The following is a 144,179-nucleotide window of genomic DNA, read 5'->3' on the forward strand; positions in this document are numbered from 1 at the left end:
TACGGGATAACATAATCAAACTTCAATTTCTGACACATAATCAATTCTCCCCTCCAAGATACAAAGATGTAATCAAATACGCGTGGTATCACATTACCTATATAACAGACAAACCGGCACAATTTCAGACACCAATAGAGTTCTCCATTTCCACGAACCACCTTCCGACATGTGACATTTGTGTACAGGTTGCTGTGATTCGTTGTGGTTGGTGTAAGAGATCACTTTTACAGCATTTTTTGTGGAATATCATTATTGTCACACATTTGTTGCGTAAGATATTGAGCTTAAAAAACTATTGGTCTGCGTTATAAAGTGGTGGATAGTACCTGCAATATGTATTTCTTAATTGCACGTCTAACATATGGATTTATACTTTAATCCGAACTGTTTGTGATTATTTGTAGATTGGGACGTTTCTAAACTTCTTAGATGAATTTGGTGGGGATTTGGCTCTCCTTGCAACAGTTTTTTCAGCAGGAAATACCAAATACGTATATTTTACTTTTATATCTCGTATATACATACGCCTTTTTCTGCAAATTACTTCTGTCCTTTTGGAGATTTCAAGCATTTTGAAAACATTCGGGGAGGGGCTTAGGACCTTTCAAACCGTTTTTTTCCCAGAAATGAAAAATACGTATTTCTTAGTTTTAAGTCTAGTATTTGCACATATAATTTCTTTGGAATCGCTTGTGCCCTTTTTCGATTTTGGCCTTTGTCTTTATTTTTGGAGATATTTGAATAGAGGACATTGCTCCCCCTCTAACCATTTCCTCACACAAAAGGAAATCCCGTATTCCTTAACTTTCTATCTGGTATGTGTATACGCCTTTTCCTGCAAATTGATCATGTCCGTTTGGAGATTTCAAGCTTTTTGAAAATATTTTGGGAGTGGTATATGTCCCTTAAACCGTTTTTCCGGAGAAACGGCAAAATACGGGCCACTTTACTTTGTCACTAACTAGTATCTACCTGCAAAATTTCGTTGTAATAGGCGCGCATTACTTTACAGATGTTCAATATAAGAATATTGGAGATTCTTCGGGTGACAAACTAGTGAGATGACATTGTTACCATCAATTTGAACTTATTGAAATTACTATGAAAAATACGCTACCATGTTTGCTTCATCTTTCGTTGTCTGATACAGTAGAAACAACACAGTGTTGTAGAATACATCACATTTTAAAGACGGATGATTGTTTACTTATTTATTTTATAGTCGCGCCATACAATGTTTAATATTATATAAGTATATTAATATATATAAGTATATAACATTTCAATACCAATATAATAAACATTTGAACCGTAGTTTATTTCATATAAAACTCGTAGCAACAATATAATGAAACTATACATTTTGGAAACCCATAGGATTTCCTGCGTCTTAGGATTTATAGTAACTTTTGTTACCATGACGCAGTATCGTCTTTAACGGCTAATTTAGTTTCTATAACAGGAATTTAAGCACAGTTTCTCTTTGTCCCATCAAGGATGGAAAAAGAACACTCCAGATGTGTTTTGGAACCGGATTGTCAAATTTACTGCGCCAAGTTGGGGAGGGAGAGGCGTTACCACTTTTTTTAAATGTTGATTTTTCTAGTTCAGTTGTATGATTGAAACAAGTGAGGAGTACCGTTTGAAAAGGCTCGTTATACTGAAGAGTGGCATTTTAATCGTAAGTCTAGACGAAATATTAATGACGCAGTTCATTTTATTATATATATATATATATATATATATATATATATATATATATATAAAGAGAGAGAGAGAGAGAGGAGAGGGACTAAATTAAGAGTTTCAACAATTTTCTAACCCTTTATTTTCAAGACACAAGATAAACAGTTTGCATTGTGTATATAATTAGTACTTTCCAAGTGATTTTCAGACCCGTTCCAGGATCATAGCGGCAAAGTGTTCTGTAGAGGATTTTTTTAAAGTCCCGGCTTTTAGCAAATTATCCCCGTTCAGGTGTTTGATATTGATACGGAAGTGGTACCATTGGAAAGTGTTTGTTACACTGAAGAAATGTCGTTTCAACAATGACTCTAGATCAATTATAAGGATATAGTAAATTTTAAAGGTATTTTCATATATATAGAAGACTGAACTTTTGAATACGTTTTATGTGCATAACAACGTATTTCGTTTGTGCATAACAACGTATTCAGATTCCTACGTCAACACAGACCAGAGCAAGAGGAGCGCAAAAATTTCATTTTTTTGAAAAATCTCTTGGTTTTTCACAAATTTCCCGTTTCTGGCGTATAATACAGACAAGCGACTGGTACTGTTGGAAAGAAATGCTCTATCCTGAAAAACATGAGGTATGAACCATGATCCAACGATAAATAGTAAGAAAGCAGTAGCTGTGTAAATGAATGACTAACAATTAACTCTAAAGTTGGAAATCCTAAAGTGAGAAAGCTTATTTCGATTTAATACATGATTCCTAGCCACCCTTCTTATCATTTAGTGGGTCTTTGAACTTCAAAATACTGTGAGTGATCAGTGATAATTTTGAATTACTTGCTTCTCAAATTACTGAGAATATTGGAGATTCATCGAGAGACAAACTAGTAATAGGACATTGTTTTTGCAAATTTGAACTTAACCAATTCAACATGATACATACGTTCACACGCTTGCTTCCTCATTCATTATCTGATACAGCAGTAATATTACTGTTTTGTAGAATATATCACATTTCAAAGGCGGATAAACACTTATTTTACTTATTTATTTTATAGTTTGTGCGATACAATGTTTAGTATTATTATGAAATAAACATTTGAACCGTTACTTTATTTCATAAAAAATAAAACTTGGTAGATATAATATAATGTAATTGTGTATTTTGGAAATACATACCTAACATTTCCAGCTTCCCGAAAATTATATCTCGCTTAAATCTCATCTTTGGAAACACCGGCACATGAAACCCAAGCAAAGGAATCTGAAATCTGAAACAATTGGAAAATTTATTATACAATATCAAATAAATATTTGTACTCACTGGTATTGTAGATGGGAAGTTAGAACTTCAATATAATTTAAAATAAAAATCTAAGATTTTTTTAAAGTAATGGTGGTCATTTGTTTAACTTCGAACAACAAATATTATCTACCGAAACTCCATGGAATTTAAGTTGACTGGTTGGAACTTCTGGGACTACACATGTGTAAATATGTCATGCAATTAAAGTTGTTTCAGACAGTTTAATAAAATATCTAGCAGAATAAAAGTATATTGTTTTGTATTAGTGAACTAAAAGCTTCATTTACATTTGCAAGGAACTCTAATTGCATTTAGAAATAAATAAATGTACAATAATATGAGAGTTAAATTATCATAAAAAAGTTAAAGGGAACAAATTTTAAAAATATGAATAATGTTTTAAAATATTCAGTGACTTTTTGAAGTGATGCCTAGCAAAATGTATCAATTTGAAAGTTAATGTTAATTGAACATGTGCCAAACTCATCACAATATAATGAATTTAGTTTTCAGAAAATTATTTCGTGATTTCTTGTTCAAATTGATACAAGAACAAGATTGTTATTGTCCAGTGAATACTACATATTACATTCGAAAAAGTAATTGAAGATTATTATTATATCACTAATTGTAGTCCACGCTTGGAGGATTGTAGATTAGTGTTTCAAATTAAATGAAGAATTTTGTTTAATGAAAAAGAAATGTAATCCTTTATTCTGTTTGTCCGTGTGTACTTCAATGACTATTTTTTTTATATTTATTCCAATAGCCTATAATGTACAGTGTTCACAGTTAGGAGTTAAGTCTGTTAATAGATTTGATATATCCACCGAAAATAGTCGCTTCTCTGTAATTTTACAGCTAATCGCGCTATAGCAAAACTATACACAAAACATTGCTCCTTTTAATTAGACAGGGTTGCAAATTTTTTGTTGCTTTGCGGGAAGTGCGGTGCTCATATACCCGTTTAGAAGTCCATAAAGTAACAAAATAAAGCTAATGTAAATGTGAAAACACTTTGATATATCTGTACACTAATGAGAGTAGTGTGTTACTATAAACCCAACAATACTAGCAATGTATATTCTTAAAACAGTTTTTCATACATCAGTCACCCCAATCATGTAATTGATAAATATATTTTCGCCAGTTAATTTAGTAAATATTTTCTTTAATCGTTGTGTTCACTTTTATTAACTTTATAAGTGTCCTTCTACAAATCAATTTCGGTGTGATCATTAGTTAATTTTTAGTTCTTTCTCTCCAAGGTGTTACAATCACTAGTATAGAGTTACTCGTATTTTTATTATGTAACGACATTACTTACTGAAACACAGCCAAGAATTCTGACACAAAGTTGTCTTCATCACACCCAGGTAAACAAGTGCACTTCTCTTTATTGGAAATTTCTGAAAGTAAGTTAAGAAAAGTTAGGATAATAAGAAGGACATTTGATCTTGGAAGATGTTTATTATGTCTCAGTTTTTTTCAAAACATATCAAGATTTTGTTTTCGAGAATAGGGAAATAATATCCGTTATTATTGCGTTTTACGTTAGTCAATTTAAAAAGACACAACGATGCCTTGAATATACGAGGACAGATTAATAGAGGCTCACTTTTACATTCTTCATATTATATTTTTATCTCTGAGGAACGGAAGAAAACGGAGAGAAAAATGGAATTTGATATTACAATACATTATACATTTCATGGCCTGCATGGTAAAATTATGAATAAAATTTAACATGTATTAAACACTTATACTTTATATTTAGTAAACTTCGAAACGCTAATTGTTTAACGTAGGTCTTTCCGATCCCTTTTCAAGGTTTCTAATTTATTAAAAACTAAGTAATTATGCAAATGAAAGATTTTACGTAATTATCAAAAATCAGTAAAAAATGATATTTTTGTATATAAGATTGACTAAGTAAGTAAGGCCAAAGAAATATCTCAGTGTGACTGCTGATATTGCTGTTTCTTCACAAGTTTCTTGATATTACCTGATAATTTGGAAAAAGCACATTTGAGATCACTTCCTACTTCAAAATGGTGGCGATACTTTGATATGGTTGAGTCAACGTCGATAACCCTGATTCATACATGTAAGTTCTTCAGAAATGAGCAAGAACTTTTAAGATTTCGTTTACTACTCTCGGGTGAGAACGCAGAGCACAACCAACAAATTCTACCAAAGATGTTGAAATGAAATATTCTTCTGACACATGCATCCCACTTCCATTGAATTGTTCCCTGGTGAACTTTATGTGGAAGTAAATCGACATCAATGTGGAAATATGTTATTGCTAATTGTTGTTTAGTGCCAATCTTCTTCATACTAATGAGAAAAAAATCGCTGGTTCATCATAGAATGAAGTTAAGTGTGACTTAATAGTATCTCTGTACATGATTGAATCATACTGTTTATTTTAAATAAGATAATTTCATCCTGGGAAAAATAAAAAGTTATTCGAAGGATCATGTATGTGGGTTTCTCAAGGAAGATCTCTTGCACGTAAGATCATATCATGTCATAAGAAGGTAGTATTTTCGTATATCAACCTTAGAGCTTGAGATTATTTAATATTTCAAAACTAGTAACCAAGATATGAAAAAGAAAAATATAAATGTAACATCAGTAAAGTTAGTGTAATTACTAAACATGTAATATTAACGTTCTAAGCTTAGGAGAAGTGCCAGCAAACTTTGTTAAGGAAAAGTAAGGTTTTTGTTTAGCACTGAGATCGTCACAAAGCCTCAAGAGGGCGAGTGTTTAGAGCTCTTTGCAAAACAACTTTAATTTTCAATGACAATGCCGGCTCAACTTTTTTCAGCTGAAGCTTGTCTGTGGGCGCAGTAGTGGGCGCGCGTTCTACTATTGTTGATCAGGTGTTATTTTTAGAATCCTGAGTAATTGGCAACAGTCTCGACCTTGAGCGTTTATGTGCCTTTTCCGCCAACCTTCTGTACATCCTAGTCTATTTTTATTGCTTGTTCTTGCATCTGCTCCGATTTGTTACCTTATTTCATTAATGTTCTTTTATTGAAGATCGTCCGACTTTTGGCGTACTAATTTGTTTCGTATCAGTGATTTATTTCATTTTACATTTTCACGATACTTTTCTGGAATACATGCTTGTATATGTTTGAAATGTCAGAACATCAATTAGAACAGGTGCGTCTTTGGGTAGAACAAACTAGATTGTGACTCTGGAAAGGAAGTTTTTGTTGTAGAAACAGTTGAGTGGGTGATACCGAAGATGTAAGAGACAATATACTGGTAGAAGAAGACAACATTCAAGTACAAGCCAGTTTTGAAGTCATGGGTTCAGCCACACCAACTTCTCTCGACATATGTGCGTTTTATATCGGTAGAGAGAAAAAAGTAGAATTTCCTCGCTGGTATGTAGATCTCATAATGCCAAGTAAATTACGAATTCCCAATTTGAATATAATACCTGATTTTCATAGGCTTAGCCCACAAGGCATCATTTTAAAGCCTAATTGATGATGAATTGATTATGAATGTAGCTAGTGTTAATGATCTTTATACATTTAGAGCAAATAAGAACGATGAAAATGTCAGACGTAAGAAGTCCCTACAGGATCTAGCTTTTGAGCTGATAAGACCATCAATAAGCCAACGTTTAGCAATAAATTAATTGCCAATAGTTCTTCGACGTTGAGGAAGACTTCTGCTCGGTTTTAGCGAAGGTGACCCATTGCTACAAGACTGAGCATCCAGGGTATGAAATTGTTCAATTTCTAGCTTTTCTCGCAACACGTCAACAAGAAAATACGTGTTCAAAATGCCAGAGATGGGTATGCCACTACCAACAGTAAAGTGTGTGTGACTATTTCATCACTTATACCTAAACACTTATTTGATTGTGTGATTAAGGTTGCTGTATTTTGAATAAGATGTACCTAATTATTATTGTTTTCAATATTCTTGCATTAATCAAATATAATAATTTTAAAATATTTTAAACTATGTATAATACTTAACTAACATACCCATCACCGAATATTCCTAAAAAAAGTAACACAATAGAAAAATACTGATGTTCTACAATAGTAGAATGCGGCACCACTCACGTAACGTTAAAGGACGCGACCAACGCAGTGATAAAGCTGTGCTATCTAATTGTAGGGTATATCTTTTGTCAGCTTTTTTAAATCCTAAACTAACATTGCTAGAGCTTCATCACTACAAATTCCTAAAGCTCTGCCGAAGACAAATCATTTGAAAAAAAAAAAAACTACTGATACCAGAAAATCATTGGAATCCTTGGATAATGTATTCGAACTTTTTGAAAGTAAATTTTTTTATTATCCCTAAGAGCAACTTCAACTTATAACATAATTTGCACGTTGGGGCTACAGAGGTCTATTTTCATTTTAAATGCAAACTTTAGAAATTAAAATATTAAATGTAGAAAAAATTATCTTATGATGAACTCAAATAATTCTTAACACATAATTTACGTATACATGGGTAAAATATACATTTATGTTATGTACGGTCAAAAACAATACTGGAAAACGCAGGTTTCCCTTTGACTCTTTTAATGTGGAAATTGTTGGAAACTGGCATGGATTTTCACCTTAGCACTTAGCTAAAATGTAAATATTTTTTGTTAGTAGTTTCACGTCTTGTTAGACATCGAATGATTGAAGAATAGTCATACATTTTTGTCCTCTACTAACATATAAATTACGTTCTTGTATCAAGCATTGTTTTGATGTTCAGGTTGTTTTGCTAGAGACGTGGTTAACTGAAACAGATAACTATGATATATGTTCTTATCAGCAATTCTTTAGGTCTGTAGATTTTTCATACGTATCACGATGTACACTCATGTCCAAAATGATTGTCGCATATCTATAACTGTATTCTTGTGAGAATATAATTTGATAATGATTTTGCAGGGTACTTTTAATACTGATACTACGTGTATAATCGGGAAATGTATATTTGTAGTAAATTTCGTAGGAAAAGAATTATAAATACGAAAATTAGAATGAGTAAAACAAAATGTTGCTAAATGGACAAGAAAGATTTATTTTCGTTTTATTGTTCTAATTTACTGCTCTTTTGACATGAAATTTGCCACATACATGTCATTGCCGATTATACACATACTAACATTATAAGAAATACCGGGCGAATTCGTTATCAAATTATATTCCTGCAACAACATATTTATAGATATGCGACAATAATTTTGGACATGAGTGTACCTATTTTCAAACAACTTCCGAAAAGTACATTATCATTTGAAAGTTTCCAAATGTTGATTTTATAAACAACAAAGAAATTCGCTAAACCAGGGACGCCGGAGCGAGTGGTTCATCTGTGTTGCTGTTTTTGTAATCACTATTATTTATTTCAAATGTAAGTAAATAATATATATTGTGGAATGTGGCCTTGCAACTTTTTTCTTGGACTAGTAAAATTTTGTTGCTTATTTGCATCCCTGCTCCAAACAGATATTATTTTGATATTTGCAGTATTGTATATTTTAATAAAGTTTTCATATCCAAACACGTTACACTTTGGAGCAAACACTCGCCCAAGACTTCAAAAACACTTGAATGTAATGTGACAAAGAGCGTCAAAGGACCAAAGTTACTAGAAATATTACTGCTTCGTCACCGAAGTCTGCACTCGATATAGTCATTACTTCTGACCTGCTCAAGGAGATAATATTGTGTGCAGATTTAGAAGGTAAACGTACTGCACGAGAAGGAAAGAATTAGACAAAAACATTCGACGCTTTAGTACTGTTCCTATTCGTTTGCCTTTGCTTGCCGAGCTTGATAAAAACAGAGACGTGCCTGAAAGGAAATATTTCTTGTCCGAGATTCTAAATAAATCATACTGGGTAACTATGTCTGTAAGACGTTTTCTGCATATATTTACGTTATATGGTTTGATGATAAACGTACTAAAACTGTCAGACTAAACACAAATACCTTCCAGCGACGAGTGTCGTGTTGGATATATTTAGAAAAGATTGTAAATGGGTTATTGTACCAGAGGTTCAGTTTACAGTTGATGATCAATTGTTGTCGTACAAAGGTATATGTCAATTCCTTCAAAACATGAACGAAAGCTTTGAACAAAAGAAATTAACTTATTCTGGGAGTTTTAATTCGGATATGCTTACACAAAATCCTTTACAGAGGCAGAAAACCAGGCTTACCACTGCAAGATAAATTGTTCAATAATATTGTCATTGAACTTACTATCATTTTGCAAATCATCCTTGCAAATCATCCTTCTCTATTTGCGTTTATTCATGATGTGACAAAGGTAAGTTATGTTCAAAAATAACAGCAAACATAGTTCTTATATCATCCATCAACTATAGCTCCGCAATTGATTCCGAGAGTGAGAAACTAAAACCTGAAATCGTAACATTCTACAATAAAACAAACGAGGTACTAATAACAATGGATAAACTTATAAGAACGTTTACAACAAAGCGTTAGACTAAGCGATGGTCAATATTATTTTTTAATACGTTAGATTTGGCAGAATTGAATGTAAATATCCTATATATATATATATATATATATATATATATATATATATATATATATATATATATATATATATATATATATATATATGTATATATATATATATATATTGATCAATTCCGTTTATAATGTAAACGTTACTAATCGTTACACGTTAGACGTTACATTAAACGAACGTTATAATGTAAACGTTCATGAAGATGCTTGCTGACGAAATGGTGAAAACTTTCATTAAATGCGCGAAGGAGTTCTACCTTCAGGAAAAACATATCTAAAAGATGTGACGTAACTGTATGTGTACAGCAAAAACATCCACAAAGAAAAAGAAAGAAGATAAGATGTTCGATTTATACACATTCAAGGGATAAAAAGAACTCAACCGTGTGTTTCAAATGCAAAAATACTTTTGACACTCGCTCACTATGTTAAAACTGTGTGTAGCTTTAACCAAATCTCTAAGTAACATTCAAATCGTCTGTTTTCTGGATAAATTATTTCGTAATTGATGTGTAAGTTTCATGTGTGAAAAATATTAACTTCGCAAAAAATATATTTTAGAGTAAAATTTTGAAATCCTTTTCGAGCTAATTAATATACTATCAGTAACAAAGCTCATAGTTAATATGTACACTCGATCTGAAATAACATACGCAAAGTGTACTGTCTAATAAGACTAGTTTCATAAAATGTGTTATTTCGGTTTTAAAATAATTAATACAGTAAAATGAAGACACAATCCCTTGTACAAAAAATACTAGTCAAACGTGTTGGAGACACAATCAACAAGTCTCCTATCTAACTAGGTACGTTATATTTTGAGTTTGTTCAGCGCAAAATAATAGGTGTCAAATTGACTCCCAAAATGTACGTAAATAGGTGGAGAAAGAAGAAACTATATCAAGCATTTAAAACTATGATAAGAGATATATCTTACGACATAATATAAATTAGCTTGGAGAAATTACGGAATAGAGTAAAATGCGATGGCGTGTACTGTAACTCTTTATAGCGTACCTTCCCTATGATTGACATTCTTAAACTTCCCTTGTTGTTTAATATAATAATCACTAAGTTACTCCATCTATTATTATAAAAAGTAGACAATTGGGATGAGTACTTTCGTAAGAGTACTTTCTGTTTATGTTATTTTATTTATAAAATGATTTGTCTTCAAAGTTGTTTACTGAATTATACACATTACCATACTTGAAATATGTTTACTCACTTGTAGTCATTTAAACTTTATGTTATAATTATATGTGTTATGTTTCTGATGAGAATTGTAAGTAACGATAGCACCCCCATACTTAACTATAAACAAGACATTGAGAATCGTAACTGTGTTTCCCGAACTAGTCTGTCACACCTTATCTTGTGACATTAGGCATTATTTTGAAAGAAAAACGTCCTTCCGTTGGAAACCAAGGCCATCATCATCAGGGTTGTACGTGGTCTGTAAACAATGTACCATACCCCTCGGCCGTCATGGTGCCTTGCACGAGCTCCACTTGACCCATGGATGCATACGTGAATAATAACCAGAACAGAATTGAGACGCCGCTAGCTTGTCTCCGTCCCAAAATAAAGGGTCAGAGAGCTGTTAACTGGAAGACTACTGATTCGCACCCTCCCATCGAGGTGATGAAGAAGGTCACATTTTCCAATTGAACGCTAATAACCCATTTGGTAATTCGCATGCTAAGTATCACATCACGTCTAGGACTTTTGAGAGCAGACTGTTTTTATTGTTTTACCTCACTAAATATTATTTAATTCACTGTGATATTCTGTACTCTTTTATATCTGTAAAGTAAAAGATAATGAAAATATAGATCCATGAAGTCATCGGTTTCGTTATTACTGAATATGATGCACTTACAATAGTGAGTGGTAAATTGTACTGCTTTTTTCAATGATAGACTATGGACTCATACTTAGTTTAAAGTGTTTTACAGGTAGGAAATTTATAAATATTTGTAATATGCAATTATGCACAACTGCAATAGGGAAATTTATAGGGAGAAATTTTCGGTAAGTTATACTAACATAATGGAAAGTAATTTTGAACGTACCGTTTAAAATAATTCCTCATATCTCGAAAGGTAATCAGCGAAGCCTTATTCGTAACAATAGCAACTGCATCGAAACTCTGTACTTCCGAATATATATTACGATACAAACAGTTAAAATACTTTGCATCTTTCTACTGCATAGTCATAATTAAGAGTTCAGTAGCATCATCCATAGTATCACATTGGCTAAATATATGTCTACTGTATACTGTTCTAAAAGTAGGCATTTCAAAAATAAGCATCATGTATACAATGATATTTCTTTCTTTTAGCAACTGCTGTAGCAAAACGTCATTCTTCAGTCTACTTCTAAGAGATACAGTTCGATACTATAACACAAGTATATTAATAAGGAAGGTGAGAATTACAAGAATAATTCAGAACTGTAACATTTCATTATGAATATAGTATACATAATCAGACCAAAGAAAGACTGTAATCCTAAGCTCAATTGAAACATTATAATTGGAATGTACGTCATTTTTCACTATGTCAATTAGTTGACATTAATTGGTAAATATAGGCGTTGTGTTCCAATATGGATGTCCTCAATTTCTTAGCCTAGACACATATAATTCGCATCAAATTTTCATTCCGAAAATTACTTTTAGAACGACAAGTTACTTGTATTCTGTACAACATATCTTAGAAGGAAACTTTCCTTATGTAAGTATCGGAGGATGTAGATTATATTTCTAATTTATTTCGTTTCCTGCCCTATCACATAAATAATTTATGTTTAAATTGTGAAATAGAACTCATAGTGAAATAAAGAAGAAACACGATATTAATGGATTAAAATTTAAACTTATAAAATAAATACTAACAAACTATTACAATCGTAATAAAAGAGACACATTTGAAATTAAAATTGTTGGATTATTACTGAGAATTATCATGATCGATTTTGTAAAGGTCACGAATAATGTTTAAAACAAAACTATCTGTTAGAGAACGTAAAGTTTTCTGTTACAGCTTTCTCCATTATATTACCATTTCTTTTAAAATACATTTCCTCTCTTCCAACTAAATTTAATTTACATTTTATTAAGAATTTTAACGTTTTGTCCTCGAAAATTTTATTCAGTTTGATTTTCTTTTTAAATCAGTATTTGAGACCTTATGTTCTTGAGTTTCCTTCACACATAACCATATTTCGAATCATGTTATCAGCAGAAACGATACAGAAGAACTAAAATAAATTATTCTGTATTATTCAACATAAAGATGTGAAATTGTAAGAGACAAACATTAAATAATTCAAGAACAAAAATATCCACAATTCCCATGTAACATACATGAGTTATTATTATCAGTATTCTCCAGTCATCTTTTCCATTGTATTCGTCCTTCTATCCTCTTTCTCCTTCTCAGAGACTGCCATTTTTCTGCTTTTATATCTGATTCGTTTTCTCTTACAAGCGTTCTACATTCATTTCTCTCAGCATTTTTAACTCCATGTTAAATTTATAATTCTTAATTTTTTTTAGGATCTTCTTATTTTTCATTTTTCAACGCTTTTTATTTGACTGTGTTAGTTACCTGCAACATTTTCCGTCCGTAGATATTCTTTCTATTTCTTTATTAGTTTTTGCTATTGATTCAACTTCAATTTCCTTTATTAACATTATATTTAAAATAAAGTCCTTCAAATGAATCACTACAGATCTCGTCAATTATTGTAATGGAATCAGAAATGTTAATAGATAGCTACAACCAATACCAGGCGATCGATTCAGTATTTCAAGAGAATAAATGGTCACAATCTCCAGTAATTTATTAAATCTGGCAGTAGTGAAATTTAATTCCGGTTTCAACACTAATGCTAGTAGAGTAAAATAGTAAAATATATCGAAAAGGAGTTCTTTGAAATTTATTTTGCGTCCCTAAGTTTAAATATACGTTAACCCTATATTTAAACCGGAAACGATTAAAAATCCAACAAACATACAAATCAGAATTGAACAATTTATGATCATAAAACAAAATTATATTAGGGAGCTACAAACGTTTCTGCAATCGATTTAGTCACAAGAGTACATACTATCACAACCCACAACAGTGTACCAAATTTGGAAATGGTTGAAAGTTAGTACAAGTACCAGTTGCAAAAATGATTTCCGTAGAGCTAGAACGGTAAGAACACTTAAGATGTAGTTTTCTGCAATTGACCACTTTCCCAAAAGTATAATCTACTGTATCTCCTAATATAAACATCAGTTTAACCAGAAGTAGATGAAATTAACTATTTCAATTTCAATCTATCATCATACAACGAAAATAACAAGCTATAGCGAATAAATGCTCTATGATATGAACTTTCGGAACAAGAACTGTCTTGGTAAACAGTAGTTATAGATGTACTACTTCAAGTTTGAGAATTTAATTCCCATAGTTTGGAAATACACCATAGCTTTACATTGTAAAAATAAACCCATTTTTCCCTCGTTTATATGTAAACAATCAAACGAAAACTACTGCATTTGTGTGGAATGGTACATTCATACAAGGAGAAACCCAATCGTCCACTTATGCATTCCACTTTGCTTACACCACGAATCGAATAACACAATTGCATACCTCGATCATGGATATCTTAGGATGAGAAAATGATGACAACTTATCAAGCAGCGAATTCAGAATGCTTTCCCAGGTTATCAGAAATTAAACAGCGAATTTCAGTAAGGAATATATGTTTGTCTCATGATGAAAGAACCAACACTTCAGTGAGTGTGAATGTAATATAAAATCAATAAAATGTTATGAGTTTTTTCTATTTATTTTTCTCTTCTCCAGGTTACATGCTGATCACATAATTTCTGCAAGTATAAGGCTGCATAATTACCAAGTATAAGACAGAAACTTGTGGATAGACTTTTGATGTATTTTACCCAGTTAATCAAATGACGCTTATAAAGATAACCGATAAATTTATTCCCATTTCTGGGGAGGTATGTATCTCAATTGGCACTCACACCGTGAATTTGATGCCAATTGAGATAAGGAGAAGGCCAGTTGATGGTGTGGGTATATCCAACTGGTTGTGGCAGTTCAGTTACACCGTGAACTTGCGTAAGGAATAATGAACATGGGATCTCTACAGAGGCATAAAGGAGTGTATGCTGTCCGAATCAAAATATGGTCAAACGCAGCTGCATCTGGGCTGAAGATATGCCAGGCCTTTAGTGAGTCTGCCGTAACTCCACGGACAGTTCAGCGGTGGTTACACAAGTTTAAGGACGGTGACGAAACATTCTAAAACGTATCACTGCCGGAAGACCAACACATGCAAAAATGAAGATCTTCATGACCCTCGGGTCATCATTGGTTATGCATCCCATGACCTGTTCCAAAACACCCGAAACCAGCACTCCAGCAGGAAAAGGTTCTAATGTGTGTTTGGTGTAAAGCTTGGGGCATCGTGCATGTGGAATTGTAACAGGTGATCCTAGTATAAATGCAACTGTGCATTGTTAGCAATTGAGACGTATTCAAGAAAAGCTCAAAACTCTGGAGCCAGCACTCCTGAATCGAAAGGTGTCCTCGTGTTACATGATAACGATAAATCTCACGTGGGTAGAATGACCTCACGTGGGTTGAATAATCCAACCTTCGTTATCACTAATTGAATGAATATTTGTGCCCCCAAATCCCCTACCCGTGAAATAAAATCTTAAACGTGCTGAATAACATACAGTTAGGCCTGTAGACAAAAACAATAAGAGAAAGCTAACTACATTAATTAAAGACAAGGAAGAAATTTCCAAAATTAAGTCCTTAGAATAAAACCCAGCTAAAAACGGTATTCCACATAAAGCCAAGTTAGCTACAAGTAAGAGGTATTTGCCTTTCAAGCGCCCCTGAGTGCTTATTTGATCCTAAATCATCTGCCCGAATTCCCTTTTCTCTACGATTCTTCCTCATTGCAGTAATTTTTCTCATCTTCGATGTAGAAATTGCCCTCTTACTCCCAACAACAATCATCATTAATAACACTAATACACTATCCTGATCTCTCGTCAGACTAACATTCTTAGTAATCCTCCTAGTAAGTCTTTATCATGAATGAAACCAAGGATCTCTAACATGGGCTGACTAGATAATGGAGTGGGATAATAGTTAAATATAATATTTGGGTTGCATCCAAAAGGTGTTGTTGACACCATTCTACGCCTGGCATGAGAAACACTATTGTATCTGCCATACTTCCCTGATATTGCACCGTCCGAATATCACCTGTTACTTCTCTTGGACAATCATCTTAGATGGTACCAGTTTAAATCACTAGTAGAGGTACAAAATGAACTTGATATTTTCTTCGCTTCACGGCCCACCAAGTTCTATCGTGATTGAATCCATGACCTTCCAGAACGTTGTCAGAAGGTCGTCAATGCTGATGGTAATTCTTTTAGATTTTCGATGTACGTTTTAGGTGACATATCGATGTTGGAAGGTGATGGGTGAAAACGCGACAGAACTTTCTATGTTACCTTTGTATTTGTGAGATTCTCTCATCTCCAGATATATATATGAGTACCATCTTAAATAATTTGTTTCGTGGAAAGGACTTTGTACACAACAGTACAAAGTGCAAATTTGATAACATAATTTCTCTCTAGTATTAACTACAGGATTACAACGTTCTTTGAATTTTCGTCAAATTATATTTGCTGATTTCCACTCATACCTCAAGAGGCAGAATATATTGTAAAACAGTTTCTCTCATATTTGACACAATGTTTTAGACATGGAGTCATGTGTGTTTCAATTATGTCTGTTACCATCATGTGTATAGGTTTCACTTTACGAAATTTACTGTTAATATTAATATGGAAGTGGACACGGGCACTCTTACAGTTGAAGTTTTGGAAAGGAGGAAAGTTAGTTTTCGAATCACTGATGGAATCCACATCACTTTGCAGTATCTTGAATAACAAAGGAAGTAAATTGGGTTTCTAAAAGAATACAATTTATTAAATACCGTAATAAGATGTCGATTTACACTGTTAGAAATTGATAATTCTACAAGCAATTTGAAAACTTTCCTTATAAATTACTAGAAACGAATTTAATATGGACACTGAAATTGTGTTCCATTAACATAAAATGTTACAGCAGCAAGACTTTGATTGCAGATGAAAGTGTTTTTTTTTTGTGCGTGTTTGTGCACAATTTTAGTTCTAACGATAGTTTCTTCATACTCTTACTTCGCAAATAAAATTTCAATAATGCATTCATTTCTACACTATTGTTTTATTTGTGAACGTGTGTGGGTCATGTTTTAATATTTTACTCATATTTGAAATCTGGATGAGCCAAACATTAATACTGTATATATATAAAGTCTGTCTGCATTAAAGAAGTTTAATTTGGTACTACGTTTCTAATACAGATATTAAAACTAAAATATATCGGAAAATTCTCACCAGTGAAACGTTGAATGCAGGATAAATCTTTTACTTTGCATGATTTGAAAGTGCCTGCAAAATAACGTGCATAAATTATCGTATGTTTAATATACATGTAAAGTATAGAACACATAATATGCAAAATGTTCTTGATACGAAATCAATATCGGTTTGTCGTAAGAAACCCACAATCTAAAAAAAAAAATTAAAGAGAAATAGAATTGATATAATCGAAACGTTCGGAACCCAGATGATTAAAGTATATGAGATTGATTTCCTTGTAACTCTCATGAGTAGTTTGAATAATAAAAAAAAGTATTTGAATCGTTTTGTGAGTCTAATCATCTAAAAAGCACAAACGGATTTTCTTTCAACCTCTTAATGAAATAAACGATTGAATATAGAAAATCCTTAGTTTCACAAATGTGGGAATGTGTCCCAAAGTACTGTGCACTTTCTGTAATACCATACATTCTAACATGTAATAAGCAACATCATTCATTATGTCAAACAACATTTCTGATAATAGAGAAAAAGACATGACAAATAGGATAAGAAATTGAACTATATTTGATCATTAACAATTGGTTGCGGAAAGCAATAGGGAACTAAGGTGTACATTTCCCACTGAGAACCACGGGCTTAAAATTTTCCGTAATCTATATTAATATATACATTATTTTTACAGAACTCTTATTTTGCAGGTAGGAAAGGGAAACCCTCATAATTTATGTTGTACTATAAACTTATAACAGAATCTGTTCTTCTGGCTACGATGAAGTGTCAAACGTTGTCAGTTTAGGAATACAACATTACAAACAACCATTGAACACTTAATAAAATAAAAGAGAATAAATTTTGACAAAGGAGAAAATCATTTTTTTTTAAAGAAAACAGGTTACGCAGACATACAACATGGCTCTGGGACAATCCTCTAAGGGGTTGCAGTAGGGCGCGGGTCCCTGAAGTTAAATTAACACTCGCCCAACGGAGATCGGATCACTTTTTTACCCAAAAGTAATTTATTTTAATATTTTTCCTTTCTTTTTTCCGTTTTCCAGTCATCGGCCTACATTTGTTACTTTTAATGTATGTACCATGCAGTAGCATTTCTATTACTCAAGCTTTCTTTATAGTTATTTTTTGTCTGGGGCTTGAATGACTTGGTCTTCGCCGTTTACGTGATGGATATTTTATTTCTCTGCCTCACACTGTAAGATTTGTTGCCATTTCTCACACTCTGCATGATCAATCCTAGTCTTTGCTCATTCCCCTAGCATGCTCCAAAATCTCACCAGGCAAAAAATACACAAAACGGGAAATCCATAGCAATTGCAGGATATTTCCTTCCAAATATGTACCAATGGAAATATATATATATATATATATATATATATATATATATATATATATATATATATATATATATAATGTATATCTGGGAACCCAATTTTCAGAATTCTGTAGTGAGACTGTAGGTTATAACCGGCCTGCGAAGATTTTCCCACAAAAGTTATTCTATGTGATATACGTTAGATTTTGTGTATTTATGTAAAAAAATAATACCACTTGTTTCGTATCACGTATAGATTTGTCACAAGTCTTCTCATGTTTATTCTAATGGAGCTTGGCTTTCAAATATAATGTTTGGATTGGGAGTATGGAATACAGGTATGGACATGTCTTGGATAAAATATTGTATGTCCTCTGTTTTGGACTGGATTAGGTAATTATCAAGTAACACCCAAACAACAAATACAACAGTTTAGTTCCCACATGCGCAGTGAAAGACAAGGTCAATAAGCCAAGTTCGTTTGTCTGAGAGAGGATACTGGGAAAGTGTGTCACACCTTTGCCTGCAAGTTACAACGTGCACTTGAATTCGATCCGTGAGTGAGTTTATTTTAAAAATGACATCTGGCAGTGATTTTCGGAGGTTAAAATGTGTGACCAATCCAAACTCTTTCTGTTATATATCCAATCGGGTCATAATACAATTAATGAAGAGAAGCGAAGTATTGCGCCATTGATAAAACGTTTGTACTTGGCATATTTTCATATGAAGTTAGGTGATCAGAAGAAGAATTTCGCACCTCATATTGTGCGTTAAACGTGTGTAGAAAATCCGCGGGAGTTGTGTAAAGGGCTATTGCCATCAATATCATTCGGAATTCTAATGACTAGACGGGAACAAAGAAATCATGTTGACAACTGTTATTTTAGTGTATATAAAGTATCCGGTTTCAATTCGAAAAACAAAAGGCACATTTTGTATCTGAGCCTTCCATCCGCCATATACCCCGCACACCATACACCCGATATTACTGTCCCAAAACTACCCCTATAGTTACCAGAGATTGTGTCTTCGTCATCTTCAAGTGCGGAAGATGGTAATGATGATACCTTTATAGGGTAAACCAAACAGTGATTGGTACTTTAAGGATTTTTTAAAAGAGATGTCTCTTTCTTTCATCTTTTTAAATATGTTATCTTGATTTTTTCTCTAAATATACATTAATTCATATTAATTACTGCGAACGAGTATTTTTTACGTATTTCAGAAGCAGAAAATGTTTGTAGAACTTATAGTGAACACAAGTATAAAACTATAGTGATTGGTACCGAAAATGCAGTAATTGGCACTTATTCCTATAGTGACTGGCACTGTTAGTAATCCGCAACTTAAATGGGTTTTATTTATAAAGGACAACATATTTTTACATTATGTGCTAAAATATAACACTATCAGGTTACTCTTTGACCAATAATTACGAGAAATCACTTAAAATTTTTTAGAACGTTCTACAAATAAAAACATTTAAACGTATCCAAAATGACCAATGCTTTCTAGCTCTTAATATTTTTTTAATATGAAAGAAAGAAACGAGAAATAAGGGTTGCACGATTTGTATTGCAGAGACTGAATGATATTACTCACTATCATCATAACCTGGTATATCTATATCTTTACTATCATCGTCCAGAACATGGCAAATATGACACGCAAAATCATCATCTTGTAGGTCTTCTGGAATATGAATCTTGCGGTCTCTAGGAATGCAATAGACTATAAATTAAAACTACTTCTACACAAAGAACGTGTTATCATGTTGTAAGCGTTTAACGGTAGTGAACATTTTCGACATGATTTATTGGAGTTCTTACTTACATTCATTTGTACACCGAACAAATTTCTCTTTACAGTTTGCTCCTGTTTTGAATTCTGAGGAGAGATGCTTCCGGTTCTGGCACTACCCTAATCTATTTCTGGTTTCTCTCTGGCTGTACAATTTTTCGATTCATTTCTGGCTGTACAATCTTTAATCCTATTTTTGTTGGTATTTCCCTTTTCTTTTCTGCCTTGGACTCCTCTCTCGTTCTTTTCCGCTTACCTTTTAATTCTTCAAATTGCTTCTTCCGGGTTTCCTTCTCTATTATCATTTCTTGATATTTCTCTGAGGTGACAACAAATGGTAGGCGCTCTATATTGCGTTCCCCTTTGCGCTTAGGTGTCTATGGCCAATGCAGATGATCAAATGACGCATAATTTAAATTGCGTTTTCAACTCTCTGCTTACGCCTTTACTCGTCTCAGCACATTCTAAACACAATGCACTGTTTCCATTCTCAAATGTCTCTACATTTGCAATCCCAGAAAATAATGATGGTCTAACCTTGTTGGAGTTATTTTAATCACGAGTATTTGTGTTTGCTTGTTGTTCGTATATGATGGCACCTGATGATTCTTCTTTTTAATTCACTGACGGGTCCTCTGCTAGAGAATGTTGAAGAACAGTTGGATTATTTCCTTTCCCTAATGAATCTGGGTTATTGTTTTGTATAGATGTTTTGAAATGTCTCCACAAACAATATAAGGTTGACATTTCCACACTACGATTCTTTTCCGAGCCTTTCTCCACTTTAGTGTTTTCCAACTATTGCAATACATCTAGTCTTACAATGTCTGAGAACTGCTCAGGTGTTAAGACAATGGCTTCGTTTGTTTCCGCACAAAAATGTTCAGCAAAAATTGGTGAGGACGTAGATGTGTTCCTAACGCATTTGCTATAGTCCATACTCTCTGGGTCAGAGGGAAACAAGCCAAAAGAGGGAAAGCCTTTTTTAATAGTTGATTGAGAAATATAATTATCCACTATTTCTTTGAGAAGAAAAGCAAAATTCGGCTTATTCACATTGCATCGGCAAGGTTATTCCCTCAATTCAGAACCACTTTTCTCTACCCATACTTTATTGGACGAAATTTTGCAACATGTGTTGTTTGAAGTACTCGAGTTGCATTTGGATACAAAGCAATAAATTCTATGTGTAACTCACAACATAGCGGACTCAACTGGTACGTTAGGTGCGTCTTATATCCATCAACAAAATAAATGATTGGAAATTTAACATTTTGTTGTTTGTACAACACATTAGAAATGTATTCGTAGAATTCATCATCTTTCATCCAAAAGTTGTTACTATGTCCAACACCCCATCCCTTTGGAACAGACTTGGCCACATCTTTCGGAACATGGGCATAAGGGTACACTATCATTGATGGAGTTATATAACCGTTAGCGTTAAATTTAAACATTACTGTTATTGAATCTTTAGCATTAACTTAATGGACGTGTTGGCACCTTTTTCAGCCAGAACACTCCCTGTACTCTGCAATTTAGATTTTTTAACGGAATTACAATGTAGATCTTGATATACCGCACAACTTTGAGGCTGTTTTGGTTTCCATACTGTTGAGGCATGTCATTGATTTTATTCAAAAAGAGATTATTTTGGTAAAGGAAAGTATATTTAATAAATTGAATGTTAAGAAACTAAGTGTTATCATGTAACGTAAACACGTGTGTGTGTTTATGTGTTGACATCAATGTTGTGTGTGTGTAATGAATGTTCTACGGCTAGACGCTTGGTCGTCAATTCGTAAGATATTGTAATTTGTATTTGTAATGTTTTTGAATTGTCATCAGATTGTCACATTGTAACATTGATACACTTTGACTGTGATATAATCGTTGAGTTCGCAGAAATTTGTAAGTCTGAGAATTTGATCACGATGTAATTCGGGTGAAACCAACGTTTTACCAATAGCTGAGATATACAGAAAGTCGACGACAATGGATTCCAAGATGTCTGGAAGATTCGTATAAAACCTTATAGTTTTAGAGATTGGGATCAGTCTCAGGGGATGAGTCTCAGGAGACCAGTCTTAGAGCATTTGTCTCAGAGTTCAGTCTAAGAGATCATCGTACATCGAGTATTCACATAGTTACTCATGTCACAGTAGTTACTTATCTGTGATTCAAAGTCCAGTATTAGATCAGGAGATCTAATAGTTCAGCAGACCATTATAGTGGATAATGGTACACAATAGTCGACCATTGTAGACTATTGGCAGCAATATAAAGATCGTCCAGAACATCGATAGCAGTTCCAGTCATCAGTTGTATAAAGGTACGTGTATCTCAGCTATGTTTGAGTTCATCGTGGTTAACTTCCTAGCTGCTTAAAGATATGTGATCTTGCGTTTATATTCAGTCGACGATCAATCACAATAGTACACAAGCTTTAATGAAAATACAAAGTTTTAGTTCAAAGTCAATTAATGTGGTTTCTTTCCGTCATCCTGTACCTACTCATTCTAGATGGTGAGTAGCAGCGATCTTCGACCGTCATTTTACATTTCATCCCCATGCTATATAGGCACGACGGTGGAAGGTTGTTATGGTGGAGATGCTTTCGGTTCGAGACCCGGGGTGTGTATTTTAGAGTAGTTCACACCAGTTTTATGGTAGAGATGCTGGTTTTTGTAGCGATTCCAGGGCAGTTTTATGGTGGAGATATTTTGGTTCGATTTCCGAACAGTGCTAAAAGTAGGTCGCACCAATCTTATGGTGAAATTAGCTATGACTCGAATCCCGAAATGGAATAATTTTAGTGTTAAGAATATATTTTAATAGGTTATGGTTAAGTTTGGTTTATATTTAAGTTATTTAGTATGTTAAGAGTTTGTATTATAATCGTTCACCACTCAAAGATGAGAGTTGGTTCGGATCTCGAATAACTAAGGCAATTGACTCAAGTAGAATAAGTAATACGTTAACCCTCACTTCGTAATTAAAGTTGAATTAAGTATTAAGTTAAATGAATGAAAGAACTGTATTGACTAGAGCACAGAAAGCGAGTAAGGGAATAAATATTGATGTGAATTTATTTGGTGTGAGGACACCAGAAAGACAAAATACTTATTGTAGTCACGATAAAGTCGCGAGTCCTAAAATGGTTTTGAGTAAAGAACCAGTTTTTAATTTCCCAAGTAGTCCGGTGACGAAATCTGTATCGGAAGACTTTCCGTCAATCATAACTTTAGATCCGAAGTTAGTAAATAGTGAAAATAAGAATTTTACGATGGCGTCTAACATTACGTTTTATGCAGATATTAATAAACTGCCTAAATTCGATCTAAAGAACGATAATGACATCGTGTCGTTTTTCGATGAATTTGACGATGCTTGTCAAATGGCAGGCATCGCCGAGAGCAAACGAAAGGAATTACTGCCCAATATTTTCAAAGGAGTAGGGAGGCAATGGATTAAATTGTTCCTGAAACGGAGAAACACGGCAGAAATACAGTATAAACAGTTGCAGTCGGAAATAATAGACGAGTTTACGAAATCTAATGTAACAATAGATATTGAAGATAGAATTAAGGAGCGGTTACAGCATGAAGACGAAGCTGTAATTAATTACGTTTATGACATGCTCGTTCTTTGTGAACGACTAAATTCAAAAATGAATGATATTAAGAAGATAGGTATTATAGTTGGAGGTCTACATCCATACTATATGGAAAAGGTCGGAACGCGAGAATACTCTAGCTTAGACAAATTCGTGGAGGATTTGCAGAAGATAGAAAAGAATAAGTGTAAAATAGCAAAGCGTGTGAAAAAAGAATCCGGTAAAGTCACAATCAAAGATCTTGTTAAGAAAATTAGGGAGCAAGTAGAAGATGACGAGAGTGGATCTGATTCAGATCACGTAGTTGTAAGAAAACATAAAGAAGAGAGTAAGATCAAACAAGAACCTCAGAGTATTACACAAATCGCGGAATTAGAAAAGAAGATAGACAAATTACAGCTTGCATTATCGGCAAAAACACAAGACGAGGAGAAACAAGAGAATAACGTTAGAAAACAAGGGAAAAATCAGTATTATAGAAATAATAGGCAAAATAGAGGTAGTAACCGAAATAATTACCGTGGAAATAAGAATAAGAATTGGTATAGTAATAGTAACAGAAGTCAAAATAACAATAGAGGAAATAATGGATATTACAATAATCGTGGTAATCGAGGTAATTATTGGAGAAATAATAGAGGACGTGGTCAACAAGGAAACTGGCAAGGAAATTGTCAGAATTCGTGTTGTCACCAATCTTATAGTTTCGAAAATCCGAATCAGCAGAGATTTGTGCAAGTGGTACCAGCACAAGTAAATGGTACTACTTACTATCAAACACCAGGTCCGAGTAATTTAAACGGAACACATCTGTAAATGGGAGAGGCGCATTTACAGGCAATCGAAATGGCCGAATAAGAGAAATAATTGCCTCAGTTAATTTAGACAACAACATGGTATATTTACCATTAGAAATCGATGATAGACAGATTAAAGCATTACTCGATAGTGGGTCGCAAATTTCAATAATTAGTGCCACCGAGTGCGAAAATAATCCCACAACAAACTAAGATCAAAGGGATCACGCAGAACACGCTGGTAATTAACAAATTAGCCATAATTAAGTTCAAAATTTTAAATCAAACGTTTCATCAGGCTTTTAGGATAATAAAAGACTTCCCATATCAAATGTTGCTTGGGAATGATTTTTTGCAAACGCAAAATTGTAGAATTGATTATGGAACTAGTAAAATTATTGTTCAAAGATTTGGAAAACCAATTAAACATTATAGAAACGATCAGGAAACCAGAACAGTTTCTGATAATGTTGCAATTAGTATAAAATCAAGTTTAAAGCCAAAATGGGTTCTTGGTCATAGGATGAAGTTGTTACCAAGAACTAGGACAACTGTCGAAGTTAACCTAGTTAATTCTTGGGCGAACAATGAATTTCTATTAGAGCCAGATAAATTGTTAGAATCTCAATATAACATATTTGTCCCTAGAGTAATATTGTCGAATGAAAATAAGTGTTTAGAAGTAATCAATCCGTCAAATAAGACGATCATGTTGACGAAAAATTTAAAAATTGGAGATGCAGAAGCATGCATGAATGAATCGGAATTAAGAAAAGAAGGATTATCAGAGGATGAAATTGAAGAAGTGTTAGAGGCGAGAAAAAACTACGATAAATCACGGTTAAAATTTGGCAATAATACCAAACCAGAAATCAAAAAGAAATTAGAGAAATTGTGCTACGATTACGCAGATGTTTTTGCGTGGCGAGAAAATGAATTAGGAAGAGTCAAGGGAGTAGAACATAAGATAGAGTTGGAAACGGAAGTTCCGTTTCGACGTCAACAGTATCCAATACCTATAGCTATGAAAGACAAAGTTAAAGAACAGATAAACATTTTACTCGAACAAAATATCATCGAGGAAAGTAATAGCTCGTATAACTCACCGATGTTGTTCGTAAAGAAGCCAAACGGATCGATTAGGGCCTGCTTGGATTGTAGATTGCTGAATCGGCACGTACGGTTCCATTCCGTGGCGTTGCCGCCTATCCATCAAATTCTTACAAGTATGGGTGGTCACAAATACTTTAGTGTGTTGGACATTAAGAGTGCCTATCATACGGTATCAATTTCTAAGGATTCTAGGAAGTATACAGCATTCAATATTCCAGGCGTAGGAGCGTATCAATACTCGAAATTACCGATGGGATACATCCAATCTCCCGCTATATATACAAAAATCATGGCAATGACATTAGCTAACGTTCATCCGGAGGCGGTGTCATTTTACATGGATGATATATTTTTATATGTAAACAATCAGGAGAAAATGGTATCTGTGTTACACTCAGTTTTTCAAAGGTTAAGGAAATATGGTTTAAAGTTATCAGTAGAGAAATGTCACTTCATGGAAGAGAAAGTAATGGCTTTAGGTCACATCGTGAGCGAAGCTGGTTACGAAATCAGTCCTAAAGTGATTCAAGCAATAAAAGCTTGTAAGCCACCTACAAACGCGAAAGAGTTGAAATCATTCCTTGGGTTGACTAATTATGTGAGGAAGTTTTGTAAAAACTACGCGGAAATGACATCTAATTTCCAACAATTATTAAGAAAAAACCATAAATTTGTGTGGACGGAAGAACACCAACTTAGTTTTGAAAAACTAAAAGAAGCGTTGATGAGTGCACCTTTATTGGCACCTTTCCGTGAAAAGCTGGAAACTAGAGTGTATACGGATGCATCTACAAAATCAATAGGGGCTGTACTAATGCAGAAACAATTGAATGGAGAGTGGACACCTATAGCGTATTATAGCAGAGTATTGAGACCAAACGAAACACGAAGACATATAGTGGAACTAGAAATTTTGGCCGTAGTTAGTGCTTTCAAAGCATTTAACTATTATTTGTACAATAAAGAATTTGAGCTATACACTGATTGCAGGTGTATAAAATACCTTCAAACAACGCCAAAATTATCGCCGAAACTGTTACGGTATAGTTTAGAGATGGCGCAGTATCAGTACACGCCAGTACATTGTCCAGGAGAGAAAAATCCTAGCGATGTATTATCAAGAAACACGAACATCCAACCAACTGATGAAGACATCGATCTAGATGCATTACCAGTCAAGACGGAAGACCTTGAAGTCAACATCACGTTCGACGAAGATGTGAATGTGGCTGAGTTGCAATAATGAAGGCTATAGAACATCCGGAAGAAGCAGATGAAAAAGCAGAAAAACAGGCACGCTGGTATGAAATTAAGGACGGAAAACTTTTCAGAACTCAAAAGATGGCTAATGGGAAGAAATTCCTATAATGCATTCCTTTTTCTTTGCGGGAACAAGTTTTCAAAAACTTGCATTGTTCGATATACGGAGGAGGACATTATTCCTACACGAAGTGTTATAATCGAGCATTGAAATCCATCTATTTCCCAAACATGAAAAGATTTTTCCAAGAGAACGTCAGCCAGTGCATCAGTTGCCAAATCCAGAAACGTAAAGCTGGTAGGACACCACTGCATCCGCAAACATACCCGAGTTATATGCCATTCCAGCATGTAACTATGGATGAGATTGGGCCGTTTAAAAGATCGAAGAATCACAGGAATAAATATGTTATTGTATTTGTTGACAGCGCTACTCGATACGTAATTGCAAGAGCAGTTCCTGCTATAACTTCTGAAATTATAGCAGAAGCAATTTTTGAAGAAATAATTACAAAACATGGGATTCCTGAAATTCTTGCGATGGACCGGCATAGCACACACCGGAGCCGAGTGATGGAAGAGATGGCTGAACGGTTTGGTATGCGGTTAAATTTTGCCAATACAGATGCCCATTATAATATTGGAATATCGGAGAGAGCCATCGGGTCAATTCAACAAATTATGAAGCACTATATAGACCGTGAGTTTACAAACTGGGACGAGATCTTACCTTCAATTGTGTTTACCATGAATACACAGATTCATGACGGGACAAAACACTAGCCTTACTATTTGCTTACAGGGCGTGAACCCAGAACGTTCTTGGAACAGGATCTGGACATACCTTGTGAGTATGTGGAAAACGAAGAGCGAATACGAAATGTAAAAAAAGCCAGGAAGATCGCGTATCAGAATTTGCAGAAGCGGTTCAAATCCCAAAAGAAACAAATTGAGAAGAAGTTCTCTCAACCAAACTTCGACGTGGGACAAAAAGTTTGGATTCGTGAAATGCCAAGAGCAGGCATTCCAGCTTGTTTTGGAAAGCGATATAACATTCGAGGAGTAATAGTGCAAAAGTTGAATAATAACTCATATAAAGTGAGATACGAGACTAAGAAAGGACAAGAGAAGACAGATTCTGTTGACATAAGACGTTTGAAACCATTTGTAGGTGCAAATGAGGAAGATTCGGATAGACCAGAAGAAGAATCGGATTTAGACAGTGATGTCTAATGAAAAAAAAAAACAACGCGTGGGAAAAACCAAAAAGTTTTTTCAAAAGGACTACATCACAGAAAAAAAAAGTTTTTGCAACTATGAAAACACGAATAAGTTTTTAGTAGACAAGTTTAATATTTTTTTTAGGTATCTGTAAACAATATGATTTTGTCAGTGAAACAGCGAGGTGGACCGCTGTTTATCAACAAAAGTCCGTGTCCCGAAATCAAAGTAAATGTTGATTTCCATCTAAAATCCCTAACTGGTAAAAGTATATTGTTTACAGAGCGGAAAGTGACTAGGAAATTAGAGAATTTTTTTTGTTTAAATTAGAGAGATATCTAGTAAATATATTTAAATTGGTAAAATAATCCAAGGTACACATACACAGTAAACTAAATAAATGAAAACATAAGTATTAAATAAATAAGAGATATAGAAATAATTAAAATAAATAAGTAAATTCAGAATAGTAATTCTAAGTTTTAATTGTTACAGTTATCATCATGGTCAAGATTGTCGTTTGTCTAGTACTATTGATTAGTATTGGGGTAGCTGAAGAAGAACATCAACAAATTACGTTATCAGATATTGGACTAGCATTGACACAGAATGCTTATGCTGTTCATGCGACGAACATGGTGTTTACGACCGTTAAAATGCATTTAAATTTTCAAGAATCAGTGCCAGTACACGACAAATGTACTGACGCATACGAGATTTTAAATGATTATGCAGTAAAAGTGAGAGAGTTTAGACAGAATATAGTAAATTTATTGCCATGCCATTTTGTTTATGAAAATGGTAGAACGAGATGTAATAGTAATCACAGAAACAAAAGATTTATATTTTCGTGGTTACTGGGATTGTCGTCCATTGGTTTATCGACGTATAATTTAATCCATAATAAACAATTGTCTCAGTCTATTGATAAGTTAAGTAAACATGAGAATGTATTAACTAATGAAATTAAAAATCTAAAAGAATCATTTAATAATGAGATAACAGTAGTCCACGGGGTAGTCGTAAAAGTACAACAGGTGTTGCAAGATTTTAAAAATAAAATTCAGGAGCTATACTGTTATTTGCATCAATCACAACGCAGGATAATGGCAAACTTGTTTGTTCATCTTGTACAGGAGAGAGTAAATAAAATAGTAAATAGCATTTTAAATAATGAGTTAACATATATATTATCTAAGGCTGATGTTAAAAAGTTAATTAATTTTCATGATGTTTTGAAAAATACTATTTATAGGTCAGACATTGGAATGTTTTACCAAATGTCTAGCGTATATCTAGTAAAATACCATTACGAAGATAATAATGTTGATTTAATAATAAAGACTCCGATAATATATGATACTAGCATTTCAATAATGTATGACGTAACATCAATGGGCTACTTAATAAATAACACAAGAATATTTTATCAATTACCGGAAGCAGTCTATTTGGCTGAAGGTAAATTTCACTCATTGGATAAAAGTAAATGCGAATTTAAAAGTTTTCTATATTTTTGTGAGAGCATAACTATGGACCATGAATCGAAATGTTTGAATAATATTATTTTAAATAAATCTCTAGGAGGATGCCAGCAAAATTCGGAAAAATTTTTGGGGAATGTGATATTCAGATATACACACGCTGGTGTGATGTATTCTTCTATTGAAGAAGCGTACATGACAAAAGTGGGTGTACATCAAGAAGTTACTTCAACAAAACTTGATCAAACCAAAGCTAAATCTAATTTCATAAACTATGATAAATTTGATAACATAATAATTGGAGAGCTGGTCATTCCATCTAAACGGATAATTCAGATTCAAATTAAACACATTAAATTGATCGGTAATTGGACTGAGAGACAAATAAATTTTACCTTGCATACGCAAGAGCTAAATAGTTTAACTGAAAAATTGTTAAAATTGAAAGTCGATACTTCGATCCCAGAACTACATTTAAAAACAGACTATATCATGTATGTAATTTTTGGAGTAATAATATCATTAATTTTGACAACAATATTGTTATTAGTATTGTATTGTAGGCTTTATAGAGCAATACGGAAGTATAAAATTCAAAATCAGGAATAATAATAATAATAATAATAATAATAATAATAATAATAATAATAATAATAATAATAATAATAATAATAATCATAATAATAAAAATCATCAAAAAGTAATAATAAAGTAAGCGTAGTATGTAAATCAATATCGTATGTGCCTTGGGTTATGAAAAAAAAAAGTTTTTACATTTATGGATATGAAGAAGAATGGAGTTTTTTTTAAAAAAAATCTAAGTTGCAATAAAAATCTGAAAAGAAATATCGGATTAATATTTAAGACAATTGGTAATATGTAGACATACTTACCTACAGCAGGAAGTAGTCGTGAGTTTGTGAGTGCCTTTGGTAATGTCATCCTAGATAAAACTAGGATTGGTCTAGTTGAGTCGGTGAAAAACGATTAAATCGTTGAAAAAAAATGGTTACGTAGTACTAATACGGCAAAACTCTTTGTTTTGGTTGAAAAGAAGCAACAGAAAATAAGCATAGATAATAGATCATCATAGATAAGCATAGATAAAAGCATGTAAATAGATAATAGCTAAGTTAAATAACATCAGAATATTAGTGAAATCAGTAGCTTCAAGCTATAGAAAACAAAAGCGAAAAGAAGAAAAATAGAAAAGTTGTCTATTAGTAAAGTTAGATAAATAGACAAATCATAGATAAAGTAGATGCTAGTGTTATAAACTAGTTCAAGTAAGCTTACAAATCTACAATAATAAGTCGTTAAAAGTACGAAAAAAGTAGGAAAAGTCGTTAAAAAAGAAGTAAATAGTTTCAATAGAAAAGTAGGAAAATCATAGATAATAGACGAGAAATAGTCGGAAATAGAATACAATCATAATGCATCATGTCTATAATCATTGTTAAGTTATATGAAAACACATTATTTTTATCAAAATTCATTTTCTAAATTCACGTTTTTTTTAAAAAATTAGAGAGGAATTATTGATTTATTATTATTATCAAATGATCAATTGGCGTATAGATTATTTGTATAATAATAAGTTATTGTATTCAGTGCATGAATGTCTTCAGTATTCATGTAGATTCAGTTGTGTAGTTTTCTGTTTTCTAAAAGATACTACTTACGAGACGACTGAATCCTGGCGATGGCTCCGTGCGCTCATGCAAGCGAAGAGCGGTTGCTAAGGGGCGTGGTTTACGAGAAGATGGCCGCCAGCGTAGCAACAAGTCCCGCCCATTGGTGACTAGTTACTTGTGTTCACAATGATTTTGATGCTTTATGAATGATTTCTAAGTACAGAGAGTGTTGGAATGTAAAAATAAGATAGATTGAACATCAATAAAGATAACTGTACCTACAAACAACGTTAAAACTAGTAATAAAGTGTATTTAAAAGCTGAAATATGCACGAAAATGTAGGATTTTACGACTTAAAAAAAAGACTATAACAGCGTCAAACGAATGAAAATGTAACAAGGATAGCATTTTTGTATCCGAATAGGTTACATAGTGATTAGAACACTAGTCATTAGTTAGAATATGCATCGATTATGCATTTTATAGAGAATAATGAACGAGTAATGAACATTAACATTAGGCCTATGCTAAAAGTATGAATATATTATTCAGAAGAGAGTTATAGACCGCGATATAGTTATTTTAGTTTTAAGGAAAATAAGAACGCGATTTCACACTTAGATTATCTATATTTACAGGTATTATGGAAAAGAAGTTTACCGTACTAGCTATTGCTTTAACATCGTTAACAACCTTAGTACTAGCAACGTCTATAATTATCATTTATTTAATTATTAAATTACGTAGATTTAACAGAAAGAAAAAACAGGAAGGAAGAGTAGAGAATAAAAAGGTATATGACGATATTAGTAACGTAGAAAACTGCGGATTATTTCCAATCTATGCAGAGATAAATAAAAACCACACTAAAAAGCACACTATTTGCACAAAACAAAATGCAGATCACTATCTCAAGCACAAAGAGGAACCACAAGGTAACTTGAACATTGTTGGTATGCACTGCACCAAAACCAAAGAGGGATGTATCACAAATCACGAATTATCCGGTTTTGAAGCAGAAAAAACGGATAAACATTTTGTCACAAACTTGAAACAAGAAAAACTGTACATTCGTCCGTGCGACGTAGTGGTCCTGTGAACATTTTGCCGAAATTTTCACGAACAGTGCGGAGCACGTATTTAAAGTTAACTTTAACCATCCAAGCAACGCGACAAACAGGATGAGACGTGGAGGTTTCAAGATCAGTGTCAAAAACGTTGCTGACTTAACATTTTGCGGAAGGAAGTGCATCAGAGTTGCTAACTGTACAGATAGCAAACTTACCATAAGTGAAGTGAATAATATTTTCAAATTTTATTTTTGTGTTCTAAAATCATGCAGTGACAAGAGACGTTGTTCATTAGTGTATTAGTGGTTTATATCAACATATCTAGTGTATAATGAAGTGCATTATATTTATGGAAAGCATCAGTGATATGGTCACTGGTATTAGTGGAAACTATGCGGAGACAATAAACACTGAGTTGAACTTTGCGACTGAATTCAGTGGAAACTTTTCAAGAACGAGAACGGAAAAATATATATATGAGTAGTTCCGAGCACAGGAAATGCAACACAGCTTCAAGTAGTTATATATGTAACTCAATAGATGGCAGGAGCTCATATTTTTATGAGGACTCTTGACAAGTATTTTTTTTTTTAAAAAAAAGGAAACAATGATTGTAAATAAATAATGTTTTGATGATTTCTTTCGAATGTGAAAAATGAATATAAACATATATACAGGGTGATGGTTGAATATATATGATTATTTTTAATATATGTAATTAGTTTTCGGTCAATTTCAGGGAAGAAATTGAGTCGAGAACGGAGTTCTCTCATTTTGAAGGAGGGGCATGTTGAGGCATGTCATTGATTTTATTCAAAAAGAGATTATTTTGGTAAAGGAAAGTATATTTAATAAATTGAATGTTAAGAAACTAAGTGTTATCATGTAACGTAAACACGTGTGTGTGTTTATGTGTTGACATCAATGTTGTGTGTATGTAATGAATGTTCTACGGCTAGACGCTTGGTCGTCAATTCGTAAGATATTGTAATTTGTATTTGTAATGTTTTTGAATTGTCATCAGATTGTCACATTGTAACATTGATACACTTTGACTGTGATATAATCGTTGAGTTCGCAGAAATTTGTAAGTCTGAGAATTTGATCACGATGTAATTCGGGTTTTACCAATAGCTGAGATATACAGAAAGTCGACGACAATGGATTCCAAGATGTCTGGAAGATTCGTATAAAACCTTATAGTTTTAGAGATTGGGATCAGTCTCAGGGGATGAGTCTCAGGAGACCAGTCTTAGAGCATTTGTCTCAGAGTTCAGTCTAAGAGATCATCGTACATCGAGTATTCACATAGTTACTCATGTCACAGTAGTTACTTATCTGTGATTCAAAGTCCAGTATTAGATCAGGAGATCTAATAGTTCAGCAGACCATTATAGTGGATAATGGTACACAATAGTCGACCATTGTAGACTATTGGCAGCAATATAAAGATCGTCCAGAACATCGATAGCAGTTCCAGTCATCAGTTGTATAAAGGTACGTGTATCTCAGCTATGTTTGAGTTCATCGTGGTTAACTTCCTAGCTGCTTAAAGATATGTGATCTTGCGTTTATATTCAGTCGACGATCAATCACAATAGTACACAAGCTTTAATGAAAATACAAAGTTTTAGTTCAAAGTCAATTAATGTGGTTTCTTTCCGTCATCCTGTACCTACTCATTCTAGATGGTGAGTAGCAGCGATCTTCGACCGTCATTTTACATTTCATCCCCATGCTATATAGGCACGACGGTGGAAGGTTGTTAATACCTTCTAAAACTGATTGGAGAGCATCTTCAAGAATTTGCTTATAATATGTAAGAGTTCCAATTCATGACATATTGAATATTAGGCTATTTCTCTAACCAACATAAACTGTTCACTACAAGATATAAAAATTAACATTACCACAACTTGCCGCCTTAAAAATTAATTGGATTGATGAATTTGAAGACCGATCATCTCCACTTTTTTTTTCAAAATTGAGATTCTTGCATGTTCCAGCTCAACCGATGTGGGAACACCATTTAGGCTGAAAACAAGTCATCTCCTCCCACTGGTTGTAGAAAATATTAAGCATTTAAATTTTTCTTTAGTTTGAAAACATGCCACATCCTGGAAAGACTTGTTTCGATGGTTATCACAGGTTTCCAAACTTAATGATTCAATTGAGAAACAACAAAAAACGGACAGTGTTTTGCATCAATTGGTAAAACGCCACTTCTTAGAATTTCTGTTTTATGGCTTATTCTATTTGGCAAGTCATGAAAATAAAAATCAGTACCACTTCTTAGCAGCGTTTGCCTACAGATAGTTTTAAAGACAAGCACCAGTTTATTTATATGCGATTCATTTTAAAAAATTAAACTTAATTACCTCATAGTGAGATTCTGGCGCTTGGTCTAGTGTTATATAGCACTATGGTAATATGCCATGACTTCTGGTTTACGTGATCGAAACTAAGAGCTCAAGTGATCAACTTTTTCAATTTGATTATTTTTGAATTACAGCGATTGGCACCACAATATACAGTAATTGGCAGGGGTGCCATTAACTAGAAAGAGTTAACGTAGGAACATGAGAATTTTGTACATTTGTATTTTCCCTAATGGAAAGCTTTTAAAAGCTTTATATCGTAACTGTATACAAAATATTAATTTGATAGTAATTGGCAGGGGTATGCCAATTACTCTCTAGACACATACATTTTCATACAGTGATTGGCACAACCATTTTTTCAACAATGGAGATATGGATTACAAGATTGTTTGAAGAGAAAGCACATTTTGATAGTCCCTGACCTGCAATGGCAATAAACAAAACCTTAAGTAACATTTAATAAGTCAGAACGATGGTAAATATTCTTTAAACATCCTTAACAAATTCATAAGATATGAGGCCACATTTAATTTTAAGAAAATATATCCACCTATCCCATAACCCACTTCACTCTAATACACAAATAGCAGAAAAGAAACTTTACATAATATAAAAACAAAGACTAGTGTTGTCATCCGTTAATGAATACATTCAAAGAACTGATTTGTTTTCTTATTATTTTAATATTAACTGGAAAAGTGCCAATTACTATCTGGGTGCCAATCACTGTATGGTTTACCCTACGAAATGTTGAAGAGAAAACTCCGCGTCTTTACAGTGTGACTTAAATGATTTGGTGCGCGGCCTAGGCCTCACTAAAGAAAGGAGTGAACTTTTATTATCAACTTTAAAAGAGAGAAACATTTTACTTCCTCGAACAAATTAATATTGTTAGAGGAATATGAAGTACGAATTCAGGCAGTTTTTTGTTCAAGAAGAATAGCTTGTGTTTCGCTGCTTGATTATATCCGTGGCTTGATTAGTCATCTTGGAATATTTTACGAAGCTAAGGAGCGGTGTCTATTTCTTGATTCGAGTAAAGGAAGTCTCAAAGGTGTTCTTTTGCACAATGGAAATAAACTTGCTTCAGTGCCAGTCACCCATCCAACATAATAATTTATCAATTATGCAGAAACTTAAATACAACGAACACAGTTGGTTACAATGGTGTTATTTAAAGTATGGGTTATCATATTGGGACAACAAGTAGATTATACAAAGTTTCCGTGCTTTCTGTGTGAGTGTTAATCTTGGGACAAGGATAGACACTCGTTAGTTTTTGAGTGTCTCAAGAGGAAACAGTTCGTGTCAGGAGCAAAAAACATTATAAACAGTCCTTTAATTGATACCCAGAATGTGTTATTTGCATTTTTCTTACAAAATTGATAATTAATAAGTAGTACATTAAGACTTTGGATAGGAAATGTCCCTGCCGTTGGTACCTCTGTCAAAAACTTCCAGGCCTGTCGGATGCCAAAATTAAGGAAGGAGTTTTGGGCGACCCCAAAATTCGAAGGCTTATGAAGGACCCTATATTCGCTACGACGATGAACGAAGTAGAGCCATGATGTCAGATTACTGTTGGTATCTAGTGAGAGATAGTCCCACCAGAAATACAAAGGCAAATAAACACAAAGTTCTTACACATCAAAGCGCAGCAGAAAGTAGTCTCCTTGTAGTGAACTTCATACATTCTAGCAATGAACGTGTTAGATTAAATAGTTTTTTTTTGCATATTGGTTACAATTTTATCATGTTCTATTCACATTGCAGATATTGTCTATTTTAGTCAACTTTGTGTTGAAATGAAAAAAGTATGAAAAAATGATTTCATATAGTAGCAATTATATGTGATAGGCAAAAATCCGGTTTTCTTGTGGTAAGATGTATACCTTTTACAAATGAACCTCTATCATAAATTATTGTTTTGTATATTCGTTGCACTTTGATTATGTACCATACAAATTATACATATTGTCTATTATTGTGTTTTTTATGGAAAGTACAAAAATATACAAAATTTCAATTGCGAATAGCAAAAACACTGTACGTGATAGGCAGAAATGGTTTTGATATTTTAAATCAGCACACCTAAATTACGTTAAATCACATCTTCAAGCATTTGCATCGGAAAGGGATATTTCGAAGGACGGGGTTACTTTCCTTAGGGCAATGAGTACTGTCTGTTTTTATAGTGGCTAGTGCATGAGCCTTCGGTTCAGAAGTTTCTGGTTCGATTCTCGATGGAACAGTCTTAGAATTCGAACGCAATACAATGTTTCACATTCCTCCTTAAACTGTAGATCCTCATTACAGACTTCGGTGCTGAAAGAATCACTGTACTTCAATTTTACAAATTTAGAGGACTAGTATTATGAATAATAGATACCAATACCTTGTTAGTCATTTTACTGTTTTTTTCAACATATTTCAGTAACTCTACATTTCTAAAAGAACTCTCCACCGCCATAAAATGTCTGTCAACAAATAGTGAGGATTGGAAACAGTGAATAGTATTGTTGTTTTAAACGATGTGACTGAGAGAGAAGTGAAGCTAATGTAAAAATATCTGAACATATAGGGAAATAATAATAGAAGCAAGGAATACAAGGAAGTTTGCTACCGTAGAAGCAAACTTTAATATATTTCTGAAAATGGGTGAATAAAGGAAAAGATCTGTGTTTCGTTAACTTGTATTCCTCTTGTTTTTCAGTTAATCTGACATCTTATTTCTTTGGGTCCCACAGTTAGTAAAAGAAAAATCTTCAAATGCAATGGAATGGTAATTTCCTCAGTAAAATGGGAGGAAATTATACAAAATGATAAAAATTGAAAAAATATTTTTTGCAGGAATTCTAAATGTAAAGTCTTTGAGGATCGGGTTTGAATAGTTGAATACAATTGAATTGTCGAGTTCGAAAACCGGATATGTCCATCGAAGCTAATTTGAGAGGAGTGATAAACAATACTAAATTATTCAATACTCATCTGGCATTTAGGGCTGTTTTCATTTTCGGGCAGTAGAACTGACATTTTTCTACTTTCCAAAAATAGAAATAACTCTATATGTCAGACACGTATGGATTAATTTAGTTTTGTTTGTCACCCTTCTCAAATTAGCTTTGATGAAGATTAACGGTTTTTGAACTCAACGATGCAATCATATATAACTAATAAAAATGTATATAAGAAATACGTGTATGATATATATATATATATATATATATATATATATATATATATATATATATATATATATAAGTAATGCTAGATTTGATTGCACTTACCTGAATTATAAAACAACGGAGGCGAGCATTTGCATTTTTCAATTGCTTCTTTATATTCACAACTCCACTGACATGACACACGGGTGTATATATTATTTGTGCACAATTTCTTCTCATCTGGGAATAAGCATTTTCTTTGTTTAGCAGTCAGTTCTCTTAGACCAGGGGAGCTTACTATTTGAAAGGGAAGAACAAAATACACTACACCGTTAGGTCTCTTTCTTGGTATATATCTGAAATAGTTGATTAGCTGTTGAGGATATTCATATGGCGAGCTCACGAATACCTACGAATTAGATAATATTAGATATCAGTAAATAAGAGCTTAATTGTTAAGTAAGTCAACTGCATAGTACAATCATATTTATATACTACATCATTCGTTTAGTTTCGAAATTACCATATAAAATTATTCTCTAATTGTCATTCTCACCTTCACAAATCCTCTCATCTTCACCATTAGTCACTGGACACCCTAACAAATTGGGTTGCTTGTGCACGTCAAATAACATATAAAATGTTTGTTGGTCGAGACTATACCCACATCAGTTAGTTTAGTAAATATTGACAGACGACGTGACCTTAGTGAGACTAAGAGAGCGATATGCATTGGAATCCTCAGCTAAGAGATTTGCTCCATGAGATTTCCAACACCCTTCAGATTTCTCCTGATCGACATCCTGTGATGTTATCGAATGTTGGAAGTAATATCGAGCTTTGAGATACCAATCCAGGTCTATTAAAGGGAAAATATTGACATATAGTAGCTGTCGATGTTTGAAATATGTGGTGAAGTCAGACAGGAAAGCATCATTAGAGATTCTGGCACAGTACTTTCTATCGACTTCCTACAGCGTTGAAAGCAATTGTGCTGTCCACTGTTAGATCGCACACTTTCCTTTCCTAGTCTAGCAGCAGATCACGAGCCACATATTACAGCTCGCAGTTTGACCTGTAATTTACAGTGGCGCAAAAAATGACACCTTTATACTCTCGAACAGTGGAAATCCGTCCTATGGAGTTATGAATCAGATATCATATTTGGTAATCTGATGGACGTGTGTGGATGTGCCGTAGATCCGAAGAACATTAAGGATTGTATCATCCCAGAGTAAAATTTGTCATACTCACAGCTGGCATTAAATTGTGTTTCTTCTTTTCTTCTTGTAAGGAGTTATTTCTCTGGTTTCAATTCGGAGAAAATTAATTTAGAAGCATACCAAACAACTCTAGACAATTCTGTGCTACCGACGTTAGGGACACAATTCGGCATTGGTTATACCTGTTTCAGTACAGCAATGGTTCATGTCACACGACATATATTATAAATATTTTGTTCGAGGAAAGCGCATGGAAACATTTGGGCGTGGCGTCAACCCAAAACCGAGTTCTAAACACACTTGAACACTCTTGGGACGCGCTGGTGCGCAGCTTGAGTGCCAGGTCATGCCATTCATAAATGCTATTGAGCTGTTTAGCACTTTGCAGGGTAAATTCAGGGAACGTAAATGTTGATGATTTACGACGACCAAGACGACGACGAAGTGCAACTGATCCAGACACAACATCAGCTGTGTTGAGTGTATTGGTGGAAAGCCCTAGGAAGAATGTGAGACGTCTACAAAGTGAACATAATGTTACTGCCAGAATTGTTCAAAGAATCTTAAAAAGGAAATACTGGCGCCCTTGCAAACTACAATTGAAACCAAAACTGTCAGAGGATGATCCTGATAGACAAATGGGGTTTTGTGAGTAGGCATTGGCCTATACAACTCGTAACCCCTTTTTTCTACAGTATCCTTTCTAGTGATGAAGCAAATTTCTATGTAAGAGGTGAGGTTTACAACCAAAATGTTCGGTACTGTTCTAATACAAATCCTAATTGGATAGATGTATCAAGGGTACAAGGTGCAGGTAAGATATGGAATAATGGGCGAGGAACTTATTTCACTTGTTTTCATTGATGAGACCTTGCCGCTGTACAAGAAAGTGATATGCTTGATAACACTGTTATGCCACTTTTGTTGAACGAGGAAGGAAGATTTCCTTAATATTGACAACAACGTAGGACACCGCCGCATTATGGCTGTAATGTAATCGATGCCTCAATGAACAGTTTTCTGGCTGCTCGATAGTTCGGCATGGACCAACTGAGTGGGCAGCGAGGTTCCCCGATATAACTCCGCAGGATATATATATATATATATATATATATATATATATATATATATATATATATATATATATATATATATATATATATATATATATTGGCGAAACTTAAATGTATTTTCGACCAATGTAAAACTAATGGCATTGTCCGTTTAAAAGGAGGATCATTACGAATTGTCAACAAACCTCATCGACTATGCTTCGCAGAGTACCAAACAGTGTGTCGCACTGTTAAGGATGTAAATACAACAGAATTGTGGAAATGTTATGTGATTGTAATTGTCTCATTTGTGTTAACTCGTTTTTTTCTTATCATTAAAAAATATGTAATGTGAAACGTTAAAGGAAGTTTCTTACTTAACCTTTGTCCCTCAATTTGGAACATCGCACAGCACATTTTGAAGCACCTCACACATAACAATGTACGCACAATTTCAAACTCGTTGCAGAGTTTGGAAAAATAACTTTACCGTCGGAATTCTCTTCGAACAGCGATGTTGCTTAATATGTTATATTGCCATTTCAATTTAACAAGTTGATTTCAAGATTTCGAACGACAACCTTAACCACGTAATAATATTTTCTCCATCCCACAAACATTGAACTCAATTGACTTCGGATCAACTGCTGTTACTGTTTCTTAAATAGTTAGCCCGATCCAGACATCGTAGTTACCTCCAAAAACTTCATCTTTCAATTTCTTAGGGCATCTTAACATTTTCCAATATGGAGAACGAAGAAGTTGTGGGATTTTAGTATGTCATTTAAATAATCCTTACCAAGAGCTATGCCAAATTTCAACTTGTTAACAATTCTTTCCTAAGTTTAATGAAATTTTAAATTACTTTGACAGTATTTTTCTAAATTTTAGAATTTAGAGCTAAATATTTCTAAAAGTATACGTTTTAGGAAAAAAATCTGTATAGAAAATATTGTGTTATCTATGTTCTATAAAACGACATGAAATTTATCTCTTTATGTTCAACAATAACGAATACTTTATTTGTGTATTGGTCATTTTACTCTTCCAGCGGCCATTTTCCAATATGCCGGCGAAGGTAAGGTGGGATTTCAGGGGACTTTTAATATGTTTTATTGCACATCATTCCAAACATGTGTACCAATTTTCAGCTTGTTACACATTTGTTTCTTTCATCATCAAAATTTGAGTTTCTTTTACTGCGCTAAAGGTGGGTTCCATATGATCTGAATGAACATCACAAGTGGGTACGATCTGATGCTTCTCAAACACACTTGGAGCGGTATCAGCGTGAAGGTGAGGCCTTCTTACGACTGGTCATTACTATTGATCAGACCTGGACTGGGGCATATGGAGCACACTTGAAACTGCAAATAAACGAGTGGCGTCATCCTGGGTCACCGTGAAAAACAACAGTTCGAAAAGCCCCAAACAATGCCAAAGCTATGGTCATCATTGCATACGACTGGTATGGTGTTACAATAAACCATACCTTCCCCCTAAGACACACAGCTAGTACAGAGTGCTGTTGCACTTTTTTGCAAAACAATCTGGGAGCACTTGTGAGACTCAAACGATGCCACTTCCCGATAAACCCAGCAATCGTTCTATATGACAATACAACTGCACAATCAGCAGCTGCGGTTACTGATTTGTTGGATCGTTGGGACTGGAAAGTGCTGTATTACCACCGTATTCTCCAGATTTAAGTCCTGCGACTCTGATCTCTCCCCGAATATTAAGTAACCACTACGTGCGAACTCTTCCGTGCAGTTGCTGATATCCTCTGGGCGACGGATCACTCCATCCGCACTATCCAGCACAGTAAACGGCATCCAGCGGCCTCCGTATCGCTGGGAAAGCATGATTCATAATGCTGGGAACTACATCGATTCCTTGTAAAACTTCAAGCCTTGCAGGTACTCCACTTCTCAATATATAACGTTGTTGTTTACTAAAATATAAGAATCGGAAATTTTCCCGGACACAATACCACTGAAAAACATCTATGTTGCTTTAGTAAACGCTTTTCTATGGGTCATTAGTAGTTAAGTGGAAACCAATTTCCGAATATTTCCGACAGGCAATTACTATTATGAAGTAAACATTCCAAAATATTACTAAGTATAAATCAATAAAATATTCTACGAGCCATGTGATCGAAATGGAAAATGAGAACTGCAAAAATATTATTGTACTCAACTAAACTTTTTTTTAGAAAATGTTGAATTTTAGTCATGAACACAATATACATACAACCGCAAATGAGCTGTGGATTTATTATACTTGAAAGAAGCAGGAATAAACCGTGAAATTCATTATCAAGTCTTGAAAAATCTAGAAAATATTTAAGTTAATGGAAAGTAAATCAAAAGTTGACGAAACTCATAAATTTCAGGGAAGAATACACAGCTCTAGCCCTATTGAATTTTAGAATTTTTTAAGTTTAGAAATTTGATATGGTAACATAGGACGAGGGTATATATCTCTGAACGCTTGGGGATCCATCTTCTTCGTTTCATGGGTTGAAAATATATAAAATGTAAATTTTGAAGGTTTCTCAGCTATTGTATTGTTTCGATTGTTTCATTATTTTGTATGGTTATACGGGTGAATACAGTATTCCATTCCCTTTCATAGGATTTTCGTAAATTGATTCACCACTTTCAGATTTTGGTATGGGTTACATAAAACCCTGTCTTAATATTAGAATATATCAAAATTTGAAAATCTTTCAATGTTCTTTTGGAACAGATATATGCCATTTTCACCTGGGATTTTTCCATCTTATTATTTCGTGGCCAAACAAATCAAAATTTGAGTATTTACTTATTTTGTGTTATTTCAAGATACTTTATTAATTTATATGATAATATATTGAGTACAAGGGTCCATTCCTGGGAACATTGTCCATTCCTGGGAATGTATATCACTGTAAATTTGCCTGGAAATTGTGCTCCCTTTTTGGGTATAAAATTACCAATATTTAAAATTTAGAGATTATTGACTTATTTTATCCTCTTCAATAAGTTGTTATCACGTTTGATGGTTATGTAGATGTGCATATGTATGCATTTTTTACATTACATCGGTACATTGATATTTTGCCAAACCCCTAAGTTTTTGGTGTGGTGCATTCGACTACCTTTCAAAGTTGGGAAATATCAACACAAAAGTTTGTAAATGTCGTATAGGCCCCACTCTAAGTTTGGGTATTCGTACTTATCCCTTTCTGTGGATATACGTATCGAACATCAATATTCCTGTATGCTTAGTTATTGACCTAATATATCTTTGGAGAAGATTATAACGTCTTCAGTACAAGAGTCCACTATCTTTTATAACACATTGATATTCCCTTTTCAAAATCAAGGAGATGTGTGTTGGCCCTCACCTTAATTCGAGAACCGTCCAAAAATTGTGTATATGCTCTCAAAGCTCACTGTAAATTTGGTTCGTCCTGCTTAGCCCCTTCATAGGTAAGGAATTCCCACAAATACCAACGAAAGTAATACACTGTACTACGTGGTAGATTATTAAGAGTTCCTATTACTGATAGTGTAGCAAATACTTTACGTCTATATGAGCTTTGTGGGCATAGTCCCGGATTCATTACCAGATGGCGGTCTGTTCTTCTATTTTATAAGAAAAGGCATCATACCATACATTATTATCAAATTCGTTATAAGAATTTTTAAAAAAATCTAATAGTGGACGAAATGGATTATTCACCTCATAGTCAAACGCCACGAGGCACATAATTTTCTGCAAATCCAACAATGTTCACAGAATCATTAAGTCATGTCATACGTGTCACATGACCCATAAATTACGTTTCCCACACAACCCATCTCTCATTTTACTTCCATGCTACCGATTAATTATGTAATTGCTTGGAGGTCTCACTGTACTTATATATATTATTGCTGTCTCTAAAATTACTAGATTACTTTTAAAATTCTGTAGACTGAATGTTTGATAACAATATTCACACCCAAAAGATACATCTCAAGAAGTGGCAACTGAAGATAGAGAAGGTAACATGACACCAGAGGTGCGAAGGGAAAGTGGAGAATACCTGTCGTATTACCTATATCTTTGTGGTGAACGCCATAAATGAAGAACACAGAATCCAGACAAGGCTGTAAGTTTCTGCTGACGCTCAATCACGTCACTTCATTGCGAGTGAAGAAAGGTTTTAAGTAGAAAGAGAAAATATTTGAACAAGAAGATATATTGCAGTACCTGCTCCTGATGGCATTTGCATATTCTTTGAGAAAATGTTCTGAGATGCCTACAATAATAAATTTATGAAATGGAAAAGGTTCTACACCTGCTGAGGTTGACTTTAAACATATTTCCTTTGTACTTTTCGAAAAGTGAATGTATATGTGGTTCGTAATAGAGTGTATGTTCTGCTACATGCAGCCCTCAAATGGTGTTTTCTGAGTGACAGCAGTAAGTTACCTCCAAAAATTAACGTTTCATAATTGTCGTAAATGAAAATTGCACATATGCTGCTTAACTACTTTCTAGACTTTATTTATTTCGCTTACATGTATCACAACCCATGTACTTTGGTTTTCTGTGAACACACACACACACAAACATACATATATATATATATATATATATATATATATATATATATATATATATATATATATATATATATATATATATATATAGGGATAAAGTATCATTTATTGGTCTTGAGGTTTCTATTCAGGCTATTGACCAATTATAAATAATGTTTGTCATTGTGACTCTGAAATTGTCTGCTTCTAACATGTGTTTTGAGAGTTTATAATGCAGCTAGTAGGTAAAAAGTATTCAGATACTAGGAGAGGAAACGTTTCTATTGATGTTATTGTAATGTATCCACTTTGGTGCAAATACCTAACAGTTTCATTCCCTGCAATGAAGGGAGAACGTAGTTTGCATGCATAAAATAAATAATATATCATACGCGTATGTTATTTCCGGAAGATGTTAACACTACATTTTCCGATACTTAATAACAGAATTGACGTAATTCGTAATCCTTCATAAAGGAAAGTTTTAATTAAACAGTACCTCCCAGAAAACATATTTGAAATAAACTTGCGTCGCCATAACTGACCCTATTTTACCAAGCTATTATAATTTCTATTACGTTAAAATTTTTATCAAACCTTCATAGTTCAATATTAGACTCTTATCACTAGACTCGCGTTCTAGTTGTTAAAATAGAGTATGTGATATCTCTCACACAATGCGAATGTCACCAATATTTGAATGCTTAGTTTCGTATTTGTAGCGTATTTGAGGTACCTCAATATTATATTTAATTTCTTTAGTTATTATGAATTAGTCTCTTAGTTGACTTATTTGATTTATTTAACACACAAAAACGACATATTTTAATTTCTTCAAATGATTTCGTAATAATGCTACTCAATAATAGAAAACGTTTAATTATTCATTGTTTCATCAATATCTAACGTAACAAAAATTATCTTTCATATACAAGAACAGTTTTTCCATATGCATTATCCTGATTTGTACAATAACTTGATAGTCAATTATTTGTTCAGTACTTTTAGAATTGGTAAGATTGTAATCGTATTAAGAAAATTTATAGTCCACGCATATAATTCAAGTAGTATTTAATCCCAATTTCAATTGATAAAAAGTAACTTAACTATTCAATGTATATTGTAAAGTAGAGCAAATCATGGTATACGGGAGATAGGACTTTCCCATCACCTTTTTATTACAAAAAATCCTCTTGAATGTAAGTTTCTTAAAATTAAATTGTCTCATCTAATAAATGGGTAAACAAGTGAAAGGAACTCAATGATCAGGTGCTCTAAGACGTTGTTGATTAGGTTACTCTAAAACCTGGCGTCATGATTGGGAATAAGAATTTGTTAGTTAGGTGCCTCTCAATTGGCAAGGTGTCGTGAGAGTGAAAAGAAACCCAATGACCAGGCGTCTTAGGGCTTTTAGAAAAGGTATGTCTCAATTAACCCAGGCGTAATGAAAGGGGCAAGGTGTTCCCAATGGTAGGCACCTTGGTGCTTATTATAGATTGATCATTCGGATGAGATTCTTACGGTGTACCCTACGCTTTTATGCCATTTTGTTGCTGACTGCCTGGCTCTGCGTCACTAGACGAATGTTGATGATGATGGACGACTTCTCTTCATTACCGTCGTCTAAAGTGTGTTTAATTACTGAAAGTGCGAGTAGTAGACACATGGTTATATCATGGATTTATGACATGCGGAACATTACAATATTCATTATAACTCATGTAAAATTAATTTACATGATATAGATTACAGTTGAATTTCAATTGGAGAAATTTAATTTTTATCAGGTAAAAATATACTAACAGCAATTAATTTTCTCTTGATGAAAGGGATTGTGTTATACGTCGTTTACCTAATGTTTCAAATATTTTCCAGGCGATCACAGAAAATGCTTCCCTATTTCGAGAACAAGAATTTCACCTCTGTACGATTGGAAAAGAAGCTTGTAGATTTTCGAATAAACATAGCAAATTACCTTGTCAAATCTATAGAATGCGTTTTGTATCTTCAAGCTTCTACTACAACTCGTAGTTTTCATATGTATATGATGCTTGCTCCCAACGTTGTTACCGTATATTTTAATGATTCCTTAATTTGTTAGGAAGTGGTGGTGAATTGTGTCTTACTTTGAAGGCAGAATACACCGCATTAACTACTCGGACTTCTTTCTATTGTGCTTTCATTTTTTGTAACAAATTACCTTTGGTTATTTTACACCTGCGGTAAACGAGGTTATATGGAGAAATCGTCACTGCTACTATGTTTAAATCATAATTGGTAAAAGACAAACTGGATCTAATTTTCAAAGTTTCGTTAGTACTTGTCAACATCGATAGTATTTGTTCTCAAGAAATATTTACATGTTTTGTAGAACAGTTACATATTTTACAAATAGTTATGATTTTTATTTAATTCATTTCGTTATTGACCGATTCCAATTGGTTTCGAAGTTATTGAAAAGGATACCCTCAGCCAGTTAGACTTGTTTTTTACCTTTATAGATTCATGATACTCTCCACAAGGATGTATAATTTTATTAGGTTCTTGTTTACGGTCCTTTACCCCAAAACTAAATATGAGCCTTAGGATAAGATATTCGATTGAAAATCATTTTCAAAATGACACTCGTGGTGAAAAAATCATAATTTAAACCCATGGCACCTTCATTGAATTTCCAACCATTGAAGGTTTTTTTTTAACTTTAAAGAGTAACATTAGGATGAACCCAGAACATTTAATTCAGTTAAGGAATTGTTCAACTTCAACTAAGCATACATACCTCAGATTGAGTTGGTACATATACTGCAACGAGTTGTACTTGCTTACTACTGACTTCAAAAGACTGATTTCGAACTTTCTCACCTAGCAATTTCATAGCCGTCACTAGAACAAAGTAAAGGTGTCTCAAACATAGTAATTTTAATCGTTTCTGACATAATTAGAGCAATTAGTACGAAAATTGCAGTAAAAATTGGAACTCTTGGTTCTCGTTTGCGTTTCTCACTAATGCAAGTTTTAGTGTAAGAAGGAAAAGCTTTACGTAAAACTAAATCGACAAATAAATGACTGAAATAAATATTGGAAACATTATCATAATACTAGTATATATATTATTTATATGCATATGTTTTAAAATCCTGTCTCATAGCAACAATTCAAGGTAAAAAACTAAGAAATAGCTGGCGAAAGTTTCGATAGTTAAACATTACTCCAGGAAGCAGTATGTGGAAATTTTTAGTGCATGATTGGAATTATCAAGTGAGAAAAATAACTTTGCACTAATATTAAGGAATATAAATGCCTACATTAATATGCATCATCCTTTAGATGTTTGTATTAATCGTAGCTATGAGCGTAAATAGAACGGTGATTAAAAGATAAAAATGCTCTTGATAACAGTGCTATAAATTGAAGTAAGGTAATAATGTACAAAATGCATCAAATTCACACTTCAGATATACAAGTATATATGCTAATATACGTTAACCTCTTAAAATTGCACAACTTAGATATTTTTTAGTATAGTTCAGTGTTAATGTAATTTGGATGAAATTATTTGATACGAATTTGATTGCACGATGCGAAATATTGTATCAGGATACTTCGTGGATAGGTCAAACATATTTATAGGTAATGGGTTTTGTCCTCTGTTTCCAAATCCTGTACGTGTAGATTATTACATCAACTAATAGAGATAAGTTATGGTAGGCATTTAATTTTAAAAATAATCACTATTCTTTACATTTTAGCTTATGCAGATTATAGGTTTCAATGTATATTCAATGTCTATGTATTGATGCTACTAAAATTAAGCTTTTCCTTACTGAGCAAGTTTATAGTACAAATGAAAATTACTGAAGATGTTATTAAGTAAGAAAAGGTTTCCAACAATACCTGATAAAGTTCAACATTTTACCATGTTGTCGCTATCTAAGTATACTAACTACAAATTCAGGAAATAAATACAGAATGGGCCACTGATCCTCTCTCAAAAACAAAGAAACGCATCGAAATCTGAATTTATGTTTCCAATTCCACCCAGTAGTGAAACAAACGTACGAACAAAAAATATGTCATAAAACTAATATAGCTGTCCTGATGAAACCATACATGAAAAAGTTACAAATAATGCTATTATTTTATTATCCTTTTAAGCCAATATAACTTACTTTTTCATTGCTAGGGAAACTTTAGCAGCACGCCGTTTTCAAATAATGCTGTGCAGGTATTGTTTTATTTATGGTGTTGCCTGGATTTTTATTTAAAAAAGTAGAAGGCAAATCTTTGACTAGATATTGTAAGCACGATTGCATTGTTAGGGTATCGTATAAGTAACAGAGGAAGTGTTATGTGGTTTTGATATCGCACAATTTAGAAGCCTATATATAAAATGGGATATTTCCACATCTATCTTTTTCAAATTGACTTTAAGAGATTTCTGAAAGTATGCGGAGTTTTCATATAGTATCCTAGCAAATGTCAAATAATTCAACAAGAGTGAATATAATAGAAGTAAGGATGAAAATATAAATTAATGAATTCCTCAAACCATCTTCAAGAATGTGCAAAAACTTTTATTTTTATCATGTGATGAACTTAATTAGACCAACCACATTTGCAGGTAGACTAAGAGCTACATTCCACTACGCTGTCTTTCCAGAGAAAAAAATATATGCAGTTTTTATCAGTAAGTCAGTAGGCCTAACAACAAATTAAGTTATTGTGATTGAAAATCTTCATACGGTAAGTAATAAGTTTCTTCCGGTCTACATGTTATAGTGATCCAATATTTTTATCACATTGTTTTTAAAAAAATCAACAATAATTCTAATTCAATTTGTCCTTGTATGGTATTTACTATAATATCATTTTTTACTTAAGGTGACGTTTTATCATAGTTACTTTATAGTTTCATCATTCGTAACATTAGTATTTCAAATTATGAGTGACGTACAATCAGTAGCTTTCGCTCCATATTCATTCTTTACATCCTCAAGGCAGCAACCACTAACGTTTAAAACCAGAACTTCAAATGCTTTGTATCTGCTTGTTACTCCAATTTTTCTTTCAATTTTTGTTACTTAAATGTTTATACCGAAATGCACATAAAAGTTGTTTGTTGTTATGTTCATTATATGAAAGCTTATTTACTAACATTCGGGTCATTACTTGAAAGTTGGCACCAATGTTCATGTGTTTGTAATGACGATTTTATATGCTGAGCGTAATTGCTGAGCAAAGGGCTGTTTTTCAAAAATAAACCACATGTACATTTTTACAATATTATATAACATAAACAGTTGAATGGTATAGAAATTACTCCTCTGATTCCTTTAAGAGAACATTTTTGTTTTTATTATTTATTAGTTCAAAGGAATGAAACATATTTTCTGTTCAACTATTAAGAAGTATTATAACCACAATATTATTTCTCTAACAAAGGATATATATCACATAACTCATTGTTTGCTAACAATCCGAGCTATATTACCTTCCTTAGCACAAGCCCTTCAATTAGATACTTTCTTATTTCGTACTTTCCGTACAAAGGAGTCTAATACAATAATCTTATATTACTATATATATCAGAATGACTTCGGCGGAGTCCAATGAGTCACTGTTATCGTAAAATAATAAAGAGTTTCCATTTTACCCCCTTAGGAGAAAAGTTTTGTAAACATTCAAGCACGTAGTATCTTATATTCCTTTAAAACAATAAGTATCGATTTTAGTTTAGCGTCCCGTTCAGCAGCGAGGCTATATGGGACAATAAGTATCGAATGTACCATCGCTGACTTAAGCGAATTCCTAATAATATATCTTCTGAACATAGAATCGGGAAATAATTCCTGAATCAGTAAAACCTGACTACATAGAACTGGCTTTTACATCACGTTGAAACATGCATTTTCTTATTTTGAGTGACAAGTTAAATAAAACGATATTTGCGTCTCTAGCTTAATCGAATACTATCATGTTTTATTAGCGGAATTAACAGTGAGAAATTCGAACATTATATAACTCTCTTTCATTCTTCCTTCCTTCTTCATTTATTTCTATGGAGGAGTTTATATGTGCAGTTTCCTCTTCGTAACTATAGGGATTCCTGGTTTATAGTATTCTATACAAAAAAAACTACGACCCCATTTTCCATTTATCTTAAAGTTAGTTATAGTGCCAGAAATCCTTCCATAAACCTTGCTCTCTTAACAACATGAAGTTGCATAAGGAATTTTACGTTATTACTCGTAGTAAAGCGAATCTCCTACTTGCTTTTACTATTTTATAAAGTAGTACTAATATATAGTTTCGCGGCTGTTAATTTCAGTTTAATTTGAATAAACATATAGAGTGTATTTGGTTGATGTATGACAGAGATGTTTATCAAGATATAGTGTTATTTTTGCAATCTATCATATACGACATTGTAGTATGAAAAGAAATATACATTTACAATAAGCATGGAATATGTTTGGTTTTATTTATAAAGTAATAATAACAGAAAGTTAGATGCCATGTAAGGAGTTGTTATAGATTTCGTACATTGTACGCTAGTGAATAGAATATGTAAAAAACTAAAATGCATTTTCTTCGTTGTTACAAGTACAAAAAATTACAAACTGCTTATTTTTACTTCACAACTACAAAAATATATTTTGTATTTAAATTTATAAGGATTGGCTGTAGATAACAAAGACTATTCCTAAGCGGCATGTAGGCCTACTAATTGCAGGAAAAATGTTAATGGGAGAAATTACCAGAACCCATGCTAATTCAAATATTGTATTTTACCGATATTGTATTGGTGAACAAATTGCATTATGTTGTTTCGAACAAGGCCCAAACATTACAACAATCATTTTAAGAATCCTTTTTTTTTATTTTCAGATTCGGAGCTAATTAAACACATTTTTACAAATTACAATATGATGTGCATGGGAATAAGTTTCAACATCATTCATTCGTAATTCCGGCAAAAACAAATGATGTACGGACGTCTATGAGGGTGTGGTGACGCACAATTTAACTACTTGATGCAATCTCACAAGTTATTTGGTTCATCAAATATTCGGTTTTAGAAGTATGTTTCTTTACACTGACAAAGCTTTATTTATTACTTTTGCGTGCCTTACCTTGCAATTGCTGGTAATGCAGAGTGGAAAGTAACACATATACCATATTTAGTATGTATAAGTTCAGCTTTAATGGTTTTAGATAGGTTTTCTATAGGCACCAGCTTCATTTTTTGTGCCATTCTCGCCTAAAATAGCAACAATTAAATATATATAGTAAATGCTGAAATAAATACTAATGTACACAATTTGAAGAAAGCAAATCATACTTTCACCAGGTTTTAGTATCCAGTATTGCAATTATGGATACATTTAGAATCACTACAAAACCAATCATTTCACAGGTTCAACCTGCTTTGCCTAATTTATTAGAACATAAAATATATTGCGACTACTAAACAAAACAAATTTTTCAATCGGATGAAATGTAACTTTAAATTTTTTCACGTAAAACTCAGTTGTATCTAACTATAAACGAAACTCGTATGAAACTGAAAAACATTTCATATAAACCTTAAATGGTGGTTTTTGTTGTTAGTCAAAGCAGTCGGACGTGATTTTCCTTAGCTTCGTTGTGCATTCAAGCGTGGAACGGGTATCTCAATAACCCTATGGCAATGCAGAATAGGTTTGTTTGCTAGTGCGGCAATAAAAAGAACAAAAATAAAAGTGCTACATACAACCAAAAATTCAAGGTTGTTTGCTGTATACCTATGGTACAGTAATTGCAAAATTACTAATATAAGTTATCGCTATTTATACATTGACGGGAGAAAATACAAACTTTCAGAAATATTAGAAAAATAAGAAAGATAACATGTGGAACGTGAAATACCAGATGAGGTCGTACTCCCTACTGCTCTGCAAGAAACACCCAATCGTACTGATAAATCAGCCGAGGCACCTGCCATTCAACATGAAAAACAACAGAATTCCAAGATCCAATCCTTCTCTGCGTCAGTGATATGGAAGCCTACCAGAAATCAAGGAGTACTATGTTTACAGAAACTGCAACACGTAGGTAGAACAAAACAATTGAACACCTGTAGCAACCTAAGTAACATTCCTCTACCAGGTGAAATTCCAAGAAATAGTAAGTGTAATTCGAGGCCTGGTTTATGTGAGAAAAAGTGCGTGACCCTTCTTCTCAGAAGCAAATACGTATGTTTCGGTGTTTTATGAAAATACTTTTGGTTCGCGTTCCAAAGCTCAAGACTTTTATACAAATGTACTTTTAAATAACTATGATGTTATAATAATCACTGAAAGTTTTTTAACTGAAAATCATTTTGATACAGAATTCTTTGATAACACCTACAAAGTCTTCCGCCAGGATAGAAATCTTGAATTGTTTAATCAATGCAAGGGAGGGGGTGTAATAATAGCAACACACAATGATCATAACATATATTTTGTTAATTCGTATGACTTATATTTTAAATGTATTCTAGTTAGGCTTGTAATTCACGGTTTTAAATTGTATATTTGTGCATTGAACAATCCTCCCAAATAGAATGTAGTGATATACATACAGTTTTATCAATTTATTGAGAGTAATTGCCCAATAAATTGCAACATTCTCTGCATAGGAGATAACAATATTCCTGAAATAACTGGTTGTGATTATGATTTCGTATCACCAACAACAAATTGTAAATTTTGTGGTGGTCTTACAAGTAAACCTTACGTTTGGGTGAATCGAGTTGCTGACTGAGACACATATGAGAAAGTAGTACTAATGGTGGTCAGTATTTCAGTGAAGTTATAGGTGCGAAGCTCCAGGGGTTTAGGAGATATAGCTACCAGAATATCACATGGAAGTACAGAATAGTCTTCATACAGTTGGAGGTAAAAGCTCTGTAGGACCTCTTGTAACGACAAAAGGTGAATAAAAAATATATGGGTACATATTAAGACTAGGGGGAAGTCATATAGTAAGGGTATACCTGACGGCGGCCATCTTGAAATCCGCCATTTTGAATTAAGGTTAAGTTTTTAAAATAGGAATAGGGTCATGTGATACATGATTTAAGGCGCAAATTTAATCAGAAGAACAATGGTGACGTTAATTTTGATTTACGCGCAATTGGTAAAAAGTTACAGGGAAATTAAATATTGTTGCAGCATATGTATTAGTTCTTTACCCCACCTTGTAAATTTTGTGTTAATGATAATAATTAAATAAAAAGCAGGTGGATAAATATTAGGTCTATGGTAAGAGTTGCCTTGATAGCAGCCATCTTCAAATCCGCCATTTTGAATCAGACAAAAGTTTTAAACAAAATGCATAACATTGACACCTTATTAATAGCAAATTTTACCATAAATCCAACGATATAACAATTGTTGCTTTACCATTAACCAGCATTTGTTATCGCATAAACAAGTTGCTAATTTAAAGAAAAATGACCAAAGTGGAATTGAGTCATAATTGAACTTGGGTCTTTCTTCCAGAAAAATCCTCAATTAGTACAATCAATATGTAGTTCAGAAAAGAGTGCATGACTTACACAAATGCTCTGCTCACAGTGAGCACACCTGACAAAGGCAATCGAGTTACACTTGATACATTTGTCGTTAACATTTCCGTCAAAGCAGTAGTCGTAAGGAGCGATCCATTTAGTTTTGTGCTGGTTAATGATAAAGCAAAAAAAGTTTTACCGTTGGAATTATGATAAAAATTGCCATTAATAAGGTGTCACTCTTATGCGTTTTGTTTAAAACTTTTGTCTCATTCAAAATGGCGGATTTGAACATGGCCGCCATCAAGGCAACTTTTACCATAGACCTAATATTTATCCACCTGCTTTTTATTTAATTATTATCATTAACACAAAATTTACAAGGTGGGGTAAAGGACTAATACATATGCTACAACAATATTTAATTTCCCTGTAACTTTTTACCAATTGCGCGTAAATCAAAATTAACGTCACCATTGTTCTTCTGATTAAATTTGCACCTTAAATCATGTATCATATGACCCTACTCCTATTTCAAAAACTTAACCTTAATTCAAAATGGCGGATTTCAAGATGGCCGCCGTCAGGTATAACCTTACTATATGATTTCCCCCTAGTCCTAATATGTACCCATATATTTGTTATTCACCTTTTGTCGTTACAAGAGGTCTTACAGAGCTTTTACTTCCAACTGTATGAAGACTATTCTGTACTTCCATGTGATGTTCTGGTAGCTGTATCTCCTAAACCCCTGGAGCTTCGCACCTATAACTTCACTGAAATACTGACCACATTTAGTACTACTTTCTCATATGTGTCTCAGTCAGCAACTCGATTCACCCAAACGTAAGGTTTACTTGTGAGAGTTTTTCCTTCAGAGCAGCAACACGGCCACGTAACCCAGCATGATGAAGCCTTCGCAGAACAGTATGCTTACTACCAGCAAAGAGAGAAGCTTCCCTTAGCTGTCTAGACGTCCTTAGTGGGTCTAACCGGGCTTCGTTTACTAATCTCGCATGTTGGGCTTCGGTTGACATATTCGGACGACCAGGAGATCGTAAATTACCAGTCTGACCTGTAGCACCATATTTCCGAATACATCGCCTTCCTGTAGAGATCGGGACACCTACTCCCCTACTAGCTGCAGATGCAGAATAGCCTTCCTACTCTCATAAAGTAATTACTGCTGTACGTCTATCCATAGTTACCGATGTTCTCAGCTGTGAGCAGGAAGCAATAAGCAAGAGCTAGTACCTGACGTGTGATTGGTTACGACACGCATATTGTGGGGAACGACTTGGTCGACGACTCACGAAAGAAATCTGAAAATGGCGCGCCGTAATAATAATATTAAAACAGTTTTCTTAAAAGAAATATTAATACATACGAAAAGCTGTTTAAAGAATGAATCGTTATAATGACTTTACACGTATAAAAACATATATCATATACCAAACAGATTGAGCGATATGATGACAGCTGTTTTGAGACGAACACGTTCGAACTCCGACTTCGGGTATCTTCGGGAAACAGTAAACTAAAGCTGCTGGTTCGAACCTCCAAGCCAACCTTAGCAATCAGGAAAAAATATACAGATATGATTTTATTTCTGTTAAATATAATAAGACATGTTGAAATGGTATTAAGCGTAGAAAAAAGTAACATTGATTGAAATACTTAATGATACAATATTTGGAAACTATGTATTCACACTCTCGTTTCGTCATTCTAATTTCCATACGGAAAAGAGCATTTACGTATGAGCTCAGTTATATTTCAGAAGCAGCTTCCAAAAAGTGGCCATGTTAGCTCAGTGGTACACCCCCGAGCGTTTAAATCGTGAGTTCGGTACCCGTTCAGGGGAGGTTCTTTTATGATATTCCACTTTCCTCAATGCATGAAAATTAGGTAAAATAGTTACATTTTAATTCATCAGTTGTATATATCAGTTGACTATATATATATATATATATATATATATATATATATATATATATATATATATATATATATATATATATATCATCAATTGTATATATATCATTTCACGACATAAATAATTCTTATCTTTAAAATATAACACCTGAGGTATTGACAGAACGTCGGTATGTTATATGTGAATCATCATCATCATCATCATAGGTATTCTGCCTTTATTGGCAGGTCACTTGCCGCAGCTGAGAAGATTCCATGCTGCACAGTCCTTCGCTAACTTCTTCGTGTATGATCTTTTTGTATGTGAATATTAAATACAAATTAAGAAAATCGTGTAATAGCAATAAATAAGTTATGTAATGTATTTATTTGCAGCTATTTTCATACGCAGTAACTTATCAATATTCGCATTATAACATTTAGGTAGATCATATCGAAAATCGGATCGTGGTACAAGACAAAAAACTAGCTAGCCCTAAACTGTCACGTAAGAAATTCACGAAAGGCAAAAGTAAAGTGAAGAGATTGAGAGCGGTAATACCTTAATCGCTCTATCTCAACTTTCTCTTATCTGCATTTATACATATAAAAGTGGATGTATGTATGTTCCAATATAACTCATGTATGCCTAGGGCAGGGTATCCCAACCTGGGAGTCGCGGCCCCTAGGGGTCGCGAAGATAAGCGGAAGAGATAAATATAGTTAGAATCTAATACCGGAAATTATTTTTAAATATTATTTTGAATTTTGTTCTCATAGGCATACTTTTATTTTTATACAAACTGTAAAGAACAATAAAAAATAAGTCTACTGAACATTTTCAAGGGTGCAGAGTTGTTAAAAATAAATTTAAATGAAAGAGGTATGATATGAAACTAATGAGAACTGTACATAGAAATACTAGAAAAATACACATGCAACAAAACCTGCACATTGAAATACAATTAAAATTGGAACCTAATGAGATACCTAAGCATCGTGTAATTTCACTAGTACAGCAATGCCCGTTTCAATCTTCGTGACGAACACTATCAAGCCATTTTGAACCGATAAGCGATTTGTTGTCTTTGTTTTAATGTTTACCATAAAAAAAACACTTTCGCACAAGTACGATATAGTAAATAGAATTATTACTTTTAAAGAAGGAGATACCAGATGAGGATATTCTTCTCTCCTCATCAGGAAGTAATTGTCCAAGTCTTACACAAAACAAGTTGCAAAGACTTGTCGCATGATCATTCTATTATTCGGTCAAGAACTTGTGGGCTTATATAAGATACGTTAATGGCCTCTTCAATGAAGGAGTTTAACATTCATCTTGAACCAGCACCTTCGTCGTTGGGAATATAGATATTACAGTTACTGTATCCACTGTCAGTGCCGGGCGCCAAAAAAAGGGGGCACACATTTCGAAGGAAGTGTGTAACTCATGTTAGAAAAGTGCATGTGCACATGTATAAAATAGAAGGAAAAAATGTGCTCTAAATCAAGAAATGGCAGGGTATACTTTTGAACATTTTATTGAGCCTCGTGCCAACCATGGTGGCGCTTCGCAGCTAGTCTGTTGACATTACTCGTATACTCTTGCCCCGGGCGCTGATTTTTCATGCCACGGCACTGTTCACTATAAACAAGAAATTGATTCTACTATTATAGAAATAGGTATGATAAAAATCCCACTCAAGCTTATCATAAAACACAAATTGTAAAAGGGTCACTGGCAAGAGGGTGATAAAAGGGGATCGTGATAAGATTTAGATTGAGAAACACTGGCATAGAATAATTTTAACCACATTTCTTATAGTTTGAAAAAGAGTGCTGTCGGGTTACCTATGGAGAATGCGAGGGGGATACATATAAAAGATTGCTAGAAAATGATTGATATTAGTGTCGAATTCATAGTTTTCGGAATTGCTCAGATAAATAGTGTGACTTTCGATTTAGCTTAAGTCCGATTGAGCTCTAATTAGGAGGGATGGGCACGAGCGACTTTTCTTTGAAACTCGACTCGACTCGAAACAGTTATCTTTGAGGTCTATTCTAGGACTCGGCGTGAAAAATATCCTCCAACTCGACTCGGATTAGAGTCGACTCGAACCAAAACGAGCCAAATCCTGTGTGTTGTCCTACCTAGACAATACATAGACAATATAATTATTCTATTATCAATGATACTACTATTACAGCAAATAATAATAATAATAATAATTATTATTATTATTATTATTATTATTATTATTATTATTATTATTAATTATATTTATTATATTTATTATTATGACAACACCGTGTATAAACATGAACGATAGACGGTTAGTAAAGGAATAGTAAAAGCCAGTTGACTGCCGACGTCGGTAGTCGTGAAGTCTACAAGGCAAAGACATCATTCATTACCCTAACCTGTAAGCGTCGGTGGATTGCAGATGGTCAACTATTGACCTCTCGCCAGAAATTGGTGGCCCCGCAGCGACGACCCTTGGTGGCCCCAGTTCAGGACCGTATCCAGGAAGTCTAGGGGGGCCGGGTCACCCAAAATTTTTGCTATCCCCCTGAAAGTTTTAGAGTAGGCTTGCAAAAGAACTATAAAATGGTGATGAACTATCATATGGATGGATCAGCCCCTAACTTCAGCCGGGCCGCTCCTACAATTTGGGGCTGGCTACGTGCCTGCCCCAATTCAATTTTGAAAACTTTACTTCCAGCGGCTGAGACGCGATGAAACGCCAACGAACCACAAAATTACTCTCCCAAAATATGTTAAAATGCCTATATGTGTGATTTGTTTATATGTAGGTGAGTCAAAAAAAAAAAAGACAAAACAAATATCCCGGGGTGACGCGAACTATCAATATTAAGATTACTAGGCACATGGTCTTCTGATTTCCCCACAGAAACGATCATGAAAAGCTTGTTTGTTGAAGGATAAATCATTGACGTCTTAATTTAGCAAATCAGACAAAGCCATACATCTCGAGTTCTAGGAGGTGATACTGTTAATCGTTTCAGATTCATTGTTTTCTTGTGGGGTACTATCTATATGCAAATTTGAGCATAATAGCCAACATGCTCGGTGCCTCTTTGTTACAATTTTAACTAGAGATGGTGTGGGTCAATGAAAATTTGATCCACGACCCACCATGACCCACTATCACCCATCACAAAAATGACTCATTGGCCTACTCTGACCCATCATCCATTGTGATCCACTCTGACCCAAAACCAACTATGAACCACTTTGCAGCATTACGACCAACTCCGAACAACCAAAACCCATCGACAACTCTGACCCATGATCCACGTCCTCTTCTCCATTGACTAAACAGGTTATAATTGTAATAAAACAAGACTGTGAAATTATCAATTATCGGAGTTTGAATTTCTACCGTCAATGGCTCTAGCACCTCTCTGTTACAATACTGGTGGATCTGACCTTTACAATATATAATGGCAGTATTTCTCATCTTCCGAATTAAAATGAATTTAAATTTATCATATATAATTATTTCTTTGTTGCCTTACAGACACATTTCAGTAGAAAACAGGATGAAATTTGAAAGTCTCAAATCAAGGAAAAGTAGCCAACGTAGCAAAAGAAAGAAAAACTAATTTTCTATATAATTAAGCATGCCGTATTAATTGAAAATGCACATGTAATTAAGTTTAGAATACACATTTATGGTCATTTTTCTCTCCACTTTATGGCTTAATTGCCTTATGCTCTGAACGCTCCGTATATTAAACATCAGCTTCAGCAATTATAAATAGAAAGCAGTGAGTATACATACGAAGAACTGTAGTTTTCATTACTCACTTTGTTTCTCAACTAATATCAATCGTTTTCGATAATTTCGATTATCAAATCAACCCACTACCAATTTCCAATATATAGAAAATGCATCCCCACCCACCGTTCATAAATGACATTTCTAAAAAATGGCAGGACATATTCTCTTTATTTTTAATATATTGTCTGTACATCATTTGGAGATTTTTACGTAAATTTGGCGGTACATTAATTGGAAGACGAACATTGGAAAGATCTTTATTCATGAATTCACTTCGCCTCAGAAATACATACTACATCAAACGCCACCACTTAGCACTGTGGTAGAATCAAGGTATTTGGCGACACTTTTGATCTGTCCTAATGCTATGCATTTTAACTCATCCGCACTGAACAGAAAACTTCAGAAATTCGCTTCCACGAATTTATTGATAAGATCATTTCAATGTTATTGTGGTCAACGCCCATGGGAATTACATTAAAATTCTATATAACGAGACAAACTTAGAGTCCGATAGTATATTCATACCACTTTAATGGTCCAAATACATGATTAAACGTTTTTGCGGCTTACTGCAAAGAATGTAAATTGAAAGCTGAAATTCGTAACAGAAAAAATCTCGTACTTGTATGTTTTGAGTAGTATATTTACATAGAGCGCTATACAAGAACGCATGTCCTCCTGATTTTCGGTAAAATCAAGCTTTTCTCTGTGCTTGATTAAACTTCCTAACAATAGATGCTTAGTCCATCTGTTGCTGGGATTACTTCCGCACCGCCTGAATACAAAGATATTTTATTCACAATTTAATAATGGAACATGTTTAGGGACTTTTTTAACTTACTAGGGCAAAGTAGTTGTTTTGCTAGAATTTAGTAGTCGAAGATTTCTTTAGCTTTGAGTCTTTATTTGTGATTAAACAGTATATTATAAATGCAAATGGACCTTCGTACATCCGTTCTGTCGAATAAATCCAGTTAATATTTCAAAACATGGAAACGCCCACTACTCAAAATATTAAAAGCACATAATTGTTGTGCTATACTAAAGACATAAAACTAGTTTTGTGATGGTTGAGATAAACGCTTATAAATATACATATCATAACCTTCATTTAATCCTGACATTGGTACCTGTACGGTACTTTGTTTTTCTATACAGAGATAATCTTTCATTTTCAAAAGTAAGTACATACCTATACATTATTGTTAAGAATGTCATTACACCTACCTCACTCTGCAGATAATTCACATTAAGATCAGCAACTGTTTCATCTTCTTTATATTTGGCCATATCACCAATAGTCATGTGATTCAAATTCACAACATATTTCAAAAAGTCTTTGTAGTAACTCTCTTTCTTCTTGCCAACGTCCCCACAATTTCTTAAAAAGCAGAGAAAGGCATTTTTCAGTTGTTTCATATTTACTTAAACACAATAACAGTTAAATTAAGTAAAGAACATTATAAAATATGACAAACTTTTCAACTTTATAAGATCAGAAATGTAGATCATCGTTTCATTACTAAAATAAAGGGAATTGAATTAATGATAGTAAATACATTTATTAACATTAAGCTCTTCAACCTTAAGACAGAAAAGTATATTTTTATAAGATAATTTGAATTAGCGTCATTCGTAGTTCCCTTTGAAAATTTATAATAGATAATTTTGATTAATTGTGTTGTAAAATGATTTTTAAATATGAACCTCTTATAAAACTCAATTGTTCATGGACGATGATTAGAAAAAAGTCTTTACATTGACTTACCACCAATGAACAGCATATGAAAACAAGTTATAACTTAATGGATAGAAAGAGAACTTGGAATGAAATTTAATGATATTTTATTTTTTGTTTCAAAAAAATATTAGTAGGGTATTGAAGCTACGCAGCAATTCGAGCTGATAATTATATTTCTCATTAGTAGAGTTTCATCAGTGAATAATGTCCTCGTTAATTTCTAAAAACTTAATTAATTTACCCACTCTTGAATAAGATAAACAATTTCTGTTAGAATAATATGAAATTTTATCACGATGTATTCTATCTTTCAAACAATATGCTAACAGCTGTCGAAGCCTGTCGCTCCTACGTTGATTCTTCTTAATCCAGAGGTCAATTCGTAAATTTAAGACAACTTATTAAAATCCAGGTTCTAATTTCGGCATTATCCTACGATTTAAAGAAAAATAACTCCATAAACGTATTTTCTTTTATTTTCTTTAGACTGAGAAATGAATGTTAATTAAAAATTCATTGTTAATATTATGAAATACAGGTATTTTAATTGAATATAGGTTTCCTTTATAATGTTAAAATTAAAACAGTAAAAAAATAAAAAAATAATTGTTAGTCATTTATTGCAAGTAATCCTTTTCAATATTCGCAAAGAATGATACCGAATATTAGAAATTAGTATACAATTCTTGACATATCAGAGCTGTAATTAATTTGTGATACGTCCTAGCGTTGGATCTTCGTTCTCCTGTAGTCTTTTGCTACCGATATACTTTTATCAGCATTATTTTACTACAATGTAATTTCACCTACAGTATTTTGTATGTTTACGGAATGTGTTTTGATACTTTAAACTTAAGGTACAAGTAGAGGATAAACATACTTCTAAAACACAGTTTTTTTCTTATTTCAGAGTCATGTCTTCACTACAGGTTTTGAATCCCAGAAACAGGTTGAAGGATACAAAAATCCAGTAAAGTAGAAGTTGTGGATGTTAGGTCTAAATATTAACTTTTGTAATTGAATACTCACTTTTTGATAATAGGTTTGTACTGACGTGTGAACATGTTTGTTGGACATATGGTAATTGCTGGTTTAGGAATCTTCCATTCGTTGTAATTTTTCTCGATGGTTACAACTACAGGATTGTCCTGAAATTTTCTCCAAGATTGATAAATAAGGAATGATGTTAGTACAACTCCAAAAAAGAACAAAATAATCCACATTAACCTGAAAAGTGTTTATAGAGAATTAAATGTAAATCATTATATTATTATTATGGTTAATAGCAGGAAAACAATGAGCTCAATATTTGTTTTCTATCAAACTTTGTATCAGTTGAATGGCTATGCCGAACAACGTTCCAAGAGACAATAACCTAATTTTACAGATATAGAAAAAATGAAATGTTGATTATATGTAGCCTTTAAACTTACTTTTTCAGTTTCAAAATATGCGCTCTTATCAAAAAGGCATAATAAACCTTCTGGGGGAATGTCGTTCACCAGTTTGATTTGTTAAGGTCTCAATGTGACAGAAATTGTTGCTTGCAACGTTGTACGTTGGAGCTATTGAGTTATTCAGAATATAAAATATTAGACTCTTATTTTAAGAACTGGCGTAGCTTAACGGAGCTATAGATACAACCAAAAAATTTTAATGTTCCTCTAAAAATTGTACAAACCAGTAGCGTTAGAGTTCATGCTGATGGAGAAGTTATCTTCAAATTTGACCAGAATGGTAATAACTGTAAAATTTAAATAATTTCTTGTCTTAATGTTTCTGACCTATCTTTATTTTAAACTAACACACTTGTTTCAAGGGCTTACATTATTTGATTTAGGGGCTTCTAACGAGTAAGTATTCCTTTTATCGTTCACTATATCTCTGAAACTATATGTTGTAGAAATTTTAAATCGGTCTAATATTACTTTGCATTCCCGGTTGTAAACAACACTAGATTCACTAATTTGTGATTTTAATGTGTCGGTCGGAGTTGAATGATTAATTCTTTGTTTTCTGTTTTGACTTTTGCCAGACCCTATAGGGCATGCGTAAATCATTGAAAATGTATGAAATGTTTTTTAACATCCAAAGTTATGGCATTTACTGAAACGACAATATCAGAGATTCTTTCAGAAAAAATCCTTCTGTTGGCATTTTCGAATACAAAGGATGAGGCGTATTTACAAAGTCTTGTAAAACCTTGGATTACCTCCGTACAAAACAAAAAGAAAACTGTACATCTTTTCCCATTCGATATGCAATAAACAATGATACTGCTATTTTGAATTTAGTCAGCATCTGCGAAACTGGTGATCCGATTTCAAAATAATGCAATTAAGAGGAAAGATCTATTCCCCAGATACTGCAAAACATAACAATCAATAAAATTATATTTATTTACTATTTTGTTTCAGTAAAACAAAAAATGAAAATTTTGTTCATTGAAAAAAAAACAAAGCAATCAATCAACCGAAAACTGTGCTTGGGCATGGAACAGACCACGAAGTGATTCCTTTTTTTTTTAGATGGTTTAAAAAATGTATTATTATATAAATTTACAGAAAGTGGGATAATAATTTTCATCATTGTGAAGAAGTACAACAGGTATATACAATGGGAACTAGGCATACCATGTATACACTGAAGATAAAAGGAAAGACTGTACGAGAAGCAAAACCGGCAAGAGTCAAACAATATGCTAGTTTTCGCATCTACGTCGAGTCAAGTATCTAAACCACTTATCAAATATCGAAGATCTAACTTGGATTCAGCTTTGGTTCTGAAAGATAACACAGCTAGTCAAGTCAGTCTGATCTCACTCATTGTTTATCTGCTCTAAGTCATTTATTCAAAATGATTAGAAAAACATGCTTCAAAAATCACGATGGTGACAGGAATGATCAAAAACGTGTGAGAGACAGTGGTTGTGCTTGGCACAATTTCAGGAAACCTGCTAGATATCATAAACTTTACAATGTCATAAGAACACGTCAAAATATTATCTCGCCTAATATGGATACAAATTTCTCAAATACATTAATTCTTCTATAAGGTTCGTAGATATTTCGCCAATGTATTATTTAAACAAATGAATCTCCACGTCATCTTTGTCGTTATCTCAATCGATTCAGACGCATAGACTGTGCAACGGAGGACTGTATAGATACTTTTGCAGATACTTTGAACCTAACTCCTCTTGTAGTTAGTGACTGTACTAAGCAGTGATCAGGTATTGCATATTTGTTTGGGAGATCAGTACAGATACTCTACTTAGGATTCTGACAGAAGATCCTCATCTTCTGGTGTGTTTTGCTTAAATGTTTGAATTTCATTGTAGCATTCACGCTCTGACCAACTCGTATCTCGCTCTCCTTGGATTGTACCGCTCATCCGAACGGGCTGCTCTTTACCCGTATAAACCCTACCTTATGCGGTGCACATTCGTTATCGACCATGCATAAGCTACCGGGATTAGCTCAAGGACCTACACCTAAATCAATGGCGGATGCCAAACGAGATCCCCGAAGTAGTCTGCATAGCCGACAGCTGTCAGAGAGTAGTTGAGTGCCTCTTGAAAAGAGATCCCGCTCTCGATCTCCAAACTTTATCAAACTTCAAGAGGATCCAGGACAGATTCAGACCACTACACCTACCACGCCCACTGTTGTTATGCAACGTCATATGCAGCCACACTTCCTCAACCTAAACTATACTCATTTCTTCTGACCAATTTCGATCCTAAATACAGTAACACTCCTCATATCTTTAACCAAATCATTAAATACCTACCAAGAGCTAGTATTCACCAGATCGTCTTCACCAGGAGTGGTGTTGTTCTCAAGTCCGAAGAGAAAATTTCAGTACAACACTTCGTAAAAGGCGAGCTACGAACTTTGTGGTAAAGCATAGATACGCTGCAATTATGGTGAATTATCCACTAAGATTGTGCAATTTTCCGCAACACATGATTCAGCAGTCTGACCCAGCAATCGTGGTAATTTTATGAAACTTTGGTAGTCCCAGGTGTAAACCGTATTTGTTTGTGACGTATTCTGTAGCAATTTGGATACAATTTGATGTAAGCGGTCCAATTTTGCAGCGTCAGTCTATTCCCTCAGTACTTTGACCTGAAAGTTCTTATAGAAGTTTTTTTAAATGAAATTTGTCGTCGTTTCAATTTCGTTTTATGCGTAATGTATTACACAGAATTTTCGATTTTTCACAACAGTAATATTTTTTCTTGTTCTAATTATCGACTGTCTGACTGCCTTCTTTTCGTTTGTCATTATTTTCCAGAATAACTAAGAATGTGTGGATTTTACGGCGAATGTGTTACTATTATCAACTTACAGACCGAAAAGAACACAAAGAATATATATTTTTTTAATATTACATCAATTATAAAACTACATATTACATGTTATATTAAGTGCGATTATCGGTGTGCACATGTAATAGGAATACATGCCCTAAGCAATAACTTCGACAGGTGTTTGATAACTTCACATATCAGCAGACATGTTTGAAAGAGTATTCATTGTAGAATAGCAAAACAAGAAGTATTTTCAAAAGAACATAAGGTAACCGCAAACAGTAAAATTATTGCTTTCAAATTATATCTATTATACCATGGACGAACAAATCATAAAACCTTCCTGGGGGATTTCTCGGTATTGGGAGTCTGCCATAAAATAATGAATGAGAAAATCAACTAAAATAATTTGTATAACTTGTTTTCTATAGAAAGATAAAACGGAACATGGACACAAATTCATACTCATACATCGATAAAAATCAATTATTATGAAAATTGTGAAGATTTTTTAAAATACATATTTCCTCTGCTGCTATTGGATGGATCAAGGCGAAAGTTTCTCTTGAAGTTCAACATAGAATATGACGAATAAATGCATTTTATTATTCACCTAGTTGGCAGTGTTGCCACGTAATGACTGTACATTCACACAAAGTCTTACTTATATTTCCATGAAAATCCATTATTATGAAGCCTGTGAAGACTATAATATACATATCACGTCTGCCGCTATTTGATGGATCAAGACGAAATTTTCAGTTTAAGTTGAACATGAAATGGGACACATAAATACATTTTATTATTCACGTAGTTTTCAGTATTGCTACATAATGACTAAAGGAATAGCGAGAAGGACGTTTTTAGGTTAAATTTTCTTAAATGTCCCTCATTTAGTTTTCCTTTGTACACAGAAATGTCCCGTTCATAACGTACACTGAAATCCCACAGTCTTACAAGTCGATCGAGGTACAACTTGTTCTAGTGTTGCAGTAACGGTGTGATCTACTCAATTAAAGAGTTCCCAATGGTGTCTTTAAATATACACAGTTGCTGAAGGGTTAAGGGCCCCAGGATCGCACTTATGTGTTGACCAACCATTATTTTGTGATTCTAATGACTCTTAGGAATATTTGTAATATAGTGGCAGAAGTTCCCTAGGTGGGGCGTTATCATCCCCATGGCCCATCGACTATGAAATTATAAATGTAAAATATGTTTTTATGCTACGTCCATTATCTTTCCTCTTTCTCTAGGAATGTCAACTCACATATAGATCTCAAGACAAATCGGTTACGTACCACAGAAAAAGCAGAACTACACTCTTCTCACACAAATCTTATTTACTTTTTTCTTAGAACATCACCTCAGAAGAAGCAGTCACGTACCATGGTCATATTTCTAAACATACAAAGACGGATTCTCGAATGCCTTTGATTTATCATGAGGAGTCTCGAAACTCTTATTGTTTCCCTCCATCTTTGGCACGACGCCCTTGATAGTACGAGCAATTTCGTCATCTGCTGCTAAATTACACGATGGATGTATGATTGATGTATCTAAAGAAATTATCACTATAATTATCTGGATTGGCTTCTTTCATGTGCTTTATAAGTCTATGACAATTCTGGTACGGTACATCAAGATATGGAGGGGAAAATGATAAGTATGAAACATGTGAAAGAGCGAACATCTCGCACAAAGTTAAGAATATAACGTCACCTTGAGATTTGTGTCAGTCATGAACGAGTGTTTCAAAGTGAATGACATTAGATTCAGCCTGAACTCGGGTGTTCCAATCTTAATTCATGTTTCACTAATTCATGCTATGGAATTCAGAAAATAATATATATGGTGTGAGACAAAGAGAAAACAATGAAACTTATCTCCCTCTCCCTCTTTCTCTCTCTTACACACACACATAGAGGAATCAGGCCAGCTTAAAACTTATCTACTATATGATCTTCAAATTACAGATCACTTCCAGAACATTCTTTATATCCGTTACTGAAGAACGTACGATGAAATCTCTTAAGCCTACTTATAGAACACAAAACGAAGTAAGCAAAATACAAGTTTTCAGTTGCCTTTGGTGTGAAAAATCAGAGGATACCATACTGGCAATGGCCTGAAGGGACTGAGAAAATGTAGTGAAGACGTGTTAGAATAGCCAGCTACAGCACGGTTTGTATCTCACTCTAACCAATCCCCTCAATGAAGAGTGAGCGTTGTATATAGAATGTGATATTAATTATAGGAATTATAAGAGCTATAGAAATATATTTCCACCTCGGAAACAAAAGGGAAACGGCAAAGCCAGAAGTAGGCATTTACATTAATGAATCTTTCTTTTTCAAAAAAAAAAAAAAAAAAAAGAGAGAGAGAGAGAAAGAAAGAAAGAAAAGAAACAGCCCTGGTCAAAGACAAACGTTTGTCGAGACAATAAAGAAAACGTTCCCCAATACAAATCATGATACTTTCTGGAAAGCTGTTACTTTGTGCGTATTCTAGAACATATATTTATCCGTTTAAAGTGTTACATTTCGGACAGCAAGAAAGCAAAAACTATTCACAAAATACAAAGTACACGATTTCTTGACGGGTTGATAAGGATTGTTTTGCACAAAGCCCTTCAATTCTTCTTTTCTTTAATTTTTTTCCCATTTTTTCCCACTTTGTTATAATTAAATATAGTGTCTGGTGAGGCCAAAGAGTTAGCTGGCGAAACTGTAACACGTGTTTAATTTTAATAAAAATATATAGTTTTGCTCAGCAAATAATTAGTTTATATTTACATTTTTTCGTTCTGTCTTTTGTTAAAAATGTTTCCTAATCAAGTTTGCAACACTGATTCGTCCCTAAAGCACAAACAGCAGAATTTGTGTAGTGTATTGAGTGAGAAACGAAAGCGACCGAGCATCACTGATCGACACTCAAAATAATTATGGCTAGAGCCGACTCATCTTTATTGAAAACTCGCAGTGATTGCTCGATTCGCTTTGGTAAACATTGTAAATGTTCAGCTTATTACAAGTCTTTGGTACTCGTGAAATATACTATTTTTTAGTGACATAGATTTTAACTTCATTGGAAGTATTACTATTCCTCTCAACGATCGGAAAACTATGGATTCGACACTTCGATAATTTTAAATGCCTCTTCCTCCCCCTAAGCTGCACCGTCGAAATGATATGATAAAAACCATCCCACACCCAAACCTAATGTATGTTCAAAACCTGATCGAGTGGTTCAAAAGTGATGAAGCCACATAGTCACTTTCATTCTTATATAGATTAAATTTTATATTTCCCCTTCTTCCCCTCCCCTAAATTGAATTTTATATTTCCCTGTCAACCCCTCTCGACTAAGTTTTACTGTCAAAATCAATAGATACAAGCCATCTCAGGTTAAAACCTCATCCATGTTGAAATCTTAATCAAGATCGGTCGGGTGGTTCAAACGTGTATTTTCACGAAGGTACTGATGTCTAAATCTTAAAGACTTTACGTCTACATCTCCTAAAATTGTGGCGCGTCGAAACTACACTAGCATAATTTTGGCATCGTTTAAGTAAATGACCACCAGTGCTGACGCGCCTCTACCTACGGAAGCACTCCTTGTTGCCGTTTCGCCCCACTGCTGCACTCCTGCTCTGACTCAGTTAGATAACACCCGTGCTTTTCAGAGGACAAATACCACAGATTTATTCGTGTTTTATGCATACCGTTGAAACCGTTGAAACTACAATTCCAGAAACATATATCAAACGACTTCAAAATTCAAACATTAGAGGGAATTAATTTCCCACATTACACACGTTATTCAATACTATAAAAATCATCAATGTCTACATTACAGTTACAAATAACGAACCATACTCACTACCAACTCAGCCAGAGCCACAGCAAAGTCATTTGGGAAACAAACTAAATAATAACCCATCTTTATTTTATCTTACGAAAAGAACTGAAAATCAAAGTTGTACTATGATACAGTAAAACACGAAAGAAGTTTATTCACCAGTAACCGCGGTTAATGGCAATAGTAGTTACTGCATGTGAAGTAGATGTAATCACATTCCACTATATAGAAGTTTCAATCACGGTGAAAAAAAAACTACCTCAGAGAGACTGCTGTAAAGTACAAAGTTCTTCCATCAAATATATTCACCTTCAATTATGTGATGTACAAATCATTACTGATGAATTAATTTTATAATTGTGGCACACTTCCATGTTTTATGAATATTTTAGGGTATACCATATAGAAAAGTTAGCATATGTACTGTATGTATATTGCAACATGCAAGTACATATGCAATATACAGTACATATGTAAGGCTAAACTGCCGCTCATGACAGCCCCGGATAAAAAAATGAAATGAAATATTTGAGTTTTACGTCCCACGGTTATGACGATTAGGCTGAAGGAGACGGTGATGATGAGTAATGAATGAAATGATGGAATGAAGTAAGTGGGAGGAAACGGGAGAACCTCGAGAAAACCCACACACACGGTGTTTGTCCACCACAAAGTTCACTTGATGGTTGCCGGGATCGAACCCGGGACCCCAAGCACCAGAGGTGAACGCTCTACCACTGAGCCACCGCGGCCACAGCGCCAGATAAAACCCACATGAATCTGTTTTCAACTTTGTATTATAACTTAAATGTTATTACTTTCATATACCTTACCTACAATATTCCGTTCCATTTTCAGCCATCACTATTAACTATTAATCACAAATATTTCTTCTTTTCGTGCTTCTTTTGCTTTTTCCTACATCCGTATACATCCAGTATTACTGCGCAAAATTAATAAGGTGAAACTGTTAAAAGTTACAAACTACACACTACACATAAATGGCTAAAACAATGCGACCAATTAAATATTATGTCTTCTGAAAGGATGAGGTTGTTTTCCATTAAAGCTGCTCTACCCGAGCGTGACGTAATATCACGTCGTATTTAGTTCACTTTTCAAACGCAACTTTATTGATGAAAAAAGTGATTTACTTACGTTACGAAACAGCTGAGCGAGCAAAAGAGGCTATATGCCTCACAGAAGGCTGCTTTGTTCCACCTTGACCCCATAAAAAAATACAGCAGCACATATATCCTAAGTTAGTTAACACAGTGGATTCGAAACACTGCAGATTATGCTCTACTGCCACCTCAGCTCATAGCGCATCAATTCGCGAACACATACAGTCCACAAATTAACTTACGTTTATTCGCTTATCAATCACACTAAAGTGATGTACTTTCTAATGTTTGTTACTCTCATTATCACATTCAGTCTTACTCTTTTCATTTCTCCGTACATTTTGTAATTCGGGGCGCGGAAGATAATCCAGGTAGCATACTATGTGAAAAACTTTTCGTGAAGAAATTAGAATGTAAATGACAGTAATCACTGTCGGTGCACAAATTATTTCTGACTGATAGTGAAAGTATTATAGGCGTAAGTGTGCTCTCTTACACGTTGCTCGTTTAAATATGTACCCACGTGATTAACGCGCTTTCTCCGTACGAATTCTCTCCCTTAATAACCCCTCGGACCTCCCTACTTCGCTTCTTCCCTCGTTCGTTTAGATAGCATTCGTGCTTTTCAGTAGCTATCTAGCACAAATAAGTTCGTGCTTTATGTACTATATTTTTTGCCATACGTCTATACAGTATTTATACTTACCATCCTGAAGTCAATCTGCAAGTAGTAATGGAGCTCTAAATTTAATGCCTTCTCTGCTAAAACAAATACAAAGCTCTAACCTGACCTGAATATGTAAGAATATCAAAGTTTGGTAGAACCGTCTGCTCGAGTAATGCTTATTTTAAAAACAATTGTATAGATCTAGTACAAAAAAAGACACGAGGAACAGATTCACTTACTGCATTCATGATACACGGTGCTATTTTCAACGTACTCCAGTGCTTCCTTCAGAAATTTTCACATCTGCCACATAAAGGGCATGGTTTGATAATAATTATGAGCCAAATTCTTATCTTCATCCAAACTGTAAAATACCACATCTTCTTCATAGTTCATTAACCTTATAGACAGCAAGAACACACCTTATAGATGGTGTAAATTATGTTTCACCAATGTTGGGTGGGGATGGCGGGGGCAATGAACACGCCCTTCTAATCACACGAAGAAATGTTTCTTTCATAGCATATACCGACTTATCATATTCTCTTAAGGACACACAAAAATCTTGCAGCCACAACATGACATCATGTGTTATCCAAAAGCAAATAACACTTGAACGGTGATGTATGCGCAAACTAGTTGCCACCTAGTGAGTGAACTGTATAATCGCTACGGATAATATCCGTATATGATATTTACCACAGTCTACGCCTCGGGGAAATGGCTAACACCGATTTAAAATATATATGTATATATTAAATGTAATAATTCTTCATATCATAAATTAGAACTGTCTATCTAATATTTACGTATAATACATGTACGACGTTATGCGGGTTCGCTTTTGAATTGTTATCACTGATTGACTGAGGAAGTCGCCTGCTACAAACTAATGCTACCGATACGTAAATAATAAAATGCGCTTCTCAAATCGTAATTATTAATGAAAATAACATAATTCTTAATGTTGTACGTATGGGGGACTCGTTTTGTGACATTATGACCATATAATGCTGTGAAAAGTTTGTCGCTGTAAAAGTAGTATGTGTGGTCCTAGGAATATTCAGCGTGGAATTTCCATGAGATCTCGTGTCCCATACGGGACGCAACGTGGACATCCTACATGCGAATTCTTTAGGAAGTCCCATGCAGGACGTCCATGGGATGTCTTCCCATTGTCCCGATAATCCCGGAACCGAATGGGATGATTGGGATCAAAATGTCACAACCCAGGGACGTAGTGTGCTATGTTGGTAATGTTTCTGCACGACTAAGTTCGTGAACCACACTCAGCAGAGACAGAAGTAACAAACAGGTCAATCTCTATTTTCAAAATATTGATTTTAAAGATTCTTCCCATCCTGTTTTTGTTTATTTTCAATATTAATTACAGCGTTATTAGCTAGAGGTTTATGCGAGAAAAATTAAAAGTATTTATCAACGTTGCTGAAAAAAACTGTAATAGCTGAGCTTAAAAAAAGATAACATGAAATCTAACTCACCCTACGCGCAGCAATATTTATTAAAATTTCTATTTTCTTTCTGCTTAGTACCCTCGAGCAAGTAAGATAATGTAAGTTTTATGTGACATGAAGGTAGGAATACAGACATTGTAAGTAAATGTAACTTTAGATTGTTCCTTTAAAAGTTCAACTATTTTGAAAAGAAAGAAGAGTTTCCTCTCAATCCTATGCTAAAGACGGATGGGCTGAATCAAACGTTATGAGGAAAATATTTGAATGCTTTAAAATATGTTTATGTTTACCCTTCTTCTGGCCCGTAGCCAGCCCAAAAATGTAAGTGAGGCCCGGTAGAAGTTAGGGGGCCCGACCCAACCATATTATAGATCATTTGCAAGCCTACCGTAAAAATTTTAGGGAGGCCAGCGAAAATTTAGGGGAGGCGGCACAACCTAGCCCCCCGTGGATGCGGGCCTGCCCTTATTATTTCGATGCATTGTTCATTACGGGCAATTGTGAGCCGAAGGAAAGAAATGTTTCAGCCACAGTATTAGCGGCATTAAAATAATTAGCAATGAAATAAAGCAGATGGTTATTATTATATAATATTAGTTGTTATAATGTTGTACCTATTTCCATCTCTTCTTTTAAAAATCATTCCGGAATTAAATATAAATAATGTCAAATTTGTGACTTAGAATTATGTCAGTAGTTTTATGACAGCTACTTTCTTCTATCTGCAACAATTTAGCATATGTACTGTATATTGAAACGTTAACGTTCAATTTCCACTCCTGTCTGTGGCAAATATACAGGAAAAAATAAGAAGAGATAAAGGGAATTCTTAAGGACTTATCTCTGCACTTAGTATCCGGAAGTACATATTCTTGTGAACAGAAGCTATATATGACATGATAAAGAGTAAACTGTGGAACAAATAACAGCATTCTTGAATATACTCTTACATTTTGACAGTGCACAAATTTGTTTGGGCACACAGGGGGCGCGGTGGTTCAGTGGTAGAGCATTCAGCTCCAGTGTTTAGGGTCCCTGGTTCGATTCCAGCTCGCGCCGTGTGGACTTTGTGGTGGACAAACACCGTTCTCGTGGGTTTTCTCTGGGTTCTTCCGTTTCCTCCTACTTTCTTCGTTCCGAAATTTCACTCATCTCTTATTATCACCGTCTCCTTTAACCTAACCGGTATAACCGTCGGATGTAAAACTTAAAGATTTCATTTCATTTTTTATTATTATTATTATTATTATTATTATTTTTTTTTTTTTTTTTTTTTGTTTGAGCACACAGTACGAGTCCATTACTAGAAATGAGCTTCTAAACCCGATATCACACATCTATACCCTTGTTAACCCTACATCATCGATAACGACTGGAATCTGTAAAGTTCGCTGTAATTGGACTGCAGAGGAATGACGATGTTGCATTGTTCAATAAATCATTATAGGGCTTAAATACCGCCGATAACTGGCTTTAAATCCTTTGTCCTCGAATACGAGTTGCTCGAGATTTGCACCGTAGCATGACGACAACCGCTGGTGGCTCCACTATGATTTGGGGAACCACTATATAGTCATTAATAAAAGCTACTTTAGCAAAGCCAACTTGAAATGAAATGAAATATGTGAGTTTTACGTCCCTCGGTTATGCCGGTTAGGCTAAAGGAGACGGTGATGATGAGAGATGATTGAAATGATGGAAGGAAGAAAGTGGGAGGAAACGGGAGTACCCCGAGAAAACCCACGAGCACGGTGTTTGTCCACCACAAAGTTCACTTGGCGGGGGCTGGGATCGAACCCGGGACCCCTAGCACCAGAGGTGAACGCTCTACCACTGAGCCACCGCGCCCCCAAAAGCCAACTTGAGCTAAAGTATTTGATGAGAATATTTATAAAAGTCAATTACTACAACGACCCTCAAACTCACTTAATCGTAGCTCAATTCAACACGTTTAGAACGTCATTTAACTCAAATCCAGCTTCTCCGCGGAATTTACAGGGATCAAGTGGCTTGCGTGTATATGTGTTCGCCACGCCACCAGCTATTTACTGAAGTCTCATTGCTTCCATGATAATTCGCACTGATGGATTTTCGCAAGCCAAAAGCGGACATAGAGATGATCACTGTACATTTGCGCTATGTTTTATTACGTTCAGAAACAATTCTAGGAAATATAATTTCAAATATACGACTGCATTTCTGCGGGTATCGAAAGAGTTTAAAGTAGTTTTAAAGTTTTTGGGGGTTGTTTTCAAAATTGCATCCTCTACTAGTTGAACATACGAATTATAATATACTGTTCCATTTTGAATATTACTTTAAAGTACGGTCTCTAATAAGCAATTTTATACTTGGCTTTAAATTCATTAATCAGAGTTTCATTATGTTATATCTAAGTGTTTTTATATCTCATAACAATTTCATAAATGGAAATAATAAACATAAATAGAATAACTTTACCTTTCAGAAATTGAGTTATGTTTGTTTGAAACATGTGGTAAACCGTGAAATGTTGTTTTAGATAAAATATCCTGGAAACATTGATACATCTTGCTAATCATTCTATGAGTATCTGCAAATAATAATAAGAAGAAGAATAAAAATATGAATTATAGTCTACAGGTAATTACCTATCTAAAGTGCTAAGAACATACTTAACCAAGTGTAATACTTAATAGAAATAGCAGTTAAATACATTTGTGTCCAATACCAGTAGAGCGTGTGCAATTACGTGTAAATTATCGTACCTAATTGCAATTGTAAAATATTATAGTGTACGAATAGAATTTAAAATAAAGTGTTATCAATGAAACTTTTAACATATTTTGTTCACGATGATTAGATTTAAATATTACTCAAATATGATAGTACACATAAACTTACTTTCAAAGTAGACGCGTATAGTAGTTACACTAGACATCTAATTTATATTTGTGTCTGCCACTTTCATGACAGTAGGTCATTCTAACTGAATCGATGCTTTTGAACCTGGAAATGATAATAAAAATTCCTAACATGTAATATGTTTGTGAGGCGTATGGAAATTGTAGTGTGGCAATTGATTTTCCTGAACACGGAAATAGTAAGAAATAATTCTAAAATGTAACATTTTCATGTGACAAAAGCTAGTGTCATTCTGAGGAAATCTGCAAATCGGGTTTGCCTGTACATAATTTAATTATGTTAATAATACACTGCTTCACAAAACTTAAGCAAACCGAGACAACGTGGTATAAGTGACGTGTGGGGCCCATTCAGCACTGGTTAGTGGCATGCACATACACAGAGACACACAGACAAGGCGATCACCCACTCTATCACATAAGCAGCACCGTTGCAAACGCGGTGAACAAATTATGCCATGAGGCGTACACCACAGCCCAGTAGTGTCCGAGTCTCCAAGCATTGAGTTGGTGGCTCTTCTGTGGGGTACACACCTTGGAATGGCTGGTAGGCGAGATTTGAGTGACTTTGACCACGGGCGAATAATTGGGCGGTTGGAATTTGGCCGATCGCAAGTGGAAGTGGCGAAGGAATTCAACGTGAACAAAAGTGTTGTGTCGAGGCTGTGGAGTCGCTTCCAAAAGGAGGTGAAGTAAGTAGGCGTCATGGAGGAGGCCGTCGGAAGAAGACGTCGGCCGTCGATGCCCGATTTCTCACAATTTCTGCCAAACGTCACCGTCAAGCTTCATGCTCTCAATTGGCCAATGAGTTTTTTCAGGCTACAGGACAACGCATGAGTCGTCAAACTGTTCGTCGGCGGATCAATAGAGCAGGACTGTATGCAAGAAGGCCTGTGTTGTGCGTGCCATTGAAACTGGAGCACAAACGTGCACGTTACATGTGGTGTCAGGCATATGTTGCATGTGGGGAAACCAGTGGGCGCCTGTCATGTTCTCCGATGAGTCGAGATTCAATCTGTCGTCTGATTCTAGTCGGACTTTAGTGTGGAGAGAGCCAGGAACACGCTATCATCCAAACTTCATTGCTGAACGGCCGTTCTATTGAGGTAGTTCCATTGTGGTGGAAATATGCTGGATGGGAAAACGGACTTCCATATTGTGCAAGATGGCACTTTGACAGCACAACGGTACCGGGATGAAATTCTCAATACACACATGCACAATTTCCGCGGAGCATTTGGCCCAGACTTCCTGTTCATGGATGACAATGCCCGCCCACACAGTGCACATCTTGTGTCCGAGTATCTGGGGAGCGAAGACATTAGGCGTATTGCATGGCCTGCATATTCGCCGGACTTAAATCCCATCGATCATGTGTGGGATGCTCTTGGGCGGCGAATAGCGCTGCGCATTCCACCAGCACGCACTCTCCCTGACCTACAAACAGCTCTCTTCGAGGAATGGCGCCATCTGCCGCACTACTTAAACAACACTTTGATTTGCAGCATGGAGGCCAGATGTCGTGCCTGTATAGTTGTTCGTGGTGGTCACACGCCATATTGACTGCCTATGCCCTCGCACAATCCAGCTTCCCCTGTTGAGGTATAGTTGTGATAAACTTTTTGGTCACTCTGTACATCCTAACTGTATTGTTCTTCTCACTTGTGTTGCATTGTGCATCTGGACCGCCTGTTTGTTCATTATACTTGCTACAGTGATCGTGTCGTTTCATTTTCTGCCACTTTCTTCGAGTAGGTGTTTTGTGGAGCAGTGTACAATAATTTAACTAAAAACTAAATATTAAATAGTTCTGATAAGGGAGCGTAGAATGGAAAAATTAATTTCCGATTGAAATTTTGATCCGTATTTCATTGTATGTTTCATACATTAAACCAAGTTCCTTATGTTCCTTTTTATAAATATTTACAATTATAAAAGCGTCATAACTAATGGTTATTTAATAATTGAAATAGTACTGAACCAAAATAACTAACTAACTCTATGGCCTATGGAACCCGGAGGTTCAATGCCGCGTTCACAATAGCTCTCCACTGACTTAGCTAATTGGATCCAGTTTCTACTTTGTATTCCAATCTCTGCGAGATCCATCTTAATATTGTCCTCCCATCTGCGGCTAGGTCTTCCTAATGGTCGTTTTCCGATTGGTCTTCCAGTCAAGACTTTGAAAGCGTTTCTACTTTCTTCCATTCTAGCTACATGACCCGCCCACCTAAGCTTTCTAGACTTGACGACCCTAACAATGTTGGGTAAACCATATAACTTATGTAGTTCCTCATTATGAAGTTTCCGCCATTCCCCATTCCCGTTCCTCTTGGGTCCGAATATTCATCTCAGGATCTTGTTCTCAAATACTTTCAGTCTATGTTCTTCCCTCGGAGTAAGTGACCATGTTTCGCAGCCATACAGAACAACAGGCATAATTATCGTTTTGTATATTTTAAGCTTCAAATTCCTCGACAGAATTCGCGACGACAAGAGATTTTGAACCGAATAGTAACACGAATTCCCTGCTTTTAGTCGACATTTAATTTCTTCGTGAATATGATTTTCCTATTTTAATATTGAGTCTAGATATTTGAAACAATGCACTTTATCAAAAGTATTATTTAATATTTTAACGCATCCATAATTTGCTGTATTCCGATCCCGACGCACTTTCATGTATATTAGCTGAACCAAAAAAATTCAATCTATCTCCTTATACCTGTATTGCATTTCTGAACACAGTGTTCGAACCTGTCTTATCGCTCATCATTAAATTTTGTACGTTTTCTGGGGAAAGTCTTAATAACAACATGCCAAGCTACCATGGCTCTAGAGATGTTTTTACTGCGACCCAATTTTATATGTATAGAAAGTAGCAAATATCGTTGTGTGCATAGGCTCCTGAGTCTTACCTGGTCTCAGGGCACAGCGCACATTGAACGTTCTTGTCTAGATGAGGTTTCCTTACCTGCATCCTAGAACGTATCTTCATTTTTATATTATTAGGGAGAGCATTTTGGGTGAATAAAAGGTACACAGTTTTCGAGGAGGAAATGTGCGAGTATAAAGGAAACATTCATTCACAGCAAAGGCAATGTGTGAGGCTTTAATGCGAGTGCCTTTGTTTCTTAAAATGAATCTAATATGAAATTTAATTCCCGATAAATTTTGGGTTAGTGTTGGATTGGAAACAACACAGCCTAAAAGGAAACATTCAGATATGAGAGCAGAACGGTGAGTATATGTATAGAAACTGCAACTGACTCGGATTTGCCAATAAATGAGTACTACTTACGGATTTAGTTCCATCCATTCCAGTTTGTAGTAGTCTGTATTAACACTCACACTAACACATCACTAATACTCAGTTGTTGATGGTTATTCAGTGACACTTGTCTTAGTCCGAAAAATGAGGTGGGAAGGTCTTTAGTCCATTAAGCATCTAAATTGCTTGGAGATTAGTTCTAGGCGGCGACCAATTAGGAATCTGGACTCCAACACCGTAGACTGCTAGGCAACCATGTCTTCCTTCCTTTCTGTATGGGCGAAGTTTTCGGTGATTTTCCCTCTTTTGGGAGGACCACGAGGGTGTCTCCTAAGGTTCTGAAATACCCTAAAAGTCTATGACAGTCCTTTTTTCATTTTAGGTATTTTCTTCTTCAGATTCGTATATGCTTGAATAACAAAATAAGACAAATCGGAGTATCTCGCGCACAGAGATGTTGCGAGTTTGAAATATCGAGGTAAAAAGCTTAGTGTTACAAGTTGTTGCTTCTATTTGTAACTTCGCTTGGCGTTCTTCGAAGGATCTGGCGTCCCTATCTCAGCAAATCAATTGCTTGTGTTGAAAACGTTCTCTTCAGTGTATTTCCATCTTATGTCTGCAGTTTCATTGTATGCTTTTTTCTATTTTCTGTTCTATCTGCATGTTTGCTTCCGACTAATGTTGAACGATTGAGAGCTAATTGCATGAGACACGAGAACAAAACGTTTCTATGCAATGCAAATTAAATTTAGAATAATCGCTTTTCGTGATTATTTCCTTTTTACTCTTTCTGATTTATTTTGTTTTCCTTTTAGAAATTACAAATTAGATCTGTTTTACGCTCCCTCCGCGAAGTTGCAATTTTCTCAAATACAAAATTAAAAGCTTGAAAATATGCAATAGGGAGTAAAACGAGAAAAAAGACGTGTTTCTTAAACATAAGAAAAATGAATGAAACTTGAATTTGAAAAAAAAATTGAAACATATACATATGAGAAATCAAAATCAAAATAAGGGCGAATTGAAATGGAAAGCCCTGTATATCATTCAGGTCGTAAATACGTAAATTGAGTGCAAGACTAACTAGTACATAAACATATAACAAATAAAATCAAAACAAAAATGCACATATTGAATATAAAATCAAAGCTGAAAGTAATGAAAATTATTAAAATTGCATAAAATTATAATGCATGAATCTGGAAATGAATTCTTAAAATTGCATAATGTGTGTATCATTCAATAATCAAAAGGAAATTGAAAATGAAACATTAAATGAATATAAAATATATGCGAAAGGTACGATAAAAAATTAAAGCAATGTACCTGAAATGAAAATTATATGAGCATATACTTTAATTTTCAAAAAGCACTACGTAGTTATAGATAATGAATATTACCAACTAAAATAAAATGTAAAATGAGTTTGACAGCAAGCAAGCTAAAACAACATGTAAATAAATTGAAATCATATTCGCTTCTAGAATCCTATGTTTCATGAGCACACTTAAAACACGAATCTTACACAAATGGCGTAAAATTAATTCATCGCTAACTGCAAAATGTCAATGTCATTTTGTATATTACTGTAGCACAGAAATGCATGTCTCTATTAATACTAGAAGGTCCAAAACTTTTACCTGCCTGGAAGTACCGAGCCGTCATTTTCACGGCTATTTAATTCCAAGACATGTATATTATTTTTTTTATATTTCTCTTATTTTAGATTGAATTTAATCTGTTTAATCGACTAGCTTATGTTTTATGTAAATTTTTCTCGTGATATAATGCATGGTAATCCACTAAACCCCGTAAATATATCAAATATAATATTAATATCGGAAGTTCGCCCAGAGGACAGTGACAAGAAAAATTCAAATAAAGGAAAGTACTTGCATTCCTACGTATGAAATCCTTTTTATACTAGTCACGTAATCACCCTAGCTGGTGTGTAAACATTGGCTGGGCTACTTTTCTTTAGCACAGACTCTGTGTATAATGTGCCAAAATAATTAATTTTATATCTAACTTTTTATTACATGGAAGTAAATTTACATTTTCAATATATTTTTATTTCAACTTTTATGCACTGAACTCAAAACAGCAACACTTTTCTTGCTCTTACACTTGTGCACAGCGAGTGGATATCCTTATTGATCTTCATATATGTCTGTAGTGAACATATCATTTCCTTTCTCATTCAAGCACTTTTTGGGAAATTCTCCTGTTTGGACGCAGACTACCAATCAAAACCATCTCTTTCTTTTTCAAAGATTCGGCTCATTTTTAACCTGTAAGGAAAGTTATCGCAAGTAACATTCATTCCTCTGCTGATAAAAGGACCCATCGTTTTCAGAACAATATATTCGCCTAATTGTAAGTCCCGACGTCGTTTTTAAATGTTTTTCCAGGTAGGAAAATATTTTAGTTCATACCGTGACTTTACAACCAAATTTGAATCCAAATTTTTCAGGCTTGTTTAGGCATACATTACATGAATTTGCATCTCATTTTAGTAGGGAATAACTGGTTATCCACAAAAACACTGTCGTGGGTTTTTTAGTGCCTGATACAATTCTCAATGAATAAGTTCTACACAGATGATGCCAAAGCAAAGTTGTTTGCTTTTAGCCTTGAAGAGCTAGAACATTTTTCACCAAATCAAAGATACTTCATTATTTAAAAAAAAAGCCTTTCTTTCCATAATGAATATTTCTTTCCATATGAATATTGCTAGAAATAAAACGGGTTCTGTAATTGACAGTAGCCAAAGAGAATCTTGACGCTCTCTGAGCTTCAATAACGGTGCATTTCAGAATGTTCCTCAACATTGTTTCGTCTATGAACAAGCGAAAAGCATTACCAAAATCATCATCTTCAACACGATGTAACTCATAATATAACAAAATGGTTTCTCGCGAAGAATGTCCTGTGAGGCAGCATGCCCAGCATTGTTCTGCTTGTCCACTTTACTCCAACGTGTCCCGTGAGCTGCTATAAAAATATTTGAACGATTACTTCTGGAAACTTCTGTATCTGTTTCCTTCCTCTTATCCAAAAAAGTAGCTTCAGACACTGCATTGTCGCTACTACTGCTGTCTTCATCGAAGCAGTCTCCCTGTTGTTTTTCCAAGCGAAATTGATTTTCACTCAAATCTTAGAAAGTACGTAACATTTTATCAGGTCTCATGTTGCTTTTGTAATTGTTCATATGTACCTTCAAGAAAGCTTTTATTTCTACAGAGAACAAGGTTACCTACGAGATGCGAACATAATTGAAGAAGTAAATATATTCAAAGAAGTGCCATATATCTTTTTCCTTACAACAATGAAAAGCTAAAATAAAATATTTCAAATACAAAACTCGTTGGAAAAAATAATGTAAAATATTTCACAATTTATTATTTCCAACAAAGATACTATCATATAGCGTACAACCTATAAAACAGTCCACATCAAAAGCAAAATATAGATTTTTAAATGAGGCAGTCAAATTGACGGTCTGGTCCTTCTAGGGGTATTCAACAAAAATATGTACTTATTTAAAATAGACAAACAATGTTTATATGCTATATCAAACCTCTCTTTAAAATAATAAAAGTCCTAAGGTATGGTTGCGTCAGTCAAAGAAATATATGAGATATAGAAAATTGTTTTACGTGATGGCGTCAAAATGACGGCTTGGTCCTTCTAGTGTTAAATAGGTTCAATGTCTGTTTGTGGAACGAACATCTATATCAATAGTAATCATTTAAAGACAAGAATGCTCTAAGTCATATCACAGTTTCTTAGAATGAGAGGAGGGGAGTTCAAACATGTGCGTTCACTGCAATTCAAGGTCAACATATGACAAGATAATAATAAGTGAGTGCATGTGCTGTGAGCAAAGCTCGTCGCAGAGAAGCACGGAGTCGTGCTAGGAGAATGCAACAAGAATAAGCAGGAATCAGAATTGTGCATTAAAATATTACGTTGATATTCATATACCCTTTTACTCGTGTGTATAAAGGAATATGTAGAGTTAAATTTGAGTTCAGGTTTTGACATGAATAGAAGTGAAGACGGAAAGAAAAGAATGATGAATATCCATTAATTTTCCTGGTATAGTCTATATACAAAAGTGTCAATAGAATTCACATGGTCTCTGGGATGCACTGTTGCAAGCAAGGGGGTGTTTCATACTTACTCCATTCGCATGTCTAACGCGATTTCCTTTGTACTACTCGTTTGGTTCTGTGTTGTCTTCGTCTCGAAAGTTCTATGTAATAACGTCGAGTTATTTTGTGTCTTTCAAGGGGTGAATGTCTCCTTTTCTTCTCCAACGGAAATGAGAATGTGGGAGGAAACGGGTTGGGAAGGCATGGTTGATCAGGCCACTAGATCAGGGTGGGGGAAGGGGTGGATTCTCAATTTCCGTTTCCAGTACTCTTTTTCCAAACCAGTTTCCTCTAAGTATTGCCCGAATACCTTTTTCGAACTTGAGGGAGAAGAGGCGGGATGCATAGTTACAAGGGAAAGGCTACACAACAGGAATGAGGCGAGGGTAAAACACAGGGAGAGGGGTTGACAGCTAGTTTGCGGTTAACATGGAGTACACAGTCTGCCAATGACCCTGGACTCGCTTGAGTTTCAGAGGCGGAGCTCCGTTTACGTGCGGAGCTCCGTGGGCATCCCTTGTGTATTACTCGCAGGTTGAGCGTTTTGTGGTTTGCCAAGCAAGGTGGGAGGAGGGTTTGCAGGTAGTTTTTTCAATCGTTCTACTGCAATCTCTTCCTCAATTTGGACACCTCTACCACTGACATAACGAACGAGATATTTGTTCTGGCCATGACATCTGCCAATAATGTGTCCACGGAATTTATAGGTATAATCTAGAAATTGCGGCATATTATCTTTAGGCGTGACATCTAGTATGGCTACGGGATCACCAAAGTCAAAGTCATGTGAACGGGAACTAGGGTGAAAAGCATCTAGTCTTTTCTTGAATATGTTCTTAAGTTTCTCTTGCGCCTCGTCTCGAATTTGGTGCAATAGCTTGAGACGTCTGGTATAGACTTCAGGGTCGATGCAAGTGGCGAATTTGACATCAAAGGCCGTGCGGGAAAAGTGGCCGAAAAGAAGTCTATACGCGCCATCTCCAGTATTGGAATTAACAGACGTGTTAATAGCAAATGTGATAGCGGGTAATATGTCATCCCAATCATCGCGATCTTTGCTTATGTAATGCCGAATGGATGATTGTAAAATGTCACAATATTTCTCACATAAGCCAATACTGTTATGGTTTTGAGTTGCAGCGTACTCTGTTTGTATAGAGTATTTCTCAGCAAATTCCTTGAAAACTTTGCTGGAGTGGCTAGGTAATTTGTCCAGTTTTAAAATACGAGGGTACCTGTATACAAGAAAGACATGGGTGCGAAGCGCTTCTATGATTGTGTTTGCTTTCACATCATTGATGGGGATAGCAATTAAATATATGGTGGTGAAGTCAGAAACAATTAAGATGTAGGTATTCCCGTGTTTTGTCATTGGTTATTTACCTATCTCATCCAAAATAAGCGTGGAGAAGGGCTGTTTGTTTGTTGCATATGTTTGGGGATATAATTTTCTCTGATTGGAGCTTCGTTTGTGTAACCAACAAGATTCATAAAGGCGAACTTTTTCTCTTAGATATTCACGCATGTTCCGAAAAAAGATACGAGAGTGGGCCAACGCGTATGTTTTCTGTTGTCCACCATGTTTACCAAGTTCAGGAAGCGTGTGTATGAGATGAAACGCTTCTTCTCTGAGGCTCTCGGGAATACACAACAGGTAACGTTTACAATTAGTGTAGCGAGCAACCTTGTAAGGTTTGTCATCAATAATTTTGAAGTTTCGCAACATTCTTGCTTCGGTTGAATTACGAGACGGTTGATCGTCTTTCACCAATTTGTACAGCGGACCAAAAAAGGAATCGTTTTTCTGCGCTGTTACGACATCTACAGGATGCAAAAACTTAAAATCTGTAATGCCTTTTGTCTTTTTTGCGTTCGACACAAAGCAATTTTCCGCTGGAAGACGTTCAAATGTGACATCTTCGGTATCGCATGGGAGATAGTGTAACGTGAGAGGGGGTCTGCGAAATTGTCCTTACTTTTAATAAATTTATCATCGAATTGAAATTCATTGATAGTCATGTACCAGCGTAAAAGTTTCGAATTCAGTTCTTTCGCAGTTTGTAAGTAAGTCCAACAAAGAGTAAAATTCCTACCCAGCAAATAGAACTTAAATGCTTTGAAGGTTGCAATGATGGATGAAAGCTCCTTATGGAGAATAGACAACTTCAGTTCATTAGGTTTTAACAAACGTGAGAAGTAAGCTATTGGGTAAAATTCAGTGTCACTCTCGCTTTCTTTATGTAAGAGAATCGAGCCGAGACATGTCTCTGAGCTGTCCGTATATACCCATAGAGGTTTATTTCTATCATAGGGCTTTAGTACGTCGGAAGAGACCAATTTGTCTTTGATCGTTTCAAAGGCGGACTGCATTTCCGGAGACCACTGGAAGTTAGCACCTGTTCTTAGGAGAAGACGGAAAAGGGCTACATATTTGGCATAGTCCCGAATTCCTCTACGCATGTAATTCGCTAAACCTAAGAATTGTCTAAGTTGGCGTGTGTGTTTTAGGTGGTTGGTATGTATTCACAGCATTTATCAATTTCTCACTAATTCTATGTCCGTCTTGAGAGATAGTATAGCCTAAAATATCTAACTGATCGAAAAGGAATTTAGATTTGGCAAGGCTGCAACGAAGTCCACTAACGCGAAAACGTCTGAGCAGCTTTTCAATTGTCACTAAAGCTTGTTCTTCCGAATCGCTTGAATAGACAATATCATCAAAGTAGTACTCGAGGGATTGAGGTTCCAAATTCGATAAAACGATACTCATAAATTTATTATAGAATGCAGGAGATACGTTCAGACCTTGAGGAAGTTTAGACTATTCAAAAACTCCAATGTTAGGAATAGGAAAGGCAGTATATTTTCTGCACGAAGGATGAAAGTCCAAATGGAAGTAGGCATTGGTGACATCGAAACATGTCAGAAATGTATGACCACTAAGTTTCTGAGCAATGTCATGGATAGGAGGAAGTTGTACGCTTTGAAATACAATTGATTTGTTAATTTTCCGGAGGTCAATGATTTTTCAAATCGCTCCTGAGGATTTGCGAAGAAACATGACAGGCGATCTGTATGGGCTACTCGACTGTTGTATAATTTTGGCGTCCAACAATTGATTAATGTAATCACGGACTTCATCTTGGAGGGCAACAGGAATTGCGTAACTCTTTCCTCGAAAAAGCGAATGTTCTTTCATTTGAAATTGACATTGAAAATTTCGTGCGGAATCAATAGTGTCAGTCCAAGTCATGGTATCAGCATATTGATACGCTAATTTAACTACTTTGTTTTTCGTTGCTGGAGAAACGTTCGGTCCAATTTGTAATTTAGATGAGCCAAGATTACGCTTTCATTTAAAAGTGGCAAGTTGATATATGTGGGGTCAAAGTAGGAATAAAATTCCTTATCTTGAGGGGCAGTTACCACCTCGTCTGCAGTTCCAATAAATAGCGAAGGCTGTTAAGTTATACATTTCTGCCTGGGGTTGATGAGTTCAATGTAATTGCATTCGTTGTTCAATAAGGCATGGGGTATGAGAATTCCATGTTTCGCAAAAACGGGGGGGGGTCTGGTTCAATACAATAGTCAACGCCCGTGTCTCCGTTGTGAAGTCGGAGCGAAACTACAGTACGAGAACGGGGTAACAACCTCCTTCGTTGACCTAAGGTGAATATGGTTTTGAAGCATTTAAAAGGATGTTATACACAGATGCAGATAAACTAATGGGAGGGGTCGCGTTAAAAGCGTCTGGCGGGGGTTTGCTATGACGTTTGAGCGTTAAGGAGTTCGATTCCATATTGACCTGTGCCATATGTGGTCGTAAAAAATCCACACCAAGGATCAGACGCACACTTAAGCGGTCGACGATATGAAAGCGATGGTGGAAGGTGTAACCATGAATTCTAAGGCGTAAAACAACAACTTCATTAAGCTGTACTAGGGCCTGAGAGATACCTACTACAGTGGTTTGAATTTGATAACGCTTGGCCGACTTGGGAACAAGACTTCTATCAATGATAGAGATGGATGACGCGCTATCTATTATACCATGAACGTCATTTCTACCAATTTGTAGTGGTATTTGAAGAATCTCATTTGCTATAAGTGGTATGTGAAGGGTTTGAGCAAAGAGTTTGCGTCCTAATCTACCACGTGGATTTTTATTTTCAGAGCAAGTGGTATTGGTTCGATTTCCGTGAGGGACATGTGGCGTACGTTGTACACCCGTGGACCATTGTCCGAAATTAGGAGGGGGAGGGGAGCTCGGGGTAAGACTGCCCCCAACTGTCTTACTCGTAGTTAGTTTAAAGCCTGCGAGTAAGTCAAAGGTGGGTGGGGGTAGAAGCCCTGAGCATCGGGATTCAAATGTTCAGTACCACTTGGTTGTCTGGTGGGTTGCATCGTCATAGGATGGGGTGATGATCCCATACCCATAGATTGCCGAAAATAAGGCACGTACGGATAGGAGTAATAACCGGGAGGGAAAGGGGTAACGGAATAAGAAGGATACTGTTTGTGTCCTCTACCCTTACCGAACTGTCTAAGTTTACCTCTAAATTGACCTGCCTGTCCTGTATTTGTCACAGAAGGCATAGTTTTATTGGAAGCCGTGGAGGAGGCTACTGAGAGAGTTAAGCCTTCTAAGTATTTCTGTAATTTATCAATTTTTGCCGTTAGGTCCTCCGTTTTCCCCTGAGGTAAAGGAGGTGCGTGCTGTGAAGCGTTCGTAGACGGAAGAACATGGCTAGGCTTGCCTTTGTATTTAAATTATTTTTACGATGGTTGTTGTTGAGTGGAGGATTAGTCGTATTGGTGGATGCGGGGTTCGTGTCTACAAAAGTGTCAAGAGACTCCGTAAAAGTGGTCGTTTGTAAAGACGCAACCTCTTTCCGCACTGCTGTTTTGACTTTATCTTCCAACGTTGTGACCTGTCTGCGTTCTAGACGATTTTTGTTTAGTTCAATTTGTGTGAGGTCCTCCAAAAGCTCGTCCGGGTAGTCAAAGGCATGAAAACCAATTTTGTCTAAATAGTAAGGTAAAAGGCCGTTCTTAATGAATGAACATTGTTCTTCATTAGATAAATTATCACATTTATCCAAGAGAATCATTTTCTCGTAAACATAGTTACGGACGGATTCTGTTTCACCATGTACTCTATCATGTAGTTGTTCAAAGATTGAAAGTTTGTCCCTAGCGTGTTTAAAAGCTTCTATGACAGCATCTTTGAATTCAGTATAGGTAGCGTTTTCCAAGTTATTGCGCTTAAGGAGAACGCGAAGTTGACGTCTACCTTTACCTGTAAAACATGACACTACTACTTGTTTTGCCTGGTCAGGGGGAATGTTATTAAGGAAACTAACATCGTCCATTTCTTTAAAAAAAATCCTGAATATCATTTTTATCCGCATCAAAAGTCGGATTGCGAAAAGCTGCATTAAAAACATGTACGACCGGTGGTGGTGGGGGTGGAGGTGGATTTGGTGGGGTTGGTTGATTACTTGGGGGAACCAAATTCTGGTTCAATATGTTTCCAGTATTTACACCATTATTTTGGTCTACCATGTCGGATGACGATGAGGAAGGGAAAGGCCGCCTACAATTTGTTCTAGTGCGCAAACGAAGAGCAAATGCCTCTCTAAGCTCCTTGGCGTTTCTCTTGAGGTGCTTACGATTTCTTATCGCTAGCAAGTGGATATCATTTAGTAAACCACCGAGAGATTGCTTGAAGTCTGCCGAGATGCGGACAATGACCCATCAAGAGACTGGTATACAATGCTTATCTTCGTAGTCGTGCCACTAATAACAACAAGGAAGGAAGTCAGCCGATTACAGTGTATGAGGCGAGTAGGCCATTAAGCTCTCGTATAATAATCACAATGTGATTACAAAACACATGTAGAATGAGTTAAACAGGAAGGGATACCATCACAAATGCTACGCATAAAGGGCTGTGTTCGATTCCAGAAGCGGGTTTCGTTATCACGCTGTGAGCCTGTGGCCACAAGTGTACGAGCAGGATTCGGCACCACGTTGCATGGGAAGGAACATTGGTTCAATTCCTAGCGTTAGCAGAGAGGAATTTGGCACCACGTTGTAAGCCAGCGGCCTCAAGGGTGCGAGCGGGTTTCGGCACCACGTTGTGGGCCAGCGGCCTCAAGGGTACGAGCGGGTTTCGGCACCACGTTGGATGTAAACCTGGTTTCGGCACCATGTTGTGTGCATAGGCTCCTGAGTCTTACCTGGTCTCAGGGCACAGCGACCATTGAACGTTCTTGTATAGATGAGGTTTCCGTACCTGCATCCTAGAACGTATCTTCATTTTTATATTATTAGGGAGAGTATTTTGGGTGAATGAAAGGTACACAGTTTTCGAGGAGAAAATGTGCGAGTATAAGGGAAACATTCATTCACAGCAAAGGCAATGTGTGAGGCTTTAATGCGAGAGCCTTTGTTTCTTAAAACGAATCTAATTTGAAATTTAATTCCCGATTCCTTTATCTCATGTGTAGTATCTACCTGTCATGGTTTATCAAAATCGGAGTGTTACATGTTAGTATATATGTTTTCTCTAAGATAACTATCTTTCACAGTTTTATTTGACTTAAGTAACCTATTATTAAAGAGTTGCAAGACACAATTTTCTAAATAATAGATCGAAAATGGTGCTTGCGAGCCCTTTTCCGTACCTATTTTTGAAATTCCACAATGTTCAATAAGAAAGAAAAATATGTTTTCCGGCCCGTGAGTCAGTACGTTAGAAAACGTAGCAAATCAAGTGTACATGGTATATATACCGTTCGTAGAAAAGGGCCTTTCTAAGCTAGTTTTAGAGCGATTATTTTCAGGATCACTTATTAACTGAAGATAGACGCGGATGAAAAGATATTTAAGTAGATGCGAGTTGCTGGCAAAATTCGAACCTATGCTAATGTGCATGACATGATGGAGCAACGGTAGTGATATCTTCTTTCCTTCAATTTCGTTGCAGATATTGTTTCGGACTATGCGGCTAACGGACGTAGGATTTCCTCTGACATCTCGGCAGCAGAAATATGGGTCTACATTTTTTTACACAAAAAAATTGTCATATTCTTTAAACAATATACAAGGTAAATCATTTTGAAATGTTCTTTATTTGGTTTCTGTTACGGAACCCTGAATTGGCGAAGAGAAAAGCTCAGCATTTAAATGAAGCCTGAGTCCAGAAGTTAAATAGATACACTGTGAAAGATTATTTTCATACGCTACACGACGTTCTCGTTGACGTGGGTCTGATGCAAACCCTGACAGGGTATTTAATGATGAGGAGGAGTAACATCGCTTAAGTTTACATCATCAACCTGTTGTTTTTGCCAAAACTTCATGAAAACGTGTTCACGAAAGAGGAATACAGATTGGTTGAAAATGCGACCATCATATGCTGTACCAATACATTCCTGTACAGTAGGAATTGTTATTCTGTCTATGATTCTGATCAAAGATTAAGGCCTGAAAAGGATGGAACAGTAATCTACCTAATGGAAGTACGTGAAGAAACTGCAAAAGATTCTAGGACTATTTGTTTGACTACGGTTTGAGCTGTCACCCTTGTTTACAGTAGGGGTGGCAAAATTGTGAACAGGGTGTATGCTATTTCACCAGTTGCATGTCTTGTTGTTTTTATATTGGAAGTACCGTAGTAGTAGAATACGGATATTATTTTTGTCCCACAGATAACTTAAACCGAATACTATCCATTTCCAGTACAGATGTACTCGTCATACCTATTAGGAATTTGCAACAGTCATTCAAAACTTAACGTGGCAAAATTACCGCACACCTACCTTATTTAAAATACTTACGAGAATTATTTTCTTGAGAAATAATATTGATCGGATACGGATTGAAGTCACAAATGATGAGACTAGTTCTGTTGTATGGATATTTTAACGCTCACTGATGGATAGAACGGATTCGAAGATCATCTGACCTTCAGACTGGTTCTCTCTATCTCCGTACCCTGCCTGTGTCTCTATGCCTTGGCATCTCTACCTCTCAAAGCCAAATTTAAATCACTCTATAAGATGTAATCAATGAGTTATGCTCCTACATCACCGTTTGGTACGAATTTGCCCATGCTCTTGATTGATTGTTGTTATTCATGTGCTCTTTGAATCAGAAGTAGATCATTTTTGATATCTGAAACGACTAGAGATAAACCTATCTCAAACCTATCTCAAAACATTTATATACCTATTTCAACCTCTTAAAAGAACTTTAACCTTCAACACCGAAAATGTTTATTTAGTTCAGAAACAGATGTGACTTCAAAACTGATCTGTAGGCTCTGCTAGGTATCTTCTTCCGTAATCTTTCGTCGAGTCTATTAAGGTGTCTGACCCAAGGAATTAAAAAATAAAATGTTATGCAGCATGTATAAATACAATCCTTTCATCACATCGAAATAATTGTATCATGTTTCAAGCCTGATGAAAACTATCTACTTACCTATACGACTTTATGCTTGTAACTACTAAGCACTCTATTTAGTGTATATGTGCTGCGATCATGAACAAACAATGCAGTAGTAGTGGCAATTGCACTTGTTAAGGGCACGTACGTAATCGCACTTATAGAACCGAATTCTCGTAACACATTTTATATGTACGGTAAGTGTACCACTAGCTGATACTGATCCAAAAGCTGACATTTTTAGCTTAAATTGAACATAATAACGTTATTTGTGTTTATTAACAGATTTATGAAAACACACACTTTTGTTGGTGGTTTGGCAACATTTTGTTTAATCGTGGTTATTTTGCATCCAAAATGATAGAAGCATGCCGCCGTAGAATTACATGCCATGAGAAAATATGCAAAAGTGAGAAGACTTCTTAAGAAATACGGTAAGCCGACTTATCTCGTTAACCTAATGTTAATTTATGAATTTTTCTTGTTCAGTAGCATGTTGAATACATATTATTTTGGTGAAACTTGGTAGTTGTTGCGTAACGAAATACACATATATAATTCCATATATCCGCCAATTCCCAGTTCTAGCTGTTTTACCCACGAGGAATATAAATAGCATTAAATTGCTTTACTGCAAAATAATTCACGGAAATAAAACAACCAGCACCGACAATTAACGTCCACACATCGAGTGAGCGCGATAGTTACCATAGAAGGGTTGAATAGATTCGTATCAGTTCCAAATCACTGCAAATCTTAATTTCAAATAACAACTAACAAATTTTATATTGTGAAATTCCAGTTACAAATAACATGTACGAATGTTAATCATGAAAGTCCTCCCTTGAAGTAAATCAATTCTCAAATATAACATCCAATGTACAAAGTAACACTCATTACTTTTTTTCCAAGGATTTGTTTAACACTTGAATCTTTTAGATATAAAATCCCCACTTTAAACGCAATAAAGTACTTATTATAGAAACGTTAAATAATACAGGAATCCTCTACAAAATATAAATGACCAAGGTTAGCTACTGTATATAAACTGATAGGAAAAAGCAAACAACGTCAAAAGGTTTCACACAGATAATCCAACCAAGGCATTTAATGCTTATGTAAGGTACTAACTCAAATTTTCTTTCTTTTATTTCTTTCTTTTCTTTCTTCTTTTACGAGACAATAAGGAAAGTGAAATGGAAGTTACTACTTCTAATATAACAAATTACCATACATACCAGAAACTATTTCATTCATTTTCATTCAGTTCTTATATTCTTTTTTTCTTGTCTCCAAACCTATTTTTCTTCCAGAGGAATTTAGTGGTTAGAATTCTGCTTAAGTCTCTTTACAGCCATAATCCAATGGTTTCCTGTCTTCGTAATTTAAATATCACCACCTCCATTTCACACTTTTCATTCACACATTTACAAAACACTAAGTTTTCGGACTCGACTCCTTCAGTACCTAGGTGAAAATCCGCCGTCCGCTGGCTGAGCAGCAAGCAGCTGGCTGTAGCAACAACTATCGACACACAGTGGAATGCTCGCGCACTTCCACCACAGGTATTGCCAAGGTCACCCGATTACGAGTATCTCACGATCCTATTGCCATTTTAAAACGGAGATTTTATTAACAAATATTTTACATATTTTTATTTTTCGACTAAACGCAACACATTAATTTTCCCCTCCCCCGAAGAGGCAAACAATATTATACTAACCAAGGGGAGAAAAATAAAAATAATTTGTACATTACCAATTTTCCATTAACATTATTAATATATGGTTAATCCTCTTACAAACGATGATTATTCACTCCAATACATATTATCGACGAACACGGATGATGATGATGGGCTCTACCACCACAATTCCTAGCCCTTAACAATAATGAAGATTTTCCTGCAGGAAAAAACAAAATAAAACAAACACAACAAGGATTCAACAACAAGATATATAACAATAAATGTTATTCCAATTCCCAAGCAACTTAAGTATTTTTTGAAGGTATCTTAACTATTATTACCCTGAGCATTAGGATAAACATTAAATATTTTACAAAAGGATACATGGCGTTTCAATCTAATATTTGGATTTTCTACACTTCTTAACCACACAGAGTTCTGTGTAGGTTTACTCAACACCTCTTAAGGACCATCCCAAGGAGGAGCAATTTTTGGGTTAAAGTGTTTTTCCACGGACAATTTCAACATTCTTTTAACTAAGACAAGATCTCCCACATGCATATTAACAGGAATATGTTTCTGAGAGTAAATTTTCTCACTACGTTTCCAGGAATTCCGAATATTATTACATATAGTGGCAAATTTCTCATCTTTATTTAGGTCATCATCCCAAATTTCTAGATCTAGTTACCATTTAATATCAAGAGGATGATAAGATTTTCTCCCCATATAAATCTCTCTAGGTGAATAACCAGTAATCTCATTCATGCTAATGTTGATACTGAACGCGATTTTGGTTTACAATTGGCCCATTTTCTTTGTGTTTTTATCAACGTATGCACGAATTAAATTCTTCACGTACCTTATGGGTCCCTCCGCCTTATTCGGCGACGGGTTATACGGGGATAATTTTCCTGAATACCATAAGAGTACAAAAATTGAGAAAAGTACTCTAATACGAAGTATGAAGCGTCGTCGTGTAAAACAGAACCTGGAATCCGTATCTCAGACAAAGATCTAATAATTTATTACAAATAGTCTTAGAATTTAATTGTATCAAAGGTTCTAGAAACACAAATGTACTGAAAGAATCTTTTACAATCACAAATAAATTCATATCCTGAACTGTTGGGAAGACGACCAGCTACGTCAATGTGCCAAATGTAATTCGGATGTTTAACCTTTCTAGTATAATAATTTCCCATAGGTTTCTTAGTTTTATCTTTACATTTCTGACATATTTCACAAATATTCACATAGTTCTTTATATCTGAATACATTGCTGACCATGTAAAGCGAGAAGCAAACTTTTGTATCGTTTTCTTAATTCCCATATGACCTCCCGGTACTAAAGAATTATCAGCATACTCTAGAACGCTGTTTACTAAAGAAGAAGGTACGACAGTTCTAAAACCATGTCCAGATTTACCTTTTGTTTGTTTTAGCAAGATGTTATTCTGTAATTTGTAACCTGTTACCTCCTGCTTACTCTCGAGATTGGCTATAATCTCTTGCAGCTCTGGGTCTTTCCTTTGGTGTTCTTTCAAAAATATATTGAAATCAGGATACTTCCAAAAATTTACAAAAGACACATTTACGCTTTTACCATGATCTTTGACAACTTCAACAGTATCACCGTCTTTCGTATAACATTCCAAATGATTGCCAACACGGCTAAGAAAATTAGCTATACAATTTACCTTAGTGCGGATATGGACTATTCCAAATCTAAATCGAGCAAGTTTCTCCAGAAGATTTCCATACCGTCGTTGTCTTTTATGATTTGTAAGAAGCCAAGAGAGGCTTTTACTATCGCTGTATACAACAAATGGATTGAATAAATAATATTCAAATCGTTCTAAGCAAAGAGTGAGGGCTTTAAGTTCCAACTCATAGGCATTTTTACTCCAATCTGTAGGGGGAATTGCTTTCGAGAATATAGCAACAGGTCTCAAATTACAATGTTCATCATATTGACTCAAAACTCCTGAATAATAACGCAAACTACTATCCGAATGGACAATAAAGCTTGAGTTCATATCAGGAACTTTCAAAATTACATGAGTACAAAATTCATCCTTCAATCTTTGAAGTGTAATATCATGATCTTTTGTCACTTAAATATTCGTTTAGGAGATCGTAATTTCTGTAGCGGAGCTATCAATTCCGAATAATTTCTTACAAATTTAGAGTAAAATGCAGAAAATGAGCAAATTTTATTCATTCCTTTACGATTTTTAGGCTTCGGAATATCCTGAATTGCCTTAATTCTGTCTGCGTCAATATACATAATTCCCTTTTCAAAACGAAACCTTAAGTACTTTATACATTGTTGAAGCAAAAATGTTTTCTTAAGGGAAATGGTTATACAGCATTTTCTTAAACGGGAGAGAACATCCTCTAATAATTTCTTTTGTTCTTCGACATTAGAGCTAAACAGGAGAATATTATCGTAGAATATTTCCAAATTCTTTCTTATTAACTTATCAAGTACCTTATTCATTAAATTACTTAATACAAATGGATTATTTAAAAATCCCATGAGACAAACCTTAAACTGATAAATTTTATTTTTTGTAACAAAGGCAGTATAAGGACGACTGTCTTTAGTCAAGGTCAACTGGAAGTATGAGGATCGTAAATCTAATTTACTATATAGAGTGATTAGAAATGCTTGATATAACATTCTCCATGTTAGGAGATGGAAAATTATTACAAATCACTCGTTTGTTCATTTGTCCATACGCTACGACTAAACGTTTACTATTATCTGAATTTTTTAGGAGAAAGCATGGGGAAGTAAACGGTGAAAAGTCTGCCCTCTCTACTATATCATCTTTCTCAAGTTGTTCAATATATTGTTCTAATTCTTTTTGTTTAAAGGTAGGAGCTGATAAGGTTGTTGTTTTATTGGAGTATTATCCGTTACTTCTATTTTATATTCAAAGTCCTTAACTCTACCAATTTTCTCAGAGATCACATCTTGATAATTATCCAAAATTTTATCAACATACTTCTGTAAACTAGGGTATATTTGTAAAAGTTCAGGCAAAACCTTATACTTACCTTGAAAATTTTCCCGGTTATTCGCTCTGGATGAAGAACCGGATGATCATAACAAAACTCCAACTCTGAGTCTGGCTCTTTTGGAACAGCTCCATGTGATGTGGATGCAGCAGCTTCCGGTAATCCATGCTGTTGTTGAAAACTCAAAGGATTACTAGGAGAAGACGATGTTTCCAGCGAACCTAGGTTGCTTGTTGGTTGCCTTCCACGATCCTCTCCCCTAGAAGTATAAAGGGAAGAGCGCACAGTTTCTGCCGACAACTGGGAGGCATCTTGTATAGGTACGCTTAGTCTTCGATTTTGTACTCTATATAAGTTATTTGTTAAGTCTATAATAGCACTATACTTTGTATGAAAACTGTTACCCAAAAGAATATCAAAGTCGTCCGACTCAATGATATAAAACAGTTCACAAAACTACTGACATCCCATGCGGAAGTAAATACGAACTCTCTGTTTTACGAGGAACTGAGTATTTCCAAGACCCGTAGTTTGTAATATCACATTCTCACTTTTAAACGACACATACTACTTACATGCTCAAAACAACGCTTACTGATAAAATTGTTACTACTACCAGTATCTATTAGACAAGGTACAACTTCGCCTTTTATATAAATTAACACCGAAATCAAATTCATTAACCTTTTATCAGGCGTATGAGATATACTTGATTCAGTAGATTCCCCAAATTCATGTATTTTCACATTAGACCGTGGTTGAGATTGAACACCCCGTACTCTATTGAATTTATCTAAATCTGAATGAGGACGTTTACATTTTTGTGTATTATTACCTAAAAGTCCATTTACTTTTGTAGCCTGACAGTTCTCCCCCATTCCACTAATTGAGTCTTCTTCATAACCTAACTGATGAACACTAGGATGATTAATGTAACAATTTTGTGTCGGTACCTCAACCACTGAGCTACGCATGCCACGTGCCTTCATCATATTAGGTGATTTTTGTGTTGTGTCATCATTTTGTTTGTCACCTAAGGTTCGTTTACTTATAATAATCCCTTTTATATCGGAACAATGCATCATACCTAGTAGCTAAAGTTAACAAGTTTTCAAAAGTGGTAGGAAATCCATGCTCAACTAAAAAGTCATGCGTTCGAGGAGTAACCATATTTACAATTAGACTACAAATAGTATGTTCATCAAAATTAATATCCAAAACCTTAATTATAGATAATTTATAATCAATAAAGTCATAGAGTATTTCCTTTTCACTAATAGCAGTGTAAAAATATAACTTCATATATTGAGTTCTAGCAATAATAGAGATGAAACACAACATAATTCGCCTACAAACAGTCTCCCATGAGAGAGAACTTCCAATCAGCGATTATACCATCTCCTGAATTTCCCCTTTTGTTCGAGAAAGACAAGCGATTAGCACAAATTCCAATAGGAAATCCCTCCCCTGAAAAAACTATCTAAACGAAGCAAAATCTTGAAGGTAAAATCTGTATTTGCGCCATCAATTACTGGTAAAGTATCAATTTCCTACCTTAAAACTTTATACATGCTATCCGACGCATGCATTGAAAAATTGAATTGAAATTGACAAGTTAGTGGAGGTACTATTTTGGTCCGACCACCCCCTCTCATATTTGACTCTCCCCTTCCCATATTAGGAGAAGCAAAATTATAATTCGAAATTTGTCTTCAGCTCAGGTCATTTTCAAATAAGGGATTTTCATATTGATAGCCCAAAACCTCATCACCACTAGAGCTAGATTGATGATTATCGTGTACAAAACCTGCCCTCATATCATTAAACTGCGCCATATTACACTTAAATACAAAACCATATAAAGGGGAGAGAGGAATTTACAAATATACATATAAAAACTAGAAAATAAATTGGGAATTTTGTATGTGTTGTATATCTGTAATATACTTCAATTAAGTTTCCTCCCACATTAGCATGCGACTTCCATAATAATTCGTTTTACGCATTTAGCAACCTACCATAAACAATGCAAGAGGTACGAGCACATATCTCTATATACAAAGAGTATCAACTGCAAGAAACAAACTGCCAATAAAGCATTAAGCAGGAAACCCTTCATCAAAACTCTGTTATACAGAAACTTTCTGAGAGATAAAGCCTATTCATGAAAACCCTTCAATTATATTGGCACTCGTATTTTCACTTAGGGACCTTATTTAAATTATATATGTGTTGCGTAATGAAATACACATATATAATTCCACGTACCCGCCAATTCCCAGTTCTAGCTGTTTTACCCACTAGGATAATAAATAGCATTAAATTACTTTACTGCAAAATAATTCACGGAAATAAAACAACCAGCACCGACAATTAACGTCCACACATCGAGTGAGCGCGATAGTTACCATAGAAGGGTTGAATAGGTTCGTATTAGTTCCAAATCACTGCAAATCCCAATTTCAATTAACAACTAACCAACTTTATTTTGTGAAATTCCAGTAACAAATAACATGTACGAAAGTTAATCAGGAAAATCCTCCCTTGAAGTAAATCAATTCTCAAATTGAACATCAAATGTGCAAAGTAACACTCATTACTTTTTTTCCAAGGATTGGTTTAACACTTGAATATTTTAGATATAAAATCCCCACTTTAAACGCAATAAAGTACTTATTATAGAAACGTTAAATAATATAGGAATCCTCTACCCAATATAAATGACCAAGCTACTGTATTTAAATTTATAGGAAAAAGCAAACAACATCAAAAGGTTTCACACAGATAATCCAACCAAGGCATTTAATGCTTATGTAAGGTAACTATTTCAAATTTTCTTTCCTTTATTTCTTTCTTTTTTTCTTCTTTTACGAGACAATAAGGAAAGTGAAATGGAAGTTACTACTTCTAATATAACAAATTACCATACATAACAGAAACTATTTCATACATTTTCATTCACTTCTTATTGTTCTTTTTCTTTCTTGTCTCCAACCCTATTTTCTTCCAGAGGAATTTAGTGGTTAGAATTCTGCTTAAGTCTCTTTACAGCAATAATCCAATGGTTTCCTGTCTTCGTAATTTAAATATCATCACCTCCATTTCACACTTCCCATTCTCACATTTACAAAACACTAATTTTTTGGACTCGACTCCTTCAGTACCTAGGTGAAAATCCGCCGTCCGCTGGCTGAGCAGCAAGCAGCTGGCTGTAGCAACAACTATCGACACACAGCGGAATGCTCGCGCACTTCCACCACAGGTATTGCCAAGGTCACCCGGTTACGAGTATCTCACGAACCTATTGCCGTTTTAAAACGGAGATTTTATTAACAAACATTTTACATATTTTTATTTTTCGACTAAACGCAACATAGTGAATCGCAGGAGGAAGATGTTACTATATATCAAACCATAAAACTTCCGGGGAGGGGGATGTCAGATATTGGTGTCATTTGTGTAGGATTTTCAAGTAGGAGACACAGCATGTCAGACACTGGTAAACATCATAACGGCATTAATTTATAAATTACATACATAATTTAAGCGAGAAAATAGCACTTGTCTTCTGTTATCAATTTCACTAAATGTGGATGTATCGGTCAAAAAGCTGACAGGTGCTGTCACTTATTGCAGCTGCAAAATATTGTTTTTCTCAAGATCTGATATGTAAAATTTTCAATGCATTTGAGCAACACAATGATGCAAACATCGTTAATTTACAGGAAAAAAGTATTTTGTGATTGTTCTAATACAGATTTAAGACAAAATAAAAATTCATAATTTGCTTTTTTTTAAACTTTACATTGATTAGATAGAGGCACTTCCTGCTCTCGTTGGAAACAGGATGAGCTGTGGCATGTGAACTTGTTGGGGCTGTCGAGAGTGCCGTATTTTATGCAGGCACCTTACTATCCATTCAGAATTCTTAACGCAGACGAGACTGCATTGTTTTCGTATCCGAAAGGAAATACAGTGTTAGTTCGTAAGGAAGAAAAAATTACACACATATGGAAGCAATGATGAAAAAGAATTTATGACAACGCTGGTTGCAGCTAGTACTTCGGGTATTTTGGCTCCCCCGATGGTTGTATACAGTTACAAACGAATACCAGGTTCTGTGGCTAATTCAATGTCTAAGAATTTGGGTATTGGTGGATCTCAGTCAGGTTGGACGTCAGGAGAGACATTTTGTGAATATATGACAAATGTCTTTCTACCATGTTTTGAAAAGTAAAATATCAATACTTCTGTGTTGGTTTTCCTTGATGTCATGAATCGCGTCTCATTGAGCCTCCTTTTGTTGTAACAATGGTATTGTGCTTGTAACTTTGTATCCGAATTCCACTGATGTTTTTCAAGTGAGGGATTTTTCAGTTTTTCACCCACTCAAGAGCACTTGGATTATGTACGTCACTGATTATGTAGTTGTTCGGTATGAAAGTGAATATTTTGCAAGAAAGGTTTTGAAGACCAACCAACGCGAAGCTTTCATCGAAATTATGGCAAAGACTGGATATGACTGGTGTTGGTTCAAGCTATGTTGAGGACAAGCTATGTAATGCACATGAGGACATTTAAAAAATCAATATACCTAAATATGATTCCAAGTTGGGTGTATATCTGATTGAAGAAATTGAGAAATCCTGTGATAATAAGATGTACGAATGTCTTGGAATTTTAAACGGATATATTCAGTGTTCGAAGTGGAAAATCGGTATGTTTTATTACGATTTTGACAAGACATAACAGCTAAATAGATATTGAAATAAAGTGAAGGTATGTTGCCTAAGACATTGCATTTCTGCTTGTATAATGACAGAAAATCACTGGTGATCGTCTCTGTAGTTACGGGGGGGGGAGAGAAACTTTAATCCCCTACCAATAATTTTCTGAAATAAAAAATAGAAATATCTGCCTTTGTTGTATTATAGAAAATTATACACGAAAATAGAGCTGAAAAATCGAGCTTCTATATTAACAATTTCCTGTGTGAGAACTCTCGGATCCCCACTCGAATCATTGATATTGCAAACCTCACGATGATCCGCCCTACAGCAGACAACTTCTAAATCCGCCCATGCTTAAAACACACTTAAAAAATTTGAATGTGGCACATCAAAATATACACTAAATGAACTTCTTTGAAGATACAATATTATAAAACCAAAAGGTAAGAAAAAGTTAACAAAAATGTCGGTGTTGTCAACTTATTTCTATAGAAGAAACAAAATCGTTTTATGTGCAAAAGCTATTCGTCAATTACTGTTTATAAAAATGGATTTATTAAAGGTATTTAGCATCTACTCTCCAGTGACGGTATGTCTTGATCACTGAAAAACAAGAGGCGGTATGCCTTCATCTTTCAGAAACCAGATGCGGTATGCCTTGATCATTTAGAAACCAGAGATGGTATAGCATACGACCGCATACCGTCTCACTTGGACCACTGGATATATTTGAAAAAAAGTACCTAAACAAAGAGGAAATTCAACCTATTATAAGTACTGTCACTTCCGTTTAATCTATATTTTTTATAAGAATACTTGATGTTATTCTTACTAATAAATAGTTTCATTGTACCTTCTCTAAAGTTATACTGTCACCTTTTTGCACATTACTATGGCAGGTATTGATCATTGGTGTTTTCTGTGAGTCAGCAACTGGTACAAGTGGGTTATGTTCCATAAAAATTTCAGTAACTCATATATGTTTATCTGAAGGTTTTATTTCAATTGAAAACCTTTCCTTAATCTTAAAACGTTCAGTTATTAGTCACAATTCTTCTATGTTGTTTTATTTGCAAACCAAAGCATTGGATTTAGAAATGCATCCTTAAGGTGTCAGCTATTGGTGCACTTCCCTTAAATACCCCCCTAAACCCTGACATATTTTTCGCCACCCAAATATACGATTCATAAGCATTATCGTGTCTTCCCACCTCGCAGTGACCACTGTTTTTTTATACAATTTGCAGCAAGGGTATTTGGAAATCTAACAAGACAAAACTTGGCAGGCTGTACAAACGAAAGCATGGGACTCAACTAACGACTTTGACGTATGTACAGTCATCCAAAAAGCGCATATACTGTAATATCTACACTGTCATTAATAATTCTGTTCTGTACTGATAGTATTGCCGCTTCGTTCTTTCTTTTAAAAAATGCACTGCAGTTATAATTAATTATTTATGATTTTTGAGAAATAATAAAACGTAATAAGAACATTTTAAGGGAAATGAGAGGGAGACCGCGACTCAGTGCCCACGAATTAGGAACACTCACAAAGATCCAAAACTTAAAGAAGGGATTAGTATGCATTTCTGCGATTAGCATATAGTTAATACATAATGCACAGTTCCAATATGCAACGTCAATCGTTTTCTTTTGCTGAAATTTTTGAAGAAGAGACAAAATGAGTGCCTAAAACTTCAAGTGTGAAACACCACCTGCAGCGGCTCTATTAGCAAAATTACAATGCCTTATCTCACAAGTTGCCTTCGTGGCCAAGTTGGTTTGTTAATATTGTTGAAGTTCTAGAATGAAAGCGGTATTTTGGCACTGAGTATGGAAGGTTCATATCATATTCAATAAAGCCAGATATCGTTTAAATATAAAGCTTTATTTTGAAGTGTTTAAAAAAAACATAATCTGGTGAATTGTAAGGTTTTAAGGCTCAGTCACGTTTATTACTCATGTCCATCTAGATACTAAGACGATAAAATTAGAAACATCAACACTTTTATAATGGGAGTAGATTTCAGAGTTGAATACTAACCTGAATCTATCTTTCTTTCTTATTATGTAAGAATATTGTTGCTGATTGGCGAAATTCTGTACAACCACTTGCTGTTGTAGCTTTTTAAAAATTATACATCTATTGAAAGCCTTAATTATTATTTAATACATACAATATCTCATACCATCTGATCGTTCAATTGTAACCCATGTCTTCTTACAACGCATCATTATTTCTAAATTCAACGCATAAGATGAATTTTCTTAATGAATATACATTCTATATATATGCGTGATATTCTTTGCAAATATTTTATCTATTGTACGTAAGGTTGTGTCCAACACTCGGAATGCGATAGGATTTCCCTATATAATAACACGGCATATTTGTTTCCAAAATTTTATGAGAACTATTTATTTTATACAGTTCACAATTCGGCCAAATGTTTGTTAGTATTAATATTGCGTGTTCACTTTTACTTTCTCTTGCTAAGGTAATATTAGGTAACTAACTAAAAATTAATTTTCTTCCATTTAAAAGCTGTTTAAGATATTGGCTGCATTTTGCAACAGTGCAGAACAGCAAAAAGGAAGCTAACCAGGTAGATTTCGTTCATTCTCTCTCCCCTCTAGGTCACGTGCGTAAACTTAGGGTTGGTCGCAGACAAAAAGAAACCGATGGAATGCAGATTGGCAGCTGATAAGAGCAAAGTCTGTTCCTATCTTTGCATAGATCTTAAAGATTTCTTGATTCTACTTAAACATCTCCGCGAATAGTTACCTGTAGAGAGATTTTGCAGCTAACAACGTACGAAAGTTTCAGAAAATCTGTCTATATTGTTTTCAACTAAGGGAAGTCTTAATAGATATATATATAATATTATATATTGCTTTTATATATATTCTATTTACATATCTGCGTTTTGAATGGCATCCAGAACCGAATGTTTCCTTTCTTTTTTTAAAAAACGTCAAACTTGAGACTAAAGGGGCCTCCGTCTCAGAACTACCAGTCTTGTAATACAAGTCAGAAACTTCTCAAAATCAAATATTTTACACTTGTATATACTGTAAAAACGCGGCAAATTAAAATTGTCAGCAATAGTACTTAGAAATGAATTTTACTATTATTCAAATATTTCTACTTCATGATATTTGATGGATTATCAAAAAACATTAAAAGACGAGTAGTTTTGAGAAATAGGCCGCTGCGATGTTAGACGCATAAACGACAATTGACGAGTAAATTTAAATCTATTAATTAATATTTATTTTAGAAAACGAAATGTCAGATGGAGACCATTTTATACCGAAACATTAATAACAACGGCAAAGAAATGTGGAAATAGGGAGAGCACATGTGGGGAGTACATCATCCTAGTGATATTAGCCTGGTGGGACAGAAGAAAATCGTGGATGAAAATTAATAATAATAAAAAATTGGTTCTTCATATCAGTTATCGATTTTACTCTATGGAGCTAAGGATTTGGTTTTAGTTTGATTTCAGCTTAGCATACCGTTCAGCAGCGAGGCTATTTGAGACGTGGACTTACAGTGAGGGAATACAAACCACACAAGTTCCCACCTTAAATCGAACAGGGTCTCCCGCGCCAAAGACGCGTATACAATCCACATACGCCGGAGGGAGCTCTATAGAGCTATAAGGATCTATATTGAAACTGAAAGAGTGAAATTGTTTTACCATTTCCTGTTTCAGTAGAGAGAGTAGGTGAAGATTGTATTTTTCTTGCTCAATCAATTTTCGAAAACTGTCCCTATCTACTACCATTTTATTTTGATGGCGATCAATGTTCAATACAGGATTAACGGAAGCAAGAAAGCTTAATCTTGAGACGTCGTTTAAATTCCCGAAATCTTCTCGAGCTCTCTAACAGTGCTTGCTCTGTGAAAATCAATATTGAAACCGGAAATAGTAGTAAATTTCTTCCACTTACGGTTTTAATAGTGAGGTAGGGGTAGAGGTGGTAAATTTCCTTAACGTTGAATCGATTTCCAAATCCTCTCGTCCCTAGTTATTTTCGTCTTTGATTCATAGCCATTAATGTTGAAACTGGTTGTGGTCGATTTTTACCACTTACGGTTTAAATAGTAGCTTGTTGGAGGAAACGAACACAAAACCTATTTTTGGGGTGTTAAATGGCTTCCAGAAAACTGCATCTTGATGTATCTTATCGTCTTTGCTCTATGAAAATCAATATTGAAACTGGAAGTTGTACTAAGTTTCTTCCAGTTCCAGTTTTGATAGAAACTTAGGGGTAGAAATGGTTGAATCAATTCCTTAAACCCGCTTGTCCTAGCTGTTATAGTTTTTGATTTATGACCCATAAGTAGTCGGTCTCTATCACTTCCGATTTAGATAGGAGATTGACGGAGGAGATGGAACCTATTCTTATGACGCTATATCTATTCCGGATAATCCTTCTCAATATCTCTTACCGCTTTTGGTCTGATACATGTAAACTGGCAGAGGCGATTTATTAGACTTCCGATACTTAGGCATAACATAGTTTGGAAGTATAATAAACCCAGATAGAAGAAATATTTTTCATTAAACCTATATTCATGTAGATTAAGAATATGGGAATTTCAACATTTTTTTGTACCAGTTATTATGCACTGAAGAATAACGGGAACAGGTATAGTGCTCACCTCTGGTGTATTGGGTCAAGATTCGATTTCAGCTCGCGCCAAGTGAGCTTTCTGGTGGACAAACACTATGTGCGTGAATTTTCTTGGGGTTCTCAACTTTCTCCTACTTTCTTCATTACAGCATTCCTTTCATTCTCATCATCACAATCTCCTTTAGTTTATCCAGTGGCGTAACTAAAGGCTTGGAGGCCCTCTCCCCCAGACAGCATGGAGTGGGGCCCCTTCTCTATGTCCAACTTCTGGTTTGGAGGCCCCATGATGGCTAGATCCCCCCGAAATGCTGGGTCTGTGGGGCCCTTATTTACGCCACGGAACTTATCCGGTATAATCGTGGAATGTAAAGCTTAAAGATTTCATTTCATTTCTAAGTAATAACCCAATGCATTCTACAGCGTTCTATTCTTGGCTAATACACAATAATAGCGTACAGATTGATGATATGCTTGGAGATTAATATGCCATAAAATTGATTATTCATGTAAAAATGCACCAACATCTGCCAGGTAGTCACTAAAGCAAGAATAATATCTGCTTCGTTCAGATAATGTTCCTCATGGGACGAGACGAGACGAGAAGTAAGGTTTGTCTTGTCTCGATCCTTGAAGACTTCTTTCGCTCTTGTCTTGAAATTGTTTCCTCCGTTTTGTTAATTTATGTTACAAAATTTGTCTAATTTTTAATTAATTTCAATTAGAAGTTTTCACAACCGTTTCGCGTTACGTTTGTTCCACGAATAGTCTGATATAAAAACATTTAAACCACATTTATTATTGGAGTAATTTGTGTATTGACTTGGATATTTTAAACGTAGATAAATACTCTTCATTCTTTTCATACCATCATTTGTGTTGTACATACGATACGAAAACGTAATAATGAAATTATTTCTGTCGGTATTAGCCCGATACCTCGTAAGTACGCCACTGATCAAAACTTATTTTTCATAATTTTTAGTTCATAAATGCAAGTTACCCTTCATAATTTTACTAAATACGTATGTTCATTGCATTTTTATATAGAACAATATCATAATGATAGAACAAACTTTTAATGCTGTATCTCCGTTACATGAGTTACAAGTTACCGGCCTACATGAATAAGTTCTTCGTTTCTAAGTTGAGAGGTTTTATCCGTAAATTTTACAAAAAAAAAAAAAATGTGGGCACCTCATTCTTGTTCTGTCTCTCTATTTAATTAAATTATATGGTAAGCGTGACATATGAAGATCTATTTTCAACACAAGTTTTAATAAGCCGGGAACTACTTATCTATCTTTCTCTTCCTCTTTTAAAAATTAAAAAAATCACTTATGTTCTGTGTTGTAATTTTTTTATATAATAATTGTTTTTATTTTCAAAGTGTACAATGAATACTTTAAATATATATTTAAAAAAAATATACAGAAGTAATCGTTACTGCAAGGTTTGGTCCAGCGAGATTTTAGATGACTAGGTTTTATCCCGCGAGGACTTGGCCAGGCTAGTTTTGTCTGGCAAGATTTTCTGTATGTGATTTTTCGCCTGTCGACATTGTGGGCCGTGAGATTTTGGTGGCGATGTTTCATCCGCAAATCATCAACAAATCTGTTGTATTGGATGGTCAACTACAAAATAGAATTATGCACGAATGTGGCTATATGGACCAATATAGCTTTCTGTGTATATATTTTTATTGATTTCGTGCAATTTGTGATCATTTCACTTTGCGACAAGGCCACTACTTTTCATGTGACGATCGAATTTGATTGAGAGTTTGATAAGATTTCTCAGCGGAAAATAATAATTCCAGTTTGCGAGCATCGGTAACACTAGTTAACAAATTTAAACTTTTTGTTTGTTACATGAGAAAAATCACCTGATCTTAAAGGAACTTTTTGCGCTGAATTCGAATATGCACTCGGTTTCTCTCCATCACGTACAGTTTTCCTGTAACAGAGAGATTTTCGGGAAATTCCCTCAAAAATTTCCCTTTTTCAGATATTTTATTCCCCTAGCTCCTGTCCCCTTACATATAGTAACATAGAAATTATACCTAAGTATATCTTAATTTATATTTAATAAACCCTAAAAGTTTCGTAAAAATCGCTTTGTTCTTTCTAGAGAAATAAATATATTTGTATGTATACTGTGTGCACTGTTTATTGCACCTGATAGTAATGCTTTCAGATCTCCTGAGTTGGGGTAAAAACGATTTGCTTTATTACTGCAAACACAGACATAAAAATGAATATTTACAATAGTCAACAACACACTTGTATTGCTCTCTGTAAATTAGAAACGTGTATAAAAATAGAATGTACTTCCAACGTATATTTTTTTAAACGTACAGTATATGTATATGTTAATACATATATATATACAATTCTCCAAGTTTTTTCGTTTTGTTCATGAAATGGTTATCAATATTTGTTATCAAATGTAACAGAATGCAAAAGAAAGAATGGAATACAGACTCATTGTTGACAACAATGAACTAATGCAGTCTGAATTTTCCACTACGGTATCGTTTCCCCCCTCCCCCCGCGCATTTCTTTCTTTCTTGTGTTTTTGACACCTGGTGAGGGAGTTTTGTACATTTTTATATTGACGTGTGGTTTAACACTACTTCACTTTCAAAGTTGTCTTTGCTGCTAAGAGTGCTTTCATGTTTGATCTTAACGGCATTATACCCATCTAAGACCAGAAGTTCAATGGGGTCGAGAGGACGGCGTTCGTGTGTTAACTCACCAAATAGTTTTTGTTATGTGTGTGGCCAGTTTGTAGTTAAAGGACAGTGTAGATCCATTACGCCATCGGTGAAACTAGCATATTATATATATTTCGGATGTCGTGTGGGAGATCAGGACAAAACTTGGGCACCCAACATAATTTGTGCGTCGTGCTACGTCACTTTACTTGCATGGGCCAAAGGGAAACGGAGGTTCATGAAATTTGCTGTACCAATGGTGTGGAGAGAACCCACCAATCATCTGGATGATTGTTATTTTTGTCTCACAGTAGTTAAGGGACATTCTAAAAAAAGCAAATACACAATAAGTTATCCCAACGTTAAATCCGCATTTAGACCTATTCCGCACGGGGATGAACTACCAACTGGGAAGTGATATGGCCAAAAGACTCTGATGATGATCATGACCTTGATGAACCATCGACATCAACATGTACGTCCAAGGATCCAACGTTCATCCCTGACTGTGTTCGCGAGCCACATTTCATCCAGCAATGTGAACTTAATGACCTAGTCCGTGATTTGCACCTGACAAAACAAGAACTTCTGGGATCAAGGCTTCAGCAGTGGAACTTATTGGATGCCTAAACTAACATATCAGTGTACAGGAAAAGGCATGTTCAATTTTCAAGCTATTTCTCAATGCAAGATAATGTGTGCGTATGTTCGGATATAAATGGGTTGATGGCGGAGCTAGGAATTCCTTACGTTCCAGAAGAATGGAGGTTATTTATCGACGCGTCAAAGGTCAGCCTTAAAGCTGTCCTTTTACATAATGGAAATAAAAAACCTTCTATACCACTTGCGCACTCAGTGAAGATTAAGGAATCCTATGACACCATGTCAACTTTGCTAAATCTTATAAATTACAAGGACCATTGTTGGCAAATATGTTGTGATCTCAAGGTAGTTGGTATTTTATTAGGACTGCAGTGCGGTTACACGACGTACCAATGTTTTTTATGTTTATGGGATAGCCGAGCTGATGACAAACATTATGAAGTGAAGGAATGGGAACCTAGAGTGAATTACGTACCTGGAGAATGCAACGTTAAATACGCTCCTTTGGTAGATTCTAATAAGATATTACTACCGCCACTTCATATAAAGTTAGGACTTATGAAAAACTTTGTCAAAGCCATGGACACATCTGGTGAAGGTTTCAAATATTTGCGAGATAAGTTCCCTAACCTGAGGGATGCTAAGATTTCAGCGGGAGTGTTTATTGGTCCCCAAATTAGGAAATTAATGCTTGATCATAGCTTTGACAGCAAGTTAAACAGTGCTGAGCTAGCTGCCTGGACAGCATTTAAGTGTGTTGTGCGCAACTTTCTGGGCAATAACAAAGCTGAGAGTTACACCGGAATCGTACAGGACATGATACAGAAATACAAAGAGTTGGGTTGTAGGATGTCTTTAAAAATCCACTTTTTGCACTCCCACCTCAGCTTCTTTCCTGCTAACCTAGGTGTTCTCAGCGACAAACAGGGGGAAAGATTCCACCAAGATATAATGGCAATGGAGAAAAGGTACCAGGGACGATGGGATCCTTCAATGATGGGGACTATTGTTGGGGTCTTGTTAGAGAATGCAACATTTCTTACAAAAGAAGGAAGTAGTGTACGTTTTTGTAACCCAATGGAAGTTTCATATATTGTGATAGTTTTGATTGTCTTTTCATGACCTTTTGGTACATTTGTATTATTGTTTATTGTAAATTGTCACATTTGTAAATTATATTGTATTATATTTTATATATGTGTTTGTGGTAATAAAGCAAAACGTTTTACCTCAACTTAAGAGATCTGAAAGCATTACTATAAGGTGCAATAAACAGTACACACAGTATACATACAAACATATTTATTTCTCTAGAAAGAATAAAGCGATTATTACGAAACTTGGAGGGTTTGTTAAATATGAATGAAAGTATACTTAGGTATAATTTCTAGGTTAGTATATGTAAGGGGACAAGATCTTGGGGTGTAAAATAAACGAAAAGGGAAATTTTTGAGGGATTTTCCCGAAAATCCCTCTGTTACGGGAAAATCCTACGTGATGGAGAAAAACCGAGTGCATATTCGAATTCAGCGCAAAAAGTTCCTTTAAGAACAGGTATTTCCTTTTATGTAACAAAACTTTTGTTAACTAGTGTAATTGGTTCTTTTTATAAATCAGTAGAGTAGAAGTGATACACATATCCAGGTATTTTTCTAAAAAATTATGAAGTGTTATGAACCAAGTAGGGAAAACAAGAATAAACGCCTCTTTGTTCAGAAGTGACGCAATTGTGGATTCCTAAGAAATAACGTAACATTGGTCAGGAAACTGAGTCAAAATACTATAACACATACACACACACACATACACACACATTATATATATGTATATATATATATATATAATTCTTTAAATCACGTTTTCAGTCAAACTCAAGTAAAACATATTTCATTTGTTTACCTTTGGAATACCAATATCTAGTCCTAATGATCTAGACCCTCAAAAGTATTGTAATTTTTAATTAAGTATATTACTGTTACGCACACGCCTAAAGTGCTATGATTTGTTCTTTCATCTTCCCAGATAATTCTTTTGAAGTTATAAGTTTTTTAAACGTATCATATCTTATTTTGGAATGCAAAATATTGATGATAATGCTTTTACAATAATGTTGTGTTCGTTCTGTTGTGTCTTTATTTCTGACGTCGCAAAAATCAAGATTTAGGATCAAAAATGCTTGAAAAATGAAAATAGGGAAAGATCACCCTGTTTGACAAATCTTGTTATAAAATGCAAGTAAAAATGTGTAAATAGATAACTTTGTCTCATTTCAGGCAGCGGCAAGACTTCCCTCCCGCAACCCTACTTTTTTCCGAATCATATAATCAGATTGTCAACTAACATAAAATTGAAGATATGTATTCTCACCATTAATAGATGAAAGATCTTTTCTCATTTCGTAACTTGTTTCCCTTTCCTACCAACCTCCAAAAAATCAGTGAGCAATAATGGTGTGAATGGATCAGGAGAGCATGTTTATTTTTTCAGCTTCAAGAGTAGTAAATCAAACTCTGCTGATTCTGCAACACATTAATGTTGTTGCTAGCGTTGTCACATTTCCTTGTAAAAAGTAATATTAATGAACTATAAGAGCTCGATTAAAAATAAAAAAAGTGAACATGTACAGTAGTATTGGGGTAGGTTAACATCCGGAGAAAGGTTGAACTATATAAGACAAATAATTTTCATAATATTTTGGAAAAAAGTTCATCATGCTATTATATAGGGACTGATGATCTTGGCTCAAAACGTTAGACCCGGCCTTAATATTATAACTGTTTTAGTAGTATAATTAATCGTTAAAAACCTAAACTTTTTCCCCTAATTTCTTAATTTGTCTATCCTAAACTTTTTTGTGCAGAATTTGAACCGCTTACTACAGAAAGCAAAGATGTCCACATTTTGTTACAGAAGGGACAAAAAACTTAACAAAACTATCTTTGAAATATTTTCACCATAACATGTGTTTTTCCTTTAATGATAGAAGTATACGTGATTACCATACACATACAAAACTTGGGTGTGACGTAAGGAGATAGAGGGATCACTGTTTTGTGTGTTGGAAATGTTTCCTTTATGCAGTAACTGTATTATTTTAACGAATTGTGGATTGAATTGATTAAAGAAAATGGCCATGAAATTGACAAACATCGTTTCGTGGAAGAAACCTTAGTTCCTAAACATTTCTGAATAATATGTGAGCTATGAAACTACAAATTAGTAAGTCGCCTTTGTAATCAGTCCATGTTTCCGCTGTGATAGTCTAGGGTGCTATTGGAGTCCAAATTATCAATTTTTCTTGAAGTATGAAGACCATCGTTTTTTTATGTCACCCATTTTCCTATTCTTTATGTGCAGGACAGAGCTGTAGGCTTGACTAGAAGGCACGTCAAAGTGTTTAGAAGCGTTCCTCATCCTAAATGTATCCACTATCAAGCCACAAATATCCATGTTACACTGAACACTATGTGCAGTTACAGATGAGAAGTACATCTGACGATAGTTTGAAATGGTGAACGTCGCTTTTAGTTGCTTAGCGACATTTTTGCCATAAAGGCATCGCTCAGCCACCCTTTTTTGTAAAATTCAGAGCACCAGTAACTGTAGTGAATGAAATCGGTCGCTTTCATTTGAACAACGGGGAACTTGTTGGAGATTGTAGAGGAAGTTTTTGTGAGGTCAACAAAAGTTAAGCACTATAATTCCTCCTTCCTCAGCTTCTTCCGTATTATCGCGAACTCCCTATCATTGGGTATGAAGGAGTGACCCCTAGAAAGTATAATTTACTGCCGATAGGAAACAAATCCGGGACAACTTTATTTTCTGCAGTAAAGGAAAGTTCGAAGGCATTACGATGGCCATTGTTATTGAGTCGATAACTGTCTTTTCGGTACTAAACGATACATTGAGCTATTACAAGCCATTATCGTCACAAAAAAAGAAAGATGTAAATGTTGGGCATCTTCGATTTCTTTATCGAAGAATTTCGCTGTCATCTTGATAAAAGGTTTCAGACAGTTTCTTGCTTTACATATTTTGATACAAGGCCTGAAAAAATACCAGCTTTTCTGTCAATTGCGATATCAAATCAAATAATAGTAATGTTGTCGTGGTACTCTTTTTTCAGTCCTTTTGGCGCCATGAAATAGAAGACAAAATGATATGAACTCGTTGCCTATTCGGTATCAAAATCGAATAGCTCGGTTTTAATTGAAACAACAACAAACGAGGTCATGCTAAGAGAAAGTAAGGCAACTCTAACAGACTCAATGATAGATTCGAAGTTCATAGGCAAATTTACGTATATGAACAGCGAGTTTTACAAATGGGTAATTCGAAATATCCAATAATTTTTCCCAGCAACATGAACTAATAACTTATATGATCTAGTAAACAATTGGAGCAGAAATGGAAAAATAGATATAGGAAAATGAGAAATGAAATGTATGATTGTTTTGTATGTTAGCTTGTCAATATAAATAGTAGCGTGTATAATATATAAAAAGACGAACTCACTAGAATCATATGCAAACATACTCTCTCACAAGATCTCGATAACATAGTGTAAACAAAGAGGCTTCAAAAGCATTCAGTTAATTATGGCAACTGATAATATGAACCTTCTTACGTCCCTCGGGTCAATTTTGACACAAAACGAAATTCCAACTTGATTATGATTGGACACTATATGAGGTTTGATCATCATACTTGTTGACTTTTAGTTATTTTACCAAATGTGTGTTTTGTAAAAATTTAAAATCAAAATTCCATCCTGTTACGTCACAGTAGAAAAAGTAACACATAAGTTCCTCGGGTTCATTTAGAACCATTAGTTTAATGAATATTTAAGTAACTGAAACATTCTTATTGAATTGATTTCTGATGATAATACTTCCACAAAACAATGCAAAATTGTCATTATTATTATTATTATTATTATTATTATTATTATTATTATTATTATTATTATTATTAGTTATTGACTGTCCGAAAATAATTTAGTTTCTTCCAGTACAATGTGCTGGCAAAGCTGGTTAGTTTAATCATATACCTTGTACTGGTAACATTTTATAAATTCATTCTGGATTAGGTTTTATTTGTAGCATGCTTTGTTTCTTCGTTTTGCAGTAGTTTGTCTATTTTGGTGTCTAAAATGAGTGCTTTGACACCAGAAAAAATTCAAAATTTGCTGCATTTATCTGACGGTGAAGAAGTGACATCTGAAACGGAGGACCAATTATCAGTGTAGGATTATTTGTCTTTGTCTTCTCTGTCTGATGAAGAATCCGAAAGTAGTGGTACTGGACATGTACAAGGAAACATTGAACTTTCAAAAGACAAAACCATTCAATGGTGTGTAACACCACTGTCATCTGTAGGAAGGAATACAGCTCGAAACATTGTTCATCGAACCCCAGGTCCTACGAAATATTCAGTTCCACGTATTCATGACGAACATTCATCTTTCTTGTTGTTTTTTTCCGCCATGTGTAAGTAATATTTTGATTGTATATACAACCAAGAAGGTAGCCGTGTATATGGGAGTGCGTGGAAAGATTTAGATAGTGTGGATTTTGAGGCATATATAGGTTTGCTGTTTTTATCAGGTGTTTATAAATCTCACAACGAGTCAACAGAAAGTTTGTGGAACGATACAACAGGTCGTCCGATTCTTCGCGCCACCATGTCACTGAAAAAGTTCAAAATGATATCAAGGGTGCTTCGATTTGATGATCGCCAGACACAACCTCAAAGACGTGAAACAGACAAATTAGCCGCAATTCGTGAACTGTGGGACAAGTGGGTTGATAATGTACCAAAAATGTACAATCCAGATGTGTTTCTAACAGTGGATGAGCAACTCGTAGGATTTCGAGGAAATTCTCCTTTTCGAGTATATATGCCAAGTAAACCTGTGAAATGCGGCATAAAGTTTTGGGTATTATGCGACAACAATACAAGTTATGTGTATAACATTCAACCTTACACAGGAAAATCTCAAAGTGGCCCTGAACGTAATCAAGCCATGCGAGTAGTATTATATCTTTCTATTGGTCTGAAAGGCCACATTACATGTGACATTTTTTTTACATCCTATGAACTGGCACAGTCGCTTCTAAAGAAGAATATCACGCTGCTTGGAACAATGAGAAAAAATAAGTCACCCATTCCACCAACGCTAGTAGATGCCAAAGGCCGGGCTCAGTACGATTCGAAGTTTGCTTTCACCACAGATAAAACCCTTGTATCTTTTATTCCGAAAAAGAACAGATGTGCAGTTCTGCAAAGCACAATGCACAATGACAGTAAAATTAGTGAATCTGAGAAGAAGAAACCACAAATGATTCTTGACTACAATGCAACAAAAGGAGCAATGGATATACTAGATAAAACGGTATGCTCTTACTAGACGAAACGAAAGACAAACAGATGGCCTATAGTTGTATTCTGCAATATTTTGCACATTTCCGCTTATAACGCTTACGTCCTCTTTACAAAGGTGTTTCCAAACTGGAAAAATCAGAATCCGAGGAAGAGGCGGATTTTTCTGGAGAATCTTGGAAAATCTTTGATTGAAACCTACATCAAACAAAGGAAAAATATGCCAAGAACAAGTGCAGCTAAAGAAATCGTACACTCGCTACGTGGAGAGACACAGGGGAAGTGTGTGCATCCAAGGACGAGTAGCCCTGATGTGCCGAGGAAAAGAGGTAGATGCCATATACGCAAGGGAACAGACAACAAGAGTACGATCAAATGCAGTTTGTGTAACAAATTTATCTGTAAAAGACATTCCACTCAGATTAATGAGCAATGTCAGAAGCAGTAAGATGTTCAGATGTAAGCAATCACATGTTTGAAGTAACGTAAAAAACGATTTTGTAGTGATCACTTACATGGATTTTGTTCTCAGAGGTTTTCATAAAAGTTAGCAGGAATGTATGGCCTAAACTAACTAAAACTAACCTAACTAAAACCAGATTGGAGCAGAACATTGTACATACACATACATGTATATATAGCATATGAAGGAAAACAAAACATGCCCAAGGGCTGCTTGTATATACATATATATATATATATATATAATTAAGTATGTGTGTGAGAGAGAGAGAAATGTTTGTAACGTACCGTTACACTTTCAAAGAATAATTTTTTGTCGACATTTGTATTATTTGTTTATGTATTTGAAGACTCATGTAATTAACTACTGTTAATTTACTTTATCAAGAAAAAAATAAAGAAAAGTATAGAATATAAAAAATATTTCCTTTCTCCCGTGCGACATTACGGTCGAGTTAGGATTGCGAGTTGTCAACTTTGGTTCTTTGCGCATGATTGCAGCTGACTTCTCCAAGCTCCCCCCTTTGTGTGGTAACTTGGAAGGAAGCTGCCCTGTGGCTCCGATCATGGTTAAGGATTGCTGTTGTTGTTACGGATTCGTACTTGTTGCGATTGCTTGTGACCTCACTTTTGTGTGTTTGCATGTTTCAATGTGGTCGCGCTTTCCATGCTTGTCAAAATGGAGTTGTAGTGAAACGGAATCCTGTCGATTGAAAGATATTATTGGATTTTTCTACGAAATAATATTTTTTAAAGGAAAGAACAGTGCAAATTAAGAATAATTTGTGTAATGAGGAGTTAAGTGTTTTTCGAGCTAATAGTTTCGTATTTAAATTGGAGAATAAAGCAATTTTTTGTGTGTCTCAGTAAAACGTTGTTCGATAGTTGTAGCTGCTGTTGCTCAAGTGTGGTTTGATTCAGCCTTTTTTTAGAGTGGCGTGTTTGAATTATTTTTTTAAAATTAATGATGGAACTATAAGTAAATAGAGGTAACTAATTCGTTTCATTCTTGGGAAATTTAGTGGATCCGAGTTTGGAATACATGGTCCCGGACCATGTGATTTCTTTGTCCGTTATTTTCCTCCTCATAAATGAAAATTATTCTTGTTTGCATGGAGTAGTCCAGAAATCACTAGAATCCTGGAATTATTCCAAAGTGGTAAAATGTTACTGAAGAATAAATGAGGTGAGTGTTAAAATTTTTTGTACTAAGTTAGTGTCTGTTTTTCTGTCCAATGTTTGTGGCGTCTGATGTTGGTCGTGCTATTGCCTCCAAAATATAGATTAATTGGCTTGTTTTTTCCTCGAAAGAAAACGGATTCATTGCTGTTTGGCCCTGTTTCAACTGAAAACCCAGGGAAAGTTAAATGTCGGTTTTTGACCCAAAACCTCAGTCATATGAATGTTTTTTTTTCCAGGTTTGGTTGCCACAATTTGCGATTTCTAAATTTATTAATTCTCTTGGAATTATTATTAGATTGCAATTTGAAGTTAAAGAGAGAAATTAATCGCAACTTCTTCGTTAATAAAAAAACAAAAAGAGAGAGAAAATAATTTGCTCAGAATTGGTATTCGAGTCTTAGGCGACGGAATATTTGTAATATAACTATTAAATTCAATTTACTTTTTTTTTTTTTTTTGCTGAAAGTAATTTGTTTCTTAGTTAGAATATTAACCTTGTTTTAATGATTACTTGGCTTTATCGGGGAGAAGGAAATATAGGAAGGAAATCTTATAGAATATAGAAAGGGGGAAAACAGATTAGACTTGAAGTTCTGAAGTTTTAACAGTTGAAAATTTAGTCTGATGATGGTGAGGTCCTAGACTGGCCTCCGATGTCTGTGAAAGAATTCTGGAATCTTGTTGCCTTTAATGAGAGAGGTCCTGGATTGGCCTTTGTTTGCTTTGTATCTAATCTTAATTGAATTTTCATCAAAGAAAGAATTGAAATAATTATTTCGATTCAATTTTTATTGTATAAAACCTTTACCAGGAAGAAGAAGAATATTTTGATTCTGTATTATTAATTGTATATAAACTTGTAATTCTGAGTTGTTGTGTTTTCCATTGGATTTGTATTGTTTGTATGTGTATTTTGCAATATTGCCAATCCTCTGGATTTTCATTCCATCAGTAATTCTTGAGCGTGTATCTTTGCCGCGCAAAGCTCTTTCTGTTAGCTAGATCGTTCAACGTGTTTCCCGCGTTGTAGTGGTTGGTCCTGGATAGGAACGTTACATGTTTCAGTGTTCTGATACATGGTTGCCTCTGGCATTTTAAATTTCGGGAAATAATAAAACAATTGTAAAACTATTTCTAAATATTTGAGGACGACAAGTGATATCTCATGTATTTCAAACATATTAGAGTACATGTTCCCAGCCAGAGATACCCATCTAAAGGTTTGGCATTTAGTGTTGATTTCAGAACATTTTGCCCTGGGAGAATTTCAGTGCACAGAGAGGGGAAACGTGTAAAAATCGTGTTTTATACAAATTTCTGCCAAAATCTGATTCGCTCGGCGGTGAATTTCGCTGCTCCGGGGGAGGATTTCCACAGAGCCAGCCCCTGAAACCATCAGTGTTGGCCCAACCTTTGTGATATATGACACAAACCAATCACAACACACAACACAACCTGTCACTGCGTTTGCAAATGCGGTGTACACTATAAATTGCAACATTAAAAAATGAATGTGTCCATTTTGAACCAGAGGAACTTTTGTGTAGGTAAAAATTGAGGTACGTACAAGGGTTAATGAACTTCTTTCTGTGTAAATAACTTTTGGATAACCATGGATATAACTCTTTCCAAAATAAAAAACAAATTCATCTTGTATAGTTGAACTGGTGGTAGAGTGATAAACGTCATTACCTAACTTTCTCAATTTTAGCATTGATTTTAGAATATTAGTCCATAATTTCATTCATGTCATTACGAGAATATTTATTGTGTGACTATATACCATAAGTTACATTATAAGCATGATAATTTAGCTTTAACGTATGTCATGTATACTTTCACTACAAGGTTTGCAAATTGTAAGTTGAAACTTCTGTGGGTAATTCGTTACACTAAAGCCATCAAAAACTGAAGGACAAGGGACAAAATAGATGAAGTACCATAAAATAATCAGTAGTCGGGGGAAACGAATGAAAGTCTGGATGCATATTTCGAGAGGACTACCAACGCCATGATATATATATATATATATATATATATATATATATATAATATGATCAATCTAATACCACAAATTCTACTATTCCATTACTGACTATAGTTGAACGTTGAATAATGTGAGAGTGCTTGTAGCACAAACTGGATGTGCTATAACACAAAGAAAAGATTATAGAGATAAAGGAAAACAATGTGTCAACTATGAAATCGTTAAAGTACATTGGGATGATGTTACTCATATCAACATTTGGATCATTGCACAAGGATTAGAATAATAAGGGAAAATAGGAGATCAAAGTGTGAAATATGTAGCACAAAACTTTGGCATTACCAATAGCATTGTCTAAAGTACAGTTTCCTGGTCGACCATAGTGAACTACAGTAGTGGAGAACCACTATATTATGCGACAGAGAAGAGAGGACCTGTGTCGAACAGTGGTGCACCCATTTGTAAGAGGTCTAGAAGAAGCCCAATCTCATATTTGAGAGAGACATATCAATCGCATTGGAGTGGTAAAATTGCCCGACAGCCAGTACATTGTGTATAATTGACACCTGCAAATAGACCTCTCTGCATTGATGGCCAGGAGATAAGACAGAGCTGAAGAGAAGAGACTTGAGTTCTCTTTATCGATGTGAGTACGTTAACTTTGAGAGTTGAGGACGTTTAACTAATGGCAAGAGGTTGAAACACACAGTGAACCCAAACATTATATTCTGGTGTTTTCACTTTTTCGATATTGGAATTTCGATATTAGTAATAATTCTACTAATAACTATTTATCATTATAGTAAAAGAGTCCCAATTGATAGCATTGCCATAAATAAAAATTCTGTAGAATTTTAAATAGTTGATTTTCGATTAATTCGTTCGTATTCTTTAAAGTCTTTGCAAGTCTCCCAATATATTTCCCACACACGGGAGAAAACAGCAGTAACTCTATAATTCCAATCACCAGTCTTTAACAAAATTATGTGAGTGCATAGATAGAGAATTATAGCTTGTTTTTAAACAATAATATGCTTATGTATCAGACACATGGACATAACGCAAAAGTTGTGACTAATCCTAGGATATTTCAGAAATGTAGGTGGTGAAGGGTGGAGAAAGTAAGCTAGGGTTATAGGTAACGAATTAGGTACTAGAGTAGGTGGGGTAGAAAATAACAATTTTAGAAGTAATTAGAAAGGACAAGATAAACTGCTTGACTCATAAACTGAGAATGAAATGTAACATAAAAGTTAAGGTGGAAGAATTAAATAAGAGTGGTAAGGAAATAGCGCTTGGTAGACGGTACTACCCAGTTAATTCCTACTGAGGGGCAAAGAGGTTAATTGATTACGGCCGTGCATGGAAGTATACAAATAATGGCCTTTCAATAATGGCAGAATACCCTGAGGATACTGATGGATTTCGAGACGAGTATTTCTCTTCATGTACCAGGAGTATTCTAATTAAGCACTTATGTAGTACGCAGCAGCTGAAGCGCAATTCTTTCCAGTGGGATACCCGGTGAACTGCCATTCTGTCTATCTACCATCTACTGACCTATTGGCAATTACCGTATCACTTAGAGAAAAGTTTAACCCATCTTCAAAAATGAAGACTAATACATACCATTGGGTCAGAGAAAATTTTGAGATATCTTGGCATAGAGAAAAGGTGCGAGTTTGCGTTTGCATTTCAAAGTCAACAAGGAGATGTAAGTAGCCTTCAATCAAAAGAGGAGGTAACTTCACTAATTGAAAGATCGGTATTCGACTATCGCGATTACTGTCCAACTCCAGATACTCTTGTTCGGAGTTCTGCCAAGTGAAATCAAAACTAGCCAGTACTGCTAACAAAATAACTGCGGGTCGGTATACAGTTATAAAGTATAAGACTTGACGAGCCATCCCCATCCATTGACGAAAGACGGGCAGTATATTTATTTATGTTCTAGAACTTTGCCCTAGTTTGTCGGTATTGTGTTAAAAAACTTATAGCTCTACTATCGACTCATCTTCAAGGTACAACTCGAAGCAGTGCAGATTCATTTTTTTTCGGCATCTTGTGGAAGCGAAGGAAAAGCGTAATGGAGGAGAAGAATATGTAAAAGTGACAGGTGAAGTACGTAGTGCTCGTAAAGTTAAGCCAATCTCATGTAAATGTATCATATGAAACGTGTTGGTAAGCAAAGGGGACTAAAGGAAATATCCTCAAGAAGACAGTATTCGGTGCAATATTTTCTAACTATTGACGGAGTGAAAGTGCGAGTGTGCAAACTGCTCTTCCTACGTACGTTGGATGTCAGTGACAAAGCTTGCCGCGTCGCGATGCAGAAAGGTTTTATAGATGGAACTACTGGTTCAGAGTTGCGAGATAAGCATGTTCCGAAAAATGCATTGGGACAGGAAACAATCGAAGTTGCGAAAACACACATAACATCAATAACTCGGGTTGAATCCCACTACTGCCGAGCTTCTACATCCCAAGTTTATTACATAGACCTTGGGCTCTTTCTCTTGAAATTGTACGATCTCTACAAACATTACTGTGAGGAAAAGGGTCTGGACAAAACTCGTATAATTGGTCGCACGTCTTACTGGAAGCTATTGAAAGAGATGAATATGAAAATTCACAAATCAAAAAAAAAAAAAAAAAAAAGATCATTGTAAAATATGTGTCAAGTTTGGTAAGTTGTCTGAAGATGAAAAAAGAGCAGAACTGCGAAATTACGAGAAGCACAAACAGAAGAAGGATGAAGCAAGGGAAGAAAAGAGACTAGACAAGGAGAATGCATTAAAAGATAGAACTCATAAGGTGATCTGTTTTGATCTTCAGCAAGTGCTAACAACGCCGTCCTGCAAAACCGGAGTTTTGTATTACGCGAGGAAACTAAACGTTTACAATCCTAGTATTTACGATGTTGCTACTCATGAGGGCTACTGTTATTTTTGGGACGAAACAAAGGCAAAGAGGGGCCCAGATGAAATTGCATCATGTGTTCTTAAATACTTACGCGAATTACCAACAGAAGTTGAACACGTGACCATGTATTCCGACTGCTGCGGAGGACAAAATTTAAACATAAAATTCGCATCAATGTGTATACCGGTATATGCGGTGAGTAGTACTCATTTAAAAACAATTGATTATAAATTTCTTGAGCCGGGACATACGGAAATGGGAGTTGATTCCATGCATAGTACCATTGAGCATGCGAAAACAAATGTAGATGTGTTCATTCCAACAGAGTAGTTAACTGTTGGTCGATTGTCGCGCAAAAAGCCGTTTCCATACGAGGTACACTCGCTGACAATAGATAATTTCTTTGACTTCGAGGAAGCACGAAAAACTTTTCTACCATGCAGCAAAGATCAAAAAGGCAATGATATTGGATGGTAAAAATTGCGATGGATAAGATTCAGTCAAGACGACTTGGAAAAAGTTTTGTTCAAAACCCGAATGAAAGATGATTTTTTCCAGATTTTCGGTACGCAAATGTTCCTCGAGAAGCTGTGCACTAAACCAGCCTACACTCTTACCCCGGTATTCTTCTGTTCGACCTATTTCTAAGTAAAAGAAGAAAGACTTGGGAAATTTGTGCGATATAGGAGTAATACCGCGAGACTACCACGAATACTTCCAAAATCTACAGAGTGATGAAAATGTCGAAGATGTTGTTGAGGTCCATTGTTAAAAGGAGTTTCCTTTGTGTCAATACAGCCATAATGATTACCTAAAAACATTTTTTATATTCTATAATGTGCAGCGAAAGTTACATTTTCACATAAAAATATTATATAAAACATATAAACACTCTTATATTTATAACAAAAGAAAAAACATTAACTGTAGTATCAAGTACAAAACTGTAAAATATGTGAAAAATAAAGTTACTAAAACATACGCCATTATTGTTATTTTAGAACTAGAATTTAATATATATCTGTTCACAGCATAAGGCACGTAAGTGAAAAACTTTGCAAGTTTATCAAGATATACGAACAGCTGGAAAGTCAAATCTACACGGAAAGGAACATTTGTCCCTCGCCAATAAGCGTCCAAAAAGGTAAAGCTTTCCTGAAAATAGTCAAAAAGTCATGTTGACTTGAACATACTACAAAATCTTCTTTCGTTTCTCCTGTAAAATTTTGAAAATGTTAGTTACGCCCTTATGTATTGAAAGCGACGATGTCAGTTATGAGAAAAATTCAACTATTGAGTGGACAAATAAAATTGTCTCATTATTTTGAATCTTAGGTATAATATATCTTTTCAAATATTATTTGCACTTTTGCATAACGCTCTTCATTAACTCTTTAAAAAAATCTGACTGAAAGTATCAGAGCTACTTGAAATAAAATAAAGACATATCAAAGCATAAAATCCAACAAAATAGTGAATGAAGATAGGAACATCACTTACGATAACGATGGTTTTCCGATACTATGTTTAGTAATGTGAACTACAAGATTACTTCTAAAATTTAATATACATTTTCATGAACTTTGTTTCTGTGCTATTTTCCTCAATGTGTACGATATGTACATTAATAATGCCCTTATAAGCTTTCCACTACCTCGCACAGCCAGTAAGCCACGAGTAACGCTAATGAGGAAAAAGCAGCATTTTCATCAATACTTGTATAAAAGAGAAAAACAACATTTCGTGTTATGTCTTTTCCAATAATAATTGAATAATAAATTACATCTAAAATACAATAGAACATGATTAGTATTTCATATTTATGTGCGTAGTAAATAGAATTTACAGCAAATATCGATTGTCGGAAAAATATTGTTAATAAAAGCGCACATTCTAACATTGAATCAAACAACAAACCAAGTCTGAATAATTTAATATTTTCTTTGTCATAGCAAAATAGGTACACAGGTCCTGGGAATTTTATTCAAATTACGTTTTTGGTATGTAGATGTAACTAGGGAGGAGAAACAATAAGTTTCCGTGAATACACATAGACAAAATTCAATATTTATAAAAAACTACAATTATTGATAATATAGTCAACCTTATAAAGAGTATTTAATCAATTACATAGTATCCAGACATATTTGTAAGACATCAAACAATCTATCTATATACCTTATGACACAACTCCACTATGAGTTTAGCATTTAAATCCTACTTAAATGTTGCATTACGTTCATTCCCAATTTATTTATTTACATTAAGTCTTATCACCATATAGACTCTTTTAAGAAGAAACCAGTTAAAATTAGTCTAAATGTTTTCTAACTATCTCTATGGCCTGAAGAAACCTGAGGTTTCAGACCAAATTCGTCGTGAAAGTTTGTACACAGGAATTTGGTTACTTTGATTTTGCTTTGGAGTTTATATTTTAACATTTTGATAACATAACAATTTAATAACAATTTGAGCTAAGATGATACAGAAAAACAGCGACATTACAAAAATATCTCATTTACAGAGGCTCTGAACGTATACTCATTTGAGAAAAAATGTCTACACTTTCTGGTAACTGATTCTAAGTTCTGACAATCGGTTCAAAAGGAACCTTTGGACAATATCTACCCTCACCACTCGAGTGGAAAAAGATCACTAGACTGTGTTGTTCTACCGGATACGCGAAAATTGATCTCAACTAATAACTTTTCACATCATATACGGCCATTTACAATTTTATGAACAAATAATAAGTGATTTTTTTCTCACTAGGGGAGTGTTGATATTGAGGGACTTTAAAACATCAATTTTTGGAAGTGTTCGGAGGTGAGGTGCTCGGTAGGATGGAATGGATAAAAAGAAATTAGTTACGGAATTTCCTTTTTTTAATGATTAGCGCAGAACACGGGGAGGGCAAGTAATTTCCATCTCTTTTGGGCTTTGGGACCGCTCATTGATAAAAAGTGCACACATGAGCGCTATATGCAGAAATACTCTTAAGCAGAGTAACATATTTTGAATAGGAAATGAGTTATTATTATTATTATTATTATTATTATTATTATTATTATTATTATTATTATTATTATTATTATTATTATTATTATTATTATAAGAATTGAGTTTACAACTTGAGTCCCATCTCTTTATCTTGCATGGGAGGCACGCCAGTCTGCTACGCCACTGCTGTACCTTATTCTGTTTTTCTCTTTTTCCGTTTCGTGAGGATGTTTCTTTATGTGCTGTTAAGCATTTACATTAGACCTTCACATTATGTAACCTTTACCTTTTCTTTTTTTAGATTCTTTTTGGAAAAAGAAGAGGAACTGCTTTCCTCTGATATATATTTCTAACAATTTATTCTGTTTGAACTGCTTAAGTAAGATCATTTTCTAATTTTTATGTTACAAATTGTCCTCACGGTAATAAAATCTTAATTCTTGACAATTTATTTTATCCCCTTATTACCAGTTTGCCACACTGATATGTTTGTAAAGAAATTGGAGTTTGGTGCATCCCCTTTATAATTTTCAACCATCCAACGACCCTGTTATTTTCGAGTTGCCTTATATTGCAGGAAAAGGAGAATTGCATGTGGAAATGCAGTTTTGGAGTCGTCCATACAACGCTTTTCCCTGTTAATGATTCGAATCATGCGTCATTCCTTCTACAGTCCCTTTGATTTGTATACATTAAGAAATATCAATAACGGAAACCATTCGCTATATTCTATTGTCGTGCATAATTACAACCTAACTGGAAGGAAAATTTGAAATTATGCGTCTGCCTCTAGTTTCAGGAAAAATCTACTTAACTATGGTATCTATATGTTGTCTTTCAACAATAATTACAGTAACACAAGATGTTAGAAACATGGCCTGTTTTCAAGGCGGTTATATAATTATTAGCACCAATGGCAAATCCAGACTATAATATTAAGACAATAATTGACATTGGTGCCATTCTTTCTTATATACGAGGGCTGGATAAAAATTATGATAACATTGTTATAATTCTTAACTCGATTTATTCAGAGAAAATCACCTTTTTATATTCTATCAGTTCTATAATCTGCCGCTCGTGCGGAAGCCATCGTACATTATCAGTGCCTCAATCTATGTCGACGTCTAACACGAACCTCGAAGTTCCATGGATGAAAGTTTCTCTTGTGTTCAAATGATGGTTGCTTCATTTTGGTGCGAGGACCTACACGAATTCTCGTTAAAGATTGTTATGCAGTGTTCTGACATGTAACTTCAATCTTAATTAATCCAAATTTTTCGTTTTTCCGAAATATATTATTACATCACAATCCGAAGTCCTATTACATTAGAGAACTTCATGTGCCATAAGAAATGTTACCATTATTTTTTTCCAAATCTATGTACTACCATGAGCAAAATAAATGACGCGTCTCTTTATTTTGAAGTTTTTTGAAAATATCTCCGTTTTCTTTATATGTTCGAAATTTCGGAAGGTTTCCCCAGCAGGACAGGTTAATAACAAACCCGTTTTTAATATTTGTGTTAGATATTAGCTTAAAATAAAGAAATTAGAAGCAAAAAACATTAAATCGACAGAAATCTCGAGAATTACCAACTCTGCTAAAGTGGGAAATTTTCAAGAACACGAGGGAATTCTGCATTTCAACACGAAGCAGCGACATCTATGTCATTGAGAGAAATGTGGATTAAATCTACAAACTAAACTTTTAACGAATATTTCTAGTATGTCTTATTATATGCATTATCTGCAAACTCCAAATATATGAATATATGCTAAGTATTAACATAAAGATAGAGCAAATAGTGGAAATTATCTATGGAAAAGGACGAATTGGTAGGACGATCGTAATGAAATATCGTCTTTACCGAAACAGGCTGAGTTCACGTAAAAAAACAAATAGCTCAGTTAGTTAAAGCAACGAGTCTGTATGCTGAAGGTAGCGGGTTCAATCCCATGGAAGTGCCGTTGTCGTTTTTATCACTACACTACGGTTATTTTAATTATTTTTTATGTGGGAAAGAATGAAATTGTAACTTATGTGTAAAACTCATGACGATACCAAAAAAAGAAAAAAATGCCGTTGTCGCACTTGCATTAGCGTCCCTAATTTTGTTTGCAAACAGTTTCGTAATTATTTTTCCTGTGCTCTCTGCTCACCATATGCTCTCTGGTGCATAACAAATGTTTCCCAGTAAATGTTAATTCAAATTTGGAGAATTTTATAAAGTTTCACAATATTTCTCACTAGATAGTCTTCTATCTACGTGTTTGGATATTTCGATAACAGATGTCCCTATTAAATGTTTAATTTTCCCTAGATGTTTAATTACGGAAAAGTTTTACAATGTATTTGTATTGAATTGAAATTGTTTTGAATTTACTACATAAGGTAAGTAGACCGAAGGAAGAGAACTCAAGTAATTGATATTCTACGTAAAAGCAACCTATTGTAGAATGATGATGCTTCTTACCTTCAGCACATAATCTTTACGTTAGAGAGTCAGACAGAGAAAAATCCTGGTTTTTCCTCCTCTATGACCACCCATCTTAAACCTCTACATATCATTATTCGTCTCACAAAATTTCGGTGCTCCAAAAACATTCAAATAATAATAATAATAATAATAATAATAATAATAATAATAATAATAATAATAATAATAATAATAATAATAATAATCCTGAATATGCCATCCTTACATAATGTAAGGATATCTTAGTTTCCTAGTTTAAATCTTAAATATCTTAGTTTAAAATGCTTTCTTTAGTACTTATTTGAGCAACCATGTAGGAGGGGGTACGACTTTTTATTTTGCCCCTCTCATTTCAGTACCCTTCCAACAGAAAGTAATTTTTGATAAGCAGGACAGACAAAATGAATAAGAAATATATTTTCAGTATCCTCTCCTCTTTCATGATTGGAATATCACGTAATATTTTTTATTCTACGAAAGATGGCCCTGTGCGGTTAGGGGTAGGTAACTAAAAAAAATACCTAATATATAGCGCCCCTTGATTGTAATATTACCGCTTCTTTATTTGTACGAGGGAGCCCCTACACAATCAAGGGTGCCAAAAAGAATAGGAAGAGTGTCTATTGATTCCAGTGTTGGATCCAGCACGAACTCCTGGGGGAGGGGAGGGGAAGTGAAACATTCTTTTAATGATGTGAAGCTGTCACAAATTACCACTTAACTAAACTAAACAATAGTGGGGGGAACCGGAACCCAGTCATTTTAAATTGATGTAAAAGTTTATTTTTGGCTTCATATTAAAGTTTTGGTTTCAAATGAGACTTTCAGTCCAAGTGGTCAATGATCAAATCTCGTGGGGCTCTTCAGTGTAGGCTAATAGGCCCCCTTATGGGAAAAGGCAAAATTATTAACATGTTTATAACTTTCGAATTTTTCGTCTATTTTAAAGAAATATTTTGCTTCGTATTAAAGTGTTGGTTCCAAATGACAAGTTCAGTCCGAGTGGACAATGATCAAAAATCCGGGGAGGGGGCTCTTCAGTAAAGGGGGCTACGGCTCTCTTATGGGAAACGGCGAAAATATGAAAATGCTTATAACTTCCGAATTTTCCGTCTATTTTAAAGAAATTATTGGCTTCATATTAAAGTCTTGGCTTCAAATGACAATTTCAGTCCGTGTGGACAATGATCAAATCTCGGAGGGCTCTTCGGTGTAGGGATTTCGGCTTCTTTATGGGACAAGATTCACGTAGTTGATATTGCAAAATTGTTTTGTATATATAAGTGGAAACTTACACCATTTGGTTAATTTTACCTCTTATGTTTTGCAGATTCATATTCCAAGCAATAGTTACTTCGCAGAGCTAAAAGAAGGCACTTACTAGTTTCATTAAAATGAAATGTCTTTTATGAGAGGAGCAGACGAACGAAAAGGCACCCAAACGTTGGTTTAGTCGTACTGTTGAAACTCGTTAAGCTCGCTTCAATTATTATTATTATTATTATTATTAATAATAATAATAATAATAATAATAATAATAATAATAATAATAATAATAATAATAATAATAATAATAATAAAGCATTGCAGGGACCTTTGGTGCAGGGGGTCCGTGGCTCGATTCCACTTCGTGCCAAGTGAAATTTGAAGTGGACAAATACAGTGTGCATGGGTATGTGTTTTCTTGAGATTTTCCATTTTCTTCCCACTTTCTTCATTTCACCATTTCATTCATCATCATTCTCCCTTAGCGTAGGTGCATAATCGTCCAACGTTAAACTAGATATTGCAATTTCAATAATAATAATAATAAAAATTAATTCAACTGAAAGGACTGTAATATATGTGGACAGCAACTATCATAAATATGCAACCATTATAAAAACAATGCTTTGAGTAGAAAGATAATCCTTTCCAAGTGTTAACGAATGCGCACGAGATAAGACATGTCTCGAGAAAGAGACAAGACGCGCTTTGTGACATCCAAGATAATACGAGGCAAATGTTTTGGACACGAGATAGCTTGTAAAATGTCTCGTCTTGTCTGGAATGTCTCGAAAAAAAAGTCTAAGTTTTAAAATTATTTTTCAAGATCTATTCTCTCAGAAGTAGTTATCTGCCTTAAAATTAATAACGACATTTGTGATTTAAAAAAAGATAAACAATGCCTAAAGTTAATAGTTAACTTTTCGAAAAGAAGCTTCATTAAGGGTGAACCTGAAAGATATCCACAAACTTCGGGAGGTGATTCGTGACATCAAAAGGAGACAAATGGTCCTTTTGCAGTTTTCGAATTCAGCTTCGTTGTCGAGATACAGGGTTGCCAACTGGTCGTGTTTGAGAAACTCACTGGGAATAAATTCAAGTCCAAGAATAAACTACTACTCATATATTTTTCAGGTCAATTGAGTTAAACCATGTTGTAAGGTCAAATATTTATTTATGAAGTGTGTACAAAATTCGCCAGGGTCTTTTCTGAGAAAATCGTCGAGAAAAAGTCACTTCCAAGAATAAACTACCCCTTGTAAATTTTTCTAAGAGAAATATCTGATACTGCAATATAGGGTTGTTAATTAAATATTGATTAATGAAAAATAAACAAAATTGTTAAAACCATTTTTGAGAAAATAGCGTTTTTCGATTTTCGGCTGTTTGTAAACCACATTTATTTTAGGTGGTAGGAAAAATTGGAAAATCTCCTGTAACAATACTAAGTAAACCCTAAGTTTAAAATTTGGTGTAGATACGTTTGATGGTATGGCCTGTAGGCGAGTGCATATAAAAGTGTGCCGAACGGACGGACCGGAAGGATGCCGAACGTTTGTAAATCCGTTGAAATCTGAATTTGATATTAATTTCACAATCACTATATTTTCTTCTCTCTTTTGTCGCTCGAAAAAGAAAAGCCTGAGTTTACCACAAAAAGCTAGGGAGTTTCTCAAAAAATATTCAATTACAGGGCCACCGCACTAAACTTTTTCAATTCAATTTCTTAACTGTGTTAGGCCGCAGTTGTTACTGAAGTGTGTATTTGGATAGTACGAATAAAATTATCGTATTATTCAAATACATCGAATGTCAGATTATCGAATAAAAAACTTCGATTGAAGAAAATTCACACTACAAACCTAACTCACACTTTGAGTACATTTTCATTAGATATATAATAGACCAATTAATGCAATCATTGTTTATGAAATATGAAAAAAATCAAATGAGTCACTTTGGGAAAGTCGTTCACAAAGAACACGTCAGGAGTAACCTACTTCTTGTGAATTGTTTCGAACAATGAGTTAAGATATACTTTTGGTTATTAATGAAATATTTATTTGCGAAATTTGAACAAAATCGCCTGTCGTTCGAGAAAATTGTCGGGGAAATAACCTTGACCCCCAAAATAAACTATCCGTTGTAATTGTTTTTCATAGAAATGACTTATACTAAAATATAGGGTTATTAATGAAATACTTATTTATGAATTATCAATAAAATTGTCCGAGTAATTTTTGAGAAAATCGTGAGGGAAAAATAACTCCCCGAATAAACTATCTCTTGAGAATTCTTTCAGGGTAACCGAGTTATTCCATATTACTAGGTTTTTAATGAAATATTTATTTCTGAGTACGAACAAAATTGCTTGACTCATTTTTGAGACAACCGTGGAGGAAAAACACCCCCAAGAGTAAACTACCCCTCGCATATTTTTTCAGGACAAACGAGTTTTGCCATATTGTTCGGTTATTAACGAAATATGTATTTTTGAAATATGAATAAACTCTTTTGAGTCGTCTTTGAGAAAATCGCCCAGACAACACTCCACCAAGAATAAACTACCCCTCGCATTTTTTAGGACAAACGAGTTATGCCATATTGATAAGTTATTAATGAAATCTTTATTTATGACATATGAACGAAAACATTTGAGTCCATTTTTAGAAAATCACTGAGAAAAAACTCACCCCCTTAGTATAAACTACCCATTGTAGATATTTCTCAGATAAATGCCTTATACCACAAAATAGGGTTGCTAATTAAATATTGATTTATAAAAAAGGAAAGAAAACAAGATCGTTAGAGCCAGTTATGAGAAAATATCTTTTTTCTATTTTCATCATACAGGAAACTACCCTTGTTTTGGGAGTAGAAGGGAAATAAAAAAACTATAGGAAATACTATGAAAATCTTAAACTAAAATTTGGTGCACATAAGTTGAACAGTATGGCCTCTAGGCGAGTGCACAGAAAAGTGTAGCGAACGGACGGACGAACAGATAGACATGTATCGAAAAATAACTTTTTCGGTGTTAGGGGCTATAATACGTGTAAATTCGTTGAAATCTCAAATTTGATTTCTTTTCGAACACCATACTTTCTTCTCTCATTTGTCACTTCAAAGTAAAAGGAACTCATAACTACAGATAAAAGACACCTACTTTTACACATAGACATTTATTGATTTAAAACTGTTTTAGTTTTTGTCATTTCACTTCCAATTGAAAGGTTTTACAATGATTAACGGCACACCAATGACGAGACGGAAGTTTTCAGGAAGTAAATGCATTCACAAGTCTAGACTGCATTACAGCTTAACAGCTGTAATTTCGTCTAAACGCTACATGAAATAATTTTTGGTTGACCTCATTGTGTTACTATTTTAGAATTGTTCTCTTCAGACTTGGTTGAAGTTTTGTATATACATTTTTTTCTTATTTCATCGTTACACATAAGAATAAAATGTCGTGGTGACTGGATAGATTCGAACCTACGAACATTGAGTTTTTATTCTTCAAACAATTTACCAATGGACCAAGTTTTGTCCTCACGTTAACGTACGGTTACAGGGTTTATTACGATTTAAATAAAATGGCTGGCTGTTAGAGTTTACTGCTCACATATTTCGATAAAAAATGTCATTGCTTCGTAGATACGTAGAGCAATGTTTAGATATACATTTTAAGAAAGTGCATTTTGGTGTATATAATAATTTCATGTCAGATAAAAGCTGGATAAGTTTTAATAACATGTTTCATATGTAGTTCTCAATAATAGACTTGTTCGGGATGACGTTCCAAGGTTTTGCATTGACTAGCAGTTTTTGCTATTTATATCCCTTCTAGCAATATTGGCAGTGGACAAAAGTTAGCCCGTGTTATTGCTTTTTGCTCCTAATTTAGTTATTTTACTTTATTATTTAACGAATATATTGAAAATTGTCAGAGACACGTATGCAGTAATTTATTTCGGGAGAAGTCCGACTTCAATATTAGGATAAATTATAATAAAATTTTAAAAGCTAATCCCCAAAATTAGGCTAAATTTACAGAAATGTTGGGATTTCACATGGGGTCCGGACCCCCTGGACCCACCCCTAAATGCGTCCTTGTTTGTCAGTAACATTTCCTCATTTTGAAACCCTCAAAAACTTCGGATAGACTATATAAAGGAAAACGAGTTATTTTCGATGAAATATCACTTCAGTTTTATTGCACATGGTGGTATCCCACGTTCACAATGGCATGAATTCCTTTACTCTGATTCGCAGTCATTGTGCTCTATTGAAAGGTTAGGTTTGTAACATATTACTCCTACGAACAAGCATGACTGGCAGATATGAATACTGAACACAACTCCAGAGAAATGCATGCTGAACTTACGTTTATAGTTACGCTTTGGTGATTTACCCTCAAGGTCAATCGAGTGGTAATTCAGTTCCGTCTCTGTTCTTAAGCCATGTTCGTATTACTTCGAACAGTTTTGATAATGAAAAGCATGCCTCTTAATATAACAGACTTCTTTCGCGTAAGAAATCGAAACTCAGTTGGTCAGAGCAACTAGTCTGTAAGAATTAGGTTGTTAGTTAGTTAGGAGCCCAGTACGAGTAAGGGTTTTTATTACTATTGCTTTTATCTTTTTTATGTGATAAAAAATCAAATTGTGACATCGCGATATCAAATGTATTTGATTAGATAGCTTTGTCTTAGCTAAACTTTAAACATCAGTAACCGTCGAAATTATTTCACTAACCGATCACTTACTGAACATTTCAAACGCGTCAAACCAGTGGCATAACATGAAGGTTAACCTCTCTTCCGCAGTCCTTAGTTATGCGTCTGTACTTTCAAGGGCGAACTAAGGGCCGGACGACTGCCCGGGGCGCCAGAGAAAGAGGGGCACCAAAACGAACCTCAAAAAGTAAATTTTATAATGTGCTTTCTACTGACGTTTTCGGTTTATATTCTTGTAAAGTAGTGGCAATTATATGATCTTTTTCCATTTCGCTATGGAAGAAGAGAGTTTCATAGTACTAAGGGGGCTGTATCGAAAAATTGAGAGATGGCATGTAGAATAAAGAGTGCCGGGAATTAAGTATTGTTTGTTTATTTGCTTGAGTTTAGCGTTCCACGGTTATGCCATAATGGGCAAGGGAGATGTGGATACTAATAATAGTGGAATCCGAACCACTTTTATCGTTCAACAGTAATCCACCGGGAATTGGACGCGGTACCACAGAAGGCAGACGTGCTAGCCACTAGACCAGGGGGGCTGGAGTTGGTATTGTTTATAGCGGGATATATTCTTTGTGAAGTTTTCCTAGGTAATGGATTTCTTTTTGAAAATGGGTTTAAAACAGGGGCGTCATTTAGGGAGGGCAGGGAGGGGCATTTCCCCCCCTGAGTTTGAGATGCATATAGATTTTATCATTAGAATAGTAGTAAATCAGTGAAAAACGCCAAATTTTACTTATATCAAGATGTCCTGACCCCCCCCAAAGCAAAATTTGAAATGACGCTCGTGGTTTAAACTATTAAAAGCACTATGATAAAATGTAAAATATAGGCTACTACTAGGGGAAGGGCGCCAAAAAGTCACTTTGCCTGTGTGAAAGTTTGGCCTGCTCCGCCCCTGCGTACTTTCTGTATATTTTTTGGCCTTGCAGCTTGTGCGGTCCCCACGCCACATTGTTGCGGGGGCGCTATTTACGCCTACCCTGCGAACGTAATTCAATAACTGTTTAAGAAATTCTACCATAAGCGTGGAAACGGGAATATATTTTTCTAATAGTCCCATAGAACTTTCACTCAGAAGCCAGATGCAATTTTTCAGAGTGGGCTCTGGCTAAGTAGAAGGAAGATATGTTTCCTAAGTAAGTTCCTTTCAGAAAGTTTGCTATTTCTTTAACAGTGATGTAAATAAACATACTCATCGTTATTAGCTCGACACCAAACCATCCTGGACAAATCCCTCTAGAACAATGATCGGCAAAAGTTATTCTGCCTAATTTTATAAGCGACTCAAGGATGAAACACTTGTTAACGAAAGCAATGTTGTGTATATACTGCCTTGTTTCTGACAAAATATAAAGTCTTTTGTAATCTTTAGACACTTTTCCTATTCTTTTTGTCACCCTTGGTTGTGTAGGAAAGCCTCGAACAAATAAAGAAGAGGTAATATTACAGTTAAGGGGCGCTATAAATATATTAGGTATTTCTTTTGTTACCTAACCATAACGGCCTAGGGTCGTCTTCAGTAGAATAAAAAATGCTACGTGATATTACATTCAAGAAGGAGGAAAGGATGCTCTAAATATATTTCTTATTCATTTTGTCTGCCCTGCTTCTCAGAAATTATATACCTTCTGTTGGAGGGTGCTGAAAAGAGAGGAGGGGAAATAAAACGTCGTGCCCCCTCATACATTTTAAATTTTGTGACGTGGTTGCTCAAATTATTACTAAAGAAAGCACTTTAAACTAAGATGTCTAAAGTTACAACATTATGTAAGGGTGGCATATTCAGGAATAATAATAATAATAATAATAATAATAATAATAATAATAATAATAATAATAAATATGAGTGTCTTTGGAGAGCCGAAATTATGTGACACGAATCATTATAGGTAGAGCTTTAAGAGGAGTGGTCATAGGGGAGGAAAAACAGGATTTTTCTCTCTCTGACTTTCTAATGTTAAGATTATGTGCTGAAGGTAAGAAGCATCATCATTATACAATAGATTGCTTTTACGTAGAATATCTATTACTTGAGCTCTCCTCCTTCGGGCAACTTTGCTTATGTAGTAAATTCAAAACAATTTCAATTTAAGACAAATATTTATAGAGAAAATTAAACATTTAATAGGGAAATCTGTTATCAAAATATCCAAACACGTAGATAGAAGACTATGTAGTGAGAAACATTGTGAAACTATAAAATTCTCCAAATTAGAATTAACATTTACTGGAAAACATTCGTTATGCATCAGTGAGCACAGGGGAAATAATTACGAATTTGTTTGCAAACAAAAATTAGAGACACTAATGCAAATGCGACGATATTTTCTCTTCTTCTTTTTTTGTATCGTCATGAGTTTTACACATATGTTACAATTTCATTCTTTCCCAAATAAAAAATAAATAAAATAACCTTAGTGAAAAAAATGACAACAGTATTTTCACAGGATTCGAACCGTCTACCTTCGGTATACAAGCTAGTTGCTTTAACTAACTGAGCTGTTTGCTGTCTTACGTAAGCTGAACCTGTTCTACAGTAAAGACGATTTTTCATTACGATTGGGCTAACAATTCGTCTTTTTCCATAGGTAATTTCCACTATTTGCACCATCTATACGTTAATACTTACCATAGATTCATATATTTGGAGTTTGCTGATAATGCATATAATAAGACATACTAGAAAGATTTCGTTAAAATTTTCGTTTGTAGATATAATCCACATTTCTCTCAATGACATAGATGTCGCTGCTTCGTGTTGAACTGCTGAATTCCCTCGCGTTCTTGAAAATTTCCCACTTTAGCAGAGTTGGTAATTCTCGAGATTTCTGTCGATTTAATGTTTCTTGCTTCTAAGTTCTTTATTTTAAGCTAATATCTAACACAAATATTAAAAACGGGTTTGTTATTAACCTGTCCTGCTGGGGAAACCTTCCGAAATTTCGAACATATAAAGAAAACGGAGATATTTTCAAAAAACTTCAAAATAAAGAGACGCGTCATTTATTTTCCTCATAGTAGTACTTTCTCAGATATCATAAACTGAAACACAAACATTTTTTATATATCCTTAACCCTTTTCCGGGCAGTGGGGAGGTATATGCATAGTGTAGAGCCGCGCAATGACTGCAAAGCACTACAGATTATTTTGTTTAATTTACGTTTTGTTCCTTGCTTCGTTTCTTCGTTACGCTTAGTTTATATCTTGTTTTGTAATTATTGGCCTAACTTTAATTCTTTCACCTTTATGTAATATCTACCTTATTCTCATTCTCTACCGAGATTTTCATTTAGACAGATTTCTTTGAAATATTCAAGTTGGAGAAAAATACCAAATTATGGTACTTGCTGAACAAGAAATGAAAAAAATATTCATTCACAACGAATTTTGCTTTTAAAATAATAAGGATTTCCATCAAAGATAAGATACTTGATATTTTCTGCAAAACTGATAAGTAAAATCGATATTTATTTCTAACAAGTTGTTTACAAGGTAAAATCTTATTTTTGAAATACTGTATATTTGGTTTTGTGAAGAGAGAAATAATTAATATGAATAATCACCAGAAAGGCTGGTGATTTCTAAATCCCAAAACTCCACTTAGCCACTACAAATAATAATGCGTATAATTGAATTCATCACTGTCTCATTTTCAAAATTTTCAGTTAGTCATTTACAATACCATTATATCATTTGTTTACTATATATCAAGAAAACTCAATATTAATAACTGAACAAAATGTCTATTAGTAATCGTCATCATGGTGTGTTAAGAAGTACAGTAAGAGTTAATTTCTCAGCAATGGATATCTAATAACTTATTTTGGAAAATTAAAATGCACACATACTCGATGTTAGTTAGCAATACTAGCATTGGTCGAGTATACCAATATGTCGAGCAATATGTCGAATATTTTAACGTAATCTTTCTATATGAAAATCTGCGTACAGATTGAGAATAAGTTAGATATTACATAAACGTGAAAGAATTAAAGTAAGGCCAATAATTACAAAACAAGATATAAACTAAGCGTAACGAAGAAACGAAGCAAGACACAAAACGTAAATTAAACAAAGTAATCTGTAGTGCATTGCTGTCATTGCGGGGCACTACAATAGTAATATGATTTCGTTGGAGTTTGACTTGGTTTCTTAGAAAGAACCATGGCCAATTGTATGTCTTATTGCTGTGCAGTGAAATAAATAAAAAAAGAGTAGAAAACAGAAAAAATGAGACGATCAACTGCACCGTCTTTGCGATATCATGATTATGAAGTTTGGTTTTACTTTACTTGAGTTTATTTATTTATTTACTTATTCATTTATGTATTTATTTACGTATTTGTAAAATTCTCTTCAGGTCTGACAGATAATGTGGAAATTTAGTATTTTTAAATTTGTACTCGTATTATCGAATGTATTGTTGATGCCTGTGTTGCATTATGGTTTTATATAAATATTTCTGCAAAATTGGTTTTACATCAAAATATTTTTGCTTAGATACATTTCAATTGGCAGAGCATTGTATTTGTTTACTTATTTAAGGAAGTAATCCTGATGAATTGAGTGTGACACCCGTACATTGATTTATTCAAATTATTTGCGATATGGACCTATTCGATCAAAGGAAACAAAGATATATATATTTTTGGCATAAAATGTGTGAAATTCTTGCATTATTTCTTTATCGAACTTATCATTTTCAAAGGTTTTATAATTTTTCAAGTAGCAAAAAATGTCCTGATGCCTAACTATTGAACTTTCGCCTTGAACTTCCTTGAGAACCATGGAAATGGCCGTACAGATGTATCTATGAAAAGTACCAAAAAAGCTTTCTTTAGTTCTTGTGAATAGCTACGTCAATGTTTGTATCGATTCTTACTACATGATTATAAGAAAATGATATAAATAAACCTTGAAATTCTTAAATATTGTGAAAATAAATTTGTTTCTCGTATATTGGTTAGTATTGGCCAACCATCCATCGATCTATCGATTGATTGGAAAAGTAGAAACTTATTCATTGCAAGGAAATGGACATTATTTTTGTCAGCCTATTATTTTATACTTTTCAGTCACATACAGTTGTTTGCCAGAATTAATAAACACAACACACAAAAGAACAGACTTTAGTAATGAAAATATTTTTTGTCTGAGAATTCACGATATGACTTCTTCTGTACTTATGTTTTCTTGCAAAGTAGAAAGTGTGTTTGTTTTTGTTACGTAATTAATTATGCGTGTCAGTGTATTTCTTCTATGCCATAAAAGCTGAGAGAGTGCTTTTCCCGATTATATAACAAACTCTGGGGTTCCGATTATCATGAGATTGTAGCACAGCAGTAGAAGGACGTTCTGAAGTTAGTCAGTTGGACAGGTAACTGTTCTCTTCAACAGTATGTCAGTGTTGTCATCGGCTTTCGAGCAACAAAGAAGTCTGAGACATAGCCATTTTAGTCTAAAAAATTCAGGCACTTTGTATCTTACTTGAGTCGAGAATATAAGAAGATCACCTGTACCTGCCAGGATATCGAAAATTCCACTAGAAACAATAGAGATTATGTGAAATTCAATCTCTTATTCCTTCCTAAAATTTCCCATATAAACGTCTCTCAACACTTCCTTTTCTGTAAACTAACATTTTTATTTCTCTGTCTTTAAAATAGGTTTTTTCCGATGCCAGAATGACATTATCTACAACTATGTCACATCCCCAGCACTCTATAAAGGTAATTCAGAGTGTTCTGTCTCTTTTTGTGCAGGTCTGTATTCCATTGACCTTCACACCGCGAGTTGAATGTGAATTTTGATAAGCTGAAGGTCACTTCTTTATGCGGGTATATCCAATATGTTATGTGGTTGTTGCGGTTCAGTTATACCACGAACTTGCGTAAGAACATAGTGAACACGGGAACTCGAAAGAGGGTCATAAGGGTGTGTGCTGCGCGAGTTCACCCTGCGGTCAAACGCCTCTAGAGCAAGGCAGAAAATATCCCAGGTGTTTGGTGAGGATGTCGTTACTACACGGGCATCGTAACGGTGGTTTAACAAGTTTAAGGACGGTGATGAAACAATCCAAGACACACTACGTGCTGGAAGACCAACTCATGTACAAAACGAAGATCTCAAGGCGACAATTGAGTTGAAGAGTAGCCAGACATGCGGCGAACTGGGACTACAATTCAGCGTGTGTTTGAAGACCATTCGGCAGTACCTCTACTAACTTGAAAGCACTACAGGTTGGATCGATGTGTCCCACTTGATTTGACTTGGGCCAGAAGGCAACGGGAGCAGTCAATTGTGTTTCTTTGCAAGCACATCTTAAGAATTAGCTATTTCTGGACATGGTGTTGAAATGTGATGAGAAATGCGTCCTGTACGAATCACGACAGCTCCATCATCATTGGTTAGCACCCCATGAACAAATTCCGAAACCAGAACTGCATCAGAAGAATACCAACCTATATGTTTGGTGAATCACTCGCGGCATCGTGCATCAGGAACTACTATAAGCTTTTCCGAGGATCAATGCAACTGTGTACTGTCAGCAATCGAGCCATGTTCAAGAAAAAATTTAAAACTTTGGGATGCACTTGTTGTAGTACAACGCTAAGCCCCACTTAGCTAGGATGACCCAGGACACCATTTTAGGCCTTTAATCGGAAACACTATTGCATCTGCAATACTCTCCGGACATTGCGCCGTTTGATTATCACCTGTTCCATTCCTTGGAGAATCACCTTAAATGACGCCGGTTCAAATCAGTAGTAGAGGTGTAAAATGTACTTGAAAATTATTCGCTTCACAGCACACCTGCCACGATGGAAACCATGGCATTCCAGAACATTGACAGAAGGTCGTCTATACTGATGTGGACTATCTTTTATCTTTCATGTGCGTCTTAGGCTGCATATCGATGGTTGAAGGTGGTAGGCGAAAAAGCGACAGTAGTTTCTTGGTTACCGTTATATAAGGCGACACAGCTTTTTTGAAGCTTCATTTCAATATTGGCTCCGTAGAAATATAATATATAATCTACAAAGACTTTTTCAACGTATATTTATATTTGTCAGAAGTGTGTTCAACAAAGTAGAACCGTATCTGTTGTTTAAGCTGATTTGTGTGAAAAATGTATTCCACACCACGATTTACGGTATATATATTGTCAACCCAGTCACTCTGTGCCTATTTTGGGGATGCAAATTCGAGTGAACCTGAGTGCCTTCCACTCACCATCTAGAATGAGTGGGAATGATACAGTATTCAAGTGCGAGAGGTCTACCAAATGGGGATTAACACAAATAAGAAAGTAACTTCATTAGATTAATAAAATTGTATTTCTCATAAGTAAGTTTTGAGACTGCAAGCGTTTGTGATGCGTTAATCCTGGATAATCGGAATATTTGCCAGACGAGTATTGCTATGATCGAGTATTGAGCCTTTGAGCCCTGAGTAGGAGTAACACATACCTGATGGTTCTTATGTTCCTCTGATGACCTCGGTGTTGGATGTGGATTCTCCAAGCTGATACTCCGAACTAGTGGATGGTGTGAACGAGCATTGAGTTATGGAACTCTCCCAAATGCTCTTGTTGACTCGACGTTCTACGTTGACCAAATAATGTTTTCGAAGATGACGGTCTGGCAATCTTAGACGAATCTCTCTAAGACTTAATCATGTGAATTAATACTAATTACTTCTTGTTGATACTGTTCCTGAAAACTGATCATGGAGACTGATCTATCGAACTGATCTATCCAACTGATCTCTCGAACTGATCCCTCGAACTGATCTCTCGAACTCCTCCTGAAGCTCTCTCGTCCTCCAGTTTTGTTCAATCCGGTCCAACTTCTGTCGTCTGCTGGACGGCACGTGCGACCCCCTTTCACTTGGAAAGACAAATTCTTTCCATGTGTCAAGACTCAAAAACTGCAACTCTCGACACACTCTGATTTCTCGATTCTAAGCAATTTCCTCATATCCGTGATTTTGTGAAATGTGTGGAAGCTTACAGTTTCTCTTTTTACAATGAACAGAATTTGGCCAATGCAAGAATAGACGCATTGTCTACATTACCTTCCTGCATTGCCAGACTCTCAACGAAGACATTTTATTAACATTCTATTTACAACATTGTGCTGACTCTTAAATAATAACATTCTGCAGCTTGCATTATATCTACTCCGTAATACTTAATCACCTTAACCTTAATACTTTACAATATGTGATCCTTGCAATATAAACATTAATTAAAATAAACTTGAAATTATATCTAATTATTAACTTGAAAAACGAGTGTTGCCACAATATATATATATATATATATATATATATATATATATATATATATATATATATATATATATAGGGAATAGACAAAAAGTCTAAAACGTTCGCAAAAGTGTGTAAATCATACATAGTATAGTATAGGGCATCCTTTTGCGTTCAGAACAGCTTGACAACGATGTGGAATGGACGTATACAGTTCTTAAATCGTGGTGTGTGGAATGTTCAACCAATTTTCCTCCAAAACATGCTCCAGTTCCTTAAGGGATGTTGGTGGACGGAAATGAGACCGAATACTCCTTTCTAACTCAGACAACAATGGCTCAGTGATGTTCAGATCTGGTGATTGTGGGACCCAGGGAAGGTTTGATAGCTCCTGGTCATGCTCCTCAATGCATGATTTTATCGTTTTTGCTGCGTGACTACATGCCAAATCATCTTGGTAGATTCCATAACCATCAGGGAACGCTTTTGTGCTATCGGTAGATCGTGGTCCCCCAAAATGGCCTCATACGTCTTAGCGTTCATGATTCCGTGCAGGTCTATAATGGAGCTTGCAGAAAAACACGATATCACTGCCCATACTGTAACACAACCATCCCCATGCTTTACAGTTGGGAGCAGACAGTCTGCGACGTTGTTCTCCATACGTAAACATGACCGGTTATTGGAAACAAGGTAGAGCTCGATTCATGGGACCATATTACGTTTTTATGTTGCTAATAAGTCAACGTGTTATGGTCCGTCTACCACTGGATATGCCTCTTCGAAATTACTGTTGTTACCAGGGGATTGGCGATAGCGTCACTGCCATGAATTTTCATTTTATGAAGTTCTCGTCGCACTGCTTTTTTGAAACCGGGTTCTGTAGGCCGGAATTGAGTTCTGAGGAAATTTTCATTGCAGTGGTCTTCTTTTTAGCTGCTACAAGCCGTTTTAATGCCCTCCGGTCCGTATCTAACAGAATTGTATTTCGACCACTGTTGTGCTTTACACACGTAATTTGCCCATGAATTGTGTATGCCCTCGTGACATTGGACACAGTGCCTTTCAATACCCCCGCAATGTTCGCCACTGTTGCCACTGAAGCTCCCAAAAGACGGGCACCAACGATCATGCCTCTTTGGAAGTATGTCAGGTCGCCTATTTCAACGCACTACTTTCACATCACGACACTCACAGGTGAACTGGTTACTGCTGACGGAAGAAAAATGTCCACATGACACACTGGAAACAAAAGACGATAGGTAACCGAAACACATGTTGTACAGTGGAGGGCCAAATTTACATATATATATATATATATATATATATATATATATATGCATGGTGTTATCTAACTTCACCGACAAACTTTGGGAGGTGATTCCTTACACGAAATAAAAGAAAAAAGTTCGTAAAAACATAGGTCGAAAAGCGTCTCATTTCAGAGTTATGAACCGCTTAAAATTGGAAAAACGATGTTTCCAAAATCCCTGCCTTAGAAACTATAGGGCCTATAAGAAGCGGTTTAAGGAAATACACAAGAACTAGTATGCGAACTATCTACCATCCTTCATGTTTTACCATCCTCCGCTATCGGCGAAACGAACGCGTTATTAGTACTTAAAGGAGTATTCCTATACTTCAATTTCCTTCTACATTTCGTTTCGCGGATAACGGAGGATGATAAAAAGGGATATGTAGATAGTTCGCATACTAGTTCCTTTGTAATTCCTTAAACAGCTTGGGATCGGTTCTGTAGTTTCTAAGGCAGAGCGTTCAGAAACGTGATGTTCGAACTTTCGGCGGTTCATAACTCTGAAAGGAGACGTTTTTCGTCTAATATTTATAAGAACTTTTTTCTTTCATTTCATATAAGGAATCACCTCCCAAAGTTTATCGGTGGAGTTATCTACCACTCTGTATATATATATATATATATATATATATATATATATATATATATATATATATATATATATATATATATAGTCCATACTCTTTACTAAATGTGGAAATTCCACCTTAATATGTGGCTCCGTTTTCGAGTTATTAGGTCCTTTGACCTCGATGGTCGGTATTTTTG

The 144,179-nt window shown here is 34.8% G+C and overlaps 1 protein-coding gene across 1 annotated transcript; it reads right to left on the minus strand.

The window, feature by feature from the left end:
• Positions 1 to 35,081: 35,081 nt before the first annotated feature.
• LOC145679464 (pickpocket protein 19-like) lies at positions 35,082 to 79,109 on the minus strand. The gene is made up of 6 exons (XM_081750044.1): positions 79,030 to 79,109; positions 62,821 to 62,993; positions 61,253 to 61,449; positions 41,879 to 42,043; positions 38,039 to 38,324; positions 35,082 to 35,173 (listed from the first exon to the last, which is right to left on the minus strand). The coding sequence occupies exons 1-6, from the start codon at positions 79,107 to 79,109 to the stop codon at positions 35,082 to 35,084; spliced, it is 993 nt and encodes a 330-aa protein (XP_081606170.1).
• Positions 79,110 to 144,179: the final 65,070 nt, after the last annotated feature.

This window comes from Thermobia domestica, chromosome 2 (assembly GCF_964235325.1).
Source record: "Thermobia domestica chromosome 2, izTheDome1.hap1.1, whole genome shotgun sequence".
Lineage (NCBI taxonomy): Eukaryota > Metazoa > Arthropoda > Insecta > Zygentoma > Lepismatidae > Thermobia > Thermobia domestica.

What these genes read in the sequence shown, in the direction of transcription:
- LOC145679464 (XM_081750044.1), bottom strand. Translation starts at nt 79,109, where the DNA reads ATGAAGATACGTTCTAGGATGCAGGTAAGGAAACCTCATCTAGACAAG. An exon ending in GCGCTGTGCCCTGAGACCAG is followed by an intron (nt 62,994 to 79,029) that starts GTAAGACTCAGG and finishes AACACTTTTCAG; the next exon opens with GTTAATGTGGATTATTTTGT. An exon ending in TCCAACAAACATGTTCACAC is followed by an intron (nt 61,450 to 62,820) that starts GTCAGTACAAAC and finishes ATTGTGTTTAAG; the next exon opens with TAAATATGAAACAACTGAAA.